General features: G+C 48.3%; 7 protein-coding genes, 1 long non-coding RNA gene and 2 other non-coding genes across 17 annotated transcripts; 4 read left to right on the top strand and 6 right to left on the bottom strand.

Annotated features, from left to right (window-relative positions):
• Nucleotides 1–8,833: 8,833 nt before the first annotated feature.
• HAUS4 (HAUS augmin like complex subunit 4) lies at nucleotides 8,834–18,296 on the top strand. The gene is given in 11 exon segments (XM_041758624.1): nucleotides 8,834–9,005; nucleotides 10,553–10,607; nucleotides 12,040–12,182; nucleotides 12,276–12,407; nucleotides 12,855–12,989; nucleotides 15,078–15,129; nucleotides 15,132–15,173; nucleotides 15,798–15,943; nucleotides 16,077–16,207; nucleotides 17,582–17,650; nucleotides 17,814–18,296. Coding segments are annotated over 10 exon segments (1,089 nt in total). The 5' UTR covers nucleotides 8,834–9,005; the 3' UTR covers nucleotides 17,998–18,296.
• Nucleotides 18,297–32,242: 13,946 nt separating this feature from the next.
• Nucleotides 32,243–44,532, bottom strand: LOC121493072. The gene is made up of 3 exons (XR_005988371.1): nucleotides 44,393–44,532; nucleotides 40,212–40,326; nucleotides 32,243–32,293 (listed from the first exon to the last, which is right to left on the bottom strand). It is a non-coding gene; the product is annotated as an uncharacterized LOC121493072 (long non-coding RNA).
• Nucleotides 33,477–33,549, bottom strand: TRNAR-ACG. Its single transcript has one exon. It is a non-coding gene; the product is annotated as a tRNA-Arg (tRNA).
• Nucleotides 33,778–43,206, top strand: PRMT5 (protein arginine methyltransferase 5). 2 transcript variants are annotated; one of them, XM_041758621.1, is made up of 17 exons: nucleotides 33,778–34,014; nucleotides 34,686–34,804; nucleotides 35,115–35,200; nucleotides 35,368–35,502; nucleotides 35,889–36,001; nucleotides 36,167–36,216; nucleotides 37,465–37,628; nucleotides 38,508–38,669; nucleotides 38,840–38,917; nucleotides 39,010–39,068; nucleotides 39,148–39,270; nucleotides 39,359–39,534; nucleotides 40,245–40,354; nucleotides 40,651–40,744; nucleotides 40,922–41,038; nucleotides 41,250–41,314; nucleotides 42,655–43,206. In XM_041758621.1, the coding sequence occupies exons 1-17, from the start codon at nucleotides 33,905–33,907 to the stop codon at nucleotides 42,802–42,804; spliced, it is 1,911 nt and encodes a 636-aa protein (XP_041614555.1). In that variant the 5' UTR covers nucleotides 33,778–33,904; the 3' UTR covers nucleotides 42,805–43,206. The 2 variants fall into 2 exon arrangements, with proteins under 2 accessions (XP_041614555.1, XP_041614554.1); XM_041758620.1 differs by having other exon boundaries at nucleotides 33,779–34,014; nucleotides 42,652–43,206.
• A 178-nt stretch (nucleotides 44,533–44,710) lies between the features above and the next one.
• RBM23 (RNA binding motif protein 23) lies at nucleotides 44,711–57,624 on the top strand. Of its 2 annotated transcripts, XM_041758623.1 has the most exons (14): nucleotides 44,711–44,867; nucleotides 50,539–50,614; nucleotides 51,220–51,335; nucleotides 51,811–51,858; nucleotides 51,973–52,146; nucleotides 52,408–52,461; nucleotides 52,614–52,731; nucleotides 52,826–52,978; nucleotides 53,064–53,201; nucleotides 54,048–54,113; nucleotides 55,775–55,970; nucleotides 56,062–56,181; nucleotides 56,286–56,370; nucleotides 56,454–57,624. In XM_041758623.1, the coding sequence occupies exons 2-14, from the start codon at nucleotides 50,549–50,551 to the stop codon at nucleotides 56,455–56,457; spliced, it is 1,338 nt and encodes a 445-aa protein (XP_041614557.1). In that variant the 5' UTR covers nucleotides 44,711–44,867; nucleotides 50,539–50,548; the 3' UTR covers nucleotides 56,458–57,624. The 2 variants fall into 2 exon arrangements, with proteins under 2 accessions (XP_041614557.1, XP_041614556.1); XM_041758622.1 differs by having other exon boundaries at nucleotides 56,286–57,624.
• A 9,833-nt stretch (nucleotides 57,625–67,457) lies between these two features.
• REM2 (RRAD and GEM like GTPase 2) lies at nucleotides 67,458–72,318 on the bottom strand. Of its 2 annotated transcripts, none has more exons than XM_041758863.1 (5): nucleotides 71,651–72,318; nucleotides 70,017–70,358; nucleotides 69,698–69,771; nucleotides 68,806–69,013; nucleotides 67,458–68,444 (listed from the first exon to the last, which is right to left on the bottom strand). In XM_041758863.1, the coding sequence occupies exons 1-5, from the start codon at nucleotides 71,751–71,753 to the stop codon at nucleotides 68,149–68,151; spliced, it is 1,023 nt and encodes a 340-aa protein (XP_041614797.1). In that variant the 5' UTR covers nucleotides 71,754–72,318; the 3' UTR covers nucleotides 67,458–68,148. The 2 variants fall into 2 exon arrangements, with proteins under 2 accessions (XP_041614797.1, XP_041614796.1); XM_041758862.1 differs by having other exon boundaries at nucleotides 69,698–69,774.
• A 3,667-nt stretch (nucleotides 72,319–75,985) lies between these two features.
• On the bottom strand, nucleotides 75,986–82,797 carry LRP10 (LDL receptor related protein 10). The gene is made up of 7 exons (XM_041758860.1): nucleotides 82,213–82,797; nucleotides 81,762–81,806; nucleotides 81,123–81,258; nucleotides 78,809–78,999; nucleotides 77,678–78,695; nucleotides 77,228–77,357; nucleotides 75,986–77,096 (listed from the first exon to the last, which is right to left on the bottom strand). The coding sequence occupies exons 1-7, from the start codon at nucleotides 82,247–82,249 to the stop codon at nucleotides 76,509–76,511; spliced, it is 2,145 nt and encodes a 714-aa protein (XP_041614794.1). The 5' UTR covers nucleotides 82,250–82,797; the 3' UTR covers nucleotides 75,986–76,508.
• A 4,324-nt stretch (nucleotides 82,798–87,121) lies between these two features.
• LOC121493987 lies at nucleotides 87,122–87,225 on the top strand. The gene has a single exon (XR_005988636.1). It is a non-coding gene; the product is annotated as a U6 spliceosomal RNA (small nuclear RNA).
• Nucleotides 87,226–95,346: 8,121 nt separating this feature from the next.
• MMP14 (matrix metallopeptidase 14) lies at nucleotides 95,347–105,982 on the bottom strand. Its single transcript, XM_041758861.1, has 10 exons — nucleotides 105,580–105,982; nucleotides 101,442–101,590; nucleotides 101,067–101,189; nucleotides 100,418–100,725; nucleotides 99,372–99,533; nucleotides 98,865–99,025; nucleotides 98,567–98,705; nucleotides 98,286–98,436; nucleotides 97,700–97,815; nucleotides 95,347–97,335 (listed from the first exon to the last, which is right to left on the bottom strand). Exons 1-10 carry the CDS (start codon nucleotides 105,682–105,684, stop codon nucleotides 97,001–97,003), a joined length of 1,749 nt encoding a protein of 582 aa, XP_041614795.1. The 5' UTR covers nucleotides 105,685–105,982; the 3' UTR covers nucleotides 95,347–97,000.
• Nucleotides 105,983–107,889: 1,907 nt separating this feature from the next.
• Nucleotides 107,890–112,148, bottom strand: MRPL52 (mitochondrial ribosomal protein L52). 5 transcript variants are annotated; one of them, XM_041757675.1, is made up of 5 exons: nucleotides 112,071–112,148; nucleotides 111,906–111,966; nucleotides 111,752–111,819; nucleotides 108,797–108,861; nucleotides 107,890–108,431 (listed from the first exon to the last, which is right to left on the bottom strand). In XM_041757675.1, the coding sequence occupies exons 1-5, from the start codon at nucleotides 112,096–112,098 to the stop codon at nucleotides 108,279–108,281; spliced, it is 375 nt and encodes a 124-aa protein (XP_041613609.1). In that variant the 5' UTR covers nucleotides 112,099–112,148; the 3' UTR covers nucleotides 107,890–108,278. The 5 variants fall into 5 exon arrangements, with proteins under 5 accessions (XP_041613609.1, XP_041613610.1, XP_041613611.1 ...); XM_041757676.1 differs by having other exon boundaries at nucleotides 111,906–111,963; nucleotides 112,071–112,115; XM_041757677.1 differs by lacking the exon at nucleotides 112,071–112,148 and adding an exon at nucleotides 110,608–110,741.
• Nucleotides 112,149–118,519: the final 6,371 nt, after the last annotated feature.

Raw genomic sequence — 118,519 nt, forward strand, 5'->3', positions numbered from 1 at the left:
TTACCCAAGGTCATGCAACTGGAAAATGACTTTCCCACTTTTGAAGACTTAAGAAAGAGCTTATTTCCCCCTCTTCCCTCCCACACCAGTCCTCATCCTCATCACAGGGACTCCCACAAGTAAATTGTAAATTAGATCAGCTCTTCATTATGATAGATAATTAAGGAAAGTTTTAGTGGGAAAGCCAGGGAATTCAAGAGACAATAATGAAAACTTTTGGCTCTTACTAGTGCTTTTTTTTTTTCTTGCTAATTTGAATTAGAAATAACCAAAGCACCTTTAAAAGCACATTAGGAGGGACACCTGGGTGGCTCAGTGGTTGAGCATCTGCCTTCGGATCAGGGCATGATCCTGGAGTCCTGGGATCAAGTCCTACATCAGGCTCCCTCCATGGAGCCTACTTCTCCCTCCACCTGTGTCTCTGCCTCTCTCTCTCTCTCTCATGAAAAAATAAAATCTTAAAAAAAAAAAAAGGCACATTACAACAAGCAAAGGAAAGACGGCTGCAGGAGAGTCCCTGCCCTTGAGGAGGTCACCGTCTAGCCAGGGAGACAAAACACACACATAAAATGCCTTGAGAAGATTACAAGCAACATGTCACCAAGTGCAAAGTAGTTGAGTGTTACAAACAAAAGACCTAATGCTGCAAGGTACAGATGACAGGGGGAGACTTTGTTGGACTTGGATTGTAGATCAGAAGGTGGCAGCCTATAGACAAATCCTGCTGCTGGCAAATGCATTCTTTGGCCCACTGGGAGTTATTTTTTATAATATTAATTTGAATCCTCATTAAGGAGGAGTAAATACCAGCTAACAAATGTAGAAAGAAATGATAGAGTTGGACAAACAGCATTTTATGAACTTGAATAAAATTATTGATTCTGGTAAAGTGTATTAATTGGAGTTAAAATGATAAGTGAAATGGTTTGCAGACAAGTGGACATTAACATAGTGCCAAGTAACCCATCAGTTTATGGTCTTGGCCTCACTAACCAGTCGACCAGTTCTGGTGTGAGGCAAATATATAATCCAACCTAGTGTGTAGTCTAGCTGTGCCCCACTTGTTTACAGGTTACAGTGCCTGTAGCTTACAGTTTACAGGCGGTGCTGGGAATAGAGAAAGTAACGGATGCTAGGAGGAAGCAACTAGACAAAGCTAGGAGGGGAGGTGTTCTGCGGGGCAACTGGCCAACTCTCTTCAGTACGATTTTTTTTCTTTTTTTTAAATTTAGTGTATGTGCTGCCAAAGTGAGCGCATATTTTTTATAAATTCAACTAACCAACATATAGTCATCATTAGTTTCAGATGTAGAGTTCAATAATTCATCAGTTGCATATATTGCCCAGTCATCACAGCACATGCCCTCCTTTAATGCCCATCACCCAGTTGCCCCCACCTCCCTACCCACCTCCCCCCCAGCAACCTTCAGTTGTTTCCAAGTCAGTATGGTTTTTAAAAAATTCAGAACTGCTAGATTAGAGAGACTTAAGCTATCTGATAATGATACATGTGTGATCCTGGATTCCCTATTGGTTTAAGCAAATTCCTATAAAAGGTATTTGGAGTCAACTGAAAAATTTTTTATATGGACAGGAGATTAGTTGAAAATTTACTGAGATGGAAAGGTCAAAATCATTAATAAAATGCCAGTTATGAAACGAGTACAGAGTACTCTTATTTTGTTTTCAAAATGTCTATGTATGTATGAAAAGAAAAGATTTGGAAGGGTATGCATTAAGGTGTTAGCAATGGTGATCTCTGAGTGGGAGAGTATGTTTTGTTATTGTTGGCCTACATTTTCTACTTTTATACAATACACGTGTACTGCCTCAATAGTAATAATAAGCTGTTACAAATAAAATAACTGGTTGTCAACATTTACAGTTCAGGAGATTTCACGTAAAAATCTGGACATTGTACATGAAGAACAGAGTTTCTAAAGTTTTTTGAATCATCAGAAGATCTGTCACCCTGGCCTTACAGTCTCACAAGGCAGCAGCTAGTTGGAACCAAGTGATGGCTGCTCCTTTATTGGGTATATTCTCTTCTTTCATTCGTCACAGTCCTTACCACCCTTTGTGCTTCACACACTGCTTACCTGCCTGCACGTAGACTTTTGATGATTTGGATGATCCTGATGGGCTCCCCATCCATAGAGCCTCCCATTAATAATCATTTAAAGATATCTATAAATTAGTTTTGAAATGTTGCCCAGGAAAAGCATCCCTTCCAGAATGACCTATGCCTGGGTTTTTGTTTTGTTTTGTTGTTTTTTTAAGATTTATTTATTTGAGAGCAGCCCAGGTGGCTTAGCGGTTTAGCGCCGCCTTCAGCCCAGGGCATGATCCTGGAGTCCCGGGATCAAGTCCCACATGGGGCTCCCTGCATGGAGCCTGCTTCTCCCTCTGCCTGTGTCTCTGCCTCTCTCTCTCTCTCTCTCTGTGTGTGTGTGTGTGTGTCTCATGAATGAATAAATAAAATCTTAAAAAAAAAGATTTATTTATTTGAGAGAGAGAGAGAGCATGACCTTGGGGAGGAGCAGAGGAAGAAGGAAAGGGAGAATCTTAAGCAGACTCCCTGCTGAGTGCAGAACCCCACTCAGGGGTTTAATTGACTGAGTCATCCAGGCATCCCTATGCCTGGAGTTTTCATATGGCAACCCAGTCATGGGAAACCCAGATGTAATATTTAATCTACTTAGCTACCATGGTTGTATACTGTAAATTAGTTTAGCAAAATTTCTGTTGGTAAATGGAGTTTAGAAAGTATACTAAATTGGGGATCCCTGGGTGGCGCAGCGGTTTGGCGCCTGCCTTTGGCCCAGGGCGCAATCCTGGAGACCGGGATCGAATCCCACGTCGGGCTCCCGGTGCATGGAGCCTGCTTCTCCCTCTGCCTGTGTCTCTGCCCCGCTCTCTCTCTCTCTCTCTGTATGACTACATAAATAAATAATTAAAAAAAAATTTTAAAAAATCATTAAAAAAAAAAAGAAAGTATACTAAATTGCTAACTTCCTCAAGGTTTTGCTCTTTTTTTTCCTTTTTTTTTTTTTTTTTTTTTTTGCCATAACACCTTAATCTTAGGAGGCATTTCAAAATTTGCAATGTATGTTCTTCCCAAGCATGAAACTCCAAATGCCCTTTGGTTGGCCTGTTTCTCCCACTGGTTCCGATACAGTTTTTAAAGGAGAAAATCTCTTTCATATGCAACTCAATATAAGACAGTGTCATCATCAGTTTAAAATCCAGAGAAATACTTTCATCAGCCAGGCACATGTTTTCTCATTATAGTAGCACACTCAATCCTTATAACAAGAATTGCACACCATGTCTAGCTTTTCAAAATGATACTAGTCTTCTTCTTCTGAATCAATTTCCTTTACTGTCTCATATTCCTTTGGTAAAAATTGTTTCAATCTGTCCCATTTTTTTTTTTTTTGAGCCAATTTCTCAGCTTTTCTTTGAGAACCAAAATGTCCTATCAGGTCTTATTTATATACTAGTTCACAATGTGTCTCAAAGTAAAAACAGGCTCATTTCAGTTTGTATAACAAAAGTTTCCATGAATAGACAGGCAACCCTTGAAGCCACAAGGGGGCTGGGTTTGAAATCCCCTTGGTATGGTTAAACAATTGAAAAATGGCACATTATGAACATTTGTTCTATAATTTTCATTTGATGCCATAGGTTGATTACATATTTTCTTTATCCACTTGTTTCCTCCTTAAATCATATACTTACAATGGGCATGGAATTTCCTAGCTTAATCATCAATAGTTGTGTCTCTGAATACCTTCATTTTCCAGTGAACACCTTTGAAAATAATTCTAAAACCTCTTGACTGCCTGTAAATTTTATTCCTGAAACTCATTCCTGGGTCCCTAATACAAGTACATTCTTGCTACTTGTCTTTGGATTCTTTTTTTTTTTTTTTAATTTTTATTTATTTATGATAGTCACAGAGAGAGAGAGAGAGGGGCAGAGACATAGGCAGAGGGAGAAGCAGGCTCCATACACCGGGAGCCTGACGTGGGATTCGATCCCGGGTCTCCAGGATCGCGCCCTGGGCCAAAGGCAGGCGCCAAACCGCTGCGCCACCCAGGGATCCCCATGTCTTTGGATTCTTTCAAAGTGGTATGGCTCTTTTTTTTTTTTTTTTTAATTTCCTAAACAATTGCTCAGTAAAGTGAGCAATTAACATCCTGGCTTTGAAACTGGTTATTTAATCCTAAATTTTCCATGTAAAGCCATATTCTACTCAAATGTTTTCATTAGTTTGATATATAGATATGTACTAAATACTCACCTGAAATTTTTTTTTTAATTTATTTATTTATGATAGTCACAGAGAGAGAGAGAGAGAGAGGCAGAGACACAGGCAGAGGGAGAAGCAGGCTCCATGCACTGGGAGCCTGATGTGGGATTCGATCCCGGGTCTCCAGGATCGCGCCCTGGGCCAAAGGCAGGCCCTAAACCGCTGCGCCACCCAGGGATCCCTCACCTGAAATTTCTATCTTTGTAGCACCATTTTGTTTCCAAGCTAGAGTGTGGGAGGCAGAGTCTTTGCAGGTTTCTCAGCAAATCTCCATCTCCATTCTTCTCTGTAATTCTAAACAATGCAGCAAGGGAATGTCCAAGTCTGAAAGGTTAAGTAAACTTTTTCTCAGGCTCCCATTTACATTTATCATCAAGTTAAAAACATACACATTAATATTTCTTTTTTTCACATTAATATTTCTTTAATATTTGATCAAGAGCAATGTCTTCAAGAAAGTAGAGCTAGATTGTGGGCAGGAGTTATGCCTAATTTATCTTTCTGCACCCTCCCCGCCAAATCCCTGTAGGAATCTAGCTCAGGAATACTTTTGAGCATGCTCTTGGCTTTATCATTAAAGAACATTTAAGAAGTGAGTGATTGTATTTTGCATATGGCATAGCAGAATGTGAGGTGAAGAACACTGATGAAGAGACAGGCCCATAAAGGTCAAGCATTTCACAGAACAAACAAAACTATATAAGGAATTAGCATTGTCGGGGTGGCCAAAATTCATTCCTGCAACAAATAAGTGCCTCTGTATCCTAACCACTGAGATAGGTACGTTAGGGTTATGGAGGAAATACTTCCTTTAACTACAAATCCAAACAAGTGAAGCTTTTAAAGGGGATTCTGTACTACTTCTCAGCAATAAAAAGACATGAACTTAAATGGATTATTGATACTAGCAACAACATGTATGAATTGCAAAATTATGCTGAGTGACATAAGCCAGACAAAAAAAGAGTACATCTTTATTTGATTCCATTTATTTACTTATTTTTTAAAGATTTTATTTATTTATTCATGAGAGACACAGAGAGAGAGGCAGAGACACAGGCAGAGGGAGAAGCAGGCCCCATACAGGGAGCCCGATGTGGGACTCGATCCCAGGTCTCCAGGATCCTTGTACATATTAGGTATGTGAAAATACCTAAATAAAACTTTGTGTGTTTTGTTAGTTTTTCTTTTAGTAATAATCTCTGCACCCAATGTGGGGCTTGAACTCACAACCCTGAGATCAAGAATCCCATGTTCTTTCTGACTGAGCCAGCCAGGTACCCCTGTGTGCACATTTTTTTTTTTAATCTGGGAGAGAAAAAAAAAAAGAAGGGGTGAGAGGGAGAAAGAAAGAAAGAAAGAAAGAGAACAAATTCTAGGGCTTCTCTTGCAAATCCTACTTGTTCAAGGACACGAGATGATGTGTGATTATAAGATCTTTTTCAGTACTTTGCTGCAGTTTTTATTGCCAAGAGTCTATAGGCTCAATGTTCTAGTCTTATGTAGAACTGTCCTATCCTTCACTTCAGCGAGTCCGATCTCTTGAACTCAGAAGGCATCTTGGACTCTGTCTCTGCCTCTGCTTGCTGGGATGTTTCCTCCATTCTAAAGAATCCAAATTTTTTCTCCTTTTAGACCCAGTTAAGATAAGATTGATTTCCCAGTCTTTCCTATCCATTCCTGCAGAAAAGTTTTGTTTTTTTTTTTTTTAAGATTTTATTTTATTTATTCATGATAGACACAGAGAGTGAGAGAGAGGCAGAGACACAGGCAGAGAGAGAAGCAGGCCCCATGCACGGAGCCCGGAGCAGGACTTGATCCAGGGTCCCCAGGATCACGCCCCAGGCTGCAGGCGGTGCTAAACCGCTGCGCCACCAGGGCTGCCCAAGAAAAGGTTCTATTCCTTCTTTTAAGTTTCTCAAATATTTATAATCTAAACTGCTCTTTTGACACGTTTTTGCTGCCTTGTATTGTTTTTCGTGTGCATGTCTTCTCAAGTAGATCATGGACTTCCTCAGGGCAGGGACTGGGTCATATTTTTCTTTGAGTCTCCCAAGGCACTTAATACGTGCTCAGTAAGTGTCAATTTTAAAATACCTCACTTTGATAGTCTTTCCAAAGCACTCTCAGCCATTATCTCATTTGATCATTACATCAACACTATGAGATCCGAGGAGCTAGATGCTTAACCTCTGAGCCACCCAGGAGTCCCAGGAGGAGCTAGAAATATGTTATTTCTTCCTTCTGACAAATAAGGAACCTGAATCCCAAGGTCACCGATAGAGAGAAAGAGAGAGAGAGAGAGAGAGAGAGAGAGAGAGAAATGGAACAGATAATTGCATATGAAAGTTTGATCCAGTTCAAGGCTTCCCATGGCTCTCCGTCCCCCACCCTACCTGAAGACAGGCCCCTGCACCCTTCACCTCCTCATTCCCCAAGTCCTTTAGAGCTGCTTAGCCAAGGCTCCTATAGTACCATATTATAAAACTTGACAAATATGAGACACAAAATTTCAGTCGATTTGTGACCAGCTCTGAGTCACTAAAGCAGGCTGACTATTTTGTTCCAAGAATCGTTTGTTAGGGACATTATGTCTGATATTAAATGATGCTGCACCACAGAGCTGAGGAAGCATAAATGATTTTTAAAAGCCGTAGAAAATGACAGCACTTTAATATTAAGCATGAAAGGTGGCAGCTGACAAGATGACCAGGGAAATAAAATTTCTGCACTGGATCGCACTATTCCTCTATGTGTTGCTAGTAGAACTCTGTAGTTAGTACTAAAGGAAAAAATGAAACTATCACCCTGCCTGCCTAACCAAGATTGCAGTCTATCAGCTTCTCTGATGCAAGAGATTTGAGAAACTTGGTGTAATTTATTCAGTATCAAATATTATTTTTCAAATAATTCACTTAATAATTACATTCCAGTCATCTTTGAAAAGAGGGTGGAAGTGGTGTCAGAGGTACCTGTCCCCCTCCTCCCATCCAACCTCCTGTTGAGATCCCTCATTGGCTGAAAGCGGTCGGAGAATACAGGAGCCCTGAAGTACTTACAGGTCTACATACTGCGTCAAAAACCAGAATGTGCATCTGGGGGGCAAATGGAAGACATCTAGCTCATTGGCCTAGAGATGCACAAGTGACCCAGACTGGCCAATGAGACATATGGGAAAGTCTGCTGGATACTTTGGGAAAGATTTTCTTCCCGGAGTGTTACAGAAAGAAGGTTCCTCCCCTTCCTTCCCAACTGGGTTGCTGTTGAGTTGGATGTACTTCTTGGATTTCTGCAGCTACCTTGTGACCATGAGGGAAATGCAAAAAACTGCAAAAAACCTTGACCACAGAGCTACTAAAAGGCTTTGGGACCTCCAGTTCCAGACTTATTAAGCAAACAATGAATGCCCCTATAGTTCATTTTTTTTAAAGATTTTATTTATGTATTCATGAGAGACAGAGAGAGAGAGAGGCAGAGACATTGGCAGAGGGAGAAGCAGGCTCCATGCAGGGAGCCCGATGCAGGACTTGATGGGGGACTTGATGGGGGAGGAGGATCACACACTGAGCCCAAGGCCGATGCTCAACCTGCTCAACCGCTGAGCAACCCAGGTGTCCCTAAAAGCCCCTATAGTTTAAAGTGGAGGCAGGGAGGTAAGGAGGAAGAGAGAGAGAGCATGAGTGAGAGAGCTTGAATAAGGAAGTGTGAGCGAGCAAGCTGAATGAAGGATGACAGATAATGGAGAGGTCAGAGGAGCCTGGGGGAGGACATTAGAGAAGAAGCTGACCCAGGGGTCTGCATCAGACTGAGGAGACTGGCCGGCTCAGTGTGGGACGCGGGTCTGGGAAGGTTCAGAGGGCCGCTCCGTCGGGTTTAGACCATGAGTTGCGACTTTGAACAAGGTATTTCTTTGCGCCTTAGTTTTCCCCTCTGTAAAACGGGTATGATAGCGACCCCCTCGTAGGACACTGTACGAAGAGCCGACACGAGGATGAAATGAGGAATGGCAAGGAAACTCTTGCTTGATGCAGTTCCTGACTCACTGCAGGCCTTCAATAAACAATTATCGTTTTCTCAACCTTTGCCCTCTACAAGGGGCAGGTACTCGGAAAAAGCGGCCAAAGAGGCCTTCTCAGCCCCGATCCAGAAGCCCAGAAGCCGGGCTCACCGGCCCTGGAGGACCAGGGCCGCGCGCTCGGCGAGGGGCGGGGCCTGCCGTTCCCGCCTCGAGCGGGGCCCGCCCCCGACAGGCCCCGCCCCCCGACAGGCCCCGCCCCCCGACAGGCCCCGCCCCTGGCTCCCACGAGTCCTCGCGTGTTTCTGCCTTTTCCCCGCCCTCCCCCGCCCTTCCCGCGCGGTCCTCCGGGCCTGTCTTCCCCCCGCCCCAGCGCTGGGCCCGAGTGAGAGGTTCCGGGGCCCGAGCGCGGGCAGGGGCCGGTGTCGACGCTGCCGGCCAGTTCGGCCGGCTCCGCACTGTCTCGGGAGCTTCGGCTGCCCCGTGGTGTGCAGGTTTGCCTCGGAGGGTCGGCGGGCCGCGCTACGGGGAGGAGCAGCGCTGGGAGGGTCAGTCCGGTCGCCCCTGACCCCGGCCGCCGCGGCCGCCCGCGCCCTTGGGAATCCTTGGCTGCCCAGACGGAGGGGAAGTAGGCGCCGGAGAGCTCGCTCCGCATTTTGATTCATCTCGGGCCCTGTAAGGGTCACATCTTGTGAAAATACCTGTAAAATCAATTTAACGTTCAGTGCAGCGTGTAAAGACAGCTCTTAAGAATTTAAAAGACGCCTGAGTCAGAACATTTAAATGCTGGGGTCCCTGTAGCAGCGTTTTAACACGTCTGAGTGCAGAGGGTGGAGAATCGAGCCTGATTGCCGCCTTCGATCACGCCCTGTAACATTTTAAAAGGGTAAAGAAAGGCACCCCAAGAAAACCCAAGTGGCTGCACCCCTAGGGAGGGAAGAACAGCTGACCTTTGAAATTCGGGCTGGTCCTCATTTCTGTGTGCGACATTTGCCTGCCTGACGAATTTAGATCGACGATAAACAATTGTTAAGACGCTGGGCTTAACTAACTAGTGGCTTTTGTTGAGAAGCCGATTGTGTTATTAATCCTTGATATCTAAGCCAGCATTCATTATCTCCGTTCTGCAGGTGGAAAAAAGTTTGGCACAAAAAAGCATTTCCCTTAAAACCACACCGAAGGAAACGCCGAGCTGCAAATTAAGTCTTAGCATTCCAACTCCCCATCTGGACCATGTTACAGAATAAATGAGTAGTTACTTTGATGCTACCCATAAAACGAGGGAGTAAACCAAATGTTCTGTGAACTTAAAGTGTTAAATCATAATAACCTTCCATGTCTTCTGCTTTGGGAAGCTCAGCTGCCTTTTGGAGTTTGATACCTTATGGAGAGGAGTGGGTGGAGCCAAAACAAAACAAAAAATAACGTCAAGGGAAAAATTTAGTCTCCAGAGTCCAAACTGTACCCATCTTTACTGCCCCTTTGTGTTGCTGTCATAGTTCTCAGTGTATTCCATGTTGTGGCAAAAACACCGGACTGCCACGTCCCAGCCTCAGCCACATTAACAAGGACACCGCGGCGTTGCTCTTTTGGCACTGACCTCCCATGTCAGTCTTCTTGGCATGTTCTTTCCTCCAGGTGCTTCTTACTGATGTTGTTATGTGAAAATCAGTTGTCGTTCAACTGAATGGTGTGTCATTCTTAAAGGATGATTCTAGAGTTAATGATCAAAAGCCACCAACAGATTTTAGATGAAAGGACAAGTTAAAGTAGCTCAAGAAACTATTGTGGAATTTGATAACTGAGCTATTTTGAGGAAAAAAGCAGACATTGACTCCCACCTCCCCTCACCTGCCCCCCGCCCTTTTCCCAATTCACTCATAACTGGAAGGCAGCTCAGTTTTAACTTAGACATCATGTTGAGGGGAAGGGAGCATACTTCTGTTTAGTGAATTGGAAAATTTTCTTTCCAAAGGAGGCTCCTTTTTTGACAGCTTGGAACAAGTAGAAACATTTATGTGCTTAGAATGCAAATTGTTTTGCCACTTAGAAGTCTGCCCATAAAACTTGTACAAGAGCTTGGGATCCAGGGTGTGTGATAGAGTCTCTTCTTGTAAGAGGTATCCCTGTGGTTCCTCCCCAGGTTGTAGACAACAGAACTTGAACCCAAAGTAATTTTCTTGGAGCAGCCACCCAATTTATTCACTTTTTGTTTCACTCAGATGGCATCTGGGGATTTCTGCTTACCGGGAGAGGGGATGGAAGTACTCCAACAAGGTAAGGGCTACCATTTGAAGGAAGTTTGATGACTTGCCCAGAGAGGTCTGATCCAGGCTCTTGCTTTCTATAATAAAAAGGATTTATAAAGTTCACCAGTATGGTTTCTCATATAAAAGCGAAGTTCCTGGGGGAACTAGGATACATGCAAGATTCTTGAACAATCTTTTCTTTTTTTTTTTTTTTTTTGAACAATCTTGTATTAGAAAACAGATTATATTGGCTCCTGTTAAGTATCATCTGTGCAGTAGACTGAAGACTCTGGTTGTTTCCATGCTGTATCAGCAGGCATAACCTGAAGAGAAGGGTGGACAGCACACTCTGTGAGGGCTTTCTTCCTACCTGGGTCTTGAATATTCTCAAATTTTGTACTTCAAAATCTCAGGTCCTTCTGTAGCTTGAATTCATTCCCTATCCCAAACCCTTTCTATATCTTGAATCCTTCAAGATCTCGAATCTTCTATATTTTGACCTTCAATGCCTGAGGGGGAGGAAAAAAGAGATTTCTTATTTTCTAAAAGGACTTTCTGATGGTCCAAAGAATGAAAATTTGATTGTTTGGTAAGTAGGAGTAAAACAGAAGACCCCAGCAGAAAGTGTGTGGGAAAAGAGATGAAAAGACAGGCACTTGAGCCGATGGAATAACCAGAGGATCCCAGCTTCTTGTACTTTTTCTCATTCTTGTGCTGCTCTGAATCCACATGGGTTATTTACCTCTGTTTACAATAAGATTATTTTAAATATTTTATTTATTTATTCATGAGAGACAGAGAGGTAGAGACACAGGCAGAGGGAGAAGCAGATTCCCTGCAGGGAGCCCAATGCAGGACTGGATCCCAGGACCCCAGGATCATGACCTGAGCCAAAGTCAGACAGATGCTCAACCACTGAGCCACGCAGATGTCCTACAATAAGAATTTAGTTCAGTTTTTCACTTACTCCTAAGAATATACCTTCTTGCAGTCTTGCTTATGTAACTAGAGATCCCATCCAAAGTTGGAACTTAACCTGTGTTTTTTTTTCCCCCCTTTCTCAAGAATTTTAGTTACTGTGTGTGATATGTGAATGAGCCATTTGGAGTACTATGGTGATCCCTACCAAAAGGTTTCTTATTCATGATTCTATGTGTAATACTTTCCAACTCTACTTCCATTTTCTAATCTCTTAGTTTCATTAGAGACTCATTCCCTAATTCTTGATTAGTATCTTATCTTTGTGTATATATATATATATAAATGCTTATTACCTTGAGTATTGCCTCTAGTTTATTTTCAGGTTTTTTAAAACATTTCATTGGATATAGAAAACTTCCCTACCAAAAACCTAGGGTTTTTTTGGAAGTGAGTATTAAGCTAAGAGTGATTCTCAATTATATATGATACCTTCTTTGCTTTTTTTTTTTTTTTTTCCTTTTGGGGGGCATCCCATTAAGTATGTAGCAAACAGCTTCCTCCTTGTAACCTGAGTGAAGAGGATCTGTTACAGAACCCATACTTCAGCAAACTGCTGCTGGGTCTCTCACAACACATGGATGAGAGTGGCTTAAGCCTTACCCTGGCAAAGGAGCAGGCTCAGGTAAGAGCCTTGGGAGGAGGGATGATAAGAAGAAGGAAAAATCTTCCAAGAGAGAGAAAGAGGTTCCTACCTGGGATTTTTTTGGTTTTCTAGGCATGGAAGGAAGTTCGACTGCATAAGACAACATGGCTGAGGTCTGAGATTTTACAGAGAGTCATTCAAGAGCTGCTTGTGGACTATTATGTGAAGACACAAGACACAAATTTAACTTCTGATGACAAGAAGGTGAAGCAGGAGAGAGGCAGTAGCAGTTGGTTACTAGCTGCAGGAATGACCAGACAAACTGTGGCTTCACCTGATTGTATGCTCTCGGGGGAAAGAGGAGGTTCAAGTTAATGTTATCAAAGAAGAAATGGACTGGGGCGCCTGGCTGGCTTGGTGGGTGGAGCATATGATGCTTGATCTCAGGGTTGTGAGTTTGAGCCCCATATTGGGTGTAGAGATTGCTTAAAAATAAAATCTTTAAAAAAGAAGAAGAAATGGACTGTAGTTACGGGGAAGAGTTGGGTGTGTTGTCAGAGTTTTGAAAAGATTGACAGGAGAAGGCACTGGCAGCTGAAAGGGATAACATGTTTGAGGACCTTGAAAATGTGTGAAGAACTGGTTTATGAGGATGGAGATGGTGGAGTGGGAGAAGTTGAATAGTAACCCCCTTTTGTCTTTTATTCTCAGTTTCATGAGACACTTGAACAGCGGCTACTCGTGACTGAACTGACACGACTATTAGGTGCCAGCCAGGAGAGGGAAATGCCTCCACTGCTGGGGCTGGAGAAGACGGATCTTCTGGAACTCATGCCCCCCTCAGAGGTTGGGGATGGGCAGATATTGGGACCAAAGAAGTAAAATGGCTTAATTTCTCCCATATATTTAAACTTTTTTTTTTTCCTTTTTTACACTTTTTTTTTTTTTTTTTTTTTTTATGATAGTCATACAGAGAGAGAGAGAGAGGCAGAGACACAGGCAGAGGGAGAAGCAGGCTCCATGCACCGGGAGCCCGACGTGGGATTCGATCCCGGGTCTCCAGGATCGTGCCCTGGGCCAAAGGCAGGCGCCAAACTGCTGCGCCACCCAGGGATCCCACACTTTATTATTTTTGTAAAAATGATCTACATTCATGGGGGCCAAACTCAAATAAATTAGAAAAATGTTACACACGAGAAAGTAACAGCTGAAATACTAGTCTAGAAATAAATACAGTATATTATATATAGCTCAACATAAATGGTATTACAGCATCCATGCTTGTAAAGTGAATATAGTCTGTTTTCACTTAATATATTTTGGGTTTTGTGATGCCTGGGTGGCTCAGTGGTTGAGTGTCTTCCTTTGGCCCAGGGTGTGATTCTGGGATCGAGTCCGTGTTGGGCTCCCTGTGGGGAACCTGCTTCTCCCTCTGCCTGTGCCCCTGCCTCTCTCTCTCTCTCTCTCTCTCTCTCAGTCTGTGTCTCTCATGAATAGACAAATCTTTTTTTTTTTTTTTAAAGGAACATGCTGGTTCATATGTGTGTTTGCCTTTGTAGGATTATTTTCCCAATTACTGGTTCTCAAAGTAGGATCACTGCTCAGAGGCTATATACATAAACATATTGGTACATATTGCCAGTTCCCTACCTTTTCTTTTTTTCTTTCTTTGTTGTTGTTGTTGTTCTTCTTCTTCTTTTTTTTCTTTAAGATTTTATTTAGGTATTCATGAGAGACACAGGAAGAGAGGCAGTAGTAGAGTAGGAACAGGATGCAGAGTACCCCACCGGTTCCCTACCGTTTCATCAACGTGGGATTTTTTTTTTTTTTTTTTTTTTTAGAATTTTATTTCTTTGTGAGAGACATGGGGTGGGGAGAGAGAGAGAAAGGCAGACACAGGCAGAGGGAGAAGCAGGCTCCATGCAGGGAGCCCGATGTGGGACTCGATCCTGGGTCTCCAGGATCATACCCCGAGCTGAAGGCAGTGCTGAACCGCTGAGCCACCTGGGCTGCCCAACATGGGATCTTGACCATCATTTTATTCTTTGCGGATTTGATAGGCTAATAAAAATGAATCTTCTGGGGATGATTCATTTTTATGAATCATTTTAAACACTGAGCCACCACTGGGTGCATGGAGCCTGTTTCTCCCTCTGCCTGTCTCTGCCTCTCTTTGTCTCTCTCATGAATACATAAATAAAATCTTTAAAAAAAAAAAAATTGGGGCAGCCTGGGTGGCTCAGTAGTTTAGCGCCACCTTCGGCCCAGGGCCTGATCCTGGAGATACAGGATCAAGTCCCATGTCTGGCTCCCTGCATGGGGCCTGCTTCTCCCTCTGCCTGTGCCTCTGCCTCTTTCTCTCTCTCTCTCTCTCTCTCTTTCCCTCTTTCTTTCTCTGTGTCTCTCATGAATAAATAGTCTTTAAAAAAAAAATCTTGGGATCTCTGGGTGGCACAGGGGTTTAGCGCCTGCCTTTGGCCCAGGGCGCGATCCTGGAGACCCGGGATCGAATCCCACGTCGGGCTCCCGGTGCATGGAGCCTGCTTCTCCCTCTGCCTGTGTCTCTGCCTCCTTCTCTCTCTCTCTGTGTGACTATCATAAATTAAAAAAAAAAAAATCTTCCTGATGTCTCTTATTTTTTTTTTTTTTTCTTATGATAGTCACAGAGAGAGAGAGAGGCAGAGACACAGGCAGAGGGAGAAGCAGGCTCCATGCACCGGGAGCCCGACGTGGGATTCGATCCCGGGTCTCCAGGATCGCGCCCTGGGCCAAAGGCAGGCGCCAAACCGCTGCGCCACCCAGGGATCCCCTTCCTGATGTCTCTTAGATGCATTTTCGCTGGTTGTCTTTGAGATTGTTATCATCCTGTACTCATTGGCTGGATTTTCCTAACTCTAAAGTCTATTTGGATCTCTCTTGCTGCTGTGGCTATAGGATTTTATGTGGATGAGATCTCGACTCCCACTGGAAGTGGAGGAACAGCTCAAGAGAAATGTTTCACCCTGCTCTGCTATCATGACCCCAATTCAGGTGAGTGCTGGCACTCTTCTGTTCACAGCTGACCTTCAGGGTACCTGGTCTACTCTTCTGAGAATAATATATTGAATTTTAGATTTAGGACAGAAGCTAGGAAGCTTTGGAGATGCTTATTTCCTTGCTGGTAGAATACGAGCAAGGAATTATGTGAGAGACTCCTTTTATTCAGTAAGGTACCAGGTGTCCTCTTGCAGCAGGGAAGGTTGAGTTCATTCTTATTAGAATTGGAATGCAATGGGGAAGAAAGCTCAGGCTTTATCTTCACTTCTATGACTTAAGAATTAAGGGCCAAATCTGGAAATTTTTTCCCCAAAATCTGGAATTAAAGGTAAAAGTGAGGGGCATGTGGCTGTCTCAGTCTGAAGAGCATGTGACTCTTGATCTTGGGATCATGAGTTTGAGCCCCATGTGCGGTGTAGAGATTATTCAAATGAATAAGTAAAATTAAAAATTAAGAGTATAGAGAACTTTATGAGAACTGGATCATTTTAACAGGACATCAGAAAAAAACCTGAAGAGAATTTGTAGGGCTAGAAATCTGTTAGCGTGCTGATAAATGGCCTTAGAAGGGCAGTAGCAGTTGGGTTTTCCTGTCTAGTCCTCTGTCTCTTTGCCCAGATTCAGACAGTGAAACCTTGAAGGCAGCAAAGGTGTGGAAACTGGCAGAGGTCCTGGTGAGTGAGAAGCAGCAATGCCAGGATGCCAAGAGCCAGCAGAAGGAACAGATGGTATTGCTTGAGAAGAAGAGTGCCACCTACTCCCAGGTTTGTCACAGCAGTGGGACAGCCTCCTCTTTTATCCTGGCCCCAGGGGCACTTTTGGGGAAGCCAGAGATTTCTGATCTGCATTCTTTTATGCTGACTTGTTTTTGCCCTCTTCCTGCCTCCTGGAGCTCAGGTGCTTTTGCGCTGCCTTGCCTTGCTGCAAAGGCTTCTTCAGGACCACCGGCTTAAGACCCAGTCTGAGCTGGACCGTATCAATGCCCAGTACCTGGAGATCAAGTGCAGTGCCATGATCCTTAAGCTGAGGTGAGTTCTGTGACCCTTGTGGGTCTAGGAAACTGTCTCCCACACTACCCCCTCCAACCTTCACCCTCATCTCCCTTTCCTCTCTGTCATCCCTAACATTTTATGGGTATTCAGTTAATGCCACACAGCAGTATGAGCCTTTGGATAACCCAGAAATGTTCAACAATCTTTTTTTTTTTTTTTTTTTTTTTTTAAGATTTATTTAGTTTGAAAGAGAGAGAGCACACAGTGGGGAGGGACAGAGGGAGAGAGAGTCCCAAGTGGACTCTGCACTGAATGTGGAGCCTGATATGAGGCTCAATCCCACGACCCTGAGATCACAACTTAAGCCAAAACAAAAAGTTGGATGCTTAACTGATTGTGTCACCTAGGTGCCCCCGTTCAGCATTCTTGAATCTTATTTTATTTTAAAAAATTTTTAAAAGATATTCTTTACGGGGATCCCTGGGTGGCGCAGCGGTTTAGCGCCTGCCTTTGGCCCAGGGCGCGATCCTGGAGACCCGGGAACGAATCCCACGTCAGGCTCCCGGTGCATGGAGCCTGCTTCTCCCTCTGCCTATGTCTCTGCCTCTCTCTCTCTCTCTCTCTCTGTGACTATCATTAAAAAAATAAATAAATAAATAAGATATTTTTTAGGGACGCCAGGGTGGCTCGGTCAGTTGAGTGTCTGCCTTTGGCTTGGGTCATGATCCCAGGGTCCTGGGATTGAGCCCCATGTGGGGCTCTCTGCTCGCTGGGGAGCCTGCTTCTCGAACCTGTCCCTCTGCCTGCTGTTCCCCCTGCTTGTGTGCTCTGTGTATGTGTCAAATAGATAAAACAATTTTTTTTAAATAAAGATTTGGGACATCTGGGTGGCTCAGCCAGCAATTGAGCATCTGGCTTCGGCTCAGGGCATAATCCTGGAGTCCCGGGATCGAGTCCTGCATTAGGCTCCCTGCATGGAGCCTGCTTCTCCCTCTGCCTGTGTCTCTGCCTCTGTCTCTCATGAAAAAAATAAAACCTTTAAAAAATAAATAAGGATTTTATTTATTTGAGAGAGAGCACAGGTGAGAGGGAAGAGGCAGAGGGAGAGAAGCAGACTCCCCACTGAGCAGGGAGCCCTATGTGGGGTTCAATCCCAGGACCCTAGGATCATGACCTGAGCTGAAGGCCGGCAGACACTTAACTGACTGAACCACTCAGGTGTCCCTTGAGTCTTATTTTAAAGCCTTCTGAAGTAAGTGCTTTCTTGTGAGATACATTCCTCAGGAATTCAGAGGTTGCTTATCCTGTCACTACTTAGCCCACTTCTTGACCATGGGCAGGTACTCTGCGTCCTGTTCCTAACTCTACTACTATCAAGACCCCTCAGCCTTTCTTTCTTCCCTCTGTCAGGATGGAGGAGCTAAAGATCTTGTCTGACACTTACACTGCTGAGAAAGTAGAAGTTCATCGTCTCATCAGGTGAGAACTCCCAAGGGCCTGGTCCAGCTACTCAGAACTGGTTCCACACTCTCCACACTCATTCATTTTAATGTGTTCTTATATACTTTCTGAGCAGCCAGATCCTTATATGGTATCTTGCTTTTCTTTTACCTTGTAATTTGCTTTTCTCTTGGGCATATAGGGACCGTTTGGAGGGGGCCATTCGCCTACAAGAGCAGGACATGGAGAAGTCCCAACAGGTTCTGAGCACCTATGAGGTCCTTGGGGAGGAGTTTGACAGGCTGGTAAAAGAGTACACTCAACTCAAGCAGGCAGCTGAGAACAAGCGCTGGGCCCTCCAGGAGTTTAACAAGGCCTGCCGCTGAGCACTGGCTGGGGCCTGTCCGGAGGCGGACGTCTGCACGGGCGCTGCCTCCCCACTTGCTGCTGAAAGGACCACCACCACCTGAGGCCTGCTTTCATTCCGAGAGTGTGGGGACACTTGCTTGAAACGCTGCAGTGGGTCAGGCACTGTCCTGGTTTTTCTTCCTTGTTTACAGTGACTGAGTCTCTTCTGGGAAATGGAGCAGATTTATATAATTCTGTGTGTAGCTATTTGTCAGTGTCAGCCCTGCATTATATTTGATTATCTCCTGAATAAAGTGATGATGCTTCCTTTGGGCAAGGGTGAAAAAAGAACATCAAAGATTAGGTGGGCTGGGAGGGAAACCAAGTGGATCTAGACAAACAGATGTATAATGCTTATGCTAAGAGTGGGAGGTAGGAGTGCCTGCCCACCTGGAGTCTTACAGGCTTCATTCTTGAAGAGCAGACATGGCTTAAGTCTGGGCTTGCTCTTGAAGAACTGTAATATCCAGAGGAGTGCTGGATGCCAAGGCGGGTAGGGGACTATCCTGTTGCTATGGCTCTCAGTGGAGCAGTTGTAATAAAGCAGCAGGGCATCCAGCTCTGTTACAGGAAAGGGCACAAGCCACTTGTGTTTGAGGTTCCCATTGGTGTTTCTCTAAAAGCAGAGATTGGGATGAGATTGCTCCGAGGAACCAAGTTTCACAGTCCACTTAGCTTAGAACAGGGCAGGGCCCTGCTGGCATCAGAGTTAGTCAATATTGCTTAGTTCTATACTTTTTTTTTTCCCCAACATTTTTAAAAATTTTATTTATTTATTCATGAGAGGCACAGGGAGGCAGAGAGAGGGGCACAGACCAGGCAGAGGAAGAAGCAGGCTCCATGCAGGGAGCCTGACGTGGGACTCGATCCCGGGTCTCCAGGATCACACCCTGGGCTGAAAGGCGGTGCTAAAGCACTGAGCCACCCGGGCTGCCCTTCTCCAACATTTTTAGGGTAAAGTTTCAAACCTATGGAAAAATTAAAAGAATAGTACAATAAACACCAATAGTCTTAACAACCTAGATTCAAAAAAAAAAAAAAAAAAGTTTAAAAAAAAAAAAAAGGGGATCCCTGGGTGGCGCAGCGGTTTGGCGCCTGCCTTTGGCCCAGGGCGCGATCCTGGAGACCCGGGATCGAATCCCACGTCAGGCTCCTGGTGCATGGAGCCTGCTTCTCCCTCTACCTATGTCTCTGCCTCTCTCTCTCTCTCTCTCTGTATGACTCTCATAAATAAATAATTAAAAAAATTAAAAAAAAAAAGTTTAAAAAAAAAACAACCTAGATTCAACAATGAACATTTTGCTTTTTTCTCTCTCTCTCCTCTTCCACCTCCCCCTCTCTGTATAGATTGATAGATATATTAGTTATACAGACATTTTTCTTCTGAAGCCACTTTATATAAGTTACAGATGTGCTATTTCATTCCCTAAAGACTTAAGCAGGCAACTCCTAAAAATAAGGGTATTCCTCTGTATAACTAATTATTATACCTAAAAATTAATAATTTCACAATGTCTATTATCTAGGTCATATTAAAATTCCTGTAATTTGTTTTCTTGGTGTAGGTTCCATTGAAGTTCTGGTTATTACATTTGGATGTTAGGTTTGTTTTTTCTGTTTTGTTTTTGTGTGTTTTTATTTTTTGATAGGCCCCATGCCAAATGTGGGGCTGTGAACTCCCAATATTGAGAGTCATATGCTCTATATACTGAGCCAGCCAGGTGCCCCTGGATGTCAGGTTTCTTTAATCTCTTTTGAAATAGAAAATTTTTCCTACCTTTTTTTTTTTTTTTTTTTTTTTTTTTTTTTAAGAGAGGAGAGGAGGGCAGCCCTGGTGGCGCAGCGGTTAGGCGCCACCTGCAGCCTGGAGTGTGATCCTGGGGACCCGGGATCGAGTCCCACATTGGGCTCCCTGCATGGAGCCTGCTTCTTCCTCTGCCTGTGTCACTGCCTCTCTCTCTCTGTGTCTATGAATAAATAAATAAAATCTTAAAAAAAAAAAAAAAGAGGAGAGGAGCAGAAGGAGAGAATCCTAAGCAGACCCCATATCCAGTGAGGAGCCCAACGCAGAGCTTGATTCCACAACCTGGAGATCATGACCTGAGCTGAAATCAAGAGTTGGACACTCAACCAACTGAGCTACCCAGGCACCCCACTTAACTTTTTTTTTTTTAACTGATACTAGTTTTGGGGTTTTTTTTCCTTGAGAGGGAGAGAGAGCACAAGCAGAGGGAGAATGAGCAAGGAGCATGATACAGGGCTTGATCCCAGGACCCTGGTATCATGACCTGAGTGGAAGGCAGATGCTTAATCCACTGAGCCACCCAAGTGTCCCTGAATTCAGTTTTGTTTTTTTTTTTAAAATCCAGTCTGGTTACTTTGTAGGATGTCCTGTTGTCCAATTGTTTCCCATGGTGGTTAACTTGCTTTTCTCCTGTTCTGTCCAATATAGTAGCTGCTAGCCACCTGTAGCTATGTAAATTCGAATTTAAGGGACACCTGGGTGGCTAAGTGGTTGAGTGTCTCTGTCTTTGGCTCAGGTCATGATCCCGGGGTTTTGGGATCGAGTCTTTCATCAAGCTCTCTGCAGGAGCCCGCTTCTCCCTCTGCGTGCCTCTCATGAATAAATAAAATCTTGGGGCGCCTGGGTGGCTCAGCGGTTGAACGTCTGCCTTTGGCTCGGTGTGATCTTGGGATCTGGGATTGAGTCCCACATCAGGCCCCCCAGAGGGAGCCTGCATCACCCTCTGCCTGTGTCTCTCCCTCTCTCTGTGTCTCTCATGAATAAATAAAACCTTAAAAAATTTAAATTTATTAAAATGAGAAAATTTCAGTAGTTTGGTGGTTACTGTATTGGGTGGTGCAAATATAGAACATTTCCATCGTTATAGAAAGTTCTAGGGGACCCTGGCTGGCTCAGTTGGTAGAGCATGTGACTCTTGATCTTGGGATCATGAGTTCAAACCCATGTTGGGAGTAGAGATTACTTAATAAAGAAAAGTGAAAAATAGGGGACACCTGGGTGGTTCAGCAGTTGAGCATCTGGCTTCAGCTCAGGACGTGATCCTGGAGTTCCGGGATCAAGTTCCACATCAGGCTTCTTCATGGAGCCTGCTTCTCCTCCCTCTGCCTATGTCTCTGCCTCTGTCTCTCTCATGAGTAAATAAATAAAATCTTTTTTTTTTTTTTTTTTTTTTAAGATTTTATTTACTCATAAGAGACTGAGAGAGTTGCAGAGACACAGGCAGAGGGAGAAGCAGGCTCCATGCAGGGAGCCGGACGCGGGACTCGATCCGGGTATCCAGGATCACACCCTGGGCCAAAGGCAGGCACTAAACTGCCGAGCCACCCAGGGATCCCCCAATAAATAAAATCTTTAAAAAAAAAAAAAAAAAACGGGCAGCCCGGGGCGGGGGGTCGGCAGTTTAGTGCTGCCTTTAGCCCTGGGCCTGATCCTGGAGTCCCGGGATCAAGTCCCACGTCAGGCTCCCTGCATGGAGCCTGCTTCTCCCTCTGCCTGTGTCTCTGCCTCTCTCTCTCTCATGAATAAATAAATACTGTCTTTAAAAAATCTCAAATTAGCTTTTCCTGATATTTATTAGGGCATTCAGCATTTCCTCATTTAATTAGGTACTCCTCTTACACCATAGTAGGTTATGGTATTTGAAATAATAAGGGTAATAATTAAAAAATGGACTCTGGGGCAGCCTGGGTGGCTCAGTGGTTTAGCACCGCCTTCAGCCCAGAGCATGATCCTGGAGATCCAGGATCGAGTCCCACATTGGGTTCCCTGCATGGAGCCTGCTTCTCTCTCTGCATGTGTCTCTGCCTCTCTCTCTCTCTTCTCTGTATATTCTCATGAATAAATAAATAAATAAATCTTTAAAAAAAATGGACTCTGTCCTCAAGGCCTACAACTTAATAGTAGACACGTAAAAACAGTCTAAGCATGTAAAGTAACAGGAAATACAAATCGATATGGTTGAAAACCAAGAGAAGTGAATCAGGAGTTATAAGGTAGAGACTTAGTAGGGAAGAAAGCTTTGGTTCACTTTAGAGGTAAGTTTTGGGTGGCATTTTGGAAAAAGTGGCAAAGAAGAGAAGGGGTAGTACGTGAAGGTACAAGGTTAGAAATGAGAAAATCATGCACCAAGGAAAGCCTTCATCTTAAATGACTGAAATTTGAGAAGAATATCCCATGGTTTCAGTCAAGTCTCTGGAGAGCTGGGGTCTGAAAAATGTTTAGATTTCCAACTACTTGAGAAAGCAAAATGGCTTCCAAGGCAATGGTTCCCAGCCCTGGCTCCTTAAATGACTTGGAGTTGGACAGCTAGCTGTTTCTTGTTTCCCAAAACCCAAATAAAACAGAACATTTGCCTGTAACAGTGCTGCCCAACTACATAAAAAAAAAAAAAAAAAAAAAAAAAAAATTATTGGCTTAAAAACAAAAAATGTGTTTTGTAAAAAAAAAAAAAATTCAGGGATTCCTGGGTGGCTCAGCGGTTAAGTGCCTGCCTTCAGCCCAGGGCATGATCCTGGAGACCCAGGATCAAATCCCACATCAGGCTCACTGCATGGAGCCTGCTTCTCCCTCTGCCTATGTCTCTGCCTCTCTTTCTCTCTCTCTCATGAATAAATAAATAAAATCTTTAAAAAAAAAAAATTCAAACAAAATAAATATGTAATAGTAAAAAGTAGATTTACTACACCCCCTGAGGAGACACACACAAACGTGTACACACGGAACCCATTAGTCCAGTCCTCTACCATAGAGTAGCCAGAGTGATTTGGTGAATATAATGCCAGAGCTTTTTCTAAAGATTTGCAAACATATGTATAGCAATATTAGGTTATAATGTTGGAATATATAAAAAAAAAATGTTGGAATATGGCCACATCATAATTTAACCATCCCCTTCATGATAGATATTTAGATTGTTTCCAGTTTGCCTCATTACAAAATGCTTAATACTTGCTCAAGTGTCTTTGTTTTTTTGGTATTATAGAAAATCAGTATATTCTAGTAATTTCATGAAAAAGTGAACTAATTACTCAGCTTATGAATATAGTTTGATAAAGTATCTCAAAACTGTGCCATGGAGGTAGGAGAAGGAACACAAAGGGTGTTCAGTGCTCTTTGAAGAGGGGACTCAGTGGTTTGTCTTTGTCCTCTAGTCCATCACAATGACTAGAGATGGCAGGTTCCAGGAGGTGCCCTTCCCCTGAGCTGTTGGCTATTGGGGAATAGGTGAAAAGGGGATTGGAGGGACAGCAGAGGGGCTGGGTGACTGTGACTGCTGGAGGTTAGTGTCTTGGACTTCAGTTGCCCTCACTTCCCCTCACACTTTTCAGAAAAGATTTACATTTACTGCCTCTCCTTTCTTTCACAGGCATCTCTCTTCACTTGTCTCTTACCCCATCTAACCAAGAACCCAATCTTGCTGATTCTTCTTCTATAATGAGCAACAAAAGAAATCACTTCCAGAGCCTGGGATAGGGTTGTTCTCTGTAAGGAAACTCTGGGGCTCTTGAACAAACAAAACCTGTTCCCTCAAGGTTCTCAATGAAGGATGGCTATCCAATGGGATGCCTGGGTGCCTCAGTGGTTTAGCGCCTGCCTTCAGCCCAGGGCATGATCCCACATCAGGCTTCCTGCATGGAGCCTGTTTCTCCCTCTACCTGTGTTTCTACCTATCTCTCTGTCTCTAATGAGTAAATAAATAAAATCTTAAAAAAATTTTGGCTCTCTAGGTCTCTGAGGCAGCAACCCTTCAGTCTTCTTCAGCCAGCACAGAGAAATCCAGCACCCCCTAGAGGCCTGCCTGATGCTCTCCAAAGGAGAGGGGAATCCCTGAGGGCCAGCCTCTCTGTGGGGCCCTTCACCCCACCAAACAGTCTCTCCACATTACCCATCTTGAAGGATCTGGGCTACCTTTCATTAAAGGAACTGATAGGTCTCCTTATATCTCCAGATAGAGAAAATAAAAGGAGTCCACTGATATTGCACAAGATTAGCAATCTGTAGAAGTAATTTACTATGAAAAGTGGTTTGTATTCAGTGGCTGAGGTCTAGACTAAGTGGCTTCTCTGGTCTCAAGAAAATACAACTGAAATTTAGAAAGACCTAAATGTACCAAGCCTGGCTGAAGAAAGAACATATAATCAAAAGTAGGGGGTGCCTGAGTGGCTCAGTTGGTTGGGGGTCTGCCTTCGGCTCAGGTCATGATCCGGGGTCATGGGATACAGCGACCCCTCTCCCTCTCCCTCTGCTGCTCCCTTTGCTTGTGCTCTCTCTCTCTCAGATAAATAAAATATTAAAAAAACGAAAAGAAAAAACCTCTTAAAAAAATAATCAGCCCAGAATTTAGAAAAGAGTTATCCAAAGAGCAAGATCAGGGCAGCCTGGGTGGCTCAGCGGTTTAGCGCCTGCCTTCGGCCCAGGGCCTGATCCTGGGGACCCAGAATCGAGTCCCGCATCGGGCTCCCTGCATGGGGCCTGCTTCTTCCTCTGCCTGCGTCTCTGCCTCTCTCTGTGTCTCTCATGAATAGATAAGTGAAAAAACAAAACAAAACAAAAAAAACCAAAGAGCAAGGTCAGGGTTCTCCAGAGAAACAGAGCCTATTATATTATATTATATTATATTATTTATTATACTTATCATATAAAATGAGATTTATTTTAAGGAATTGGCTCATATGATTGTGGGGCTGGCAATTCTGAAATTTGTAGGGTGAGCTGTAGGCAAGCAACTCAGAAATGATGCTTGCTTGTCTTGAGGCAGAATTTCTTCTTCAGTGGGAAACCTCGGTTTTTGCTCTAAAGGCTTCACACTGGGGTCCCTGGCTAGCTCAGTCGGTAGAGCATGAAACTCTTTTTTTTTTTTTTTTTTAAGATTTTATTTATTTATTTATTCATGAAAGAAGCAGAGACATAGGCAGAAGGAGAAGCAGGCTCCCTGCGGGGAGTCCAATTCGGGACTCTATCCCAGGACTTCAGGATCACGACCTGTGTCGAAGGCAGATGCTCAGCCACTGAGCCACCCAGGTGCCCCTGCCAGGCCAATTTGTATGATGATTTTAATTTGCTCTTTTTTGTAAGTATTTTGTAATTTTCACTTCATTTTGTCATTTCTCCAAAGACAGCCCCTATGGCTCAGCTGTGGATTCAAGTCCTCAGGGTGAAGCTCTACTTTCCAACCTTTCTCCCATTTACACTCACTACTCACCCTCTGCCACCCCCAAGGGCTTATTCACCACCCTTTCATGCTTTCCTGTGCTCATTACAGTTCTATCTACCTAGCAGAACTCTTTGCTTATAAAATCCTATCATCTCTGAGGCCCACCTCAAGTTCTGCTTTCCCATTGCCAATCCAGGGAGAAAATGTCTACCATTTCAATCCCCACAGCTTTATCACAAAGGTGCTTGAATTTTCATCACAGTATTGGGGGGTATGTTTGTTTTTTTGTTTGTTTGTTTGTTTTGAATGGATGTAGTTGTAGTCCAAGAAAACTTTATCTGCAAAAAACAGGCAGCATGCCAACCGCCAGAGTTTACTAGCTTCTGCCCCAGGCATTACTGGCATAAGGAAAAATAGAAGGTCACCCTGACACTCATTATTTCGTCTGAACTCCTTACCCACCCCACCCCCACTTCATGCCTCTGCCTTTATGAAGACAGCACTCTCCTAGGTGGAGATGGAGAACAGAAAGCAGATATCACCCATTTCACTTGGTGGTTCTTTCAAGGCTACATCAGGGCTCTGGTGGGGATGGAAGACAATGGATATTGAACCCAACCAAAACCATCTGATCTTTTTTTAAATTGGTAAGGAAATGCGCACTAGAACATTTTACCCTCAAGAGGGTTACTGCCCTTGGGAGCTCTAGAAGGTATGTTTAATTCTATCTACAGCATCAGAAACTCTTGGAGGGCAGCTGCTTGTAAATCAAGTGTTCTCAGTCTTTCTGGTCTCAGGACTCCTTTACCCTCAATGACATTAAAGACCCTAGGGAAGCTTGGGTGGCTCAGCGGTTGGGTGTCTTCCTTTGGATCAGGGCTTTATCCCAGAATCCCGGGATCGAGTCCCGCATTGGCTTCTTGTGTGGAGCCTGCTTCTCCCTCTGCCTGTGTCTCTGCCTCTCTTTCTGTGTCTCTCATGAATGAATAAATAAGATCTTAAAAAATAATAATAAAGGACCCTAAAGAGCTTTTGTTTATGTGACTGGATATTTACACATTGAAATGATGTATCTGATATTCCAGACGTTCCAATTTATTCACAATAAATTGAATAAACTGTTTTCCCAACCAAAAAGATTAAAACTGAGAAATCTTAAAATATTTGTTTATTAATTCATTAAAAAAATAAGCCCATTGCATGTTAACATAAATAATGCTTTTTAAAAATAATAAATTTTGAAGGAGATTTTATTTTTTTATTTATTCTTAAGAGACATAGAGAGGCAGAGGAAGAAGCAGGCTCCCTGCAGGGAGCCCGATCAGGGACTTGATCCCAGGACCCCAGGATCACGCTCTAAGCCAAAGGCAGATGCTCAACTAGTGAGTCACCCAGGCATCCCTAAAATATACATTTTAATTTAAAAAAGTATAATTTCCAAAACAAAACAATTTAATGACAAGAATAACATTGTTTTATACTTTTGTAAATTCTCCTTGATATCTGGTTTAATAGAGGACAAGTGAATTCTTCCTATATCTTCTTTCTGTGGTGATACATGGCTTTGGTTGAACAGAGAAAAACTGACCTCACAGAGACATGTAGGAGATCCTCAAGCACCGTTTAGAAAGGTTTCAGGGAGTCCCCTAAGTCCTTGAACTACATTTTGGGAAAGGTAAAAGGAAAAGCAGCAAGTCGGGAATCAGAACTGGATTCTTTTTTTTTTTTTCCTTAAAGATTTATTTATTTGTTTGTTTGTTTGTTTATTTATTTATTTATGACAGACATAGAGAGAGGCAGAGACACAGGAGGATGGAAAAGCAGGCTCCATGCTGGGAGCCTGACGTGGGACTTGATCCCAGGACTCCAGAATCACACTCTGGGCCAAAGGCAGGTGCTAAACCACTGAGCCACCCAGGGATTCCCCAGAACTGGATTCTTATTTTGGCTCCTCTACTTAACTGAAGCATAACTTTGTTCAAGATACTTTTGTTTATTTGTTTGTTCAAGATACTTAACCTCAGTTTTCTCATCTACAGAATGTATATATTAATAATTCCTCCCTCACCAAAGAATGTCCTGAGGATTAAGTGAGATAATGTATTTAAAGTGCCTTGGCATGTGGTAGGTATTAGTCTGTGTAGGAGGGTTCTCATATTAGTGCTCTGAGGTGAGAGTGCCTGCTGAAGATGGGATGGGGGCTGGAAATAGGGAAGGGGGTCTTCAAAAGAGAGAAAGATGCAAACAAGCAGAAAGCCTAGGAGGAGGGCACAGGTTTTATGCTCATTTTTAAAAATGCCTCCACTATAATATAAACCTATTCCAGAAAATTTGGAAAATACCATTTTTACCCACATATCAAAGTCATTCTGTATGTACAGTTTGTAATCTGTGTCACAGAAGAGCATATCATTGAGCGCTCCTCCATGTTATTAAATTTTCTCTGGCAACATTGATTTTAATGGCTGCTTAAGATTTCATTGCATGGATGATTTATTTAACCATACCCCTATAGGATACCCAACTTGTTGTTTTACATTCTTTGTAATCATGAAAAAAATGCTACACTAAGCATTTCTCTTAATTAATCTTTGTCCTAGTTTGTGAAGATTGTCTAGGATAGCTTTCTAGAAGGAAAATTATAGATGATATGTCTTAAGGTTAAGATCAAAGGCCCTGGAGTCCGTTGGCCTAAGTTTGCACCCCCTCTAAACCCTTTCTTAAGGGGGCAACTCACTTTCTTTTTCTTTAAAGATCACTTTATCCTTCTAAGACCAAGAGAATAATACCTCTTATCTCACAGGGTTCTTGTGAATGTAGTGTTTTTCATAGAACCTGTCACAAAATAAGAGCTTACTATGTGTTAGCTGGTTTTATTCTTATAAATGAAATCACATAGGGACCTTGGTGGCTCAGTGTTTGAGTGTCTGCCTTTGGCTCAGGGCATGATCCTGGGGTCCTGGGATCGAGTCTCACATCGGGCTTCCCATAGGGAGCCTTCCTCTTCCTCTACCTATGTCTTTGCCTTTCTTTGTATGTCTTTCTTGAATAAATAAATAAAATATTTTTAAAAAGAAATCATATATTTAATCACAAACATATACACAAACAACTGGTCTGTTTCTGGGCTACTGACTCAGCCCTTTTGTTCTCTCTATTCTTACATCAACTGCACGTTGTGGCCCATTATTTATATGCTGCTTATTTCATAAAGGGTTTAAGGTAAAACACAGAGTCAATTCCTTTTCCTTTCTCTCCTTTTTTTGAATTTTCCTTGCTATTCTTGTCTGATTTTTATTACAGATGAACAGTAGAATCATTTTATCAAGTAACAAAAGATTCCATTAGAGTTGCGATTGAATGTTGTAAAAGCAAGAAATTAATTTGGTGAGAATTGACATCTTTATGAGATTCTTTTTTTTTTTTTTTTTTAAGAACATGGCTTGTCGCTTCATTTTTTCCCCCTGTCTTTCATTGTATCTCTTGGCAAAACTTTGTAATTTTTTTATAGGTTCCGCACATTTCAAAGGTTCCAGATAAGTATTTTATGCAACGTTATTATTACCATTTTGAATGGGGAAAAAACTAATCACAGTATTGAAGGCTTATTATGTGCAGGGTAGGTTCTCAATGCTTTACTATTTTAACTAATTTAAACTTAACTAATCCTCCTAACAGCTTTATGAGATAAGAACTACTATTTACATTCCCATTTTATGGATGAGGAATATGAGGCCAGAGAGGTTATGTTTATGTAGTTAATAAATGGATGAGCAGAACTTTAACCTCTTTCCATCTGGCTCCACAGTCCATAATCTTTTTTACAAGTTATTATTATTTTTTAAGATTTTTATTTATTTATTTGACAGAGAGAGAGAAAGCACAGGTAGGGAGAGTGACAGGCAGAGGGAGAGGCAGAAGCAGGTTCCCCTCAGAGGAGAGAGCCCAATGCAGGCCTCCATGTGGGGTTTTATCCCAGGACCCTGGGGTCATGACCTGAGTTGAAGGCAGATACTTAATTGACTGAGCCACGCAGGCACCCCATAGTCTGTGATCTTAGTTATCATGTTATTGGGATGTTTTTACTATTTATTTCTTCTGTCTGGTTATTCTCAGCATTTAAAAGGCTAGAGATTTGTACTATATTTGTGTTGTACCAAGTGACTTTTCTGAATTCCATTATTTATTCTCATCATTTTAAAATTGATTTTCATGGATTCTCTATGTATACAATTATATCATCTGCAAACAGTGAGTAATTTGTCTCTCTTTTCAAAAGTTACAACCCCTTTTAAAGATTTCCAGCCTATTGTATTTGATTTTTCAGAATATTATATAACACAGTGATGAGACTAGACATACTTGTTTTTACATAAATTACTGATATGTACATGTGTTTATATATGAAGAATATTAATACTATTAAGAGTGTAGGTTTTTTTAAAGATTTTATTTATTTATTCATGAGAGACAGAGACATAGGCAGAAGGAGAAGCAGGCTCTCTGCAGGAAGCCCCACATGGGACTCGATCCCTAGGCCCCAGGATCACACCCTGAGCCAAAGGCAGATGCTCAACAGCTCAACTGCTGAGCCACTGAGCTGCCCAGGAATCCCTACTAGGAGTGTTTATAGCAAATAGAATTGACTTGCCATGTTCTCTTTGGTGACTGTTAAAAATGATGAAATGTTTTATTGTTTGATTTATTTTCGACCTTTTATGTAAGTAAATTTCCTAATACCTAATCTTGTCTTAAGTCCCAAGATTAAACCCTAATTGGTTTCAGTATGTAATTATTATATTAGTATACTTCTGGCTTTTACGTGTTCATCTTTAAATATTTTAGGATTTTTACATTTACATTTGTGAGATTGGTCTGTAGGGTTTTTTTGGGGGAAGGGGAATGCTATTTCTGACAGGTTTTGGTATTGAATATACTCTGGCTTCGTAAACAAATTGGGTAGTTTTCCATCTTTTCCTATGTTCCAGAACAGTTTCTACTTTCTATTCATTTTGACAGATAAACACTGTATAATGGAGCTGACAAGGAAGAGAATGCAAATCGGCACAGATTATTTTGCCTCAGTAACTCTGCCACTTTTGTAGCTGCAAGACAGCCTTTATTGTCCAGAAGCAATTTGGAGCAGTAGGAGGGTCAAACGGGCCATTATTTTGGTGGTGAAGATAGTAGCTGGCTTGGCAGGCACAGAGGTGAGTGAAGGGGTGCTGGGGAGGAAGGCAAGTGCTGAGGGAGGAGCGAGAACCAGAGATGAAGGGAGTGTTTACAATGGGCTGGAGGTGTCTCAACAAGGTCACAGAAACAGGATCAGGTAAAAGAACTGGGCCTGGAGGTGAGGAATGTGAGGGGTGTGTGTGTGTGTGTGTGTGTGTGTGTGTGTGTGTGTGTGTGTGCAGGGTCCAGGGGAGAATTATCTATGGGAGGATACTCTTTCCTTTCCAGAAAAGTTTCCAATGCTCTGCCTGCTGGTCACTGGCTCCTGTTGGAGAAAGTAACATAATTTCTCACCCAGGGTATTTGTCCCTCTGTCCTACTACCTCCCTACCTTTTCATCTCAGCAAAGGCTTGCATCCATTAGACCTCCCATAGGCGACTTGCATGCTTCTGTGTATGAGAGTTCAGCATGGAGGGCAGAGAAGAGGGAGGCAGAACAGAAGACAGACTTCATCAACTCTTGACTTAATGCTTAGGGCCAAGTCCTTCACAAGGGCTCTACTTCTTTTTCACTCCTTCATTTCTGCTTCTCTCTGGCTCATATAAGCAGATCCATAGTATCTGCTGTTTTTTTTAAGTCACAGGAAAATGCTGTAGGAGAGGCAGGGAGCAATATGGTACACAATTACTGGGAAATGGCATCATGCTTGCCATAGAGCTGAGGCCATTTTGAATGACAAAACAAAGACATCACAGACAAATGACATTCAGCCCATGTGGAATTATTTTAAGACCAGTGAGAAATTCCAGGCTCTTTTTGCACAAGTTTCTTTTGAAAATCATTTTAATCAATAGCAAAACTGACATTACTGTTTCATAGATTTTCCTCTCTGCCTCTTACCCATGGATGGGTTAGTTAACAATCAACCGGACAGCCACCAGCTTGACATCAGGAGGAAGATGCCTGGAGCACAGATGGTCCACAACCCAGATAATTAGCTTCTGAAGAAGAAACAACATCTAATAAGTCTCTCTGAATGTAGAGTTTGGTTGGACACAGATGGGGCAGAGAACAAGCAGACCTCCTCAAGACTCTTTTTTACCACTTAAAATGTTGGTAGAGCACTGACCCACTTCCTGTAGACAACTACCTACACGTAAGACCTGCAGGGAGGAATCCAAATAAATGTTGTTGACACTCCACCTAAAGGAAAGTCAGCATAACTCCCTACTCCTTAAGTGTGGGACACAAATGGTGACTTCCTTCCAATGAGCATAGGATGGAAGGGGGTGGGGAGAGTGTAATCTTATAATGGAGGAGCCTAATAAACACTACTTTTGCCAGGTGAGAAATGTCAACATCAATAGTCTTAAATTATGTTGATAGGATATGTTGATGTTATGAAAACGACATTTTACCTCTGTTATCTCCCTCCCCAAAACCATAATCCCAGTCAATCATGAGAAAACAAGCAGACAAATTTGAACAGATGGGCATTCTATAGTATGCCTGACCAGTACTTCTCAAAATTAGCAAGGCCATGAAAAACAAGGAACGACTGAGAAACTGAATACCCCAGAGGAGCCTAGGAGACATGGCAACTGTATGTAATATGGTATCCTGGATAGGATCTTGGAACAGGAAGAGGACATTAGGTAATTAATAAGGAATTCTGAATAAACTATAGACTTTAATTAATAATAATGTATCAATATTGGCCCATGAATTGTAATAAACGTACCATACATGTTAAGATGTTAATAACAGGGTAGCCCTGGTGGCTCAGCAGTTTACCGCGGTCAGCCCAGGGCATGATCCTGGAGACGTCCGATCGAGTCCCACGTCGGGCTCCCTGCATGGAGCCTACTTCCCTCTGCCTGTGTCTCTGCCTCTCTGTGTCTCTCATGAATAAATACATAAAATCTTAAAAAAAAAAAAAGATGTTAATAACAGAGAAACCTGTGGGGAGGCAGATGGGAACTCCGCATTCTACCTGCAGTTTTTCTGTAAATCTAAAACTGTTTTAAGAAATAAAGTCTAGTAGCAATGGTTGTTGTTGTTGTAATATCTGCAAAAATCAACTGAAGACTAAGATGAGACAACCCCATTAGGCTTCATAAGCATTTTCTTCGTTGTTTGGCTTTTTGGACTTTCATCCTTCTGGAGCTCTTACATTGCACCCAGGGCTCTTATCCTATCCACACCGTTTCCGTGTTTCCAAGGACCTTGTCCCTGACAGGCCCGGATGATCTCATTCAGTCTAGGTCACTCTTTACTTCGAGGTCGCTACCTCTCTTCTGGCCATTTCCAAATCTCATCCGGTCATAACACTGTTCATCCAACTCTCTATTACACAGCGCCCCCTGGGCGTCCAATTAATTCAGCATTTGCAAACCGAACGGATTCTCCCTTAACCCACTTTTCTTTCTTGTTTCACTCACAGAGAGGCCAGAACCGAGACTCCTCTTTCTTGTGGCTCCCTGCCTCGCAGTCCCTCAGTTCTGTCAATGCCGCTTTCTTCGGGCCTTCTGTAATGTGTTCTCTTTCGATCCCCGCTGCCAGGCCCTCAACACCTCTGGGCTGCCTGCTTCCAGGTATTCCCTTTCTCTCCGTGTTTTCCTTGCTTCATTCCTCTCCTTCCGTTCCACGCCTCTACAAGAATGTAGGTATTTTCCCAGCCCTCCTCCGGGCAGTTCAGACTCCTCACCATGATGTTGTGTGCGTGCGTGCGTGTGTGTGTGTGTGTGTGTGTGTGTACCTTTTGTGTCTGAGATACAGAACCGGAGGAATTAGTGGCTTAGTTGTCATAATCTATTTGTAAATACGCTAAGGTGCATACAAAGCCCATTTTAAGAGCAGCAGCCATTAACTCAGTTCTCTCAGTTTAGATGGACCCGTGCAGTGACCCAAGAACCATCTCTGAATTAGGTAACAGGAAAAGCTGACATAAGATGGCTGCAGAACTCAACCAAAATAAGACTTGAAAAATGAAGGTCTGAAAAGTCACGAAGCAAACTTCCGAAAGTTTAAGGAAAGGGAGAGACCTAAGAGACGTTGTTTAAGGCCATGTTGCATGGGGTGCAATAAGGAAACCACCGGTCTCACTCGAGCCAGCCAGGAGTCGAACCTGGAATCTTCTGATCCGTAGTCAGACGCGTTATCCATTGCGCCACTGGCCCCGAGACAAGCACCCTTAGCTCAGTGATGGTAGTTCAAGCTCACACTGCAGGGTTTCATGGGACGTGTAGTCCCCTAACGGAGTTCTACGAACACAGGCGCATTATGGGAGATTGAAGTTCGTCGAAAACTAGATCCCGCGATTGGCGGATCTTACGGAGCCACGTCGTACGTCACGGGTGCAGCCAACGGATTGGCGGAAAGAGCCACTCCCCACCCCTCGGCCTCCCACTCTGAAGCAGTGGCAGACGCTCTGGTTGTTAGGGCGACTCATTCCGCCTTCCGGGGGCTTTTCTCTGGCTTTGTGATTGGCTGCTAATATCAAGGAATCCCGGCGTGGACAGCGCGAGGGAAAAGATGGCGGCGATGGCGGTCGGAGGTGCCGGTGGGAGCCGCGTGTCCAGCGGGAGGGACCTGAACTGCGTGCCCGAAATAGCTGACACTTTGGGGGCTGTGGCCAAGCAGGGGTGAGGGTCCAGACCTCCGCAGGCGGAATGCAGGCTCCGAACTCAGGGACGAAGAGGGACAGACTAGTCATCCCCGAAAGGCAGGGGTGAGGGGGTCGGAGTGGGTAAGATTAGGGCGGGAGAAACCATTACTCCTTGGGGGAGGATGGGGAAGCCTTAGGCCCTGGAGCGTGAAACAAACAAAGAAAAACAAACAAAAAAACTTGCTGGGGCGTGTGGCCACTGAGCCCCAAAGTCAGGGGAGTTGTCAGGTAAACTCAAAAAGAGGACTAGAGACCTCCAGGGCCCTGGAGAGCGGGATTATAGTCTGAGAATGGGAGAGAGTGTTAGGGGCTAGGGAGAGAAGAGAAACCTTGGAGGGAAGCTTGGGCGGTACTGAGGCAAATCTGGATGTGACAGTCTTGGAAAACCGGTGACAACAGAGTAGAAAAGCCACTTGGCGTGGATTTTTATCTTTTTTTTCTTTTCCATGCTTGTGTTATGGGGAGAAACTGAGGCACAGTGCAGCGGAAGTAAAATGCCCCAAGGCAGGCTGAACTCAGCAGTCCAGTCGGGTGACTGATGGCAGCAGAAAGGGTTGTGCAGAATTGAGATAGCCTAATCCAGTTGCTTGGATCTCTGGGCACTGCTGCTCTCTTTACATGACGATTCTGGGTCTGTCGCGGTTGTAGGTTTGATTTCCTCTGCATGCCTGTCTTCCACCCGCGTTTCAAGAGGGAGTTCACTCAGGAACCTGCTAAGAATCGGCCGGGCCCCCAGACACGATCAGACCTACTGCTGTCAGGAAGGGGTAGGGACCATCCCATATGCCCCTTAATTATTAGCGGCAATAACAACTTCTGCTTTAACAGTGCCCTCATTCTCCTCCTTTCCTGACTTGGATATATTGATTAGTCCTGGGACATAGATAACTCTTGTTTTCTCCTTGCTTACCTGCTAAAAAGCCTTACTCTATTCTGCATCAAGCTATCCCACATCTGTGATAGAAAAAGTCTTTGTTTCTCATCTCTACTCTCTATTCCCTGTTAAGAATTAGAAATTGAACAAGTAAAGTGCTGAACCTCATATAGTTTTGTCTTTCTTGGATGGGGGGAGTGCAGACTGGAATACGCTAATTGTGGGAAAGCTTTCTCCATGGATTCGTCCAGACTCAAAAGTGGAGAAGATCCGCAGGAACTCTGAGGCGGTAAGACTGTTTGACTTCTCCACTGGATCTTTCTAGAGATCAGGTCCATAACCTAGCTGGGTGCAGAGAGCAGTTTTTTTCCTCCCATAACTTAGTAAATCTAATATAATCCAATTAAACCTATTTGGGTTGCTAACTCTTAATGTCTTCTTGATCTCCATTTCCAGGCAATGTTACAGGAGCTGAATTTTGGGGCATATTTGGGTCTTCCAGCTTTCCTGTTGCCCCTAAATCAGGAAGATAACACAAACTTGGCCAGGGTTTTGACCAACCACATCCACACTGGCCACCACTCGTCCATGGTATGGCTTGAGGGCTTCATTTCCTGCTGAATATTATGGTAGTCAAGCTGTGCTAGGTACCTTCTTGTTCCTAGCAATTCAGTAAACGGTGCACTTGGCAGAAATGAAATGTCAGTACTGGCTACCACCATCTAAAAGTGGTAAGCAGAGGGTTAGAAAACATAGAATGTACAATTATTTCTAGAAACTTATGGCTGCAATAAAGGACAGGGCAGATATTTACATGTGGATATACACAAGATAAGTTTATATGTACATATAATCAGAACTTGGGAAAAACATATAAAAGGGTTAACTTGCAATCTGGATCAAGATAATTGAAGGAAGCTTTCTGGACCTAATGAGTTCAAAATAGAGTTCTAAATAGGGTACTTGTTCACATGCAGTTCTGGATGCGGGTACCCTTGGTGGCTCCAGAGGACCTGAGAGATGATATAATTGAGAATGCACCAAGTACACATACAGAGGAGTATAGTGGAGAGGAGAAGACATGGATGTGGTATGTCTCCTTTTGCTGCCATACAGGGCAAAGGGTACAGGGAGGGGAAGTATAGGGTAGAGCCTGTTGTGTGTGTGGGGGGTCTTCTCCAGCTATGGCGATTGGTGGGCATATGTATTTGACTGGTTTTTTTTTTTTTTTTTTTCTGTATTTTACCCTGAACAGGTGGCACAACTTCAGGACCTTGTGTGACTATAGCAAGAGGATTGCAGTGGGTAAGTCTACAAGGGTCCTGGGATAGGTTTCCCTTCTCTGACCTCCTGTGAATAAGAATCAGGGGTTTCAGAGATGCCAGATGAAGTGTGTGCATTTTTGATGACAGTGTACTTCTGGTGACTTTACAGTTGAGATATTACTTTATCAATTTTATAAATATGCAGAATTTTATTTTTTAAAAAAGCTATGTTGTTAGCACACAGAACACTTCATTGTTGTTTTGGGGCAAGGGCATATGTCACTAATAGAATATCTCCAAAGCTAGATTGATACTGGGAGGGATGGCGGGGAGCACCCTTCTAGTTTTGAAAAACTTCCTCTTGGTTCCCAGGAGGAGGGATTCCTTGATATTGACAAAACATTAGGCACTTTGGCATAGATGCCTTAGAAAAACTAAAATTCCTTTTTTACGTCCTCTTCTTCCTCTCCACCTTCAACATAGACTTGACTCCCTTAAACCCAGAAACCTGTTGGAAGCTGACCCCAAAACATGGTTGCCAGTATATCAGGCAATATGGACTTTGCAGTGTCACCATGGAGATGGCATCCTTCAAGAGTTCCCTTTTTAGCTTGTGAATCTTCAGATTGATAATTCTGTCATTCCCATTTGATTTCCTGAAAGTCAGGGTTGGCTTGTGAAAAGTTGTTAGCAATAGCATGCTAAAGGTGAACTATCAACTCTCATTCGAAACTTTGCCTATTCAGAGCATCACACTGTGTTTTATAGTAGCTCTCTGATTTTAGTAGTCCATTGAAGAAGGGAGTTTGAAAGTTGTTGTATACTGTTTAGGATTATCTGCCCACATCCTGCCTGAAACACTATGATTGCTTTTGAAAAGTATCTTTAATAAAGCTGGATATAGTTAAAAAAGAAAAGAATCAGGAGTTTCATGTATACTTGGCTGCTGGGCAGTTTTCTCTCTGCCTCATTCTGCCTTGCTCTTAGGGAGTAAACAGATCTTGCACAAAAAAAGCAAGGAAAGGGATCCCTGGGTGGCGCAGCGGTTTGGCGCCTGCCTTTGGCCCAGGGCGCGATCCTGGGGACCCGGGATCGAATCCCATGTCGGGCTCCCGGTGCATGGAGCCTGCTTCTCCCTCTGCCTGTGTCTCTGCCTCTCTCTCTCTCTGTGTGACTATCATAAATTAATAAAATTAAGTTAAAAAATAAAGATTTAAAAAAAAAAAAAAAGCAAGGAAAGCCTTTTTGCCTAGCAGTAGGTAACTGGTCTTTCTTTTTCCTTGTGTAGCTCTTGAAATTGGGGCTGACCTCCCATCTAATCATGTCATTGATCGTTGGCTTGGGGAGCCCATCAAAGCAGCCATTCTCCCCACCAGCATTTTCCTGACCAATAAGAAGGGGTTTCCTGTTCTTTCTAAGATGCACCAGAGGCTGATCTTCCGGCTTCTCAAGGTGGGTGGTAGAAGGGTTCAAAAGGTACTCCAGCTAATCCTCTTGCCTTACATATGTATGATGCTTTTTTTCCTGTGGGCCTGATTCTTTTCCTCTCTGGTTTCTGGAGAGCAATTTTAGCAAAGTTGGAGGTCTTGAGAACAAAAGAGGCAAATGGCAGTAGGTGTCCCAGAAACATTTCAGAAGGAACCAGATCTCATGAGAAGTTTGCAGGTTTCATTTAAGATGTTAAAGTGGGAATCCCTAGGTGGCTCAGCGGTTGAGTGCCTGCCTTCCGCCCAGGGCATGATCCTGGGGTCTGGAGATCAAGTCCCGCATCGGGCTCCTTGCATGGAGCCTGCTTCTCCCTCTGCCTGTGTCTCTGCCTCTCTCTCTGTGTGCCTCTCTCTCTTTGTGTCTTTCATGAATAAATAAATAAAATCTTAAAAAAAAAAAAAAGTTAAAGTGATGGGATGCCTGAGTGGCTCAGTGATTGAGTGTCTGCCTTCAGCTCAGGATGTGATCCCAGGTCCAGGGATCGAGTCCCACATCAGGCTCCCTGTGAGGAACCTGCTTCTCCATCTGCCTATGTCTCTGCCTCTCACTCTCTCTGTGTCTCTCATGAATAAATAAATTAAATCTTAAAAAAAAAAAAAAAAAAGATGTTATAGTGAGGATCCATGGGCCTGTTTGAGCCAGGATGAAGCTTATACGACATAGGAGGGCTTTATGAGTTTATTGAAGCGTCATGCTATTTTGTTGGTACCTGGAGGGATTTTTGAACTGGAAGACTGCTAGGCCAGGCCTTATTTTATGCTAGGGTTCTTTGGCCATAAACCATAACAATATTCCAGAATCTTGGTTCGAGAACTGCGTCTGATGGTCTGACCTCTCTCACAGTTGGAAGTGCAGTTCATTATCACAGGCACCAACCACCACTCAGAGAAGGAGTTCTGCTCTTATCTCCAGTACCTGGAATACCTGAGCCAGAACCGCCCTCCACCCAATGCCTATGAACTCTTTGCCAAGGGCTATGAAGACTATCTGCAGTCTCCACTCCAGGTCGGTCTACAGTGCAGCGAGAGGGAGCTGTAGGGGAAATGGCTTTGGCAGTAGGTGCCCTAACATCCTATCAAAGCTCAGGAGGCAGTGGGAAAGTTTTTGGTATGCTGGTGCTTTGCCCCTGCCAGAAACTGGCTGGCTAATTTTGCCTTTTTCCTCTCCTTTATCAGCCACTGATGGACAATCTGGAATCTCAGACTTATGAAGTGTTTGAAAAGGACCCTATCAAATATTCTCAATATCAGCAGGTATAATGTGGGTCTAGGTTAAGTACAGGGCCAGGAAGACCTTGGTGAAGGTGGGACTGGAGCCACAAGGTCTTTTCTCCTTCCCTCCCCAGGCCATCTATAAATGTCTGTTAGATCGAGTGCCAGATGAGGAGAAGGATACCAATATCCAGTGAGTGCTCTTCCCAGAGATATGCATGATGACTTCTTTATCTGCCAAGTCAGCTTGACCCTTCCCCTTTCTCTCTTAGGGTGCTAATGGTGCTGGGAGCAGGCCGGGGTCCCCTGGTGAACGCTTCCCTGCGGGCAGCCAAGCAGGCTGACCGGCGGATAAAGCTATATGCTGTGGAGAAGAATCCAAATGCTGTGGTGACGTGAGTAGCAACCTCCTTGTTGGGAAGTTTATCTACAGTGCCAGTTTTTTTTTTATTAGTGTCCTCACTTGCATCATCTTTATTTTAGGCTAGAGAACTGGCAATTTGAAGAATGGGGAAGCCAGGTGACAGTAGTCTCATCGGACATGCGGGAATGGGTGGCTCCAGAGAAGGCAGACATCATCGTCAGTGAGCTTCTAGGCTCCTTCGCTGACAATGAACTGTCACCTGAGTGCCTGGATGGAGCCCAACACTTCCTAAAAGGTGCCTCCAGGCTGGGATGTACCAGCTTAAGGGGAATGGATTATCAGCTAGGAAGGCTGTGGCGGGTGGGGGTGTGGGTACAGCAGCCTTGGAGGAGGTGGCAAAGTTTAGGGGAAGGTGGGTGGGACTTGGGGTCAGTTCCTTTAGCAAATGCAATAATCTTTCTGAACCTCAGCGTTCTGTAAAATTTTACAACTGTAAAAATGAGAGGAGTGGACTAGATTAGAGATTCTTAGTCTGAGATCTGTGGACTCCCTATACTGACATGATACATACCTTGGGCTTAGCTTTCATCCAGATCTCTAAGAGCTCTAAGACCCCACAGAAGAACCATTAGATCAGAATATCTTAGGGTTTTTTTCCAGTTTTAATCTTGTGTGTCTCTGTAAGTTAACCTAGAAGTAGAATCTCCCATGACAGGGGTTGGAAGTAGGTTGGCCTGGGAATGTGACAACATTGAGCTACCTGGGTCTGTTTTGGAGGTTGTTTTGTTTTGTTTTTCTTTTCAATTTTTATTTTAAGTAGGCTTCATGCCCAACATGGGGCTTGAACGTACGACCCTGAGATCAAGAGTTGTACATTTCACCAGCTTAGCAACTTAGCTAGCCAGGTGCCCCTGCCTGGGTCTATTTGATGTGGGAGCTTTAAACCTTCAGTTAGACATACCATTTTCATACCTTCGGGACTTATATGATCCTCCTGCCCTGCAGATGATGGTGTGAGCATCCCTGGGGAGTACACCTCCTTTCTGGCTCCCATCTCCTCCTCCAAGTTATACAATGAGGTCAGAGCCTGTCGAGAAAAGGACCGAGACCCTGAGGTAAAAAGCCACTCTCTTCTGGAGAGCTCTTTTCTTTTTAGTCCTCTTTTTTTTTTTTTCTATATTAGCATCAACTGTTTGCTTCCACTGGAGAAAATGAAGAGGTGAAGGAAGAGATGGGGATGTGGGAAAGTGACTGAAGTGAAAATATTTTTATCCTTTTCTTTTTATTTTTTTAATTTTTTTAAAATTTTTATTTTTATCCTTTTCTGTGTCCTGGACGCCCAGGCTTCTTTACCTGGGGGAGTAGATGTCTTGCCTATCTGCTTCAGTTCTTGCTCCGTCTCTTGGGACAGGCCCAGTTCGAGATGCCTTATGTGGTGCGGCTGCACAACTTCCACCAGTTGTCTGCGCCCCAGCCCTGTTTCACCTTCAGCCATCCCAATAGAGGTGGGTTCCTGTGTGGCTGTCCTCTTGACTGGATGGCTGAAAGCTTACTTTGTGGTTTCTTCTTTTGCCATCCTGGGTCTACTCTCTCTAAGCTGCCCTTGCTAGTTCTTGTTCTTGCTTTACCAAGTTGTCTAGAGCTTCTAGTCCCTTGTCATCCACACAACTCCTCCCTAACAGATCCTATGATTGACAACAACCGCTACTGCACCTTGGAGTTTCCCGTGGAGGTGAATACAGTGCTACATGGCTTTGCAGGCTACTTTGAGACTGTGCTTTATCAGGACATCACCCTAAGTGAGTATCTGGGGCCGAGGATGGCACGCTATGAGTATGTTATCTGGGCAACTTATGTAGATGTTTCATTTAGAGTCACAGGGAGCCTAGGAATCAGTGAATGTGGATCTTAGATTACTTGTTTCTCTGTTCACAGAAGACACTCCCCTCAATCCAGGCAAAAAGAAGAGTCACAGAGACCTCAGTTTTTTTCATTATTTTTTTCACACAGGTATCCGTCCAGAAACTCACTCTCCTGGGATGTTCTCATGGTTTCCCATCCTCTTCCCCATCAAGGTAGGAATCACCTTTTTTTTAAAATTTTTGTTTGTTAAAAAAAAAAAAAAAAAATTTTGTTTGTTTGTTTATTTATTTATTTATGAGAGACATAGAGAGGCAGACACAGGCAGAGGGAGAAGCAGGCTCCATACAGGGAGCCCGATGCGAGACTCGATCCTGGGACTCCAGAATCACGCCCTGGGCCAAAGGCAGCGGCTCAACCTCTGAGCCACCCAGGAGTCCCAGGAATCACCTTTCAGACTCAGTGGGTTAAGGTGTCACTTTTGCCATTGGTGTTCTGCCCCTTTCCTACTCTCAGGATGATGCTTGACTATGACCCATGTTCTGCTCCCACATGCTCGTGGATCTGTTGTAGGTGTTGAGATGTTTTTATTCCCTTTCTCCTTGGCTGTCCCACATTTCCTCTGTCTATTCTTCTGTCCAGTCTCTACCTTGAGCAAGAGTCATCTTTTAATCTGATCATAATTCTGTACTGCTTAAAACCTTTCAACGATTTTGGGGCTCCTGGGTGGTCCAGTCAATTAAGTGTCTGACTCTTGGTTTTGTCTCAGATTGGGATTTCAGGGTCCTGAAATTGAGCCAAATGCTGCTGTTGGGTTCTGTGCTAAGCGTGGAGTCACTTGGAATTCTCTCTCCCTCTCCCTGTCCTTCCAGCTTGTGTGTCTCTCTCAAATAAATGAATCTTTAAAAAAGGAAAAAACCTTCAGTGACTTCTTACTGCCTTCAGGATAAAGATTTAATATTGTAAGACTCGGTGTGATCTAGTTTTAGCTTGTCTCTTCAGCTACTATCTCCTTGATTACATTGTGTCACCCCTGTGGACCTTCTTTTTTTTTTTTTTTTTTATTGAACTATAACGAACAGTGTTCTGTTAGTTTCAGGTATACAACATAATAATTCAGCATATCTGTACATTACTCAGTACTCATCAGGATTCTAATACAGTCTTCTTTCCTGCCTCAGGTTTTCACACTTTTCTCCTTTGCCTGGAAAGTTCTTTGTTCATCTCTTCACCCAGCTAACTTATCTTCCTGGTCCCCTTAAACATTCCTCGTCTGATAACTTTCCCTGACCAACAGAACTAGGTTCGAGTTCCCTCTCATAGGTGTTCTTGTAGTGCATATCCTCTGCATGTTCATGGCCCTCATCACACTTTTGATTTTCTGTTCAATGTCTGATTGTGAAGTTCTGATTATTCATTCTGAAAGACTTCAAATAAACTTTATGAGGATTGTAATGTCAGGTTTTATCCTTTTCTCTCCACGCTTAGCTCAGTAGTATATTGCCATATACAGTTCGTTAGTTCTACCTTAAACTTGTCTTTCTTCTTGCAGCAGCCCATTACAGTACGTGAAGGCCAGACCATCTGTGTGCGTTTCTGGCGATGCAGCAATTCCAAGAAGGTGTGGTATGAGTGGGCTGTGACAGCACCAGTCTGTTCTGCTATTCATAACCCCACAGGCCGCTCATACACCATTGGCCTCTAGCCCTGCCTACAATGTTCAGAGCCTTGGAATCAGCTTAAAGTTCCGCTCCTGAAGCACAGAGAGTGCAGTACATCTGTGGGCTGTGATTCCCCTTGCCTATCAGAGCGGAGCATTTCAGTCTGCTTTCCTGCCTTACAGCAAGGTGGGCAAAGGATGAGAATTAATTGCAGGGCTCAGGCCACCAACCTGTAAAGACTTCAGGCCAGGGAGGGAGGAATTTGTGCTGGATCTGAAGTTACTCCAGCAGGCACTCAGCCTCAAGTACTCCCTGGAATAGCCCTGAGAACGTGTGGATTAAACACATTTTCATCCCTTTCCCTGCCCATCTCTGTTTCTGTTTTGATGGTTTTGTGTGGGAGGAAATACAAATAAAGTGAAGTTATCAGCCTTTTCCTGCTCCAACTCTGCTGCCCTGTGCCTTTGCTTTCTCACACCTTACTTAAACCTAGGCATATTCAGATCTGTGCTTTTATCCAAGATCCAAAGGATCTTTGTTCTGTATATAGGAAGCTTAATGGCCACTCTTGGACTCCTGGGTGTAGGTCTTTGGGACCAGCTGCAAAGAGGTCCATTAAAATCTGTGATTAGATGGCCCTCGTGGAGAAAGATGGGAGTAGTGAGTGAAGCCAGCTTCCCTTCCACTTTCCTGAGCTGCTGCACTGCCAGCTACCTCTTGGGAGGAAAACTGGAAGCCATTCAGGCACCTCCAACAAGAAGCCACCTATTTTATTTGAATAAAGTCACAAGGTTAGAGTTTGAAGTTGTAAGAGTGCCAATTCTCCATTTTATACAGGAGGAATTTGAAACTGACACAAAGATATATAATATTCAAATCAAGACTGGAACACAGATCCTCTCTGTGGCTCTCTCAATGATCTAACCAGCTATGTTTTGTTTTTTTTTTTTTTTAATTTTTTTTTTTTTTTATTTATTTATGATAGTCACAGAGAGAGGAGAGAGGCAGAGACACAGGCGGAGGAAGAAGCAGGCCCCATGCACCGGGAGCCCGATGTGGGATTCGATCCCGGGTCTCCAGGATCGCGCCCTGGGCCAAAGGCAGGCGCCAAACCGCTGTGCCACCCAGGGATCCCAACAGCTATGTTTGTCAGCTAATATATTGGGCAACTAAAGTGTGAGGATTCTGGATCCCCTTGGAACGTGAGAGTGGACATCAGTTCCTTCTCTTTCTGGTTAGAGGGCTGAGTATTGCTGTACCCAAGGAGTCACCTGAGAAACTTCCAGGTTTACTTTTGCAGTGCGAAGTGTGTAGCTGTGCTCGCTTCGGCAGCACATACACTAAAAATTGGGAAGTGTGTAGCTGTGGGACCAGGCAATAACCACAAGACAGTGTGAAATTAGACAAACGTGACAACACTTGTGTTTTCCCGGGTCCAAGCACAGAGGGTAAGAGGAGATAGTTGGGAGGGCTGCGTGGCCAGCACGCTCAGAAGGGGAAAGTCCAGCCCGACATCCTTCCGGGCGGCGTGAAACAAATGCAAGTGCTCTCCGCGAGGCTGTCGCGGATGAGTACGACACGGGACCCTTTTGGGAAATCAAGAGTAGAGAGTAGCAAAGAAGTGCACCGTACCTCCTCGACACCTGGAGCCCGGGAGGGAGGCCGGAGGGTCCTTGCTGGTTCTTTGCCCGCCTTCTCCGCCTTCCGCAAGTCATCTAACCAATGAGAGGGCGATGGGCGGCCGCTTTTAGGACGCTTCCACTCTCCGAGAGGCCAGCCAATCGAGGGGAACTTAATGGTTGCTAAGAGACATTTGAGTTTGGCTCCACCCATGCTCAGGGTTTTGGCCAATGAAAATCTGTACTTTGGACTGTTGCCGCGAAACCAGGGAGATTAGTTCCACCGCCTGAATGTTTCGGCGCCTGCGCAGTTTGGGGAAAGTTCTGGAAGACCGCGGAGCTGCCGCCATTTTGCGGGAAGACTAGCAGCTCGGGCTGCAGTGCCTCTTCTACTGCTGAGACTCTGGAAAATAGCCGTACTTCGCGCCCTCAACACTCCCAAAGGAACGGCGGAAACCGGGGACCCCCCCTGCGGGGACCCGGAACTGGTGAGAAACCCCGAAACCCGGTCCCCCGCGACGTCACCAATGCGTGACGTTGCCGCACGGCGCCTCCCCTTGACGTCACAGGCAGAAAATGGCGTCAAGAGCAGAATCAGGCAAACTTTTAACAAAATATTTTTGCTTACTTCGGTCTGGAAGTGTTCGCCACCTCAGCGTAGCGAACTGTAGCCCGCTGGCATGACTTTAGGGATCGGTACCCTCTTGGCTCTCTCTCTAGAGATGATGTTGTCCCAGGGATCCCAGTGACCGCTCTTTCCCGGTCCCAGCCCTGACTTTCGGGGTCGCCGGTACCGGGGCGCGGGGGTGCAGGGAGCATCGACCCACCGCGGTTTGAGAGGGCTCGTAGGATCGGTTTTTCAGCTCTTAGTGCCACCACTCAGAGAGGTTAGGGAACTCTGAGAGACTACTCAGTCTTCAGTCTCTGGAAGGCTCGTGTTGACTGTGTTGGCCTCTGGGCTTTTCCCTGGTCCCGTTTTTTGGCCACACGTTCTTTGGCGGTACAGGATAGTTAGGCCACATAGAAGGTTTTAGCATTGGGACATTGGCCCTCGCAGAGATGGTGCCAATCATTACTTACAGGACCACTTTTTAAAAGTGTAGCCTTGGCTTGTTGCACAGCACGGGGATTGTTTTACCTTTCTCCCTGTTCCTGTTCCAAATTAAGCTGCCTTCAGTTTGGAGATGTTTCTGCCCAGCTGCCTGGACGCATCACCCTGTGGGACTCAGCGTGTGGTGAAGTTTGCCTGAACTGAGCGGACAGTGGTTCTTCACTGTCCTTTGTACCTTTAGCAGTGAGGCCTAAGTGCTTGCTGGGGTCTTGACTGTGCGATGACAAAGTCCAGGCACTTGCATTCATTGTGGGCCCCCCACAATGGAGTTTTTGGAGCCAGGGATGGAAGTAGGCTCTATAGTGTTTTAATGGGTGGGGTTGATGGACTTTGACCCGTAATTTAGGACATAGGAAGAGTTTGAAAACTACCAATTTGAAAATACATAGTATTTGGGACTTTACTGCTTCTAGGGTGTCTGAAAAGATATGCCAAACCCAGTGAGATTTCAAGTTTCAAAATGTGCTCATGTTATGTATGTTGGTGCTTTAAATAGATTCATTCATTTCTGAGTACCTGAGTGAAAAGTTTTCTTTGTAGGTGGTGTCACAAGAACTGTCAACTTAAGTGAAAGTTCTTGAGCATGTGTTAAGTTACTCCTACCCTATAGTAGCAGTCAACAAAGAGCAGTTATTGAAATCAGAAGCATTTCGTTTGGTGAGGAAAAAGCAGATTTTAAAAAATAAAAAGGAGCTGGGTGTATGACTTGGCACCTGGCTGGCTCAGTTGAAGAGTGTACCACTCTTGACTTTGGAATTGTAAATTCTAGCCCCACGGTGAGTGTAGAGATTATTTAAATAAAGAAATACTTTTAATTCTCTTAGGAAGGACGTTAGGTTTGAGGAGAATAACTACCGTGACTTCAAGTGCTTTAATGAAACCTCAGATGCGAGGCCTTCTGGCCAAGCGTCTGCGATTTCATATCGTTGGAGCCTTCACTGTATCCCTGCAGGTTGCAGCTTTTTATAAGTTTGCTGTGGCTGAACCAAGAAAGAAGGCACATGCAGATTTCTACAGAAATTAGGATTCCATGAAAGGTTTTGAAGAGATGAAGAAGGCTGGTATCTTTCAGAGTGCAAAGTGAATGTGGAATATAAAGAATTCCTTTGGGTTACGTTTCACTGAAGCTTGACTGTCCTGTGTTCCTGAGCTATGAAACACGAACACTGGGTTATGGAATACTTTCTCTTAATAAACAACTAAAAAATAAAAAATAAAATAAAATAAAGAAATACTCTTAAAGAAATACAGGGATCCCTGGGTGGCGCAGCGGTTTGGCGCCTGCCTTTGGCCCAGGGCGCGATCCTGGAGACCCGGGATCGAATCCCACGTCGGGCTCCCGGTGCGTGGAGCCTGCTTCTCCCTCTGCCTGTGTCTCTGCCTCTCTCTCTCTCTCTGTATGACTATCATAAGTAAATAATAATAATAAAATATATTTTCCCCCCATAAAAAAAAAAAAAAAAAAAAGAAATACAGAAAACTTTGTATAGACTTGGCAGCCATTATGACTGGAAATAAAGGAAATGATAGATTGAAACCTCTTATTTTTTTTTATTTTATTTTTTCTAAGATTTTTTTATTTATTGGGGCAGCCCCGGTGGCTCAGCGGTTTAGCCCCGCCCTTCAGCCTGGGGGCGTGATCCTGGAGACCCTGGATCCAGTCCCCTGCTGCCAGGCTCCCTGCATGGAGCCTGCTCCCTCTGCCTCTCTCTCTCTGTGTCTCTCATGAGAGAGACAGTAGAGTTTAAGACATTAGACTTCAAATAAATATTTATTTATTTATTCATGAGAGACTTTGGGACTGACTGGTGACTGACACCACGATTGACGTAGAGATTACGTAAAAATAAAATCTTTAAAAAACCCAAAACTAGACATCTTGGTATGCTGTGTACTCTTCTTTTTGAAATTTCCTTTAGGGCTAAGTTAAAAAGCACAGGAGAGAGAGGTGACTGATAGAATTGATGAGACATTAGACTTTGAGGCAGGAGACCTTAATCAGGAGTCAGCTCTTCGATTTAAGCTTTGAGACTCTAGGTAGTTCACAAAACCTCAGTTTTTTCATTGTGCATTGGACCTGATAACTGCTTGTAGCATGTATTACCTTTGACTGTTATATAAATATATCATGTTAATTATAATAAGTAGTTGAGTTCACTGCTTTTTTTTGTTGATGTTTAAGATTTTATATTTGGGGGCAGTCCTGGTGGCGCTGTGGTTTGGCAACGCCTGCAGCCCGGGGTGTGATCCTGGAGACCCCGGATCGAGTCCCACGTCGGGCTCCCTGCATGGAGCCTGCTTCTCCCTCTACCTGTGTCTCTACCTCTCTCTGTGTCTATGAATAAATAAATAAAATCTTAAAAAAAAAAAAAAAAGATTTTATATTTGGTGTGACTGAGTGGCACTCAGGTTAAGCATCTGCCTTCAGCTCAAGTCATGATCCCAGAGTCCTGGGATCAGCTTGCATCAGGCTTCCTGCTCAGCGGGGAGTATGCTCCTCCCTCTCCCTCTGGCTGCTGCTCCCCAGGTCTGTGCACTCTCTTTCTGTGTCAAATAAATAAATAAAAATCTTTGATTAAAAAAAGAAGATTTTAAAGTAATCTCTACGCTCAAAAATGGGCTGGATGGGATCCCTGGGTAGTTAAGGGGTTTAGCGCCTGCCTTCAGCCCAGGGCGTGATCTTGGGTTCCCTGGATCAAGTCCCACATCAGGCTCCCTTCAGAGCCTGCTTCTCCCTCTGCCTGTGTCTCTTCCTCTCTCTCTCTCTCTCTCTCTCTCTCTCTCTCTCATGAATAAATAAATAAAATCTTAAAAAAAAAATGGGGCTGGAACTCAAAACCACGGGATCAAGAGTTGCAAGCTCCACTGACTGAGCCAGCCAGGCACCCCAGGTTCACTGGTTCTTACACACACATATTTGATTTTGATTTGGTTTCTATTTTAAGTCTTAAATTTGGCTCCAGGTAATTTTTGTTTTACTCTTTCCGAGAATCTTGTTTCTGTAACAGGCTTAGTTCGGTGCCTAGCAACATCAGGTACTATGGGAATGATAAGTCATATTTTTACAGGACTTATTTTATGTTCTTACTTTTATACTCCTCTTTTATTCTTTTTTTTTTCTCTTCTCTTTTATTCTTAAATCACGAAAATAGGCTATGGGCTCTGAGCGCAACAAGGACAAACCACACCATTGGATGATGGATCAGCTGTTTTGTTTTGGTTTTGGTTTTGGTTTTTTTATGAGAGACAGAGAGAGAGAGGCAGAGAGGCAGAGACATAGGCAGAGGGAGAAGCAGGCTCCATGCAGTGAGCCCGATGTGGGACTCAATCCCGGGACCCCAGGATCATCCTCTGGGCTGAAGGCAGACACTCAACCACTGAGCCACCCAGGTGTCCCTGGATCAGCTCTTTCAAAGAGGACAAAGCTGGGGTGTCTGGGTGGCTCAGTCTGTTAAACGTTTGCCTTTGGCTCAGGTCATGATCCCAAAGTGCTGGAGTCAAGCCCTCAGTCAGGCTACCTGTCCTCCCTGCTCATGCTTTCTTTGTTGCAATCTGTCACTCTCTCAAAGTCTTTTAAAAAAATAAAGAGGACAAAGCTCTTGTGGATATGGAAAGTCTAATTGTGACCAGCCTCCTTTGCACAGAAGTTCTTCAGATTAGCTGGAGTTGTTTTTATTTATTGAGGTATTGAGGTATTTGTTTATTGAGCTTTATTGCAGTATAATTTGCATAAAATTAAGTTATGTACATTAAAGTGTATAATTTGATGGGCTTTGATATTTAAACGCCCATGAAACCATCACACCCCAAAAGTTTCTTCTGCCCTTTTGTGATTTTTTTTCCTGCTAGCCTCTAACCACCTCTTCATATCCCTAGGCAACCACTGATCTGCTTTCTGCTTTCTACAGGTTTGTGTTTCCTAGAATTTTTTCCTATAAATGGAAGCACAAAAAGTTTATACTTTTTTTTTTTTGGTTTTATTTCTTTCACTCAGCATAATTATTTTGAGATTCATGCATGTTCTGTATATTGATAATTCCAGACCAATATTCTGTTGATTTTGTTTGATATCATCTGCTTTTCTTATTTGACAGGCATGTGGTAGACAGACTTGGTAAAGATGATTGCTAGGTGTGAAAGCTTGAGGGAGGCATGAAGTCTTACTCTGCCTGCCTAGACAGGTTTCAAAGTGGAATTGATTAAGCCTGTCTGAATCATTATCTTTGAGTTACCTGAATTCTAGTTGGTATTGTATGGGACATGCTTAACGATGAGTCCCTTAATTATTGATGTTTGGGTGGGGGGTATGGGGAAGAGCTTAGGGCAGGTCTGCATTCTGGTGTTGTTTTGTCTTGTTCCTAATTTTTTAGTCTTGCATCTTTACTTTTTTATTGGGAATATGTGCTCATTTCAATGATTTAAGTTTAAACCAATTATTTATACAGAATTTTGAATTGTAGAATGGAGACCTAGTGTCCATTGTCAAGTGAATAGTAAATTTAAGTGCCAACACTTTCTTCACAGGACAGGGTCTGTATTGTATTTTGTTTCTATTTTCTTTCTTTCTTTCTTTCTTTCTTTCTTTCTTTCTTTCTTTCTTTCTCTCTCTCTCTCTTCTCTCTTTCTCTCTTTCTCTCTTTCTCTCTTCTTTCTCTCTTTCTCTCTTTCTTCTTTCTTCTTTTATTTATTTAAGACAGAGAGAGAGAGAGAGAAGCAGAAGCAGAGGGAGAAGCAGGCTCCATGCAGGGAGCCCTACGTGGGACCCGATCCCGGGGCCCCAGGATCACACCCCTAGCTGAAGGCAGCGCCAAACCGCTGGGCCATCAGGGCTGCCCAGATATTTTCTTTCTAGACACTTGACCTTTTCTAAGCCAGAGCAAAACACGTTCAGATTTAAAATGTGCAAAAATAAATGTAGAGTGAGCAACTGCCTGGAAGATCCCTTTGGAATTCAAGAATTCTGAAATCTGTTTCTTGGAGAAGGAAGGGATGTGGGGTGCCAAAGGGGCAGAAAAATAGGTTCTTATATATCCATGTCCTCTCCTCAGATCTGTTACGATGGCGTCCGATGACTTTGATATAGTGATTGAGGCCATGCTGGAGGCTCCTTATAAAAAGGAGGAGGTAATATTCCCTATCTCACTCCTGGAATTGGGTTAGTTAAGAAGAAGCAGTTATAGATCATCAGTTTCAACATTTTGTAAATCCTTTTTTCCTGCTTATTTATTATTTATTATGTATCGTTGCTACTCATAAAAGTTATAGTTTTTTAGTAAGCCTCACTCTCCAGGCTCTAATTCTAAAGACATGCTGGCAGAGAGGGTCCCAAAGCTGAGGGGTGGGGGTGGAAGAAGGTTTGGGGGGGGGGCAGAATGTTCTAGGAATAAGTGCTTTGCTCATAGCTATCAGTGACACAGTAGAAAGTCAGTGTATCTTAGACCTAAGTAATTTCTCATTCTCCTGGGGAATAGATGTCAGTGGAACCAATGTCGGGTAGCTAAAGTTTTGACATCAAAATCTGTCACTCTGATCTTTTCTTTTCAGGTAGTTTCCTCCGTTCTGTTATTCCCTTTGTTAGGAGACCCAGGTGGTCAGGAACGGGCTGGATAATTGCGAGCTTTGATTTCATAAGCTTTCTTCTCTGTCCACTTCTGTTCTTTTGTTGCCCAATGGAACATGTGCGTCTGCCACCTTGTACCCTCTGACATCTTTCCTGGCAAACCTCTCAGGATGAACAGCAAAGGAAAGAGGTTAAAAAAGATGGCCCTGCCAATACCAGCACGAGCACCATGAGCACCAGTGGTGGTGGCACCAGTGGGAGCAGCGCTAGTGGGGACTCAAGCAAGTGAGTGTGGCATAAAGAGATGGGCTGGCAACTTGGGCAAGGGAGGCAACCGTGTCCATCGGAGAAATGGCCAAAATAGGGAGGCAGTTGCTTATAAGACTGCTCATTTTTAATGCTGGGTCCTGGGAATCATGGTGACTTGGTTTAATGGTCTTCTGGCCTTCACATTCCAGCATAGACTTGTGGATCTGTTCTAGCATCATTGTTTCTGTTGAATAAAATAGTGAGGGGCTCCTGATTTGAAAGCAGCTGCTTTTACTGGGCTTTGGCAGGGGGTGAGGTGGGAAATGGCCACTTTAGATGCCACACAGCATTCAGGGCTGTGTGCAAGTTGGTGTTGCTGTGAACTCCTGCCACTCATCCTAGGCTCTTTGGTCTTTTACTGCTGTTCCACCCTGGTCTTTCCGTCATTCCTTTTCCTTGGGGGAAAGCATAAAACCTCCTTAGTCATCAGGATTTTTCCCCTTCTTCACAGGAAGAAGAGGAGTCGGAGCCATAGTAAAAGCAGGGACAGGAAGCGCAGGTCAGTCAATAATGCTGGGGGCCTTTGGGTTTTGAGGATCCCTACAAAGGGAAAGAGGCCCTAGAACAGGTTGGTTTGTCCTGTAGTGAACTCAGTAGTGCCCTCCACTTGTAGTCGTAGTCGAGACCGGGACCGGCATAGGCGGAGAAGCAGCCGAAGCCGAAGTCGAGACCGGCAGCGTCGCCACCGCAGCCGGAGCTGGGACCGGAGGCACAGCAGTGAGTCACGCAGTCGAGACCGGCGGCGTGAGGACCGCGTGCGCTACCGGAGCCCGCCACTTGCCACTGGGTACCACCTTTTGCTAATACAACAGCTTTCATGTGGTAGTCTGGGTAAAACCGCTGTGCAGTGGTTCATACATGCAGGTGCTTCCAGCCTGATGTGATGGGCAGGAGGGAGGGAGACCTTGTTACTTACAGGGGTGGTCTTGAGAATTCCCATGTGAGCTGAGGTGCCGGCATCTGGTCTTCTCACGATGGAAGACTGAGCCTCAAGCCAACATGAGTGAAGTTGGATGACAGGATTTTCTGTTTGTTCTCTGTTCTGTAGGCGCAGGTATGCACACAGTAAGAGTCCCCATTTCAGAGAGAAGAGCCCCATCAGGTGAGTTCATGATGAATGCTCTTCTAGACCATGAGGTATGAATAGAAAGCCATTTGAGCCAGAATATAGGAACATATAGTACCTGAGGAGGTAGCTAGAGAACAGTGACCGTGTTTTGGGAGCGGGTGTCTCAAGTTGTGCTCACTCTCTAGGGAGCCAATTGATAATCTGAGTCCTGAGGAGCGTGATGCCCGCACAGTTTTTTGTATGCAGCTAGCTGCCCGCATTCGGCCTCGAGACCTGGAGGACTTTTTCTCCGCTGTCGGCAAGGTAACCTCCCTGACCTTAGTTTTCTTCCACGTACCCTATTTTCCATCCATCCTCCTTAATGCCCAACTCAGGATTTCCTTCTTGGCGGGATTAGGTTCGTGATGTCCGAATCATCTCAGATCGGAACTCCCGTCGTTCTAAGGGCATCGCATATGTGGAATTCTGTGAAATCCAGTCTGTGCCCCTGGCCATTGGGCTAACTGGGCAGCGGCTGCTAGGAGTGCCCATCATTGTCCAGGCTTCGCAGGTGAGCAGGTTGCAAAACTGACATGAGAATATGGGCTTGAAGGGAGGAGGTGTGGGATGTGACTCATCAGTTTTTTCTTGCTCAGGCTGAGAAAAACCGGCTGGCAGCCATGGCCAACAACCTGCAGAAGGGCAGTAGTGGACCAATGCGCCTTTATGTGGGTTCCCTACACTTCAATATCACTGAGGACATGCTCCGGGGCATTTTTGAGCCCTTTGGCAAAGTGAGTAGAAAGTGATGGAAACCTCTAAAGGGAATTGGAAAAAGTGGGGAGGGTAAGTGTACGTACCTCTTCATTCTGTCTGACCACGATTAACCCACAGCATCCATCAGAACAAACGTATGGGTCTGTGTGGGAACAGTTAGACTCCATCTTTGCATTCAGTGTTCAGTACACCAATGAGTCAGGCACCATAAAATCAAATAACAGGGCTCATACTAAGGTAAGGTTAGTCAGAAAAGGTGTTTTGGAAGGAAGTTGCCTTTGTCTCTTTTTTAGAAGATGTGGAGGACAGCCCAAGTGGCTCAGCGGTTTAGTGCCTGCCTTCGGCCTAGGGCATGATCCTGGAGTCCCAGGATTGAGTCCCACATCGGGCTTCCTGGATGGAGCCTGCATCTCCCTCTGCCAGTGTTGTGTCTCTGCCTCTCTCTCTCTGTGTCTCTCATGGATAAATAAATAAAATCTGGGGATCCCTGGGTGGCTCAGCGGTTTGGCGCCTGCCTTTGGCCCAGGGCGCGATCTTGGAGTCCTGGGATTGAGTCCCATGTCGGGCTTCCGGCATGGAGCCTGCTTCTCCCTCCTCCTGTGTCTCTGCCTCTCTCTCTCTCTATTTATAATAAATAAATAAATAAATAAATAAATAAATAAATAAATAAATAAATAATTCTTAAATAAAACCTTAAGAAAAAATAAATTCTTAAACAAGTAAATAAATAAAATATAAAAAAATAAAAAGATGTGGAGATTTATAATTGATTGGCTACAGAGTTAGAGGTAGAACAGTCAGGCAGGAAAGGTCAAGAGTATGAGTTAGCCAAAGATTGTTAATAATTTCTCTCTCTTCTACAGATTGATAATATTGTCTTGATGAAGGACTCAGATACAGGCCGTTCTAAAGGTTATGGTTTCATTACGGTGAGTCTCTGGTCTTTAACTCTGGAATTTCAGTGTGGGTTTGTCCACCTGTCTGATTTTGCAGCTTAGCTTCATCCTCCTCCTTTAGGAACTTTCTAAATGACCTATAAGGGATCCCTGGGTGGCTCAGTGGTTTGGCGCCTGCCTTTGGCCCAGGGCGCGATCCTGGGGTCCCAGGATTGCGTCCTGCGTCGGTCTCCCTGCATGGAGCCTGCTCCTCCCTCTGTCTGTGTCTCTGTCTCTCTCTATCTCTATGTCTATCATGAATTAAAAAAAAAAAATCTTATTAAAAAAATGACCCATAAGGCCTGGTGCCTGCAGCTTGGACTAGCCTTCTGCCCCTTGAGATGAGTGCATTGCTTGAGATTTTGACTTTGCTCCTACACACTGTTAGTGGCCCTGATATGGGGGTGTCCTGGAGGTCAGCCAGCTTCCCTGGTGCTGCAACGTGCTCTTTGGGTAATAGAAATGATTTCAGGCTACAGCTAGGAAGTTGGGAACATGAGGGAGGTTAGGTGTGGGCTTTTATAGACATGTTTCATGGAATTAGTATCTTTTCATGATATGAGCAGGAGTAGGGATTTTTTTTTTCTGGCACTACTGAGTTTCTCCACTGAGAAGTATCTTTATGTTCAGAGACCACTATAGGGAAAATAGTGAGAATGTCTTACTTTTCCTAACACTCCCAAGAGAATTGCTTCCAGTTCCCATAACTGGTTCTTCTAGCCCTGTGTGACTCCAGGCTAAGGACTGGCTGCCAGCCACAGTGTCTTACAGAAGCTGATATTTTTTGGGTTCAGTCCGGGCAGCATACACCCCCACAGTTGCCTACAGGGCAGAGGAGAGGTAGATTGTGTTTGACCAGGGGTACTGATCACTTCAGAAGTATCCAGTGAAGGCAGGCCACCTATACCACCTCCTTAGGAATTGTCAGTACCACGTGCCAGGCCCTAAGGCAGGAGCTACCAGAGGAAACAAAGCCAGCTCTGGTGTTCATGGTGGCAAGAACCTCTTGTAACTCCTTGTGTGACTCGGATGCAGAAAAGCTTTTGTGAGGCCTTTTTGCTCTTGTGTTGCTGCTTTTTTTGTCAACACCCTTGATACTTCAACAGCAGTCTGGAATCTTCTCTATACGCGGCTGCTCTGGTGCTGCTGGACAGTAGAGCTCTCTGTGATCAACAGCACTGGTATAGGCATAGGGGTGGGGTGCGGTCTTGCTCTCTATTCCAGGGTGCACTCCCTCCTACCATTGGGCTCTGGGGTTTCAGATTCCTGCTTTTTGACTGAGAATTGAAACTGATCAGTCCTAAGGGTGTAAATAAAAGCCCAGGAATCTTGACTCTCAGCCTGTCTTACTTCCATTTATATGCTCACTTGTGAAGCAGCTTATAAGTGTAGGCCACCCTAAAGATAACAGACTTTTTGCCTTTGTTGGGTTCTTAGTGGAGCTGGAAGATTGCCATTGAGTCCGTTGGAAAAGGTTCTTGTCACATGATCATTTTGGAGGGATGAGGCTCTTAGGTCACACTCCCTAAGACAATAATTTGTGCCACAGTGAGCATGCAATTTTCCTGGGATAGCAGGACTAGGCAGTGGTGGTGGGGGTTGGAGAGCATGTCTGTGGCCAGTAAGTGACTGATAATGGCCTGTGTTTCTTGTAGTTCTCAGACTCCGAGTGTGCCCGGCGGGCCTTGGAACAGCTGAATGGCTTTGAGCTTGCTGGTCGACCTATGAGAGTTGGCCATGTGACTGAGCGACTGGATGGTGGCACAGATATCACTTTTCCGGATGGGGACCAGGAGCTGGATCTGGGATCGGCAGGTGGACGTCTGCAGCTCATGGCCAAATTGGCAGAAGGTGGAGCGAGTTTCTCTGTAGAGTGAAGAGCGTGGGGTTGAGTTTTAGATCCGAGATTGGGACTTAACACCAACTTTTCTTTCCCTTTTAGGTTCTGGAATCCAGCTGCCTACCACAGCTGCAGCTGCTGCTGCCGCAGCCCAAGCTGCTGCCGCCTTGCAACTAAATGGGACAGTTCCCTTGGGGGGCCTGAACCCTGCGGCTCTGACTGGTAGGCTTGGACTTGGGAGAGGGAGGAAGGGTTGGAGCCCGGAAAGAAGGAATGATCTGTGCTCAGTAACTCACTGTGCCTCTCTCTCTCTCTCTCTCTCACAGCTCTGAGCCCAGCACTGAACCTCGCTTCCCAGGCAATTGCCTCCCAGTGCTTCCAGCTTTCCAGCCTCTTCACCCCTCAGACCATGTGAGTCTCAGGGGCTGGCTCAGTTAAGTCACTGGTTACTTTCTTTCCTGTGGCTTTCCGTTTACCTCTTCTCCTTGCCATAGGTAAATCAGTGGCGCAGTACACTGCCTCCCTGTGCCTCTGGGTCCTGCCACTCCCTTCTCCACATCTACCCTTCCATGGCCCCTTCTCCATTTTATGGACCAAGCCATCCTGAGGGCGTGGACATTGACTCTGCGGGAATTTGGGGCCACCCTTAGACTCAAGAAGAGCTCCTGCCCAGGGCCCATTGGGACTGGACTCTGCTGAGCAAAGCCACTAGTCGAAGAGGACAGAATCTGCACCTGCATTGAGCACCTGTCTCTCCACATATGTCATCTCCTGGGATGACCTTCATTGCTCTTCCCAACCACCTCTTAGTGATTCCTTGATTCCTCCCCCATTGGGAAGGCCATAGGGCATTAATTGAAGGAACTAACTTCTCTCCTTTTCCTGTACTTCTACCCTACAATCTGTTGAGGGAAACCCTTAAGACCTCTGGTGTAAGAGGACTTTGGAGTTTGGGGGGCGAGCCATGAAGGTGCTGGCTTGTTGCCGCACAGGCCCTGGAAGATGGTGTGGACATGCACATTGTGAAGCCTGCCTTAGGCCTCAACTTGGGGCCAGAACTGCTACTGTGGGCTCAGCATCTTGCTGGGAGGTGTGGGAATCATCTGTCCTGCCAGGCATTTTGGGTGTCTTCGGAGCATTCAGGAGTTTAGTGAAAGGTGGGGTACCTTTCCAGTATATGTTCCATCTTCCTTTGTATAGTTGTCTTTCCTCCCATGTCCTTCCTGTGGCCCAGGGTGGGAGGATGGAGAGGAGGCTGCTACTCTGCTATTTCCCATGTGCCTCTACCATGGGCTCAACCCCAGCTGTGAAAGCTGCTCCTGTCCCCTACCTGGGCACATGTGAGCCCTCTTCACTGGATTTTATACCCTTGTGTCTGTGTATATAAGATATATATGTATATGTATGTATGTGTATCCATGTGTACACACATACATATATATGTATAAACTTTGTATAAATGGCAAGCTCCACTGTTTTTGGCAGCTGCTGCCCATATGTATGTGGTCTCGGTCAGTTGGTGTGTTTGATGTTAATAACTTCTCATGAGCCAAAACCGTGAATGGTTCTAGGGATATAAAACATTTATAATGCCTTTGTATTTTGTCCCTTCAATTTTACTTTATCTAACCTTCTCTAGAAATTAAAATGGACAAAAGGCACACACTTGGATAGAGTTCCCCATCTGTCTGCATTATACACTCGGCCCCGTGGGTTTCCTCCATATGTCTTCATCTTAACTATTTCCTTTTTTTCCTCCCTCTCCTCCCCCAATCTTAAATTTATTTCCAAACCTACCGTGCCCACTGGGCGCACCACCAGGCTGGACTCTGCCTAAGGACAGATCTTGTCTTTCCACCAGATGGCACTGTGACAGTAGCACATTCTGCACCCTCAGCTAGAGGTGTTTCGTGATCTTGAGGAGCTTGAGTACCAAAGAAACCTAAGCTCCCCGTTCTGACCATTAGCCTCTGTGTCCGTCTTTGGCTCTGTTATGGAACTCCCAGTTCAGTATCCACAGGAGTTTGGGCATCGAGGCTCCCCAGGCCTGAAGTCTGCTGTTTGTCCCCTCAACTCTTGCTTTCCATGTATAGCCCTGCTTGGGATAGCACAGGGGATAGCACAGGCCTGGGACCAGTGAATTCCAGAAAGCTGAGTATTCCAGGAATTGCCCTGATGAAGGGGATACACATTGTCCTCCACCTGCTTTGTAAGGCTTGTTATGACTAGGGGCCTGCCACAACCTGGCTCACCAGGTAGGGACCAGCCTAGAGGAGGTCTGAGGTTCTGGGGCAGAGCTCTGTAGGACTCCTCCATTCTCTACCGGTCTCTATGGCAACAGAATGTTAAGATTTTATTGTCATGCTAAAAATATGGATAATTGCTGTTAGGTTTTAATTTGTCTGCTCTCAGACTTTCCTAAGCTGAGTAAAGGTTTCTTGGTGGTATTAGCTTTTGGGGTTGCTTTTCACACTGAAGTATTAGGTACTTGGCACCTGCTTGTGGCATAAAAGGCCACTAGGACCCTGGACTAGCTCTTGATTCCTCTGGGCTGTGGCAGCCTGACTTGCTGCTCCTGTTGCCTTCGCCCCCACCCCCACCCTTTCCCTGTCCTGGTTTGCTCTCTGGGTCTGGGGGAAGGGAAGGAGGATGCATTGTTTTTACATAGTAGCTGGCTAGAGCCCAGTCCCCCTGTAGTCATTAATTTGGCTGCTAATGCATCCTGAAAAGCAATGTGGACCATTTTTGTTAGTTCTGAAGCTTGGGACCAGGCTTCCTCATGGTAGTCTTGAACTCCTTCAAACCATAAATACCCGGCAGCCCTGGTGGCACAGCGGTTTAGCGCTGCCTGTAGCCCAGGGTGTGATCCTGGAGACCCGGGATCAAGTCCCATGTCGGGCTCCCTGCGTGGAGCCTGCTTCTCCCTTTGCCTGTGTCTGTGCTTCCCCTCTCTCTCTCTCTCTCTCTCTCTCTCTCTCTCTCTCTCTGTTTCTATGAGTAAATAAATAAAATATTAAAAAAAAAAAACACATAAATACCCACAGGCCTTGTCTGCCTCCCTGCCTTCCTCAGAAGGGTTCCCGTCTCTGCTTGGTTTCCTTATATTCCCATCCCTGCCTACTTTGGCCTTCCTACAGTTTGGTTCCTTCCACTTCAGTTCACCACCACCCCCTAACCGTTCTTAGTTTCTCATACAGCCTCTTGGTGGGGGAGAGACTATGAGGGAAGTGAGGAAACATCTAAGACAGCTACTCTAGTCTTAACCCCTATAAGGTGACAGCATCCAGTGGCTGACAGCCAGAGTCACTGCATGTGATTCAATGCCTTCTAGTTACTCATCCCTGCATTGAGGGTGGTTGGAGTAGAGGAGATGGGGCAGCAAATATCCTCCTAAGGTAAAAGAAACCTTCCTCAGTTTCTATTGCCTGGGCATAATGGCTCAGGTATGGGTAGAGAGACTGGCTGAGATGATCCTCTTGCGTACAATTGCCCAGCTGTCCTCAGTTCTAAACGGGAGATGTTCACCTGACTTTTGACTTCTAGCCTATGCTTCTGTCTTCTCTAAGGTGGTGGTATTTCCTCCCTGTTCTTCAAACTTAAACGTGTTTTTGAATTTGGGTTTCTGCCTACTTCCTTCTTTTTTTTTATTTTTATTTTTTATTTTTATTTTTTTGCCTACTTCCTTCTTAAGCTTCAGCAGCCCCCAGATGTGAGCGACCAGAGGAAGCAGGTTTGCGCTTTGAACTTTTAATCCTGGTGCTTATGAGGAAATGAGGTTACATCTTGAAGGGAGATGGTCAACCACAGCCTCTCCTTTCCCTATTGCAGAAGGTGTGGTGAGAATTAGGAATTATTAGTTGGACACTGAGGAGAGGCTGAGCTGGCTTCCAAAAGTGGGAGGTGTAGTATGATGGTAACTGTCAACATTGGTGCAGAGTTGTGGGTCAAGCATCCTTCTAGTCACTTTATATGCATGGAGTTGCTTAATCCTCATAATGACCTTCTGAGGTAGACTCACCATCTTTGCTTTGTGAACAAGGAAATGGATACCCCAAGTGGGTAAGTAACCTGCCCTGTGATTACACAGCAAGTTTGGGATTCCAATCCAGGCTAGTCTAGCTTCAGATCCCTGGATCCTAATCTCAGCCTGTGTCTCCTGGGAGCCAAGGCCTAGGAGCTGCTTTTTCTACTTTTGTACTCAGAGTTCTCAGTATGTCCTGGACTTTTCCACTTCCTTGTCTGCTCATTTTGTTCTCTTTTTGCTCCTCTTCTGGTCAGAATCCTGTCCTTTAAGACTCTGAAGCTTTGCTAGTTGATTTCCCTCTTCAAGATTGTCCTGTTACAAGTTTTATTCTGCCTTTATTTACAGTTAAAATTCTATTGCTAGATGATTATAGCCCAGTGAGGCAAGCCATAGACATGTTTTCTTCATTATCACTTTGCTTTGCACATACTAGATGTGTGTTGAATTAATTCTCTCTCTGTTAAGTCAGCCCGTCCCTTCCTGCCTGCTTTCCTTGGTGTCCTCCATTCCTTCCACACCCCTCCCAAGAGAGAATGCAGCTTTACTCTTTTTGATGTTACCATGGTAGCCTGTGATGCTTTTTGTCAAAAGTGCTGCTTGCCATCCAACAGAAACTGATGTTTCCATAACAACCAGGTGAAGTCGATAGTCCTGAGCTGGATGCAGGAAAGGAATTCTGGTCTCAGAACTGCGTCTGAACCTTCTGGCTTTAAACATCCCTCTCTTTCCCTCCCAACTTTTGCACTTTATATCCAGAATGGATTTGCTCTTCATGTGCTCCTGGTTGAGAGAGCTCAGAAGTGAAGAAGACCAACCAATTTAGATAATCTGGGAAGGTGGAGGCAAGGAAACAGCTGATCAAATCTCACTTCTAAAAGTTGGATGAGTTCTGTTAGTTTTCCCACATGATCTCTTCTCAAGAGCCCTTAAAGAGTTGGCTGCAGTTACTGGAGAGCCATTAAGCAGTTATTTTTGAGGGCAATGGTAGATGGATGAGGGGCCTGAAGACTGGAAAGGAGCCAGTCAGTGCTGGCTTGCAGGGAGGGGGAAGCAATGACCTTGGAAATCGGAGACTTGTCAAACTAGTCAATGTTCCAGAAAGGAAGGGAGCCTCCATCAACATAATAAGCATTCAAGCATCATGAAGCCTACTTGTTGAGAAGGGTACCACTGAAAATTAGCCTTTTCTGAACTCCTGGGTCCATGCAAGCCAGGGGACCTTCACCCTCTAGCAGATTGGTCACACTCTGGAGCAACACCTTGTGGTTCAGATTGCTCTTCTGTCAAAAACCAGCTGAGTAAGCTGGGCTGTTCTATCCCTTCTGTGACTCCACAGACTTCTCATCTGTGAAAAGGAAAAGCTAACTCTAGTATCTGTCTCAGGGACCGTGTGAGGCTGAAATGAAATGATCCATGAAGAGACCTTGGAACTTAAGAGCTTGTCATTACTACTTGTCATTGCTACTACCACCACTATTCCCATTTCTCTTGGTACCCACACACTGGACATCCCATCTGACCTCATCTCCCAAATTCAGAGAATGCTCGGTATATGCAGGGAGAGTAGTGAGGGTGAGGCAATGGTAAAGGTAAATCTTAATTGTTCCTGGACTGAAGTCCCAAGCTCACAAGGTCCTGGATCACAAGCAGCCTAGATGTCAGAAAAACAAGTCCTACTGGCTTAGTCCGTTTTTGTGCACGAAATTATAAATCCGATAACAACCGAATGGCTTCAAAAAGTCAAGATGATTCTTTACCTGGCCACACCATCAGGTACCTTAGGTACCTTCAGTGTGCCTTGTGCCCTTTGCTTTGGCCAAGGAAACCCCACAATGTTCTCAGCTACTGGCCTTTGCTTAGTGCCCCTCCTCACCTATCCAGGTGTCCCATAGCACCTGCCCTCCTTGGTCTCTAGAGCTCTGACGATTTCCTTTCAGAGAAATACTTTAAATCAGCGCAGGTCCTCTGTCTAAAGAAATTATAACTGGAACAAAGAAAAAAAAGGAAACCTGTGCAATACAATACCATCACTTAGGTTTCCATTGCCAATCTCTACCTCCCTTAATCCTCAAAACAGCAAATCCAATCATGGGGGTTATCTACGATGGTTACTCTGGAGGCAAGTTGGACCTCATTGGATGACAACTTAAAAATTTTTTTTTATCATTTGTTAGAGATTTTATTATTTGAGAGCATGAGTGGGAGTGGGGGGCAGATGAAGAGGGAGAAGCAGACTCCCCGGTGAGTAGGGAGCCCGATGTGGGCCCCATCCCAGGACCCTAGGATCATGACTGGAACCCAAGGCAGACAACTAACTGAGCCACCCAGGTGTTCCTCTTTTTATTATTTTTTTTAAAGTAATCTCTACACCCCTCCTGAGCTCCAAATCACGATACTAAAATGAAGAGTCACATGTTCTACCAATTGAGTCAGCCAGGTGCCCCTTAGATTTGTGTCTCCAGGGTGCTGCTGTACTTTGAGAAATTAGCAAGTTGTCTGGGTGCCTGAATAAAGGACCAGGACACAGATTGTAGAAAAACATTACGTCCATGGCTCACTTACATGCTTGACAAATTAGATATCTGCATTTGCATTTCGTCCTCATGACCATCCTACAAGGTAGGTACTGTTCCCTTCACTTTATAGTTGGGAGAACTAAGGTCCAGAAAGGTAGGGTGGTTGAGAGTGACTTTCTTCATCCAGAAAACAGTGGGACAGAGTGCTAACAAATGCTTAAAAGGCCCCTGTTGAGTTTATATTTGGATCTTGAGTCCACAAGGCCACCAAGCCATGGAGTTTGGCATCAAGAGTCAAATAGATGAGGGGCACCTGGCTAGCTCAGTTGGGAGGGTGCAACTCTTGATCTGAGGGTGTGAGTTGGAGCCCCACTTTGGGGGTAAAGATTTCCTAAAAAAGACTCCAATAGATGACAAAGGATCTTGAGCATATCCATCAGTCACCAAGAAGAGAAGAGATTAAGAAGCAGAATGCTCTTACCTGGTTTGGGGGTCCCTTGACAACTTGGCTGTACAGGGAGGGTCTTTATCTCGTGCAGCAGGCTGCCTACCATGTCTCACATCTGTGCATTTGCTCACATAGTTTCACCACAGGGAGTGTTTTTTTCTTTCCCCCATCTATTTACAGCCTGCATATATCCTTCAAGGCCAATTCCTAAAATCTGTCTTCACATTCTGGTTCTTCTGTTCATAATTCTTAGAGCACATGATGTAGCCCCCAGATAATTAGAGTCAAAATGTAGTCTAGTTTGCTGCTGTTGACCACCTTGTCCCATCTCTCCAGCTCAACTGTAAGCTCCCTGAGGGCAGGAATAGTGTCTTACCTGTATTTGTTGTTCCCACAGGGCCCAGCACAGTGACTGGTATATGGCAATACTTGAGGGGAACAAGTATTTGTGGATGAATGTCCAGGAAAAATGGACTTAGACTGATGTGGATGGAACCATGGTAGACTGATAAAAAGATGTATGAAGGGACTTTCTGGGCTTGAGGGTTTAACCCAGAAGACTGGTGAAATGTTCTTCCAGGACCAGCAGGCTTTCAGAAGAGGAGAGACCCTGCCCCAGTCTCTCTAGAGAGGGTTAGATATGGCAGGGCATTAAAGGACCAACTCTGAGGAGAGGCCCAGAGCAGAGGGATGCTCTCCAAGACACAGGACTAGCCTCACCTCTGGCCCCTCATGGCAGAACACACACAGTTCATGCTCCTGGCCAGTGAGGAGGCCTTGTAGGCCGGGGGCAGCGGGGGCTAGCTAGTAAAGGAGCACAAGCAAAATCGGCAGTGGTTAAGAGGAGCACGAGGGCAGAGAAGACATTGCCTGGCACAAACAGCTCAGGCCCCTTGGCCCTGTGCTGATCTCTCACACCAGCCCAGATCAGCAGCCTGCTGCTATTGTGCCTCCATCAGAGGCCTGGCTCTCAGTGAAGACCCCATCTTCCAAGTCTGGCGGGAGCGTGGCTTCAGCTGCCGTCTGTTCTGAGCTTGTTCCTGTAGGCGTCTGGAGGGAACACACAGATGGGTTGGGCTGATGGGACTGGTTGAGTTAGGGGGAGAGAGGCTTGTGGTGTGTGTGGCACCCTTCATGGAGGAGGCCCTGCCACCACCATCTTCAATAGACATAATTCAATAGCTTCAGACATGAAAGGCACTGGGCCTTTGCCCTCATCTTCCCCTTTGGCCACATTTGACCATTGGTTGTAGTCCTCCTTTGGAAAAGCCCTCTTTCTGGGGTTCCTGGCTGGCTTATTCAGTAGAGCATGATACTCTTGATCTCAGGGTGGAGAGCTTGAGGCCCACTGTGGACATAGAGTTCACTTTTTAAAAAAAAAAAAAAAATAGTTTTCTTCCCTTGGCAGTACAGCTACATATTCAACTCTGGTTCTGCTGCTGCCTCTGTGGAGGCTGCGTCTCCAACTTTGTCATTTGCTTCTCGTCAGGACCCTCCCTCTGGTCTCCCTTCTTTCTCTGCAACATCAAGACCTTGTTTTGTTTTAAATTATTTAATTTTTGAACAGGTAATAGAGGTCATAAACATTCAAAACGGAGGCGCCTAGGTGGCTCAGTTGGTTAAAAGTCTTCCTTCGGCTCAGGTCATGATCCCAGGGTCCTGGGACGGAGCCTGGCATTGGGCTCCCTGCTCAGTGGGGGGCCTGCTTCTCCCTCTGCCCACCCCTCATGCTCTCTCTCACTCTCCCTCTCTTAAATAATGAATAAACTTTTTTAAAAAATCAAAAGGAAGGGCAGCCCCGGTGGCACAGCGGTTTAGTGCCGCCTGCAGCCCGGGGTGTGGTCCTGGAGACCCAGGATCAAGTCCCACATTGGGCTTCCTGCATGGAGCCTGCTTTTCCCTCTGCCTATGTCTCTGCCTCTCTCTTGCTCTCTCTGAATAAATAAATAAATAAATCTTTAAAAAAAAAAATCAAAAGAAAAAAAAGGACTTACAATGAAAAGTAAACCTCCCATCACCCAGCTCCCCTTCCCAGCAGCAATCAGTACCCATCCTAGTTTCTAATTTGTTGGGTCATAGACTCCTTTGGCAATCTGATGAAATCCGTGAACCCTTTTCTCAAATGTTTGTGACTGCACAAACATCCAATTGTACCACTTCACAAACATCACAGACCCCTAAGGCCCATGTGTGGTTTGAGGCTAAGGATCCCAGCCGGATTGTATTCCCCCCTTAGTGCCTCCCTTAGCATCATTTGTGGCTCCTAGTGCAAAATAAAAATGCAGGGTTCATTGTTCAAAGATGTTCAAGACAATGACAGCAGTGCATCAGATGGAGCTTGGGGTGCTGTGTGACTACAGCTCATCCTTTCCTATCTACTACCATCTTTTTTTAAAAGATTTTATTTATTCATGAGAAACATACAGGGCAGCCTGGGTTGCTCAGTGGTTTGGGCGCCACCTTCGGCCCAGGGCGTGACCCTGGAGACCTAGGATCGAGTCCCACGTCGGGCTCCCTGCGTGGAGCCTGCTTCTCCCTCTTTCTGTGTCTCTGCCTCTCTCTCTCTCTCTCTCTCTCTCTCTCTCTCTCTCTGTCTGTCTCTCATGAATAAATAAATAAAATCTTTAAAAAAAAAAAAAAAGACATACAGAGAGGCAGAGACACAGGCAGAGGGAGACACAGGCTCCCTGCGGGGAGCCTGATGCAGGACTCATCCCAGGACCTCGGGCTCATGACCTGAGCTGAAGGCAAATGCTCAACCGCTGAGCCACCCGGAGTGGCCCTCTACTACTATCTTGATGGGAGTTATTCTCATATGTGTGTCTCTCACCCTAACTTGTTCTGAATTTCAGACCTGGCTATTCAGGGAGCTGCTGAAACTCCATATGGATGTTCTAGTGTCTCATATTCAAGTGTCTCCAAAATGGAGTCATTTACCCACTTCCTCCTCTGTCCCCTAACTTCCAGTTCCTTACCATCCTCCTACAACTTGCAACTCCTGCCTGTACCCAGCCACTCAGTTGCCAAATTCCACCAATCCTGACTCATACCCATGGTGCCGCTCCTTGCCCACTGTCATTTCCTTTCGGGATGGCCCTTTGTTACCCTCTCTATTACTGTTAATCGCCCCCTAAACTTAGCTTCTCAGGCCTTGTCTCTGCTGCTCCCATCCATGCACACCTCTCCCTGCCTCCTTCAAGGACCATCCTGATCTTATCACTTTCATAATCAAAGACCTTTGGTGACTCACTGCCTGAAGGCTGGGGCACGAACTTCTTTGCCTGCCATTGAAGATATTTGAAAGTAGAGTTCCAAGCCTTGTTTTCCATGCTCATCTCTTACCCCTCCTCTTAATGTCCCTGAGCTTTCAACCCAATCTGTCCCTTTATGGGCCCAGTGTGCTTTTCTGGATTTTACATTATGAAGTGCCTCTGTTCATGGTCCCCCTAGAGTTTAGACCTGGCTTACTCCCCATAGCTACTGCCCATGGTCCTGCCCATCGTGTCCCCTACATTTCTTCTAGTGATCTTCCTCTTCCTTTCCTACTAGAAGGGAGACCTCAAATGCAAATCTGGATAAAATATTAAGTATCAAGCAGATATGAGATCCCTGCTCTGTTGCTCAGTGACCTCAGGCAAGTTACTTAAACTGTTTCTTCCACAATAAAAGACGTAGTAACATGTTACATAGTCATTAGAAGATTAACAGAGAAAGGGAATAAAATCCTAAGGATAATGTCATTATTTATATTATTGTCTCATAATCACCCATGCTGAGCTGGTCCCCCTTGACTCCTTCCCAGCTGCAAGGATTTGGAGACATCTCATCCATCTTTCCATTGAGTTCTGGGGACCTGGGTGGGGTGGAGTGGAGGCCTGGCCCTCAGGTGCTCAAGTAGCTGTACTGTGTGTCTGGGGTGAGGGGAACGGCTGCCTCTGCTCTCTTTGTTCAGACTCGTGGCTCAGACAGCAGCAGGCGTGGGTGTCCCCAGGAGGAGGCACTGACAGCTTCAGTTCTCACACGGGCTTTGCAGGTGACAGTTGGGGTGGTGGGGGCCTTCCAGGGGAGTGCGGGCCATCTTCATCATGCCCCAGCTGACAGGCCTCCCTAGCAGATGTGGGCCTCACCCGAAACCAGCCCAGGACATAGCTGGGTGTAGCTTTGGGTGCTACATGTAGCCTCCAGCTGACCCTGCAGAATAAGGTGCCATAAAGTGATGAGGTCTAGAGTCTGTGGACTTCATCCCATTGTGTCACTAAGCTACTAAATTACCTCTAGCAGTTCTTTACTCGTCTCCAGGGTTGTTTGCTCATCTGCAGAGGGGTGGGGTGGACCCAGTTACCTCTAAGGGCCTGTGGCTCCTTGTCATGGACCACACCTGGACTAAGTTCTGGAGCCTCCTGGAGATTTTGGTACCTTGCTCCTTTGGGCCTGAGTTTTGTCTGAAACAGTTTCCATCTACGACTATCCCTTCTGTGGGGCTTTGGAGAACACAGTCAAAATGAGCAAATATAGAAAAGTTCTTTATTGAAAAGGGAAGGGTAGCTCCCTTGCTGGGGCCTCCTGGGCCCCTGCCAGAGGGGGCAGTGCCACCAGCTCAGCTCTTCACAATGGCCTCTGAAGGCAAATGTCTGTCCAAACCTTACCTTTAATAACTTTAAAAGGGAAATGCCGTGCTGTGGCGGCGAATCACAGAATCAATTCTGAAAAATAGCGCTTCCAGGCCTTTGCCTTTAAGAAGCTCTTAAAGGCAAAGTGGACAAGTGCCTCTGCTCAGAGCCAGCACGTTTTAGGGAGTCTCAAAGACGCGTCTCCGTGTCTTTACCTTTAAGGGTTTCTTAAAGGTGAGGCGTATTCGCGCAGAGTACAAAGGTGGAGAACCGTAAAGGGGTCTACAAAGTACTTTTCCAGTTCTCGCTTTTAGGATCTCTTTATGGGAGAGGTGGTCAAGCGCGACTTAACAAAAGTCAAAATAGCTCGCGGAACTGCAGCCCCTCCTGCCCTCCCGAAGCCGCCCCCCGGCCTGCGTCCTCGCCCGCCAGGCGCTCCGCGGCCCACACACCCGGGCGTCCCGGGCGTCCCGGGCGCTTTTGAATTCCCAGACGGTCTTCGCGGAGGAAGCCGGGCGGGGCGGGGCGGGGCGGGGGGCGAGTGGAGCGCGCGGTGACCATGGCGACCGCCGTGACCATGGCGACCGCGGCTCAGAGCACGGAGAGGTCGTGGCACGACCTGGAGCGCTGCTTGAAGAACTTGGCGTTGCGCGGCACCAGGTTGGCGAGGAAGCGCTTGGCCTTCTTGGTGAGGCTCTCGCGGCGCGCGGGCGGCGGGGGGCCGTCGGGGCAGCCCCACTCGGGCCTCGGGCCCCCCGCGCGGCCCCGGCCCCGCCGCAGCCTGATCTGGCGCACCGCGCCCTCGAAGAGCTCCCGCGTGTTGTGGTGCAGCGCGGCCGACGTCTCGATGTGCTTGCAACTCAGGGTCCCTGCCAGGTGGCGGCCCTCTGCAGGAAGGGACCGGTTGAGGCGCCCGCGGGCGGCACTGGACCCGGGGCGGGGCGGGGCGGGGCCGGGGTGGGCCTCCGGGGAGGCGCCCGCGGGCCGTAGAGAGGCGCCCGGGCCAGTGAATCTCTCGCAGCTGCGAGCAAGGCAGGGATCCGGCGGAGGGCGGTGGTGGTGCGGCCGCGAGGAGAGAAGGGGGCCTTGGAGACGAGGTGAGGAGAGAAGCATTTAGAGTCTACCCTTAGCCTGCGAAAGGCCATTCTTGGTGCACCCGGGAGGGCAAAGGGCCTTGTGGAGAAAAGGCGACCTGGAAGGGAGGGGGTCCCTGAGAGTGCAGGTATGCGTGAGGGACAGGGTACTCACCCTCCAGGGATACCTCCCGCGAGCGGGCCAGGTCGCTCTTGTTTCCGACGAGGATGACAGGGAGGTCGTGGTGGGGCCTCCCAGCTCGCAGCCGAAGGAGGGTCTCTGGAACTTTGGAGAAGCTTCGTCGGTCGGTGACTGAGAAGACGATGAGAAAGGCATCCCCGGTCTGAAGGCAGTGGTCCCGCAGCCATCCCCCTGCGTCCCCCTGCATTGGGCAGAGAGTGGTGGAATGTCAGGCCCAGAGGCACTGGACAACCTGTCCAGCAACTGCATCTCAAGGATGAGGGAACAGCCACCCGCTTAGGCTCACGGGGCTAGTTAATGGCAGAATCTCCGTACCTGTCGTGTGTTTGTGGAGGAGAGAGTGGTTGATGATGTGAGCCCCACCTGAGAGGATGGGGGACAGAGGGTCCTAGACCGCGGTAGCCCATCCTACTTTCTTATGCTTAAGCTCTTAATTTAAAAATGAATGCTCTTCAGCTGTATGTAATCTGGCCTCTCCTTTCTATGTACTAATCATTTATGTCCAAATATTCACAAATCCTCACTTTTTTTCCCTTCCCTGATATTCCAGAGCCCTGAGCTCTTGTCCTGTCAGATCAGACTCTTTCAGGCTGGAAAATATATGGATGGGGTCGATTTCGGGGCGTTCAGCCTGGCTCGCAGCTGCAGGGTTTGTCAAATTCAGATCCTAACTTCCTTCTGGGTCAGAAGATCCTAGAAAGACAGCAGGCACTCAGTGCCATGGTATGGGCATTGATGCTGACCTTTGCTCTCTGAGATGATAAAGATGAAAGATTCCAGTACATACTGAAACCAGGGCCTGCAGTGCCACCAGCCTTCAGCTACACTCTGCCCCCCCCCCCCCCCAGCTCTCCTAGGTTCTCACCTGTTCCCAGATGTCATAAACGACCAGAGTCACTTCCTCCTTATCCACCATGATGCGTCTTTCATAGGTGTCCTCTGCTGGGAAATAAGGACAGGGGATAGAACCCATTAGGAGGCTCCTCAACACTTGTGAGACCTGGTAACCAAGGATGCCTCTGATCCCAGCACCAAGGACCCCCTCCAGGGAGGTTGTCACAGAAAGCACTGGAGCAGCTTCTCTTAGATTCTGGCCTCCAGCGACTGCTCATGCCTTGAGCTCTTCCATCCCTGACTTAGGGCTCCACAGGTGCCCTTGACCCTTTCAGGGATTCCCCAAATACCTGGGTTCTCCGGCTCATGAGCACTGTCTCCTTGGAGACCACCGAAAGTGCCCGCTAGGGTGCTCTTGCCCACGCCGCTCTCCCCTACCAGCATGACCTTGAAGATGCCATCCTTTTGGGTGAGGCCTGCCTCCCCTGAGCCCAAGGAGTCAGAGGAACCAGAGGATGAGGCTTGAGGTGGCCAGTCAAGTTCATCTATGGCCTGAGCGCGCCGCAGCTGGTGCTTGTAGGGGACAGGCATACTGCCTCTTCGTCTGGGGGCCCCTGGGGTAGGGGGTGGCCCACCCCGGTCCAACCCTGCCAACAGCTTCTCTGGCTTCTTCAGCAGTGTGGCATCTGTTTCTGGGGGGGCAAAGAGAAGGAAGCTGTGAGTGTGGGTATGCCTAGCCACACTGGAGGCAGAGGGCTCCATCCTGCCTGCTCTGGCCTCAGAGCTCCAGTCGACCACCATGAGCCAGAAGGAGCTGAGAATATTTGGTCTGACCCCTGAAACCAAACTCTTCTGGAAGCCTGAACTGGTGAGGCTCAAAGGAGCTGAACTTTGGCTTATCCAATGTGGTTCCAGCCACAACCTGTTCAAAACATCCTCCATGCAGGGGAGGCACCTGTGCACACACTCACACACCCACTCAGGCCTCACAGTGACACACGGGCCTACCCCCAGATTAGTCCTCTGGCCTGGGGCCCTGGGACCCTGGGACCAGCAGGGGTGGGGGGGGTGCTACCCCTCCTTCTCCCAGGAGGTCCTGACTCCTTCTGCTTCCCCAACTAACTGGTAATCCCCACACTGAGGAGGGGTGTGGGGGACAAGAAGCCGAAGCTGCTGCCCAGGTTCTGGGGGGTGGATAGTGGTAGTCAAAAACTTTGTGGGGAGCCTATTCCCAGGGCAGGGCCTTGGCTCTGTATGATGTGCGCATAGGGTGTTCCTCTGCCCGCGTGTGAGCGGAACTGCCTTTTCCTGTGGCCCTGTAGGTGACCATCCCCCAGTGCATGGTTGTGTATGAGAATCCTGCGTCTCTGGCTGTCCCCGTGAGTACCAGAGAATCTTCTGTTCGTGGTGAGGAAGAGGGAGGGAGGGAGTGGGGGAGAGAGCGAGAGAGCAAGAGAGCGGGAGCATGAGCAAGAGGGAGAGTGACAATGCATGGGGTCAGGGTAACTGGAAGAAGAAGGACAGACACAACAAAGGGGGATGATGAGAGGCTGGAAATAGCCCAGGATCGATAGTTGGCTGGCAGCCAGGGCCTCCAAGGGCCAGTGAAACCCTTCCAACAGGTCCCCAGGGTAGCCCCCAGCCCGTGGTTCCCAGGCTTCTGGGCTGCCCCTTCCCTTTCCCCCACCCCTCCTGCCCATCCCAGCCTCTTGGGAATGAGGCTGACCTAGGGGCTAAGCACTAGTGTCCCCAGTGAAGCCCTGGAGGTGATGGGAGAGGGGGGGTTAGCCGCCGCCCCCCTCCCCCCTGCAACCCCCAGCCCAGCCCTGCCCAGCCTGGTGTGAGCGGGAGGCTTCCCCACTTCCTGAGTTGCTCTTCCCCTTTGCTGTTTGGGTTCAAGCTCCGTCAACCCCCAGTTGTGACCTCCCAGCTTCGGCTCCCACCCCCATGGTTTCAGCTGGAACCTGCCCCGCTCAGTCCTCACCTGGCGTGGGTGTCCCTGGGTGGGAGGCCTGGTGGCTGCCGGAGGGGCAGAGGGCTGTGGTTTCTGTGTCCGTGTCCATGTCAGTGTCGAGGTCCGCGTGCATCGGTGTGCGGTGTGCGTGTGCAGCCCGGCGGCTTGCAGTACCCACTCCCTCACTCAGCAGCACTGTCAGCTTTTCCCTTAAATACCACCCCCATGCCCTCCCCCCCCCCCACACCTGGGGAAATTGTCCCGCCCCCTGATGAGGTCACACATGCTAATGAGCAGTGATGTCAGCGGGATTCCCTCCTTTCTGTGCCCCCCCCCTTCCTTTGTGTCGTTTCCCTCTGGGAGCACACACACTGCTGAGTCTGGTTAAGACCTGAACAAAACGATGTGAGAGGGGCGAAAGAGACGGGGGTTCATAGAAGTGGGGTGAAGGGTCAGTGGGTAAGCGAGCTGAGGATGGCTGGAGGCAAGGACCCAGGGACGGAGAGGTCTTTCTCCAGGAACTGGGACTGTGTGTCATTGGTCCTTGGACTCCCTGCCTCCTGGCCCAGTGTCCGGCTCAGAGTGGGTGCTCGGTGGGTAAAAGGAGGGCTTAGAGGCAGAAACCAAGAGATTCAGGGTCACCCTGGCACCAAACTTCCCCATCACCCTCTCCTTCCCCCTTCCCACCCCTTCTGGGCTAAGACTCACCACGGTAGCAGTTTCCCAATTTGGCCCCCAGGCAGATGGGGGCTCTGAAGAAGGAGAGATGGCTGCCTTGTTTGGGCAGCTTCATTTTGTCACTAGGTTCAGGTGGGTGCAAACCATGTGAGGACTGCCTCCCCTTCTTTGTCGCCCTGCCAAGCCCGCTAACCTACTGTTAATATGAGAACAGAAGGGGGAGATGGAGCTAAGTCCCCTAGAAGTTCCCAAACCCAGTGTCAGCCCCACTCTCTGTGCTCTCTGGGGCACCAACTTGGCCTCTGGGGCTACACGATGACGTCTGCCTTTTTGTGGAAAACCAGGATGGCTTTACTGCTCCTTTTCTGCCTCGGTCCTTTTCCCTTCAGGTTCCAGCTCTCTTTCTTCCTGACACTGCAAGCACCCAAACATACCTTCTAATTTCCCACCCCATGTTTGCCAGGTGCTGTGCTAAGCACCTCCTTGCGTTCTCTTCTTTCATCCTCATGACCCGAAGGCTGAGTGGTAGGTGGGTAGCCTCGCCCCAGATCCATCATGCAGTTGGAAAATGGGGACACTAGCATTCTCATCCTGATTTTCCCAATACCAAAGACTGTTTTTCATCTGCTGTGCTGCCTTCGTCGTCTTAAATATTCCAACTGTCTGCTATTAATGGGAACAGTCTGTATGGTAAATTCAGTGGACTCCTCCAATGGAAGAGACAAAGAGAAATCTTGGACTAATGTGCAGTGACCACTTATCTGGAGGTCAATTCCAGGGTGACATTTGGGGTCTAGGGAAGGCAGAAAGGACTCCTGAGCAACTACCATACTTATGCACTTTACTCATTGGAGAGACTCTCCAGTCCTCACTCACAGCCTACTTGTCCTTCCTTAGTCAGTTTCAGTATGTCCCTGTACTCAACATTTAGAGGGGCAAGTGACCCCTGGTGGCCTTGTAGCAGGGGAAGCAACACTACAAAAAACTTTTAAAGCAGTCACAAACAATTAAAAAGTGGTCTGAGGGCATTTGACAAAAAAGGCAAACAGCTTCCCTGATAACAGTTACAGCCTCTGAAAGCATTGCTATAGAGAAGCCATTGGTTTCTAAGAATTATCCTCAGCTCTCCAGAAAAATGCACATTCTTTTTCAGATGTGCTGAAGATGAACATCATGTTTAGAACAATTTCCTTCCAAAATTAGTTTTAAAAGTTTTAAATTGTAAAGAGGTGAGCTTCACGTATCTGGAAAACCCACTTAGGTGGTTGGATTAATTTCTAGGATAACCAGGTGAGGGTGAGTCAGGGGACTGCAGACCCCAGCAGTACTCAGCCAGCCTTGGGTCATAGGAGCAGGCTGGGTTTCATGTTGAACCACCATCTCTTTCTCCCACAGGTAAGAAGTTGTGCGCTTGCCCATCCCAGCTTCCTCAGGAGTGGGAGATCCTTTGGAATAGTGGGGCAAAGATGAGATTTGGAACTGAATTAGTCCGGATCTAGCTCTGTTTCTCCATAGAGGCCAGGCTAGTCTCACTCCTCTGTGACTGCTCCTGAACCTGTGAATTGGGTTTACGATGCTCATGGCACAGCCTTGTTATGAGGGTCGCCATTAGGCATGAAAAAGGATCTGGCAGTAGGCAGGTTACCCAACTATCTGGTGTTCCCACCACCCCAGGCAGTGTGGCCAGGGGTCCATCCCCTTCCAGCAGGGTCTGGAGCTTGGTTCAGGTCAATTCTTAAGGACTGAATTCTGGTCTGTGCTCTTACCTCAGATTCCCAGGCTGATCTCCATCTCATGCTGAGAACATCTTCCTCCTCCATAGCCAGAGCCTTTGGCATGAACCCCCCCACCCCGATATTGGGCACTTTGGATGACAGGGTCTCTGTCCTGACAGGATGTGAGGGTGGTCTCATTTCTTTCTCTTTAGGCCTTGGTGCAAATAAAACTTGACTGACTGCCCCCCAGTGCCCCACCTCTCCTGAGTGGAACTCTCTTATTAGTTTCCCCATGCTGCCTGTACAAGGCTAATCCTCTCTCCTCACCAACCTGGGACTTCACTGTGGCTGACAAAAGTGGTGTTACCCCTTCCGCCTCCCAGAGCATATTATACCCAGCACCTAGAGAAACTTCTCTCAGGCTCAGGAATCCAGCCAAAGCCCTTCCCAGGGTACCCTTGGGTCCTCCCTCTGGCTTTCTGAAGCATTCCACCAGGAGGAGCCTTCTTTTACCTTCAATCTTTGTCCACATTCAAGTTACAAGTATCACCAGGAGGTAAAAGGTCTGGAGCAGTACAAGGGATGAAGCTATTGCTGAAGGTTTTTGGGGAGGCTATGAAGCAGAAAGGAGCAAGGGAGAGGCACAGATCAGGTGATGGGGATGGAAATCAGCATTCCCTGCTTCCCTGGGCCTGACACCAGGGGAACATAAGGACTGTTGACACTTGGGGAGGCTCACCGGGGGAAGAGTAAGCAAGGATGGGAATCTCTGAAGGCCCTTCTCCAATCTCTGGAGAGTGTCTGGAGTGAACAGATTCTGGCTCTTTCCCAGGTCAAGATCCCATGAACCCAGGTCTGTACCACATTCACTCTCTGCCACTTCCCTAGGCTCTTGCTCACAGGGAGGAGGAACAGGCAGCTGGTGCTGGTGTGAGGATGCTGACAGGCTGCAGGGCCCCTCCACCAGAGGGTGAGGAGAGACCATGCCTGCCAGGAAGGGTGAGGGCGAGCCTGAGGGGAGTCTGCTTCTCCAGGGACTGCTTGTTAGCAAATGCTTCACCTCCACTCGTGGGGGCACCATGTCCACCCCCATAGACTCCGTCTATATCCTTTGTCCCAGTTTTCATTTCAAACACTGGGACGGCTTGTCACTTCGCTTACCAGAAGCTGGACTCCAACATATCTCACAGATTATTCCCCCCTCCATCATCCCATCATCCTCTCCAGCTCTTCAACTCTGGCCACTGCTGACACTCCTGCCCCTTTTCTCAGGAGGGCTGGGGGTCCAGCCACTAGCCCGAGCCTCACATCTGCTTACTCTACTTATCCTGGGATATTCACCCTCTCTAGCATCCACAACTCTATTCCAACTACTGACAACATTTTTCAGAGTTGTTTGGACCCTCTTCTAGGAAGACCTTTTGGATTTTATCAAAGTGATGCCAGCATCTTCACACCCTGAATGTTTGTGACTTTTCTCTCGATTTATCTTTGCCTGCTTTGAATCATCCTGGCTGAGAGTTCATCTGTCTTGCCTAGGACAGACTGTAAGTGCTTGGTGGGGGTGGAGGGTAGAGACCAGGAGTTTGGCTCCTATGTTCCCCTAGGGACATTCTGCTTCTGATCTGTGCTCTGGGAGTATTCCATAAATGGGAACCTTCCCAGCTACAGGGTCCAGCTGGCTCACCAGACTTCTGGCCTGGTGGGGCATAAAGAGGCTTGCTGCTCACCCCTGGTGTCACTCAAGGTAGAGCTGAGCCCCAGGCAGTGGGTGGGGATGGTGGAGTGCTTAGGGTTCTTGAAATCTTCTTATCCTCGAATTGGTAACAGTGTATGGTTAGAAGATGAGTAGGAGGAAGAGGGCAGGAGTTGGAGTGCAGGCCAGAGGCCTTCTTAGGGAGGAGCAAGGTGAGGCAAACATAAGCTGAGATGGCTAAGACTGGGGTCAGGTCATAGCTCATTTACAAAAAAGTTAAATTTCTGGCTCCTTTATTTTCAACCTTGACTTGCTGGGCAATGACCTAGCTATGGGACAAAAGCATTTTCTGTGCTCTTTTTATGAGCCAGGCCCCATAGGAAGGACGACAGTAGGCAAAATCTCAGGCTCTGCCCAAATCCTTCCCCTGGGGGCTGGAGGTCTCCACTCATAATCAACATTCTGGTGCTTGAAGGCCACTTTCGGGCAGTGGTTTGGAAAGGATGGAGTGTCCAGGCCTATGACCCTTCAAGAAATTTACTTTTTAAAAATAGCCACCTGAGTGGTGGTGGTGCAGGGAAACAGTGGTGACAAAGACTATGGTCTCAGGGCCCATGCCGAGGGAGCTCTGTGGGAGCCCATTCCCTGCCGGAGGGATACCTAATGTTACAGCAGCCACACAGGGTCAATAGGAGGCTCAGATGGAGGCTCAGGGAAGGAAGAAGTGGAAGGGAACCTGAGCTGCCCTCTGAAGGGTTGCTGTCATCACGACCAGAGCCCCCAAGGGAGCTGGGTCACCTCAGGCAAGCAGTGGCTCGTCCTCCGCTTCGACCACCCAGACCCCCGGCTCAGCCAGTGGCAACAGAAGCACATCATCCTCATCCTCTGGGGACAGGACCATTGTGTGGAGTTCGGGTGGCGTCCGAGTTGGTCCTGGGGGCTGAAGGCTGGGCAGGAGGCGGCCTCGCAGGGCCTGCACCACTCCAGATAACAGTGATGGCTCTAGGGGCATGGAGGGCGATGGCCCGGGGGCCTCGGAGACAGTGGGGGTGTGTGGAGACACACTGGTAGATGAAAGGGGAGCCTTGACTGGCAATGGGGGTGCCTCTTCCCCATCCTGCCCCCCTACTGCCCCACCCTCACAGCCCGGACCTGTGTTGCCATCTAGGGCCTCAAGGGGAGCAGCAGAAGGTGTGACCTGAGATCTGGTCTCAGGGGTCCTGGCTGGGGTGGTGGCTCGAGGAAGCAGGCCCCAGCGGCGGAGCCGGCGCACCAGGCGGCGCATGGAGCGGCCCCGTTGGCGGCGGCGGGCACCCGAGGCAGTCCCTGGAGTCATGTCCTGGCGCAAGATCTGTAGCAGAGAACGCAGGTTGCCTAGCACTGAGTTCTGCAAGAAGAGGAGGCAGACATCAAAGTCAGAGAAGTGAGGAGGTCTGGAAGCCTAAAAGAAGGACAGTATGGTGGCAGGGCCACAGGAGGCTTGGCCGCATGAAGAACCAGGGCTGGGAGGTCACTTACATCATTAGGATTCTCTGTAGGGAAGTCCTCGACAGGCGGGATGGCGCCTTGGGCAATGAGCTGCCCATAGGAGGGTGGCGCCTGCTGCTGCACGATCTCAGCCTCCATCCGGGAGAGGGGAGCGAAGATGCTGGAAGCAACGAGGGCTGCTCAGTCACAGGTGGCGCCAGCCAGAGCAGCCTATCCTAGCCTGGACACATCTCTTCCCTCTGCACCCAGGCTGGGACAACTGAGCTATGCCCTGGCTATGCCCCAAAAGTCATAGGGAACCCCTCCTTCTTTGAGATTGCTTTCAGGCTCTAGATCTCTGCTCAGAGGAGCACCCTGTTGCCAAGCTGGACAGCCTCAGGAACCAACCCAGAGGCAAGTCACCAGAACCTGTCCCCAGTGCGAGCACCCTCATGGTCTCGCCCTTGGGCCCCATGCCCGGACGGTGGGCTGTGCTCTCACCTGTACTCCTGGGTACGAATGGCATAGAGCTTGCAGGTGCAGCCCAGGGCGATGACCAGCAGTAGACCGCACACCAGGCTGCCGATGACAGCAGCCGTAATGACCTTGCGGGGCAGGGCATAGGAGCAGTCCCATTCATCACTGCCATCGGCACAGTCTGGCTGCCCATCGCACACCCACGTCTCATACACACACTTCTCGTCCCGGCATCGGAAATTGCCAGGCTGGCAGTGCCGGCAACGTCTCTCATCTGCTCCATCGGCACAGAAAGTCTGGTAGTTGCAGCGGTCGGCAGGCAGGTAGCAGGCAGTGGCCCCAGGGGTGCCAGCAGCCCCGCAGGGGTAGTGTCCAGGCGGGCAGCTGGGGCAGTTTTCCTCATCCGTGCCATCGGCACAGTCCCATGAGCCATCGCAGCGCTGTGCCTCACTGTAGCAGCGCTCCCCCAGGCCCTCACTGGCCCCCAGGCCAGCACCCAAGCCGCAGGGTCGATCCCAGGGCAGGCAGTAGCCTCGCACGTGGTAGGTGGCATTGAAGCCTCGACCGGTGCTCCAAGCAACCGTGTGGTAGGCCACGATGGCCTGGCCAGAGAGCGTCTCCACGGTGACAGCCTTGCCATTGCTGAAGTGGGTGAGGCTGCGCAGCAGCCGAGGGGTCTTAGGAGGCCCCGGGCCATCATACACATGTACTGCATCTCCATAGCCCAGGTCCAGGGCCGTGAAGCGCACTGCCAGGCGCCGACCGTCATGGGGGTCTAGCAGCCAGAGGCAGGACTGGGGGTGGGAGACTGAGGCCAAGTGTGAGTAGCCAGGGGAAGAGAAGACCCCGTAAAAATCTCCCAAGGTGTGATTGCAAGGTGACGTGGGGACAGGGGCTGGGGTCAGGTCAGGGAAGAGGTCTGAGCTGCAACCTGCCTCGTCAGAGCCATCGCCACAGGCATCGATGTTGTCGCAGCGCTGGGCCAAGGGCACACAGCGGTGGTTCAGGCACTGGAACTCTTCGGGCAGGCACATCAGCCAATCTACAGAGGTACCATGAAGGGCTTTAACACTAGAGCTGGTGGGATCCTCCCCTCCTCCCTGGGGCTTCTACTACCCGTTCTACTAGTTCCAGAGACATCCCTGTCCAGCATACCTTGGCTGTAAGAGAGCAGGAAGCCCTGGCCCATGGGTGCTCTGGCCCCGGCATAGCTGTATGTGATGGTGACGTTGCCCCCAGGCAGCTGCAGAGGGCTGGCAGGTACCTCACACAGGGAGATCTGTGGCTGGAGAGGGGAGCGCAGGATTAAGCGCTCTGAGCCACAGGCCAGGTGCAGTTTTTGGAACCTATAGGGGTGGAGGAGAGCAGGATGTGAGATCTTCTTCTTTTTTTTTTTTTTATTAAGATTTTAATTTTGGGATACCCGGGTGGCTCAGCAGTTGAGTGTCTGCCTTTGGCTCAGGGTGTGGAGCCTGCTTCTCCCTCTGGCTGTGTCTCTGCCTCTCTCTGTGTCTCTCATGAATAAATAAATAAAATCTCATAAAAAAAGAAAAAAGATTTTCTTTTTAAGTAACCTCCACACCCAATGTGGAGCTCAAACTTGCAACCCAGAGATCAAGAGTCATATGTTCTACCAACCAAGCTGGCCAGGAGCACCCCCATGGATGTGAGATATTCTTTTTTTTTTTTTTTTTAAGATTTTATTTATTGGGCAGCCCTGGTGGTGCAGCGGTTTGGCGCCGCCTGCAGCCTGGGGTGTGATCCTGGAGACCCGGGATCAAGTCCCGCGTTGGGCTCCCTGCATGGAGCGGGCTTCTCCCTCTGTCTGTGTCTCTGCCTCTCTCTCTCTCTGTGTCTGTGAGTAAATAAATAAAATATTTTTAAAAAAAGATTTTATTTATTTACTTACTTATTTATTAAAGATTTTTATTTATTTATTAGAGCTCAATGAGCAGGGCAGGAAGGAGCAGAGGGAGAAGGAGAAGCAGACTCCCTGCCAAGCAGGGAGCCCTATGCAGGGATTGATCCCAGGACTCTGGGATCATGACCTGAGTTGAAGGCAGACACTTAACCAGCTGAGCCACCCAGATGCCCCAATATTTTATTTATTTGAGAGAGAGAGAATATGAGCAGGGTGAGGGGCAGAGGGAGAAGCGGCTCTCTGCTGAGGAGGGAGCCTGATGTGGGGCTCAATCCTAGGACTCTGGAATCATGACCTGAGCTGAAGGCAGATGCTTAACCAAATGAACCACCCAAGCGCCCCTGGATGTGAGATATTCTTGACCACCAGAATCTTCTTCCTTTCCCAACGTTCTCAGGTCCCTTCTACCCTAAGAAGCACAAGCCCCTGCTCATCCACAATCCAAATCAAATAGCCAAATGAACTCAGCCAAATTCCTTCATAGGCAATGGCAGTAATCCTAACAGAGGCCAATGGCAGTAGAGCATTCTGATTCCTCTGCCTCTACCCAGACTGCCCTCTTTCCTTTTTTTCTGGGTAAATTCTTTTTTTTTTTTTTTTTAAGATAGATTTATTTATTTATTTTTTTAAGATAGATTTATTTATTTATTTATTTATTTATTTATTTATTTATTTATAAAAAGAGAGAGCAAGTGAGCGAGCAAGCTAGAGAGAGAACAGGAGTGTAGGGGAGAGGAAGAGGCAGAAGCAGATTCCCCACTAAGCAGGAAGCTGGATGTGAGACTCAATCCCAGGACCCTGGGATCATGACCCAAGCCGAAGGCAGACGCTCAACTGACTGAACCACCCAGGCACCCACTGGGTAAATTCATGGAGAGTGAATTTTGCGAAGGAAATAGCCAGGTACTAAACATGGGCCCCAATCCTATGGCCCAAGGTCAGAGGAGACAGGGGTCTGAGACCTATACTGTTTAAAAGATCTGGGGAGGGCAGCCCCAGTGGCACAGCGGTTTAGCACCGCCTGCAGCCCAGGGTGTGATCCTGGAGACCCGGGATCGAGTCCCATGTCGGGCTCCCTGCATGGAGCCCGCTTCTCCCTCTGCCTGTGTCTCTGCCTCTCTCTCTCTCTCTGAATGAATAAATAAATATTTTAAAAAATAAAATAAAATAAAAGATCTGGGGAGGCTGAGGAAGGTTCTAAGCCAATTAGGAATAGCTTTTGAAACCTAAGCGAGGATATGCAATGGACTGAAGGATACCTCAGAACAGCCATATTCAAGCCCAAGGGCTGTTTCTAGAGTGCCTGCTGTCCTTCAGAGAGGACCAGAGTCCAAGCTAGATGTTTGCCCCACCTCAGCTCCAAATCACTGTGTCTGGGCCAGAATAAGCCAGGCTTTTAGGGCAGACTAAAACAAATCAAATTTTACTCTTTCTTCTGTTGACAGGGATGGAAACTCCATGGAAAAGTGATTCCTGAAGGCTTTCTCTCCCATGGTGAAGGAGGGAGAGGGTGGGAGGGTAGTAATAGGGTCTTGGCCTGCTTCTCACCTCACTGTTACAGTCTGTTCCTTGCTCCCCAGGATGAGCCAGGTGCAGTTGGCAGGGGAGCTGTGGCTGTCCCGGCCCAGGGGCCTCTGTAAGGTGCCCTGCACTTCCAAGAGCACGGCCGGAGGATCCTCACAAGCTGGAGACAGAGGAAGGTAGGGTAGTTGGCTGAGAGTCCATTACTCTCATATCCCCTGCCCCCAGGCTTGAGGCCTCTTAGGGCCTGACCTCTTCAAGGAGCAAGAGAAATTCCACCTCTCCAACCACCCCCCCCACACACTCAAATCATAATTTTCAACTGGCTCCCTTTTCCCCCTACATTCACTATAGCTTCACCTTAAATATCAACACCAGAAACCATCTGGGGGCTGCTTTGGACCAGGAGGAGACGGATATACCGTCTCTACAATCAGGGAGACTATGTTCTGGCTAGGGAGGTCAAGTATGGATACTTGATAAAAACCAATATATTACAAGTGAGAGAGCTCACACTGGGTCTGTTTCCCCTTTTGTAAAATAAGGATGGATGATCTCCACTCTAAAACTATGGTAGGTGCCGGGCGATTCAGGGAGAGAGAATCCTCCTGGATCTTCTCTCATTACCAAGCCCTTGTGGTGGTCACAGGGGCATCCTCTACTCACCAGGATTTGGGGAAATGATCCGGTCTGAATGTGCCAGAGCGCCTCCTAGAGGAAGAATGAGAAAGGGCAGGGGAGTGCATCGCCCTTAGTTTTCTTCACCTGAGCAACTCAAGGAGGAAAGGGAGCCATCTGGGACTTCCGGGTAGGTTAAGGGAGGGGGCAGCGGAGCAGGGGAGGGCTGCGCTGGGGGACCTCGAAGGAAGGTACGGCAGCACGGCCTGCGGGCGCGGGAGGGCACGGCAGACTAGGGAAGCCCGCGGGAGGATGCGGGCGGAAGGGAGCGGCTGGCAGCTTCCCCGGGGTTGGGGCAGGCAGCGTCGCAGGCGCGGCGGGGGCTGGGGGCGCCGGCAGGCGGGGGGGAGGGGCGGCAGACGAGGAAGGGAGTTCGGGTGCCCGGGCTCTGAGCCCTAGGGGCGGGGTGCCGGTGAGTAGTCTCGTTTCGGTTTCTTACCCAGGAGCAGGAGGAGGAGGAGGGTGAAGGGCAGCATCCTGAGCCGTCCGGGGGTGCAGGAAGAGTCCCGGCACTTCTGTCGCCTACCCCGTGGGGAGGCAGCGCCGCTCCGGGCGTCCGGGCCCCCCACGGCCGCCTCCCCGAGGGGGCTGCATGGCCCGGGCTCCCCCGCCGGTGCTCTGGATGCCAGGGCTGAGGGCGCGGCGGCGGCGGCGGCGGCGGCCGTCTGGAGCAGGGGCGGTGCCTCTCTCCAACTTCGGAGTTGTTCTCCCCGGCCGCCGCCGCGCGGTCTCCCGAGGCCGGCTCCCCACGTCCCGGGACTCCGCTCGAGGCCCCGCGCTGGAGCGCGCCCCCGCCCAGAACCCGCCCGCAGGCCGCGCGCGCTCCTGCCCAGGCCCGGCCGCCACCTGCCGGGGCTCGAGGCCACTTCCTCCTCGGGCCAAACTTTGCCGACGGTCAGCCCCCCGGGCCGGCCCGGGCGCCGCACAACTTCTCCAGCGAGTCCAACCCGCCGGACTCGCGCGGCAGGGGCGCGGGGGAGGGGGACGCGAGGCTCGGCGCAGCTCCCCGGCCCTCGCCCCGGCGGCACCCCTGCCAGCCCCGGGGTTGGGAGAGCCGGGCGGGGGCGGGGCGGGGCCGAGCCTAGCCCCGCCCCTGCCGGTCCCCGCGCGCCCCGCCCACCCGCTCGCCTTAACCCCTTTCCGGCCGGGCGGGGCCGCGTCGGACCCACCTCCGCGAGGCGCTCAGCCGCGGCTCCGGGCTCCGCCTGTTCAGCCGCGCGGGGCGGCGCCTTTGTTTCGGGACGCGTCGGTGCGGGGACCACGGCTTACTCCGCAGCTGGCGCGTCTGTCCTTTGGGCCCTTAAGCTCTCAGTCCTTCTCTTGTTCTAGCGCCGGAGGGCAGGCAGCACTTTTCGGCGTGAGCCTCTATTAGAGCAATTACCACGCGGTGTTCTCACGATGTGTTTACTCCACTTTCCCGCCTCCGCCCCGCCTCTTCTCCGGGCGCGGAAACTTCCTGTGGGTCGGGGCCTAGACTGTTTGCCTTTGCACCCTCGGGGCTTCTCTCCTGCTGAGACACAGTGAGAACCCAGTTCGTGGTAAATAAACGAATAAATGTACCTTCGCCACTAGCTGACCCAGAGATCTTGAGAAAAATCACTTAACCTGTGAGTCTCAATTGTAAAATGGGGTTAATAGTGCGACTCTTTTAAGACTCATTAACATTTAGGGAGGTAATGCTAGTCCAGCATCTAGGAAGTGCCCTGCCCCCTGGAACAATTATTATGACTAGTCACTGGAGATGTTTCTTATTTATGTGGGCTGTAACTACTTCTTATTCCTTCCTGTGGCACGGATAGGTAATATTAGTAAACAGTAACAATAGCAAATACTTTTTGAGGTTTTTTTTCACATTTCAGGCATAGATCCAAGCACTTTTCAAGTATTTGCTCTTTTCATCCTCCTCACAATCTTGTGAAGTAGAAACTACTGTTACTCCTATTTTACAGGTAAGGAAACTCTGGCACTGAGAGGTTAAGAATTTTGCCCAAGATCATGAATCTAGTAAATGCTCAAACAAGGGTTTGAACCTAGACAATCTGGCTCTGGACAGAGTGTACGTTTGGATCCTTAACGACTCTACACTCTACAAATGGTGCAAAAACACTTTTCTATCCATGACATTTGTTGTTGGCACCAGTTTTGATACTTTCAAAACTGGAACCACAGTAGGGCCTGAAGCCATAGAGTTGGCCATAAACAGGCCTTTCTTCCATTTAGACCTTGGTCCTTTGCCAGGGGATGTTGGTCCGTTGGTCTCTGTGTCCTCTGCTGTGCTCCCTATCTGTGCTGCTCTTGGGAATTAATGAGGAGTGATATAGGATCCTGAGAGTAGGAAAAGGATGTTGAGCAAAGAGAAGCAGGGCAAAGAGGTTGGGAAAATTAAAAATATTTAAGTTCTAAAAGTGATCGTGGAAGTTTTAATTGAGTGCTGGCTATATGTTCTCTATGGTTGATGGATGCCTAGAACTCTTTTAAGACTCCACCTAACGGGGCAGCCCTGGTGGCTCAAAGGTTTAGCGCCGCCTTCAGCCCAGGGCCAGATCCTGGAGACCCGGGATCGAGTCCCACGTCAGGCTCCCTGTATGGAACCTGCTTCTCCCTCTGCCTATGTCTCTGCCTCTCTCTCTCTCTGTGTCTGTCATGAATGAATAAATAAATAAAATCTTTAAAAAAAAAAAAAAGCACTCCACTTGAGGGCAGCCTGGGTGACTCAGCGGTTTAGCACCACCTTCAGTAGGGGAAGTAATCCTGGAGACCCGGAATGGAGTACCAGGTCAGGCTCCCTGCATGGAGCCTGCTCCTCCCTCTGCCTGTGTCTCTGCCTCTCTCTCTCTCTCTCTCTCTCTCTCTCGTGAATAAATAAATAACATCTTATTCATGAGAGACACACAGAGAGGCAGAGACACAGGCAGAGGCAGAGGGAGAAGCAGGCTCCATGCAGTAAGCCTGATGTGGGACTTGATTCCGGATCTCAGGATCATGCCCTCATGCCCTGGTCTGAAGGTGCTTAACTGCTGAGCCACCCAGGTGTCCCTAAATAAAATCTAAAAAAAAAAAAAAAAAAAGTAAAAAAAAAAAAAAGATTCCACTTGAACTTCATGGACTTCATGGAACTTACTACTTCAGAAGAGAGGTGAGATATACAAAGAAAGAATCCAGATAGCCATGAGGAGTACCCATGGGAGTGAGTGGGCATGTGGGGGAGTGAGGAGTTTAGATAGGAAGCAGAAAGGTGGTAGTGAAGTGGGAAAAGTTGTGGGAGACAGGGAAAGGAGGAAGGGAGCCCATGGTCTGGGACACCCAGTAAATGAAAATTTGCCAAAAAATAAAGTCAAGATCTAGGCTGTGGGAGCAATCATTATCATTAGGAAGAAATGGCACCAGGGTAGAATGAACTTTTTTTTTTTAGAACGAACTTTCATTCTCAAAGTATTTAGAGTGCCTTCCAAGTGCAAGGCACTAAACTAGACAGTGGGGTTTCATTTTTTTTTTTTTTAAGATTTTACTTATTTATTCATGAGAGACACAGAGAGAGAGAGGGGCAGAAACACAGGCAGAGGGAGAAGCAGGCTCCATGTAGGAAGCCTGATGCGGGATTGATCCCAGGACTCCAGGATCACACCCTGGGCCAAAGGCAGGTGCTAAACCACTGAGCCACCCAGGGATCCCCCTGGGGTTTCATATTTAAGAGTGAATCCAAGGGGCACCTGGGTAGCTCAGTGGTTGAGCATCTGCCTTTGGCCCAGGGCGCGATCCTGGAGACCCGGGATCGAATCCCACATCGGGCTCCCGGTGCATGGAGCCTGCTTCTCCCTCTGCCTGTGTCTCTGCCTCTCTCTCTCTCTCTCTGTGACTATCATAAATAAAAACAAGCAAACAAACAAACAAACAAACAAAAAAAAAAAAAACCCAAAAAGGATACAGAACTAAATTGGAAAGTTCTTATCACCGTCTAATATTCTCTATATATTTTACTCATTTATCATGTTTACATTGCCTGCTCCTCCTGCAAGAATGTAAGTTCCACCGGGCAGGGATCTGTTTGTTTACTAGTGTATCCCTAGTGCCAAAAACAGTGTCTGAGACAAGGTAGGTACTCAATAAAAGTTTGCTGAATGAATGCCAGTCATAGGTATCATGTAGATTACATCTTTTAACTCACTCAACTACTCTTTGAATTGTTAGCCCCATTTTAAAGGTGAGGAAATGCAAGCCCAGGAAAGTTACATGACCTGCTGGATTCAAACTTGGATTGTGTAACTCCAGGGCCCTTGTTCCTTTTTTTTTTTTTTTTTTTTAAAGATTTTATTTATTTATTCCTGAGACAGAGAGGCAGAGACATACACAGAGGGATCATGCCCTGAGCCGAAGGCAGATGCTCAACCCCTGAGGCCCTTGTTCCTAACCATTATACCATACTGCCCCTCTCTCTGTGCTGGAAGCTATGCTTTATTACATTGTATTCATTTATTCATGAGAGACACAGAGAGAATGAGAGAGAGGCAGAGACACAGGTGGAGGAAGAAGCAGGCTCCCTGCGGGGAGCCTGATGTAGGACTTGATCCCAGGACCCTGAGATCATCCCCTGAGCCAAAGGCAGATACTCAACCACTGAGCCACCCAGGTGCTCCTGGAAGCTATGTTTTAAAAGATTGATACAATAGGGGTGCCTGGCTGGGTTAGTCGGTGGAGCACAAGACTCTTGATCTGTGGGTTGTGAGTTTTAGCCCCACATTGGGTGTAGAGATTACCTTAAAATAAAATCTGAAAAAAAAAAATTGATATAATGAATGCTGAGGGGTCTCTAAGCCGTGTCATGTGATAAGCTGTTTATGGACGTAGAAAGGCTTTTCACCTAAAAAAAGCTTACCTTGAGTGAGGGATTGAATGTATGAAAACTAGATCCAAATATTTGAAGAGCTATAGCATGAAAGAAGAATTTGTTCTGTACAGTCTGAAGGAAAGAATCTGGGTGGCTCAGTTGGTTGAGCGTCTGCCTTCAGCTTAGGTTATGATCCCAGGGACACAGGATGGAGCCTGGCCCCCTGTTGAGGCCCCATGTCTGGCTCACCACACAGCGCGAGACAGCGCGAGTCTGCTTCTCCCTCTGCCCCTGCAGAGGTAAGGCTGACGTAGAGGGACAGATGTCCTGGATCTTCAGGGTTCGTTGGCAATTCTATGACTCCTGAACTTCATGATGGCATAACTTTCCAGAAAACAAGGGCAAAGAAGCTTCTAGAAGTGAGTTGTGTTTGATGCTAACATGAAGCCCAGATAACGAAAGCAGAGAAAAGCCCTGGGGTGGGAAGAAAGAGGTCATGAGGGCCCTTTAAGGAGAAGTTTCAGTGCACAATTTGGTAGCACATATACTAAAATTGGAACAATACAGGGAAGATTAGCAGGGCCCTGGGCAAAGATGACACGAATTCATGAAACATTCCATATTTTTATTGTACACTTAAAACTAATTAACACTTTGTTAAACTTTTTTTTTTTTTTTTAATTTTTATTTATTTATTTATTTATGATAGTCACAGAGAGAGAGAGAGGCAGAGAGGCAGAGAAGCAGGCTCCATGCACCGGGAGCCCGATGTGGGATTCGATCCCGGGTCTCCAGGATCGCGCCTTGGGCCAAAGGCAGGCGCCAAACCGCTGCGCCACCCAGGGATCCCTAAACTTTTTTTTTTTTTTAATTTTATTTATTTATTCATGAGAGAGGTGGAGACACAGGCAGAGGGAGATGCAAGTTCCAAACAGGGAGGGAACCTGATGTGGGATTCGACCTCAGGACTCCAGGATCATGCCCTGGGCCAAAGGCAGGTGCTAAACCGCTAAGCCACCCAGGGATCCTGTTCATTTTGTTTTTTTAAGGAAGTTTTGGTAATTGCTTGGGTTGCCTTCGCAGATGTGGAGGTTGGTTTAAAAAGAAATGACTAGTTGGGGCACCTGGCTGGCTACGTTGGAAGAGCACCCTACTCTTGATCTTGGGGTTGTGAGTTCGAACCCCATATTGGGTGTAGAGATTACTTAAATGAATAAATAACTTCTAAAAACTTTTAAAAAATGACTAGTGAAGGAACGCAGACAGCTGTTGAAAAACCTTGGCTCGACAGAAAAGGGGGATATGAGGGAAATCATTCAAGGCTTGCAGCAGTGTCCAGGAAAGAGCTTTTCAAGATGTGGAAACTTCTGTGTTTGAAGGGAGTGGGAATTAAAGACCCTGCCATATGGTTACAGGAGCAAGTTTCCTTGTGCTTTGGAAAGAATGAGATGCTGGATTGGAGACACACCTCAGTGGTTTGGAGCAACCTCAATCATGCCCATTTTGGGGGTGTCTGGTGTATTGCAAAATTAAATACTAAGATAGATGGTTTGGAAAATATTTAGTATATTCTATTTATTTATTTACAAAGATTTCATTTTTAAAGTAATCTCTACACCCAACATGGGGCCTAAACTCACAACCCTGAGATCAAGAGCCACCGACCAGGCACCCTAATACTTTGCCTATTTTATATGTTTCTATTTAACAATTGAAAACTTGGGGCATCTGGGCGGTTCAGTGGTAGAGTCTGCCTTTGCCTCAGGTCATGATCCCCAGGTCCTGGGATGAGTCTCACAGCAGGCTCCCCAGAAGGAGCCTGCTTCTTCCTCTGCTTATATCTCTGCCTCTCTCTCTCTCTGTGTCTCTCATGAATAAATAAATAAAATCTTTAAAAAAATCAAACGATGGGCAGCCCGGGTGGCTCAGCAGTTTAAGCACTGCCTTCCATCCAGGGCGTGAGTGATCCTGGAGACCCCGGATTGAGTCCCATGTCAGGCTCCCTGCAAGGAGCCTGCTTCTCCCTCTGCCTGTGTCTCTGCCTCTCTCTCTCTCTCCTCTCTGTGTATTCTCGTGAATAAATAAATAAAAATCTTTAAAAAGGGATCCCTGGGTGGCGCAGCGGTTTGGCGCCTGCCTTTGGCCCAGGGCGCGATCCTGGAGACCCGGGATCGAATCCCACGTCGGGCTCCCGGTGCATGGAGCCTGCTTCTCCCTCCACCTGTGTCTCTGCCTCTCTCTCTCTCTCTCTCTGTGACTATCATAAATAGATAAAAATTAAAAAAAAAAAAAATTGGCTAGAAGAACTCCTCTCTCCATAAAAAGTATATTAAAAAAAAAAATCTTTAAAAAAAATAAATAAACGAAAACTCTTTGCATAAACAAAGCAATAATATAGTGATAGTCACAAAATACCTACAGGCATTTTTTTTTTTTTTTAAGTACAAGAGCCCTATAAATGTGAGACAGACTATAGGATCCTCCTGGGGTGAAGATGAGGTTAGGGTGGGGATGAGGTTAGGAGGTTCGGTGCAGGTTAGAGGCGCCCCAGCGAGGGGGCATGATCTCCATAGGCCTCAGCGAAGTGACACAGGATTGCCCACTCTGGGATAAAGGAGGCCGTGGGCCCTGGCCGGAAGTTCTGTGAAAGCTCCGGGATGTCTGAGCCCAGGGGAAGGGCATCTTGGAGCGATCAGTGTCCGAGGTGTTCACAGGGGGGCAGCCTGGTGACTCCGAGGAGCTCTGAGCAGCCCTTCTTCCTCCGGCACCCCCTCAACTCACTCCCTCTTCCTTCCTGGAGTTTTTTGAGGGCTGCTCACCAACCCCCGCACAGCCACAGCTGAGGGAAACTCTTCTCTGCAGCTGGAAGACAGCTTTGTCATCCTGTTGCACCCAGAGTCCCACCCCTTTAAGTACAGGTGTCCTGGGTGGAAACATGGAAAGTGGGAAGGGGGGACGCCTGGATGGCTCGGCGGTTGAGCATCTGCTTTCAGCTCAGGGTGTGATCCCGGAATCCCAGGATCCAGTCCCACATCGGGCTCCCCGCATGGAGCCTGCTTCTCCATCACCTGTGTCTCTGACTCTCTCTCTGTGTCTCTCATGAATAAATAAATAAAATCTTTAAAAAAGAAAGAAAGAAAGAAAGAAAGAAAGAAAGAAAGAAAAGAAAGAAAAAGAAAAAGAAAGAAATAAGAAAGAAAGAAAGAAAGAAAGAAAGAAAGAAAGAAAGAAAGAGAGAAAAAAGAAAAAAAGAAGGAAGGGACCCCTGGGTGGCTCAGGGGTTGAGTGTCTGCCTTTGGCCCCAGGGCCTGATGCTGGAAACCAAGAATCGAGTCCCACGTCGGGCTCCCTGCATGGAGGCTGCTTCTCCCTCTGCCTGTGTCTCTGCCTCTCTCTCTCTCTCTCTGTGTCTCTCAAGAATAAATAAATAAAATCTTAAAAAAAAAAAGGAAAGGGGGAAGGAACAGACTGGGGGTATCCCTGGCCCTTGTTGGGGGGCTGCCCTGGCCCTCGCCTCTCTCAGGCTTGGTTTGCAGTGCCAACACCGAGCACAAGGGGGCGCTATCGGCCCGTGAACCCTGCCCGGCTGGGCTCTGCAGCAGAGGGGGTGCGGCCAGCCGAGAGTGAGGTGGGTGTTCTGGGCCCCTTGTCCAGGTTCCGCCGCACAGAATTCATGTGCAGCTTTCTGCAGGCAAGGGGTGGGGGGCTCTGGAGCACAGGCCAGTAAAGTAGAGGAGAGATTGTGGGGACAACTGGGCGTGTTGCTTAGGGAGGTGTCTGGAGGAGAGAGCTTGTGTGGGCCCTCCAGGTCAGGGTTCAGGGACAGGCTGGACTGAGGGTACAGTCTGTAGGATTGGTATTTCCAGAAGCACTGGATTAACACAACCTGATACCAATCACTCCCAGATCGAGGGCAGGCTGTGGGGGACACATGAGGGGGCCATAGGGACAAAGTAGTTGCTTAGGAGTGAGGAACTTGTTACCTTGATATATATTTTTTCTTTTTTTAGCTTTTTATTTTTAAAATTATTATTTTTAAAGATTTTAATTGTTTATTTAAGAGAGAAAAAGAGACGGCATGAGTGAGGGGAAGGGGCAGAGGGAGAGAGAGAAGCAGATTCCCCCTGAGTAAGGAGCCTGACCCCAAGACCCTGGGATCATGACCTGAGCCAAAGGCAGATGCTCAACCAACTGAGCCACCCAGGTGCCCTTTTATTTTTAAGGTTTTATCTATTTATTCATGAGAGACACACAGGCAGAGACATAGATGGAGAAGCAGGCTCCCCACAGCGAGCCTGATGTGGGACTTGATCCCAGACTGCTGATCATGCCCTGAGCCGAAGACAGACGCTCAACTGCTGAGCCACCCAGGTGTCCCTTTAACTTTTTAAAGATTGAGGTGAGGGCAGCCCGGGTGGCTCAGCTGTTTAGTGCCGCCTTCAGCCCAGGGCGTGGTCCTGGAGTCCCAATATCGAGTCCCACATCAGGCTTCCTGCATGGAGCCTGCTTCTCCCTCTGCCTGTGTCTCTGCCTCTCTCTGTCTGTCTCTCATGAATAAATAAACCAAAAAAATCTTAAAAAAAATAAAATAAAAATAAATAGGTAAATCAATAAAGATTGAGGTGAAAATACAGTCAAGTTCATAAAATGTACTAAAACCCACAGCTCGATGATTTTTTAATTTACATATACACAATACTTGTATACATATGTGTACAGTAATCACATATGCACGGCTACAGCCATTTACTTGTGTATCTCACAACTTTCACTGGCGATTGAAGTCAACAAACTTTTATTAAGGCGCTCCTGTGTGCCTGGCACCATCCTACTCCTTTGTAAGGAAACGAACGAGAACAGAACATGTTTGTCCCATGGCTGTGGTGGGGTCAGTGTTATTATGAATCATAGTCATTCCTTGACAGAACTATCCCATCAGTGCCACGGACGGCAGAGGCAGGCAGTGTGATCTACTTGCAAGGGCCATATTTTTGGAATCTAGAGTGGGATGAATTGTCTGCCAAGTTGAAGAGGCTAACTAATGCACAGAACCTCAGGAAGATATTATTGGATCCAGGATATATGGTCAGGGCAGCCGTGCTCCTAACACAGAGCCAGACACTGAGTGGCCAAGGAGAGCATTTTTGGGAATTGATTTTGCTCTCTGGCCTGGTGCTACATGTCTCTGGAAGCTGAGCAAAGGGTGACGTCTTTGACCACAGGCTGGATCAAAATGAGCTGGAGCTTGTCGCGTGTGTGTGAATCCGCTAGGCCTTCAGAGGCACCAGGCTTTTCCCCTCCCTTGTGGTCATCCTGGCCTTGCCCCACCCAGACCCCATCCTGCCCCAAATCAGGGAAGTGCCCCTATTGGGAAGTGAAGTGTGTGAGCAGGATGTGACCCATGGTGAGGCAGCTCCCAGACCTGATCTGGTCCCTGAGTCAATGAGCTACTTCAGGCACTCAGAGGAAGTCCTTCCGCCAATTCACTCCAGTGTGGACACCTCTTCTGTGCCCTCTGCTGCCCCTCCCCACCCAGGTATGGGTCTTTGAGGGCAGGAAGCTCACCTCTCTCTCCTCTAAGCCACAAAGGGCCTATTGGAGAAATAAGGTACCCTGAGGGAGGGGGAGCACTGCCTCAGTATGGAGGCAGTAGAAGCTTCTCCCTTGGGGTGTGGTAACAGCCCTGCCCCGGGGTGCTCCATCCTGTTGTAAAGCCCAGAGTCCGGGACTGATGAGGGACAGGAGAACAGAGGGGGCTGGATCTGGCTGGGGAAGGCTGGCCTGGAAGGCGCACAGCCTTCGGCCCTGGGCCAGGGTGGAAAGTATGTGTCTGAGCTCATTTGGAAGGTGGCTTCTGGCCAGTCAGGCCTGCCTCCTTTCCAGGCCCCAATCACTCAGCCCCCTTGAGGGCTGCCACTGGGTCTCCCCACTCTCCCAAGACTGTCTGAGGGAGGAAGGCCAAGACCCCAGTTTAGGTGTGCAGGCACTGGTCTAAAGGAAGTGAATTCAGATTCGGGGTAGGGGGGTAAGAAGGAGGTACAGGACTGCAGGACAATGGAGTAGCCTTGACTGGGGTTTCCTTGGGGCCTCGGGGAGTGGGAACTGTCCTCCTAGGCCCTTGCCACAGCCACTCACCACACCCATCCCTCCCATAGCTGCTGCTGCTCAGGCCCTCTGGCTTCTGAGTCCTTCCTGTTTCATCCTTCCTGCCCAAAGAGTGCCTATTCTTGTCCCCCAAAGGGGACATAACTGCAGGCAAAGTGGGTTCTGAGGAAGAGCCCTTCTCTTGCTGCATTCCTACTCCCCACGCCAATGCTGCCACATGGAACAGTAGGCAAGCACACCTGTGCTGTCAGAACCTGTGAGAACATGCACTACCACAGAGACACCCAGCCACATAGGGTCCACGCTGGAAGAGACACCCAGAGACATGGTCAGAATCTACCTACACAGAAAAACAAACAAACACAAAAAATCAGATAGACCTGGGTTTTAATTTTGGACGAAGTATGACCTTCAGGAAGTCTTACCTAGGCCTCCGTTTCCAAACCTGTAAAATGGGGGCAATGGTAGTGCCTAGGTGGTTGGGTGTTATGAGGACCTCAGCAAATGTTTTTTGTTTGTTTTGTTTTGTTTTTACCACATTCTTTTAGCTGGAAAGGGAAGTAGGAGTACAAAGGGGAAGGAGGACTGGGAGGTTTCTCAGAGGGAGAAGGGGCCCCAGGGGAGGGACAGTGAAGGACCGCCAGAGCCCGCCAGGTAGTATGTGAGGGGTCACTCTGATTAGTCCTCTTTCCTCTACAGGAAAGCCCCTCTGAGATCTTTCCTTCTTGTGTCACTGACCCAGCACCTGGCTGGCAGCCTTGGAGGTGTGGGCCCTGCTGGGGGCAGGAGCACTGAGGGAGTCTGTGGTTCCCCCCTCAAATGTGTGGGGTGCAGTGGTGGGCAGAGCATTGCCTTCCCTCAGCGCTTGCCCCTGCTCCAGTCTCCTTAGAGGCCGCTCTCCTGGGTTCTGCCCAAACCTCCTTGCAGATTCCCCTTGGCTCCCTCCTGGCTGCTCTAGCTCACATGTGCTGCTTTCGAATACAGGAACTTGGAACCTTAGAAACTGGGTCAGGCCCAATGGACAAAGCGGGCTAGGGCCAGTAAAAGCAGCATTTTCAGGTCTCTCGGGAGCCACGGGGACCTCTGTTCTCCCCTCACCCTGCCTGACCCTGTGTGATCAGCAAGGCACCTCCCAGGGTCCCTGGGTGGCCTCACTAGGCTGGATCCCTTCAGCCTGGTGCACGTCAGAAGCACGGGACCTTGGCGGCCTCCACCCCACAGTTCTCCTTGCTTGCGAAGCCTCTTCCACCTCTTCCCCCTTTGTCTCTGGTCCTCGGTTCCCATCCCTCTTCCTTGGCTTCAGAGAGCATCTTGTGATTCCAGAATCAGGGCCAAACAATTTCCTCGTGATGGGGAAACCGCACTCCAGCCGTGGCAGCCCTAGGCTCCCCCTCCTCTTTCCTCTGGCAGTCCCCCCCCCCTCCCCAGGCTCTTTTGTTGGCTCCAGCTGTGTTTTGCAGAACTCCCACTGGATAACATCTGTAATTGCCTCCAGATGTGGGCCACAAAAACACAAAGGGGCCATGAGCTCATCTTTGAGCTCCTTGTGACATGCACAGCCCCCCACCCACCCCCTAGACAACCCCTGGCTTTCCCATGCCAGCTTCCCCCACTCTGTCCCTATCCCCTCCCGTGAGGGCAGCAGGGCAGTGGTGTCCAGATCCACTGAGATGTACAGGCTCTGCCAAACAGCTGTTGGCAGGAGAGGTAGAGGAGGCCAGGCATGGGGTCAGGGTTCCTGGCTGGCAGAGAGGTGGGGTACCCCTTCTGCCAAGGCAATCACACCGACCAGCCCTGAAGAGCAGCTGGATAGAACCGCTGGCTTAGGTGAGGCCATTGCTCGTGGAGGAAGGCTGTGGAGGGGGGCCTGGGCTGGAGTTGGGGGGGGTGGGGCTGGGCTAAGGCAGGAAGGGAAGGGGAGGAAGAAAGAGGGCTGCTCCCCTTCAGCTGAGCTGACTCAGCAACTGAGCTATTCCTCCCTCCAGGCTGGTTTCAGAGGAAGGGTGGGCCGACAGCCTGGGAACCCTGTCTGGGGCAGCAGTTCCAAAGAAACAAAGCCTTGTTATTCTTCCCTTCCAACCTGACCATCCTGCCTCTGCTGGGCTGATTGGGGGAGATTCCTGTTTGACCAGAGACAGGCTGCTCCTAATTGGCCATGGGGCAACATCTGTCCTTCGCCTGTGTTCCTCCTGCCCCTGGGGCAGAGCTCCAGGTCTAGAAGAGGCTGAGGGGCCGGAGGGCTGGGGTAAAGGGCCTGCTTGTGCTGAATGTGATCCTGGGAGTCCCCAGCAGCAGAAAGAGAGGTCTGAAGAAACGGAGGGTCTGCGGCCAGATCACGGGACCTGGTAATGCAATTTAGGAAGATTTTCCAAGTGGCCTCAGCTTGACCACTTCCTCTTGCCTTTGCAGCTCTGAGACTCAAAGGTAACCTCTTGGCCTGGTTGGGAGAGAAGCAGCTGGGCTCTGTGGACTACCTCCCTGCCTCCATGGAGTAGGCCCTCCTCCCAGCTATGGCTCTGAATCCCTGTTGTCCACCAAACATAAACATATTCCTTTGTGCAAGTACTGAACCCCCACATCAGAGAAAACCCTGGTCCTGGGCATGCTTTCCATTACCTAGCTGAGAGAAGGCAGCCACACAAAGAACGTGAAACACCATTTATTCTTTGTGGAAAGGTTGAACAAGGTCAAAAATGTCCTTAGAGGGCACTGACCCAGCCCCGCCCTGCAGGTTCCTGGGGTCAGATACCTCTGCCCCCCCACCCCCACCCTTCCCATGCCCCCTGTTAACAAAAAGGAACGATTTGAAGGAAATCCATATATAATAATTATAATAAAAATATACATTAAACAAAACAAAACAAAACAAAAAAAAACCCAAACAAAACAAATTTAGCCGAACTGCCAGCACCGTTCATCCCCCCCCCCCCCCTGACATCCCTCCTCTCACTGCCCCTATAGGGTCTCACTCTCCCAAATCTTCCGGTACCATGACCACCTGTAGCGGCCAGAGGAGACTTTGAATGGGTGGGTTGGGTGGGGGAGAGGAGGCGGGACAGGGCAGGGCTGAGGGGTGGGGGCATTAGGAAGTGAGGGGCTCACCTGACGATAGACCCACCCAGGCAGCTGCTCCCTCCCCGAAACCAGCTGAGGCTGCCCGTCAGCGTGCTGCCAGCCCCTGGTCACCTCCCTAACCAGGTGGCCACCCTCACGAAGGTCCCCAGTCGCCAGTCCCTGGATGTGTGTCATCTCTGCTCTTTTCACTGGACTCCCCACCCTTCCAATGCACCTACTCTGGTGAGAGGAAGGGCACCAAAGTGGAGTAGGTGTGCCTTTCTCCAGCCCTTCCTCAGAGCTCCAGTAAAACATGCCCTCTCCTGGGGCCCACAGCCCACCTTGTGGTGTCCCTGCTGGCCTGGCCTGCCGAGCCACTCGGCCCTCCACGCCCACAGCACCTCCCCGGTTAGCCTTTTGGTCCTGTCCTATCCCCTTCTGACTGCCCCTTGGTCCCCATCCCAGCTGCCTACATTTGAGCAAGATTCTTTTTCTGTGGCCTTGAGGCTCACCCTCAGGGCTCCTGACAGGCTCTCTCCTTGGCCCCACCCTACCCCAGTAGCGGCCGTGGGCTCCTCCATCCTTGACATCTATAGCCCCTTAACGGCTCAGGCTTCTTCTGGGTAAGCTCTGGGGGCCAGGTGGGGCAGAGGCAGGTCTCTGCAGAGGCGCTGACTCTGAGCTTTCCTCCCAAGGTTTCAGGGTAACTGTGTAGACCTCCCCCACCCCTCCTACTCTCTCAGGGTCTCCCCTCTCAACAAGATTAGATTCCTTTAGCCAGAAAGGGTGGTAGGAGGTTGCCAATGGGGTGCACCTGGGGGCTTGCAGGGCTGGAGTGCCCAGAGCCTCCTGAGGTCAGAGTTCAGAGGTTAAAGTTACATCAGGGAATAGAAAAGGAGCAGATGACCCCATTTGACCTTTGCCAGCGAGGTCTGAGGGTCCTGCCTTCAAGTGCAGAACCAAGACATTCAGATGAGGCAGGACACACACCAAGCTACAGAGGCCCCTAGGAGATAGGGGCTGGAAGGGGCGGCCCCTGATCAGCCCCCCAGGGACCCATCTAGGGAAGAAGCAATGCCAGGGTTGAGGTCAAAAGAGAGGCAATCATGGGACAGAAAAGAAGGGAGGAAGGGTTGGGAGGGGACTTGGGACCAGGTGGGAGCAGCCCACCCACCACCACCTGCTGCCACTGGCCTTCAGAGGCAAAGTCCTCGTGGTATGAGTGGGTGGGCAGCCGTGGGGGTCAGACCTTGTCCAGCAGGGAGCGCTGGCAATAGAGCAGTCGTTTAGGGGTCCCATGGCGTCTGAAGAAGAAGACGGCAAGGCCCACTGCCAGCACCAGGAGCAGCAGCAGCACAGGCAGGACTACAGCAGCTGCGCTTACGGCCCCACTGCCTTCTTCGTCCACCTCGATGATGATCACCTCCGTTTCCTCCTCAGTCCCCTCATCTGGCCGGCTCCCCGATGAGGGGCAGCCCATCCAGTCCCGCAGGGCTGACTTGGGGTAGCCTGGCTCTACCTTCAGCTTCTGGTTGTTGAATTTCCAGTATTTGTTCCCCTTGTAGAAGTAAGTGAAGACTGCAGGGGTCAGCAAGAAGGGCCCAGGAGGATAAGAGGTGGGGGCCGCGTCCAGAACACCCACAGAGAGGAGAACAGAAGGGAAATCTGTGAGTCTGTGAGCCGAGCAGGTGGAGTTAATCCCCTAACATCAGTCTCCTCAGCTATAAACCCGGGTAATTCTAAATTACCGGGACTGGAAGTGCAGTGGGGATTGGGGATCTGATGTGAGGAGAGCACTTGGCTCAGAGCCTGGCATGTGGCGAGGGTTCCAGAGCTCTCATGATCACTGCTTTCCCCAGATCCCCTCAGTCTCTCTTCCTGTTCTTAGTTCTTAATCCCTTTTCCCCATCCTCCCCTCACGGACATCTCCCTTGCCCCTCACCTTCATCACTGCCCATGAATGACCCTCTGGGAGACTCAGGGATTCCTTCCCAGACCTTGATGTTTTTGGGGTACTCGCTGTCCACTGCCCTGAGTTCCTCGTTGAAACGGTAGTACCTGGGGGAGAGGGGGAGGCAAATGGTCGGGCCCTGGGCATGTCCTCAGAGCATGGCAGGGCCCAGGACTGAATTCACCAGTGAGCAAAGAGTGGCTACGGACAGGATGCAGGGCAGGGGTTTTGTGTAATGAGGGCCTGCAGCTGAAAGTGGCGGAAGGTGGGGGTGGATGGGAGGTCCCAGGCTGCAAGGAGCCACCAGTAACCTTTAATGACAGTGCCTGGCAGCTGGGGTGGAGGCACGGTGCTGGGGGCAGGAGGCGCCAAATGACCAGGTCTGAAACGGTGACCCGGTCACTTCCCACTCAGCGCCTCACGGAGGCTGGCTGTTGCTGGGCAACGGCAGAGGATCAACCAGCAACTTCTCCAGGGAACTGTCCTGGGGTAAGTGGGTCTTTCTCCAGAGTTGAGGGAATGTGGTGGTGGCGGTGTCCGAGGAGGGAGGCCTGGGGTCAAGGGGCTGACATCTCACTTGTTTCCCCGGAAGAAGTAGGTCTTTCCATTGGGCATCCAGAAGAGAGCAGCATCGATTTTATCAGTAGGCAGTCCTCGGCCCAGCTCCTTGATGTGCTTGGGGTAGCCAGGTTCCAGAGAAGCTTCATCAAACACCCAGTGCTTATCTCCTGTAGAGGAGAGAGAAGGGCGGGACCTGGGTTCCACTTGGGCTCTTGGGTCTCTGGAGGAGTCCAGTGAAATCCACTCCTGCAGGGAGACTCTCCTTACACCAGAGGACTAAGGCAGAAAGCTGGTTACCTTTGAAGAAGACAAACTTGCCATCCTTCCTCTCATAGGCAGTGTTGATGGATGCAGGCAGGCCCCGCCAGAACTGGCCAATGGGCATTGGGTATCCATCCATCACTTGGTTATTCCTTACCCTCCAGAACCAGCGCTCCTAGAAAGTAGCAGGGTGGGGATAGTACATTACGTCTTATAGCTAGTCCTCTGGCTTAGTCCCCAAAGCTTCCCACTAACCCTCCTGCTACTGTTTCCACCCAGCCTGCTGGGCTTCGAGCCCTCTTGTTCCTCCAACCAGCCCACTTCTTCCTCTCACCTTGAAGACAAACATCTCCCCTCGGAGCACCGCCACGGTGTCAAAGTTCCCATCACAGATGTTGGGCCCGTAGGTGGGGTTTTTGGGTTTATCAGGGACAGAGGGCCTGGAGGTAGTCCTGGGCTGAGGAGGCATCTTGGTGGGGGACCCTGACTCACTCCCTGATGTAGAGAACACAAGAGACACTTCAGACTTTGTGGCAGAGGGGGAGGAAAGAACAGATATATGGGCAGACAATATTGTTGGAAAAGTGTGGATGGCCCTTTGGGGAAGGATGAAGCAATCAGGTGGGAAAGGACAGAAAAGGTGAAATCAAAAGTGGGAGAAGAATAAGACATATGGAAGAAATAATGTAAAAAAAAAAGAAAAAGTGGGAGTGGGTGGTGGGTGGAGGCAAAGTCAGGTAGGGTTGTGGGGGAGACTATAGGGCATGGGGAAAGAGAAACGAGATGCACAGGTCTGAGACCAAGAGGAGAGAAGGAGCAGTTGGGGGCACAAATCACTCACCATAAAGTTGCTGGATGCCCCGGCGGTCGTCATCAGGTAGCACAAAATTCTCTGTGTCCATCCATTGGTAAAAGGGTGCCATGATGGCCGAGGGATCATTGGAATGCTCAAGGCCCAGGGCATGGCCTAGCTCGTGCACAGCCACCAGAAAGATGTCATTCCCTGGAGGGATGGGGATGATTACTGAGGGTCCCTTCCCTCAGACTCTGCTTTCCCACCAGAGGCTTCATTTTTACATTGGAGGCTGCCTGTTGTGTTTTCAACCCCAAAAGCCACAAAGCCAGTCAGCAATCTATTCTGGGTAGAGGTAAGAGAATGCTCATGGGGCCAGATACCAATCCCAGGAAGACTTGTATTAAGGGAAGCCAAGGTCCCATCTGGGCCCCAGTTTTTTCCAGGAGCTAGAGGTGACATTTGCCTGGAAAAGTGGCAAGTCTTTGGGGAGTCAATTATTGAGTGAGAGAGGGACCAGCTATAAATTGATCAAAGTAAGAATTCGGCTTTAGGGGATCCCTGGGTGGCTCAGTGGTTTAGCGCCTAACTTCAGCCCAGGGCCTGATCCTGGAGACCCGGGATTGAGTCCCACATTGGGCTCCCTGCATGGAGCCTGCTTCTCCTTCTGCCTGTGTCTCTGCCTCTCTCTCTCTCTCTGCCTCTCATGAAGAAAATAAAGAAAGAGAAAGAAAGAAAGAAAGAAGAATTCTGCTTTCGTTGAAAGTCAGACTAGGAGATCTTTGTAGCCCAGAGACTTTGGGGTTTGAGGTTTTTTGTTTTCTTTTTTAAAGATTTTATTTATTTATCCATGAGAGACACAGAGAGAGAGTCAGAGACACAGGCAGAGGGAGAAGTAGGCTCCATGCTGGGAGCCTGATGTGAGACTCAATCCCAGACTCCAAGATCAGGCCCAGACCGAAGGCGGCGCTAAACTGCTGAGCCACCCGGGCTGCCCAGTTTGAGGTTTTGGGAGGAGGCAGGAGACCCCACCCTCATACAAATGATCATTGACTCTCCCCAGAATAAATGAGTCCCAGGGCTACTTTGCTCACCATTTAGGTCCTCATTCCTGACAGTCCAGGGCTCGGCCGAGTCAAAGTGGGTGTCCCCTCCAATGTTGGGGCCTGGGAAATAGGCATGTGCCAGGAAGCCACCCTCGCCATCAAAAGGTGTGCTGTCACCATGGAAGCCCTCAGCGAAGAAGATCATGATGTCTGCCTGCTTCTCATGGCCCTCGCGGATATAGGCATAGGGTACCTCTCGGAAACGAAGTGGTGTGGCACTCTCCCACACTCGGAATGCCTTGCGAATGGCCTCGAATGTGGCATACTCGCCCACCTTGGGAGTGTAATTCTGGATGCTGAGGTCCAGCCATGTGGGGAGAGGATGGGAGTATGTTAGGATAACAACGTATATAAAATTTTCCTTCCCTCTACTTCCCCAGGTCTGACCGAACCACCTAGCCACCTTTGCTGACCTGGCTCTTCCTGCTGCATCACGATGCCTCTGTCCCCAGAACTGAGGGCTCAGGGAACCCCCAGGCTGCACCTTTCTCCACGATTACAGCCACTTTCCTCCCCATTCCCAAGGATGTTTCATAGCAATAGAGGTGAGTAGGATACGAGTCCTCAGAGTCTGTTAGTACAATTGATAGGAATGGCGACCCCGATGTGAGAAAGGCAACTTGCCTGCTGGACTCACCAGAAAGTGATCTCATTATGCTGCCATTTGAGGCCCTGAATGGCATAGCGCTTCCTTCGAACATTGGCCTTGATCTCAGCCCCAAATTTATCGGGAACACCACAGCGGGGGCGCCTCATAGCCCTGGGGTGTGAGGATTGTGGTCAGGATAGCATATTAAAGAGAAAGGGCTTCAGAGGAGGGAGAGAGTGCCTGGCCTCAGGGTCAGTGTGTGAAAGGGCCAAGGTTATGGGGTCAGAGTGAACAGGAGGGGGTCAGGACCAGCATGTGGGATTGAGGGAGGGGGCAGAGGTAAGGCATATAGGTAGCAACGCCCCTGTGCTCAGTGTTGTGAGTGGATACTGGGCAGGATTCCTACCAGGGTCTAGCACTTACTTCATGGTGTCTGCATCAGCCTTGCCCGTCACGCGCAGACCATAGAACTTCTGCATGGCGGCGATGGCAGCTGAGAATGACTGGGGTGAGCGCTGTGTGTGAGTGCGCAGATCCCCCGGGGGCAGGTAGCCATACTGCTGCAGCCAGGCCTGTAGGAAGAGGAATGTGGCTTAGAGCATCTCCACTTGGCCCACAGGGAGCCTCTGCCTCCACATGGTATCTGGCATGCACCCCTGGCTTCAGAGGAAAGGGCAACGAGCTCCCAGCCTGGCTCTGGCGGTGGGGCTGGAGGAGTTCCCAGGTTGGACCTGAACTCTGGCCCAGGCCCCAGTATGACTTGTCCTCTTGGGGCTATGGGCTCAAACAGGGGTGGGGAGCCACAGCTCTGGACTTTGGCTGTAACTCTTGAGAATGGGAGCCTAGAGGGCTTAACCGAGTCTTAGGATGTCTTCTCAGAGCTTCCTTCCAGCACTTTCCTTCTCTGTGTCAGTGTTCTTGTAAATACAGCATTTCCTACCTGTGAATGGGTTGTGCCCATGGAGGCGAAGGGGGGACTCATGGTACTCTACTTTTGGGCCTGGTATGGGACCCTCTTTGGGCAGGGATGCCATGCCTCCAGGACCCTCACAGCTGAGATCTTTTTAGAAAGGAGAGCAGAACAGGAGCTAGGGCTGAGGCTGGCTGCTGAGACCGGAAACTGGGACCTTTGGAGGTGGTGGGGGTGTGATCCAGCTAGAGACCTAGGGTCCTGCCACTGCCTCCATCCAAACATCTGACCCTGGGGCTTGGGACCTAAAGGCCCATTTAAGGTTCTCAGTAGAGGAAGTGGGAGAGACTTGGTGACAGTACTGTACTTGAGGTATGTTGTAAATTGTTCATAACATAAAGGCTGGCATATTGCCTTAACATAAAGTTAGGTTTTTGGTGTTTGAGAAAGGTACACAAAATACAAAGACCTGTCGAGGAAAAAATCAGCCTTTATTGTAAGAACAATGGAGTATTTTCCTAAAGCCTGCAAAGTAAAACAAGCCAAGTTATACATGGAATGTGAAAATGCTTGGGTTCTCCAATGGAGATAATACTTTGGTTTCTGCTCCAGCTTTGCCTTCCTAAGGAGTTCAGAGGGGGCCAGCAGGTGGCCTAGGATGGAAACTTTGGAGTGCAGAGGGGTAGAGGCTGCTCTTGGGTGCCACATCCCCCATCCCAGGTTGTTAGTATGGATCTTCATGGAGCCCTTCACTACAGGGCCCAGGCCCTGGTAGTGGAGCAGTGCTTCTGCATTGGGGCTGGGGGTGATTCAAGAGCAGCTGACTGGGGAACATGTGCCCGCAGGGGCAAGAATTGCAACAGGGTTCTGGGAAATGATCCCCCAAGGCTGATGGGAGTTAGGGCCCTGAGATGTAAACAACTCAGCCTTTCCCCAGCCAACGGGCCTGGCCAGAACAACCTTAGCACCACCCGCCTCTGAGAGCCCCTCCTTAGGCAGGCCTAGAGGAGTGAGCCAAGTTTAACCTCTGGCATAATGTAGGGGAGCAGAGCGGGGTGCTCTAGTACCCAGTCGCTCTCCTCAGGAGAGGTATAGACTTGCCCTGACCTGTACTGGCTGGTGCCACAGCTAGTGCCCGTGGGAGGCCTGCTGTGGCCTGTGCCCAAGTATGCAGGAAACTCCCTTTGCCCTTAGCCTCACCTGTAGGGTACCCCCCCCCCCCCCCATGCTTATGACCCCTGCTCAGGGAGCAGCTGCTTCAGCTTTGGAGAAGGATGGGAGTGGGCTCCTCCTGGAGCTGGAAGTCAGGAAGACTTAAGTCAGGCTCCCTCAGGCCTCAGGGAACAAAACTGAGGGGAATTATCTAGGGCAGGATGATAGAATGGAGGGTAGCAGAGAAGTGAGGAGAATCCAGATCCAGGAGCTCTGGGATAAATCCCTCTCCTTGATGAGTTTTCCAAGAAAGTAGGCAGATCCAAGTATTCACACCCACAATATCCACCCCATACACAACAGAGAAAAATGGAGACTTAGGAAAGAAAGGAACTTCCCTAGAGTCAAGAGAGCCTCATGGCCTGGAAAGGAAATACCCCCATCCCTCTCCCCTCAGGCCTAGGCTCTGAGCAAAGCAAGAACCACAGAGAAGACTAGGAGGTGAGGATGGAACCACAGAAGAGAGGACTCTTGTGTCTGTGGCTGGGTGGGGGAAGGGCTGAGTGCCAGACAGGCCAAGGGGAGGAGAAGGCTGTCCTGGAGCTAGTGCAGGACTCTGGAGGCCTGGTGGGAGGGACCCGGCTGCCTGAGGCCTGGCCACCCCAGCTCGCCCTCTAGATTGGCCTGGAGAGGGAGCAACTATGTTAGGTCAAAAAACTCAGTTGGCTGGCTTTGTCTTGAAAGCTGAGTGGTCTGAATTTATTCCTAGGGGAAAAGTCCAGAGAACCCCTCCCACCTCTGGCCTAGGAGTCCTGGAGAAGGTGGGTGGGTTGGGGGGAACTCTGGCACTCCAGCAGGCCCTGGATCTGAGCCTCTGGGCCTGCTCCTCCCTCCCTCTACCTCCCACCCCTCCCTGGCCCAGAAGCAAATGGTGGTTCTGGCACTGGGACTGCCCATGACCCACTTAAAACAGAGCCATGGCTGGTGCCCCTCCCCTAGGGGGCCTAGTGGGGCAGGCGAGGGAAGGCAGGGCAGGCAAAGTTGGCAGTGGGAAGCCCCCAGATGCCCAGGCTTCTTTTGTTAGGACCTCTCCTTGCAGGCCCCCCCCCCCCCCCCCCCCCCCCCCCCCCCGATGAAGACTCTAGGCCAGGAGAGAGGATGCCTCCTCCTGCTGGCCCACGTCAGGTTTAGACCAAGGGCAGATTTGCACTCTCCCTGGTCACCCCCACTCCTAGGGCCACACTTTTCTTTTTAGCCTCAGATCCCCTTCGGGACAGAGAGAGTGTGTTCTTTCTGGAGATGTTTCCTCCGGGGGTGGGTTCCCGGCCAGGACCAAGAGGGAGGAAGCGAAGTCCAGATCCCTTCCCCCTTCTGGGGCCCTTCCCGGCCCCTCCTGACCGCACCCAGGCCCTGCCGGGCTGAGTGGGTTGGGATGGCCCAAAATAAGAAGCTGATCAAATTCGTCTCCCACCTTCACCCCAAAATAAGAGAGAAAGAGAGGAAAGACGTCCCCAGACGACTCCCACGCGTCTTCCTCCCGGGCCGGTGGGCCAGCGTCGGGGAATGGGGAGAGGGGCCGAGGCAGTCCGAGACCTGTGTGGTGCCCGGGCCGGGCCCTCTCCCCCATCCCCGGTGCGAGGCCCTCAGTCTCCCCGCAATTAACACAGAAAAGCAATTAACAAAAGCAACAAAAAGAGCCTAAAGGCGCCGCTGGGGGGATAGCGAGGGGGGCAGAGGGAGGAGGCGGCGGCCGGGCCGAGCCGCTCACAAGGGGACCTTTGTGTGTACTGAAAGGCTGCCAGGGCGCCAGCCCCGCGACCCGCGACCCGCGACCCTCGACGACGCCGGGGCTCCGGGCGGGCGGGTCACAGGGGGTCCGCGCGGGCGGGGCGGGGCGGGGTGGGGGCTGGTGCCGGTGCCCCGCGGCCCTGCGCCCACCCCACCTGGTGCGGCTGCATCCTCGGGCCGGGCCGCCTGGAGGCGCCTGGAGGCGCGCCCGGGCCGAGCCGCGGTCCTGCTGAGCCTCCCGGGCCGCCCGGCGCCGCGGGCCGCGGGCGGGAGAGCGCCCGGGAGCTGGAAGGTGGAAGCAACAACGGGCTCGCGCGCACGCACACGCACACGCACACGCACACGCACACGCACACGAGAAACCAGGGCAGCGCAGGGCTGAGCGGGGTCCAAGTATTTACCAGGCTCCCCCCGGGTTCCGGAGCTGAGCTCAGAGCCCCGGGGACCCGGGGACCCGCGGAGGGTGGGGGTGGGCCCCTGCTGTAAAGCTCTTCCTGGGAAAGGACTGGAAAGAAAGTCGGCGGCGGGTGGGGGGTGGGGGGGGGGCAGAAGTTGGATCGACTGGGAAGTTTGGAGATGAAGAGGGAGAGGAAAGGCAGGGGGTTCCTTCGGGCCAGTCGCCCAGACCTCCGAAGGGGGGCTGTACCCCTGGACGCCCCGGCGCGCCTCCCCGGCGGGGCGACTCCCGGAGGGCCGGAGGAGCTCACTTACTTCGGGGCTGAAGCTGCTTTGGGCCGAGCTGAGGGAGGCGAGCGCGCTGGCGAGCGTGAGCAGGGGCAGCAGCAGCCCGCCGGCGGGCCGTGGGGCAGGCGACATGGTCCGCGACCGTCCCGACCGTCCCGACCGTCCCGACCGTCCCGGCAGCCAGCCGCGCGGGCTCCGCAGCGGGCCCGAGCCCTGGGGTCGCGCCGCCACTCCCTTGGGGGCGCCTTTGTCTTCGGTGGGCACTGAATTTGGATTCCTAGAGCGCTGTCCGCTTGGAGAAGGGGAGGATTGTTCTTGAAAGCGCCTGTTCGTCCCCTTTTCCGTTTTTTTGATCTTTCTTCTGCTTAGTCTGCGAACTGCATGACGAGCCCTCTCTCACTCTTCTGGTCCCTCCCTTCTCCCACAGCCTCTCCGCCCCCGCTCCAATGCCCTCCTTTCCCGGTGCGGACGTGGTTGTTTCAGCCTGAATCCAATTACAGCCAAGAGCGGGGTAAAACACACACACACACACACAGGCACGCACAAAAACCCCTTAAGTTGCCTTTCTGTGGTGGAGGCTGCTATCTGCAAGGGTTGAGGCCACGGTTCAGGAGGGGTGGGTCTGGGGAGGAGGGACCCAGGAGACGGGATGTGGGACACTTTCTCCCCCTAAGCATATTTTAGGTGGCTTGATTCCTCTGGTATTCAACGTTTGTCTCCTCTCAGAGCGGGCAAGTGCCGGGAGGCTCAGTGGCTAGGGGCAGAGTTCAAAGTCTGGGATGCTGCTGGTGGGGGTCTTCCATATCCACCACGCCTGGGGTGCAGATTGTCTGCTGGGACCCGTGGCTCAATCGAATTGAAACTTTTGCCCCTTGTTCTTGACAACCATCTCCATCACTCTCCTGCTCAAAACATGCAACGGTAACGAAACCCTACTACCCGCTAACAAACTCCACAACCACACTGGCTGTCCTTGTGGAAAAGACAAATGCACTCCCTTAATTATCATCATTTGCAATCTGGCTGCTCCTTAAAGTAGAACTGGCCAGGGAGGAAAGAAGTGCAAGGCCATGGAATGTGGGGAAAGGCAAATCAAGTTTGGGGAAACTGTTAAGACCAGAGAGGTTGGGGGACACCTGGGTAGCTCAGCAGTTGAGCGTGATTCTGGGATCCAGGATCCAGGATTGAGTCCTGCATCAGGCTCCCTGTGAGGAGGGAGTCTGCTTCTCCCTCTGCCTATGCCTCTGCCTCTCTCTCTGTGTCTCTCATGAATAAATAAAATCTAAAAAAAGTCTGGGTTGGGGGGGAATCCCTGGGTAGCTCAGCGGTTTAGTGCCTGCCTTTGGCCCAGGGCATGATCCTGGAGACCCGGGATCAAGTCCCATGTCTGGCTCCTTGCATGGAGCCTGCTTCTCCCTCTGCCTGTGTCTCTGCCTCTTTCTGGCTCTCTCTCTGGGTCTCTTGTTAATAAATCTTAAAAAAAAAAAAAAAAAAGACAAGAGAGATTGGGAGTTCAGACTTCGGGGTTTAGTTTCCCCTCTACAGTTGGAAAAAGGCAGTTCCTTGAGGAGTAAAATCTTCAGGGGCCGACTCAGCTGAGAACAAAAGGTGGAGGTATGCAGGGAAGAGGGAGGGCCAAGGAAGGGGGTGGGAGAACTGAAGCCAACCTGACCTGGGGAAGAGAAACAGGTAAGAGGTTGAGAGCTAGAGCTGGAAAAGCAGCACAACAGAAGCAGGAAAAGTGTGGGAGACAGAAAACTCGATCATCAGCGAAATCTAAGATCCCAGAATTGCACTGGTCAGCGAGAGAGGAAGGAGGTAGTGGGGAGAAGAGTGGGAAAGAAAGCAAGGCCAGGAATAAAGGAAGCTGGACAGAATGTAGGTCAGGTAGGAAGCTCCAGCAATACTAGAGATCCAGAAACTATTACAGGTTTGTGACAGGATAATGGAAGGAAAGCCCAGTGCTCTGTGTTGTAATGGGAGCAAAGGTCTTTTTCTCCCAGAATCTGTGTCAGTAATAGGAAGGGTTTCCCTGGGTCCTGGGAAACTAAGGGGTTTGTGGAGATATACGATAGATATTAGATACCTATGCCACAGTGACTGTTTCGGGACTGAGTACCTCCAGGGCTCCCCTATACAAATTGGGGTCGGAAGGTCAAACCTCTCTCTGACCAGCCTCTGGTTCAGCCAGAACCATAGAAACCCCAGGGTTCAACACCCAAGTCTGGCTCTTCCCATGTCAGCCTTCCCAGTGGGGGTAACCTCTTGGGCCATGTATCTGAAGTTTAGGAAAGCTGACACCAGATGCTTGGCAAGAAATAGACCTCAGCCAGAAAGCCTTTTTCAACAAAACATTTATTAAATGAGTAACTACATGCAGCCTGAGCTGTGTCTGGTCTGTTATAAGCTTGAGTGCCTAGCAAAGCCAGGAGAGCTGCTGCTCCTTTTTCATGTTTGCAGAGCAGCTACTGTTCATAGTTGATTGGGCCAGTCCTATGGCCTGCAAAGGGGATAAAGTGTCCCAGAGCAATATTCTACTGAACTGGAGCAGAGCCAGGGAGGAGGGGACTAAGCCAACTCTTCTAGGCAGTTCTTCCTGGTGTCCAAGCTCTGTGCTCTGAAGACAGACGGGGACGTGAAGGTTCTCTCTTCTGGCTGGGATGAGGCATGTAGGTGATAAAGCAGAAAGCCAAAGAGAGGCCGGGAAAGGGAGACAGGAACTGCTTTTATTGACCTGGTTGTGGGTTCTGCAGTAGAGCCCCTTTGGGTTTAAGAGCATTTTTCTGCTTCCTTTCTTCTTCCTGCAACTTCTCTTGCTGCCTAAGCTGCCATGCCTGTAATCCAGCATCCATTTCCTGTGACAGCAGTACAACTCGTCTCTGAAAGAGACAGGAAAACAGGGTGGATAACATCTGGGGCTTGAGCTCTGCACCATATATCCTTTCACTCACAGATCAAAGCCAGAGGTTTCAGATGGAAAATGATACTGCTGACTGGGGAAGGGAACCAGGTCCTGGGATGCAGGAGGAGGCAAAATGTGTGGCAGAATGTCTACTACTGATTCCCGCCCTAGGAGTGCCCACTCTCTTCCTCCCCTTCTCATAGTAAAAACCTTTATCTGTTAAAATGGTGTGCAAGGGGCACATGTGAGCTTAGGTGTCAGCACAGCTCCAGCTAAGGTAAAATTTAAATTTTTTCTTTCCCAGTACACACAGCTGCCCTGGCTGGGGCTCTAGCCACTCACTGCAAACTTCTCCCTTTGGGCTTTTCTTCGAAGCTGGCCTTTCATTGGCGGTGCAGGGCGGCCATCTGTAAATAGAAGAGAAGACAAAGATAGGTATTAGGGATAGCTGGCAGCACCCTGTGAAGACATTGTGATAGGAACAAAGGAAGAACCAGTCTCTAGTTCCTTCTCCCATTTCATACCCATGGTGGCTTAATTCTCCAACAACTTATTCCTCAGTGTCAAGGTAAGGTATGCCAAGAATAAGCGCTGAGGAATACTCCTACTCTACTTCACTTACCCCTCATTATCCTGGAATGGTTCTTTGCAGTGCTAAATCTTGTTTTATCTTTTTTTTTTTTTTTTCCTAAAGTTTTTATTTATTTGAAAGAGAGAGAGAGAGAGAGAACAGGGGCAGAGAGAGGGAGAAAATCTCCTAGGCTCAGGCTCCCCACTGAGTACAGATCCTACTTAGGGCTCAGTCTCACTTGGGGCTTAGTCTTGAGATCTTGACCCTGAGATCATGACCTGAGCCAAAATCAAGAATCTGATGCTTGACCAACTGAGCCACCCAGGCGCCTGTCTCCTGTTTTATCTTTGGATCCACTCAGGCAATCTGATCACTGTTCTACTCATCAGGAGTCTTTGTAAAATTCTCATTCCTCAATGAAATGCTCTCTTTTCCTTTCCTTTCAGCCCAGTTCTTGTTCATAGCCACCACCCCCCCCAAAGTCCTAGATGCCCAGAAAGCCTCCTCTGACCTCTTCAACTTTGTTAGCTATCTCTTCAGAAAGAAGTGCCTGATAGGTGCCTGGGCGGCTCAGTGGGTTAAGCATCTGCCTTTGGCTGGGGTAAAGATCCTGGAGTCCCTGGCTGGAGCCCAAGTCAGGCTTCCTGCTCAGCCTGACTTCCCTCTCCCTCTGTCCCTCCCTCCCCATCTCCTTGCTTATGTTCTCTCTGGCTCGATCTCTCCCAAATAAATAAATAACATCTTTTAAAAAAGGTGCCTATCAATGATTTAATATTCATCTATTTGCCTTGGAGCATTTATTGTACTATTGGTTTTTTGCCTTATTTGGCCACCTCATTCTTTTGGAAAGTGGTAGAGCACTGTAATATTATTATTTAATTTTTTAAAAACTAAAAGGCAGAGATCCCTGGGTGGCACAGCGGTTTGGCCCCTGCCCCCAGCCCAGGGCGTGATCCTGGGGTCCCGGGATCGAGTAGGGCTCTCTGCGTGGAGCCTGCTTCTCCCTCTGCCTGTGTCTCTGCCCCCGCCCTCTCTCTCTCTCCCCATGTCTCTCATGAATGAATAAATAAAATCTTAAAAAAAAAAACCTTTCAAAAAAAAAAAAACTTTCTAAAAAATAAACAAAAAATAAACTAAAAGGCAGACACTCAACCATGGAGCTACCCAGGCATCTCTCCATTTTAATTTTTAAATGTCCATTTAAAAAGTCTAGCTGAAAAAAAATAAAAAATAAAAAACAAAAAGTCTAGCTGTTGGGATGCCTGGGTGGGTCCGCGGTTGAGTGTGTAGAGCATCTGCCTTTGGCTCAGGGCATGATCCTGGGGTCCTGGGATTGAATCCCACATCGGGGTCCCTGCATGGAGCCTGCTTCTCCCTCTGCCTGTGTCTCTGCCTCTTTCTGTGTGTCTCTCATGAATAAATAAATAAATTTAAATAAAAAATAAAAAGTCTAGCCGTTTTCCCAACTAGAGTTTCACGGACTCTGTCCCTAGGTTTCACTGTAGCACAGTGTAGGCACATAAGCATATATCATAAAAATTCTACAAATATCTACTGACTTGGTGAAAAATGCAGTACTGACCTGAAGTAGTTTATACTGAAGGTGAAGAAAAAAGATGCTTACTTTCTACAGAGTAAGAAACAGTGAAAACTCTGCCCAAAAGTTTTGTGGAAATTGAGAGATCTAATTAGGTAGCATGTCCAAGACCACAAAATCTGCAAGTAGAGAAGCCTGAATTAAGTATCAAGTCTAGGGTCTTTCCAATATTCCATACTACTTTTAGGAGCCACTCGGCTTCCTATAGTAAGTAACAAGTGGAAAAAATCTTTACCGTCCCCCTCGGGATCATACTCCTCTAGAATCCAATTAGGGTATTAGTATTGAGGTCTCTGTGCGGTTGAAGGGGGCCTGGCCCCTACCCAGTTCTAGTCCTGGCTTTGCTATTACCTAACTGTGTGATCACAAGAACCCTGAGAGCTCAACTTTCCCAACCTGTAAACTGCAGTCCCATATTGGGAGTGGGGAGTCGCTTCAACTTTCCTAAGATCCCTCCCTTCTAGGGCTAATACCTATTTTCTTTTTCTTCTCTAAGTAAAGGGAATAAACTTTTCTGAAGGGAGCCCACCATCCTCAATCCTCACCCTTCTAACCCCTCTTTCTGAGATGTTCATTTAGGCAATCTTTCAGAGCGCTCTTCCTACATTTGGTACCAAGTTCCAACAATGTACTCACCACATAGAACAGTGGGTCTTTCTAATTTTTTAAAAACCGTCCCCCCATGAGAAACGTAAAAATCCTAGGGGCAACCCCGTGGCTCAGCGGTTTAGCGCCGCCCTCAGCCCAGGGCCTGATCTTGGGACACCCAGAATCCAGTCCCGAGTCGGGCTCCCTGCATGGAGCCTGCTTCTCCCTCTGCCTGTGTCCCTGCCTCCCTCTCTCTTTCTCTCATGAATAAATAAAATAAAATCTTAAAAAAAAAAAGTAAAAATCCTGTCACTCCTCCTGTGGGACGCTCCAAGTTAGAATTATCTTCTGCTTATCCCCACAAGATCCTGTCTAGCTTTACTTTCCATAGGCGCAGTTTAATTTACAAAATAAACAACAGGGCTTCTTCCCCTCAACTCCAAATATAAAATTCAATACGTTGTCCACTCAGACACATCCCCACCTGGAGCCCCTTCCCCCGCCCTCCGTCCAGGGGAATTTCCGTCCAGTCAGCGCTCACCAGCGTAAGACCAGTCTGGGAGCTCCGTAAGGGGCCCGTAGCCGGAGGGGTTGGCAGCCAAGCCCTGCCTAGGTGGAGAAAAACAATCTGGTAAGGATTTGGCCCAGCTTCTGGCCTCCCAGTACCCCCCAGTACCCCCCAGACCGGCACTCACTGGAGTCGCCACTGGCTGCCCGCCCGAGCCGCCACGCTGCAGTGCAGCCTCCGGACACCTGCTGGGAAAACAGGACAGAATTGGGACAGAGGCCGTGCAGTCAACTCGGGGGTGCTAGACTTGCCCGCGCGGGTTCCCGAGCCCACCGGCTCCACACGCACTTACTCAAGAGCAGAGAACCTAAAGCAGCCATGCTGAAGCCGCGGGACCGGAAGTGGGCGTGGCCTCGGTGGCCACGCGCGGCGGGGCAGGGAACTAGGAAGCCGCCATCTTGAATCTGGGATTAAATCACGGGCTCCGCCATCTTGGGGCATTGTACGGAAGAGAGGACAGAACTGCGGCGGGGAGGGCGGGTGGCGTGCGTGTGCATCGTCAGTAGTGGTTACATTCTCAGTGGAAGTCGTGTCCTAGCCTGAACCGTTTTGAACCACTCCAGCGATCTCTGCGCAGCGGAGGCTAGTCCTTCGGAATTTGTGCCTTTATCTTAGAGGAGTAGTTACCTCTTTCGGCCTTCGTCCGCATCAGTGTAACGTTTTTCCCAGCCTACGAGTCAAATCTACAATGAAGCAGAAAATTTGGGTTTCAATCCTGTTTATTCAACAAAATTGAAGAGCTTATGTGTGACAAGCATTGTTTTAGGTGCAAGGATCCTATGGAGAGCAAAACAGACATCATCACTAGTCTGATAAGAGCTCTGGGTCTAGAGAGGGAAAACAATAATAGTCACACATAATGTAATGGTACCGCCGAGATTGCAGAGGGGACACCTGGCTCCGGGGATTCCAAACAGACGAGGTTCAGCCACTTGCCACTGACAAAATCCAAAGGCAGAGAAACAGTGGGGGTGAAACAAGAAAGGAATTTATTTCACGGAGGCCAACACTGGGAACAGTGGACTAGCATCCCAAAGACTGTCTCCAAAGTGCCAAAATACTTCTGGGCTATATGAGGAAGATGCCAGGCAAAGGTGGGTGCATAGGTGCAGGTGGGCAGTGAAGGTCAAATCGTTGTCTTGGAGTCAATCCCAAGTGGTGTCTTCCTGGCTTAGGACAGTCTATTGCTTGAGGGGGTGGTTTCCTTCCCATCTGAGCCAAGAGCAGAGCTGGAAAGAAGAACCCAAGAAGGAGGCTTAAGGTCAAAATGGAGGCAGCAGAAGTCTTTCAAGGTGAATGTTGGGAAAGGAAGTATCCTTTTTTTTTTTTTTTTTTTTTTTTAAGATTTTATTTATTAATTCATGAGAGAGGCAGAGAGAGAGGCAAAGACACAGAGGGAGAAGCAGGCTCCCTGCGGGGACCCCAATGTGGGACTGATGTGGGACTCAATCGGGGACTCCAGAATCACGCCCCTGAGCCAAAGGCAGACGCACAACCACTGAGCCACCCAGGCGTCCCAGGAAATATCCTTTGTAACTATAATGGGAACTTGATCTGGAGAAGGCGATCAAAGAAGCCTTTCTTGAGGAAGAAGTCTTGGAGCTAAGATCTGATTTCATTTTTGTAAGGGCTAACACCACATATTGTCTAGTATAATCCTTGGAGCAACCTGAGGCAGGTACAGAAGTCCCCCCTTAAGCATGGTTTCACTTTCCACAGTTTCAGTTATGCACATTCAGTTGCTCTGTGGAAGCAGTTGATCCTTCTGACAAATTGTGAGGAGGCCAGTAGTAGCCTCACTAAACTACAGTGCCTATGTCATTCACCTCACTTCATCTTATCATCTTATCACAAAAGAAAGATGAATACAGTACAGTAAGCTATATTTTTGTCATTTATTTATTTGAGAGAGAGAGAAAGAGGACAAGCGTAAGGGCAGAGGGAGAAGAAGAGAGAATCCCAAGCGGACTCCAAGCTGAGCGTGGAGCCAGATGTGGGTCTCAGTCTCACAACCCTGAGATCAAGACCTGAGCTGAAACCAAGAGTAGGATGCTTAGCGGGCTGTACCATCCAGGCAGCCCAGTACAATAAGATATTTTGAGGCCACATTCACATAACTTTTATTACAGTATATTGTTATAACTTTTTATTACTGTTATTAATCTCTTACTGTGCCTAACTTAGAAATTAAACCTTATCATAGGTATGTCCATGTAGGAAACACACACACATTATATATATATATATATATATATATAATACACACACACACACACACACACACACACACACATATATATATTATATATGGTTTGGTATTATCCATGGTTTCAGACATCCACTGGGGTTCTTGGAAAATATCCCCTGTGACAAAGTGGGATTACTGTACTAGTAGGTAGTAAACCCAAATCTGTAACTCCTTCCTCTTTATTTAATCGTTTATTTGTCTTGGAGAATTCACTTATCCTTTTCATTTTTTAAAGATTTTTATGTATGTATGTATGTATGTATGTATTTATTTATTCATGAGAGACAGAGAGAGGCAGAGACACAGGCAGAGGGAGAAGCAGGCTCCACGCAGGGAGCCCGATGTGGGACTCGATGTGGGTCTCTAGGATCATGCCCTGGGCTGAAGGCAGACGGTCAACCGCTGAGCTAGCCAGGCATCCTAAATTCATTTATCCTTAATTTCTTCATTAAAAAAAAAGACCCTTAATATATCACATTTCTGAAAACATTTGAAAAATGATATTGTAAGTCCAAATGCTTTATAAATGGTGAAGTGCCTACAAAAGTGCCCATTACTCTGTGCTAGGCTAGACAGTTAATGCATGCTGACTGGGGGAAACTGAGGGAGTGGTGCAGTGGCCTAACTGGAAGTTTATCATTTCCTTCTGCATGATTGGGAAGTTTTTCCACAGGAGGTGGCTCTGAGCTGTGCTTTGAAAGAGGGGAAGGGTGGATCCTGGTTTAAGAAGTTAAAGCAGCTGTTCCAATAACAATAAGAATGGTATAGGCTAGGGCTGAACCAGAAGAAAGGATGGAAACAAAAGAAATTTGGCTATAAGCCAACAGAGGGATCCTCCAAGATTAAGCAAGGGCATTAAGACACTAAAGAATTATCACCATCTTACATTCATACACTTAGATTAATACACCATCTACATTCATTTTCACTTACTGAAACACTGCTATATAAATGATTTCACGTGATTATTTTTAAGATCTTATTTATTCATGAGAGACAGAGACAGAGACGTAGGGAGAGGAAGAAACAGGCTCCCTACAGGGAGCCTGATATGGGACTCAATCCCTGGACTCCGGACTCGACTCAAGGATCATGCCCTGAGCAGAAGACAGACTCTCAACCACTGAGCCACCCAGGTGTCCCTGATTTCACATGATTTTCATAATAAACCTGTGAAGTAGATATGACAGTCAGGAAGCAACTCGTTATACAGATTGCTCATAGTTTTCAGAGATCAGGAAATTGAATCAAAACGTGGTTGTGGATTTATTGTTTTACAGTTGTGATAATTCCTGAACGCCACTTTCCCAAACCAGGCTCCATAAATCTTTGGCTGGTTCTGAGATAGCACTTGGAAACCCATTATATAGTTTACAGTTGGCAAGTCAAATAGAAGCCAAGCGGCGGAAACATAACCTTAGTGTCAACATTCAAGACTGACAGGAAAGATGACAAGCTAGCATTACCACCAACACGATATAAAGGAATTGAACCAGCAAGACTCCTATCTTCCAGTAGCTCACACGACTAAGGGGATGCCATCAGTTTGCAAAAATATAAGAAAGGGCACACACAATAAGGTGAACAAATAACATGAACAATGATTCCACAGGCAGAGATGAACACACGCAATACTTTCATTCCTGTGGGAGTCAAGGAGCCAGAGCTGGAGAACTCTGGGGGCAGGATGGGAAGTTTAATTGGGAAAACTGAGAAATCTGAGAGGGGAAAGGTCTTTGGAAAGAAGACAAGTTCAGCCTTTGACGTGGTTGGTGTGATGTGGACAATCCATGGGTTGTAAATAGCAGGAAATATGGGTTAGGATTCTGAGAGTGAGAACATTAGTGCTGACAGCTAACATCAGCAGTATTCTCAGTGCCCTCATGGAACACTGTGGCAGGGGAAGGCGTCTGGCAAGTGGACAGCATCTTTAGTGACCTCACTAGACTCAAGTCACAGGAAAGCAGCTTCCTCATCCACAAGGAGGTGTCTTTGAGACTCTTGATTTCATCTGGCAAAGGCTGGAATTGAGTAATGTGGAGCGTCAGGAATCTGAGCTTCATGTCTTTCCTTTCTTAAACTCCTTTACCTCTCAAGGAGAGGTTCAATAGGGTTATTCAAATATCCTTCTGTATGGTCTGTACACAGTAACTGTTGTACAAGTGCACTGCTCTGAGAAATTAGGTACTTTTAATTTTTATTTAAAAATTAAGTTTTTGGGATCCCTGGGTGGCGCAGCGGTTTGGCGCCTGCCTTTGGCCCAGGGCGCGATCCTGGAGACCCGGGATCGAATCCCACGTCGGGCTCCTGGTGCATGGAGCCTGCTTCTCCCTCTGCCTGTGTCTCTGCCTCTCTTTCTATCTCTCTGTGACTATCATAAATAAATAAAAATTAAAAAAAAATAAAAAAATAAAAATTAAGTTTTTAAAATTAAGTAATCTCTATGTTCAACATGGCACTCGAAGTTGGGACCCTGAGATCAATAGTTAGTGACTAAACCAGCCAGGTGCCCATGGGAAATTAGGTGCTTTAAAAACTGTTGAAATGAATAATAACGACACTTGAGAAAATGTAAGTGAAGCCGACTCAGGGTGACCAATTCTACCAAAATTTTAACTTGTTCTGCTTTTTGCAAGCTTATGAGCAAACTGAAAGTGGAAGAGGAACAAACTATTTGGGAAGTGTCTTATTTTACATTCCTTCATTATCTTCCTCCTTAGGTCAGCTCAACAATGAAATCACTGTCACCCCATGCAAGAAGTGTGGAAGCTAAAGGCTACCCTTCGCACAATATGTTGCTTTGTATATCATTTCCTTATTACATAATTTATTGTAACATTCATTTTCTTTTCCCATGGCTGCTAAATCATTCAGGGTAGCTTTTGTGTTAAATCACCCAGCTTCAAGATGGGTAAATTATGACCTCGGGCTACACTCTTTTTTCTTGCTTGGCAGCTGGGAAGTCTCTCAGCTGTGTCTTGCCACCGGGCTGGTCATGAAGGGGGTTGGCTCTTTGTGTATCTCTGCAGAGGGGCAATGCTGGCTTTAAAAAATGATAAAGTTGGACTGTCCAAAAGGTGTACAAAAAAAATCGAATTATTTACAAGTCATCTTTTAGCCTTAAAGCAGGGTGAAAAAAGCGTTTCCAGACCCCTTTTCTGAATTAGGCTGGCAATTCCCTCTTTTGTTGAGTCCACGCTGTCACTGGGGCTCTTCAGAGACGTCAGAAAGACGCTTTGGGGACTCCAACCACTACAGCACCCTAAGACAGGGTATTTTTTTTTTAAGATTCTATTTATTTATTTATTTATGAGAGAGAGAGAGGCGGAGACACAGGCAGAGGGAGAAGCAGGCTCCGTGCAGGGAGCCCGACTTGGGGCTCCATTCCGGGTCTCCAGGATCAGGCCCCGGGCTGAAGGCGGCGCCCAACCGCTGCGCCACCGGGCTGCCGGGGGTATTTCTTGTTAAGTGCTGCCTCCTGGCGGCGGCTCTACGGCCCGACGCCTTCCCAGGCCGGGGGAGACCGCTTTCTGGGGCTGGGGACCTCGGAGCTGATGCAACAGCTCCCCCGGGGGCCGGGAGCGGAGACGCCCGTCCCACAGACCCCTCCCCTGGCCGGCGGGCCCCGCCCCGCCCCCCTCCTCCACGGGCTTCGCAGTCCCGAGTCCCTCCGGAGACTCAGCCGGGCGTCTCGGGGCCGGAGGCGGGGCGCGAGGGCTTGGGGCTCTCTCCCGGGCCCGCGTCGGGCCGCCTGCGCCAGCAGGATTGGGAGGGAGGGCAGAGGACGCTGAGCGTTCCCGGGGCGGAGGACGGCTAAGGGTACCCGCGCTCATTCCCCGTCCCAGGGGCAGCGCCGCTGTGCCCCAGTGAGGAGGCCGGGGGAGCGGGTCGCGGGGCCCTCCGTTCTCGGACCCAGGCGCCCTTCGCCTACACCCAGCCCACCCTGCGGGCCCAGGGCTTCCTGGAGCCCGGGGAGGGGCGGGCGCCGCCGGGTGGGCTGGGCTCCTGGTCCCTCAAGGCCCACCCCGGGTTGGCCTCCGTAGCCGAACCTGGACATGGGGAACAGCTCAGGACTGAGCTCTAAGAGGCATAGAAAGCGGCCGGTGGCTGGGTTGGGGTTCGGGAAGGCGAGGTCCCCGGGCTGCAGACCCGGAACAGCCGGGAGTCAAGGGAAAGAGGCTAATAGAGACCCGGCGTGGGACGCCCGGGTGGCTCCGCGGTTGAGCGTCCGCCTTCCGCTCAGGGCGTGATCCCGGGGTGCCGAGATCGAGTCCCGCTTGTGGCTCCCTGCTCCCCCCCCCCCCCCCCCCCCCCCCCGCCTATGCCTCTGCCTCTCTCTGCGGGTCTCTCATGAATAAACAAAATCTTAAAAAAAAAAAAAAAAAAAAAAGGACCCGACGTTAAGGGCCGGGAGGGCGAGGCGGGGCGTGGAGGAGGGGAGTGTGGGAGAAAGGGGCAAAGGTGAGGTCAGGCAGCCGCTGGGCGGGGCGGAG

The sequence above is a fragment of the Vulpes lagopus genome, chromosome 6, assembly GCF_018345385.1.
Source record: "Vulpes lagopus strain Blue_001 chromosome 6, ASM1834538v1, whole genome shotgun sequence".
Lineage (NCBI taxonomy): Eukaryota > Metazoa > Chordata > Mammalia > Carnivora > Canidae > Vulpes > Vulpes lagopus.

Bases quoted from the DNA above. Each gene is read 5' to 3' on its own strand.
- PRMT5 (XM_041758620.1), top strand. From the start codon at position 33,905: ATGGCGGCGATGGCGGTCGGAGGTGCCGGTGGGAGCCGCGTGTCCAGC. The intron at 39,271-39,358 runs GTGAGTAGCAAC...TCTTTATTTTAG, and splicing joins AATCCAAATGCTGTGGTGAC to GCTAGAGAACTGGCAATTTG. The intron at 41,315-42,651 runs GTAGGAATCACC...TTCTTCTTGCAG, and splicing joins CCATCCTCTTCCCCATCAAG to CAGCCCATTACAGTACGTGA.
- RBM23 (XM_041758622.1), top strand. From the start codon at position 50,549: ATGGCGTCCGATGACTTTGATATAGTGATTGAGGCCATGCTGGAGGCT. The intron at 51,336-51,810 runs GTGAGTGTGGCA...CCTTCTTCACAG, and splicing joins GCTAGTGGGGACTCAAGCAA to GAAGAAGAGGAGTCGGAGCC. The intron at 54,114-55,774 runs GTGAGTCTCTGG...TGTTTCTTGTAG, and splicing joins AAGGTTATGGTTTCATTACG to TTCTCAGACTCCGAGTGTGC.
- REM2 (XM_041758862.1), bottom strand. From the start codon at position 71,753: ATGCACGCGGACCTCGACACTGACATGGACACGGACACAGAAACCACA. The intron at 70,359-71,650 runs GTGAGGACTGAG...TTGCCCCCCCAG, and splicing joins CCCAGGGACACCCACGCCAG to AAACAGATGCCACACTGCTG. The intron at 69,014-69,697 runs GTGAGAACCTAG...TGCCCAATGCAG, and splicing joins TTTATGACATCTGGGAACAG to GGGGACGCAGGGGGATGGCT.
- LRP10 (XM_041758860.1), bottom strand. From the start codon at position 82,249: ATGCTGCCCTTCACCCTCCTCCTCCTCCTGCTCCTGG. The intron at 78,696-78,808 runs GTATGCTGGACA...GTACCTCTGTAG, and splicing joins CCTGCTCTCTTACAGCCAAG to ATTGGCTGATGTGCCTGCCC. The intron at 77,358-77,677 runs GTGAGAGCACAG...CGTTGCTTCCAG, and splicing joins ATTCGTACCCAGGAGTACAG to CATCTTCGCTCCCCTCTCCC.
- MMP14 (XM_041758861.1), bottom strand. From the start codon at position 105,684: ATGTCGCCTGCCCCACGGCCCGCCGGCGGGCTGCTGCTGCCCCTGCTC. The intron at 99,534-100,417 runs GTGAGCAAAGTA...CCATCCCTCCAG, and splicing joins CAGGAATGAGGACCTAAATG to GGAATGACATCTTTCTGGTG. The intron at 97,816-98,285 runs GTGAGATGTCAG...CCTCTCCCCCAG, and splicing joins TACTTCTTCCGGGGAAACAA to GTACTACCGTTTCAACGAGG.
- MRPL52 (XM_041757675.1), bottom strand. From the start codon at position 112,098: ATGGCTGCTTTAGGTTCTCTGCTCTTGA. The intron at 111,820-111,905 runs GTGAGTGCCGGT...TTCTCCACCTAG, and splicing joins GGCAGCCAGTGGCGACTCCA to GCAGGGCTTGGCTGCCAACC. The intron at 108,432-108,796 runs GTGAGTGGCTAG...TGTCTCTTTCAG, and splicing joins CCCAAAGGGAGAAGTTTGCA to AGACGAGTTGTACTGCTGTC.